Source organism: Musca domestica, unplaced genomic scaffold (assembly GCF_030504385.1).
Source record: "Musca domestica strain aabys unplaced genomic scaffold, Musca_domestica.polishedcontigs.V.1.1 34, whole genome shotgun sequence".
Lineage (NCBI taxonomy): Eukaryota > Metazoa > Arthropoda > Insecta > Diptera > Muscidae > Musca > Musca domestica.
In genome coordinates this window covers 7,991,837-8,128,625 of record NW_026712313.1, presented here as the reverse complement: position 1 = coordinate 8,128,625, position 136,789 = coordinate 7,991,837, and the positions used below count along the sequence as shown (strand labels likewise).

Here is a 136,789-nt window from a genome sequence, read left to right as displayed (position 1 = left end):
TATGCATCTTCCCAAGTGCGGAAATAACGGTTCCTCCGTTTTCCAGTATTTTGAATATTTTAACACCAAATTTCCAATGGGAGGGTCTTTATGCAGGCATTTAAAGTTATATTCCTGCCAAAAATCGTTAATAAAAGTCCAACGCTAGGCGTAGGCCTCATAGAACAATACATTCAGATTTTGAAGGTTTTATAAGCTATTTCTAACCGAAATATTATTTAATTTTTTTATTGCATTGTAAGAGGATATCAAAATCACAATCCAGGAAATGTTCACTGTAGATCCATTATTGGGTATTGGCGGAATATCCTCATGTTCAATATTTTGAAGTTTTAATTTATAACATCCAACCTAAATTTTTTCAATTAAATTAATATATTAATTTCACAAAAAAACACATAATAGAAAAAGCATGAAATCTTCATTTGAATTTATAGTACGGAACATACAAATCAATGCTTGAAGAATATTTTATGCAAATCTTGATCGTGACTCACGCCTGATCGTAACTCACGATGATCCATCCACATAGTCCAATTTTGGCATACTCTTTCCTCTGTATAGATATAAGCTTTAACATAGCCCCACAATAAATGGTCTTAACCATTCCCAGAGTTCTAAGTCACACAATCTAGGCGGCCAATTGACCGTTCACAGAACAAGCATTTTAATACCCTCAGTCAAATGGCTAGGGAGGGTATATATTACTTGATACGGCCAAATCGTGCCTCATCGAAATAATGGTTTAAGACCCCAGGTCTCTTTGGACCAAATCCGTTTCAGGACATTTGGAGTCGATCTGGCAATGTCCGTCCGTCCGTGTGTCTTGCTGATGCGCACGATAGCTCTCAAAGGGAGTATTCAATCTGGTCCAAACTTGGTACATCGTAATGTTTTTGTCAAACTTAGATCGAGTTCAGAAATGTGCCTTCGAGTACCTCCCCCACAAAAGGACAAATTTTTATAGAACAAAATTTAGCAAATAGAAGAAGAAAGGATCATGCAATTTTGGTCAAATTTTGTAAATCCATCAAGTACCGCGCCCACAAATGGGCAACTTTTTGAAAAATTATATCTCTCATTCCACACATCCCAATAATGTTATCAATAAACAAGTAAAAAACAGCTAAGTTCAGTCGGACCAAACTTTTAGTACCGGCCACCATTTTGAAGGAACTTGAAATTTTTTTCCGAAAAATATCGCTCAAAAATGTTGCTTAAATCATCTAAATAGCGAGTATGGGGGGAGGCGTTACCGTTGTATGGGGGAAATACGATATCGTAGACCTATATAGATATTTCCCTTCCAGATGATAAATTATTCAGAAGGAACTCCACTGTGGATTTTCAGACAATTTGGCTACAGTCAAATACCGAATATCGGGAGGTACAGTTATATCGGGGATATACAATATCGTAGACCTATATAGACAATTCTCTTTTAGTGGGTAAATTACTCACAAAGATTCCTTTTGTAGAATTTTAGACACTTCCATTGAAAAATGTGGCTAAAACCTCATAATACCGAATATCAGGTGGTAACGTGTTATGGGGGCTACATGATATCGTGAACCCATATAGCCCATTTTCCAACTCGACCTACCTGCAGACAAAACAGCTGATTAGTGCAAATATGTTGCTTCCTCTTCGTTTTGACTCTAGCGTGATAGTTGTCGATTAGTTGCAAACTTAACCTACCCTCCACACAATGAATGGTAGAGGGTATAAAAAGTTAAAAGTAGAAGAATTGGGTCGTAAATCGCATATTCACATCAGATCTGACATGACATAATCGTTATAAATACATAAGATACAAGCGTAACAAATGTTCAAGATTTTGACCCCATGTGCCTACTCTACACCTAAGGGAGTGGTTAGCTATATCCCATTATCCCACCAGATCTTGTGTTTGTAGATGGTTTTGAATGTGTAAAGTTGGATGCTTATTTCGTATTTTATGAGTGTTATGGTTATATTAAATATTTTGATTTTTTTGTGGGGGAGGTACCAGGAGGAGTGGACCTCTACATCCCATATTCACACCAGATCTTGTGTTGATAAAAATGGTGCTCTTTTTGAATTTTGTGAGGGCTGTAGATATTCAAAATTTCGTCCCTTTGTTAGGGGGATCTCTATGCCATCTCCTTGCCAGATTTAGTGTTGGTAGAAATATTGGGATTTGCAAAATTTGAAGGTAGTAGGGCTCTTATTTCAGATTTTATAAGATCCTTCGAGTGGGTCGATATTGTCTATTTCCGCAGCTATGGTCCAAGTATTTGGATTAGCAACTGTAAATAAAATCATATGATCCTGCCTTCTTCCATGAGGTATTTTTTTGAACATTTGGACTTTGTTTGGGACGTACCAGAAGGAGTGGACCGATATTGTCATTTATTTTTATCAAATGGAAAATACCAGTCCCCTTACGATATATTAAGTTTGGAGAACCAGTGAGAACCAGGCAGCCAAACAGACGAACACCCCTAGAACGGCACCAAATGCCCTGAACCGGGTTTTGTCTAAAGAATCCAAAATCCACTTCTATAGTCCTTCAAAATTTTTTAAAAAATTATTCATATGGTCCTTAAATAAATCCACCAGTATGGTCCCCATTTTTTCTACGTTTAAACCCTTTTGACAGTCAATTCTATGTTTACCCAACCTAAATCGAATATTTACAAAATTTAAATATAGGGAAGATATTTTCTCTCCCAAAATGCTGACTTGCAAAATGCCGATACACGTGTCATCTACTTTTCGACCCACTTTCAAATTTAGTTATTGGATTTCTAGAAAATTGGATTTTGTCCCGCTGCAATGTAATTATACAATTCTATTTCACTTGGCATAATCTCAATATACGTCTGTTTAAATCTAACTTACAATTCCTAATGACTTTTTGCTGAAATTTGAATCTCCGAGAAAATAAATCCCAGTTAAAAATTAATCCATAGCTGTGAAATATAAAATCCCACAGATTTAAAAGGTAAATATTTGGCAAAGGTAGACAATAGGGTACTACTTTCGCGTGGTGGATTAAAGGGAAGAAGAAGAAGAAAATGCATGAACATGCCGTGTTGAACGCGTGCTGGACACAATTGGCGAGTTGTTAATCCTTACCTGTGATTTTGTAACGGAAGTCAGGGCAGAGAAGAGCCGTTAGCGCCTGCGAACCGAGGATGGTCTGAGGGTTGGCAGGCCTGCAAAAAAGAAAAAAAAAAAAACACAAAAATGCATATTTTGAGATCACTTGTTTTGGCGTAATATTTTGCTACAACAACTATATTTCAGTACATCCTATTATGGTTACCTGGCCGAAAATACGCATATAAATACTCCTACCCAAGCATTGATCGAACATCATTTGCCAAGATAACTTCAAGCCAGCAGCAGCAGTTTTTAGAAGAAAAAAAAAAACTCCCATCACTCCCATCATGCAACACAAAGACCAAATGTTGTCCGGCAACACCAGCACTTCATCCGAAGCGGCACGCTCCAATTCCTACAACATTCCCTATATGCTGTTTGTGTATCGCGAGGAGTTGCGAAAATCCCAAGGACGCCTGCTGAAGCTTTCGAAAAGCAAATTGAATTTGACACAGGAAATGGTCTCCTATTCAGTGGATCACATAACGGAATACGATGTAGAGGAGCTAATCAATATTAATCGCCAAATTTCCTTTACCCGCAAACTGAAGGTGCACATGGATCACATGCGGAAACAAATGCAGCGCATGCGTTCGGCGTCGCCTATCGCTCCCAGCATGGCCAAGCGATGTGTAACATCGTAAATGGGGCTAACATTAGAATTTAAGCCTTTTCATAGCGACATCTAGTTGTAATCGTAGCATTTAAGTATCGTTATTTATTTTCTAAGCCGCAAAGTTGTAAAAAACTATAAATACAATTTTCAAAATTGAACAAAATAAAATTTAAAAAAAATTTGTGATAAATTTGTTTTTGTAAATCTCCTTTGGAGTAAAATGGGAAAAATGATTATTCTGCATTGTATAGCTTTCTTGGTCCACCTTTAAGGAAAGGGTTCGAATTTTTGAAGTTCCAAAAAGTAGTAAAACCTGTTAGTGAGCATTGTCGGTTTGAGACAAATTTAGGAACCTATTTTTATACTAACTATATGGGACCAAAAGGTATGTTTTGTATAATTTACAAAAGGCAGTGAATATTCTTAAACACAATACAGGATTCTAAGGTACTCCAAAAAGAAGGGAGTTGTAAAGAAAATTTCTTGAATTTGGAAAAGAAAGTTTTGTCCAGACCTGCGTTTTCTGTACTTATAAACATTCTTATAAAATCCACAAATTGACAAAAAGTCCTTGCAAACAATTCGTGACAAATCTGCGATTTTAAAAAAATATTTTAGAAAACATAAGATGCTGCTTTACAAGATAGCCATCTAACAGTTCCTATAACAATTGCTCTGTTCCAGTAACTGCAAGAATCTACTATTTATTCAATTTTTTTTCTATATCATCAAGGAAAAGTCGGTTATCGTAGCAAAACCTTTCACATTCTTGTAGTACTGGAACAGACGAAATATCTTGGGTTTTGAGTTATATAAAACTGATATATTTGTCACTAAATAAAAACAAGTAAAAAACATTAAGTTCGGCCGGGCCTAACTTTTAATACCCTCCACCTTAGGGTAAAGGAAACATTAGAAGAAATGTGGCAAAAACCATTAAAATGCCGAATATCGGGAGGTACCGTTATATGGGGGCTATACCAAATCGTGGACTTACACATACAATGTTTCGCCAAAGGAAACATGTTTCGCCATTATGACCTACAAATACCAATTTTCAGACAAATCCGTGAAAAAATGTGGCAAAAATCATCAAATTACCGAATATCGGGAGGTACCGTTATATGGGGGCTATATCAAAACGTGGACTTATAATTACAATGACTCGCCACACGAACTGTGACCCATTATGATATACAACTTCAAATTTTCAGAGAAATTCTTGAAAAAATGTGTCAAAAATCATCAAAATACCGAATATTGGGAGGTACCGTTATATGGGGGCTATACCAAATCATGGACCCATACATGCAATGTTTCGCCACTGGAGCTGAAACCCATTATGACCTACAAATACTAATTTTCAGACAAATCCGTGAACAATGTGACAAAAAACACCAAATTACCGAATATCGGGAGGTACCGTTATATGGGGGCTATACCAAAAAGTGGACCTATAATTACAATGACTGGCCACACGAACTGGGACCCATTATGATATATAACTTCCAATTTTCAGAGAAATTCTTGAAAAAACGTGTCAAAAATCATCAAAATACCGAATATTGGGAGGTACCGTTATATGGGGGCTATACCAAATCATGGACCCATACATGCAATGTTTCGCCACTGGAGCTAAAACCCATTATGACCAACATATACCAATTTTTAGACAATCCGTGAAAAAATGTGGCAAAAAATTAAAATACCGAATATCGGGAGGTACCTTTATATGGGGGCTATAGCAAAACGTGGACCTATACATCCAATGTTTTGTCACACGCACAGGCACCCGTTACAAATACCAATTTTCCGACAAATCCGTGAAAAAAATGTGGCATAAATCATCAAAATACCGAATATCGGGAGGTACCGTTATATGGTGACTATACCAGAACGTGGACCGATATATCTCATTTTCAATACCAACCATCATAGACACAATACAAATTGCTCTGCTAAATTTTGGCGCTCTACGTCAAATAATGTGGACTGTATCGTGATTTCAACAGACGGACAGACAGACAGACAGACGGACATCGTTAAATCGACTTAGAATTCGATGCTGATTATGAATATATATACTTTATGGGGTCTACGACGAATATTTAAGGATGTTACAAACGGAATGACAAAGTTAAAATTGTCATGACGTCCATGAAAAATTAACTTTTTATCCAGGCCGCCCGACAAATCCACGATTTTGGACATGTAAATGTTAAAAATATTCCCGAGCCAATTGGTGACAAAAAATCGATTTTCGAAAATCTTGGAAAAAATATTTTAAAAGCTCCAGTAATTTTAACCAGGATTTCCTGAAAATAATTTTTAGACGGTTGTCGGTAACTAGTCCTAATAAAAATGTGTTGAGTTGTTGTCCAAGAAAGCCTAGTACGGTATCAGATAATTATACCCTACAACACTATGTGTTGGGGGTATTATAAGTTTGATTGGGCCAAAAATTATGTAACACCTCGAAATATTGGTTTCCCATATAGGAAAGTATATATGGATCTTCCTAGCTCGCTGAGCTGAGTCGATCTACCTATGTATGTCCATCCGTCCGTCTGACCATGTTAATTTGTAATCACTGTACAGGTTGCAATTATGGCCCGATTCTCACGAAATTGAAAATGTAGGTGGGGTTAGGGTCAGAATAGAACCCTATTGCTTTTGGAGATGATCGCATAATATTTACGGGTTGAAATGGACCAAAAACAGAAAAAGTTGCTCTATAGGCCACAATTATGAACCAATCGACGAAAATTTACATGGAGTTAGAGTTTAGGAGTGGGCAGAAACCTACCAATTTGGGCGGTCATCGGACAATAATTAGCGGGAAAAATTGACCCTAACTTTTATGTAAGCAAATAGGAAAATTTCCAATCCCAGCCAAATCACAAATACATTAAAATATCACTTCTGAACATTACAGTGATGTTAATAGCCAATAAATTGGATATATAGCAAAATAGGTACAATATATATGTAAAAGAATTAATCTTATTTATTCCGCTTATAAATCAAGAACCGCTGGTCCGATTTTCAGAATTCCCATCAATTCGGAATGGTCTCTAGACAGTAAACGATAAAATATAAGAAAATCGCGAAAAAATATACCAATAAAAAAGTGAATATCTTTTGTCTTTTTTTTTTCATTTTTTTGTCATATTTTTTATCGCATGCGATATTTTCAATTTGAATTGTAAATTTTCTAAATTTTTACACCCTCCAACACTTCAATTTGAGGGTATTATATGCATGTCGCAATAATCGTCCGATCCTCACGACATTTTGCATGGGAGTAGGGTTAGGGTCGGAATTAAAGCCTACTGTTCTTAAGATGTACATTTAGAGGTACAAATGGACTAAAAAATTTAATTTTTTCTAATTTTTTGGTCGATCTATAGGATGCAATTGAAAACTAATCGACACGGAATTCGCATCAGAAGAACTAACAGCACGACGGAGTGCGTAAATATTGGGCAAATATCCCTGGTCAAAATGCTAAGGGCAATGTCAGAGCAGTGCTCCGTGACATAATTTCAAAAGCGAAATCTTCCAAAATGGATTTGGACATAAGGGGGCTTTTTACATATTGTAGTGTAGTAGGTTATCACATGGTCGGCCCCTCACGACTATAGCCTTTGCTTACTTGTTTTTTTCCTTGAAATTAAAAAAAATTACAATCTTTTTACCCAGGATGTCCCTAACAAATTTATGGTTTTTGGCAAGAAAATCTTAAAGATATTTTCAAAAAATTCTTTGAACTTTAGTCAGAAGTTTCCTTGCATTTTTTTTCTAAAAAATACTTGAAAACTTTTAAAAACGCTCTTAAGATTTTGAAATATCTTTGGACGAGTAAAACGAAATTTTGAAATATTCATTATGTTTGAATACCATATTGAATAGCATTTGAGAGGTATTAATCTACCCATAAAAAACGCAAATTCTCAAATTAAAGCTTATTTTAGTTGGACATTGGGGCCGAGACGTTTAAAAATCCGAAAATCAGTATGCACCATTTTTTACCAGGACATCTTTGGCCGGAAAATTTTAAAAAGAATCTCTAAAAATCTAAGATTTATAGTTAAAGGGTTCTTGATTTTTTTTCCAAAATAGACTGTTTTCGTCCAGGAAGAATTTATAAAAATATTTTTGTATTTTTTGAAAAATATGTTTAAAACGCTATTCTCGTTCAGAAATCATTAGATTTTCATAAATGGGCCAGAAAATGTAAAAACCATTTTTCTTGACTAAAAATTCTTAAAAAATCATTCAGAAACCATTTCTGATAAGGAAGTATTTAGAATAATATTATTAACATATCCCAGCACCAGTAGTGCGATCCTGTAATTTGTTAATTATTCAATAACTTTAATTAGAGTCAATGTTTTTTTTTTTTTTTCTTAAAATGATTTGAAGTCCACGAAAATTATGTTTTAAAAACATAGTATTCTTCAGAAAACTATTTTAAAAATTCCATTGCTTTCGACAAAGAACTTCTTGTCAAATACTGCTAAAGAAAAGTAACAAGTTAAAAAGTATCAGTTTAGGTTTAGCCGACAAAAGTATACCCTCAACCAATGTTCGATTTATTTATTATTTTATTCGTATGGCAAAATCGAACATTCATATCCAATTTTATACGAAATCATAAATTCCATATTCATCTAGGCATTCTGGATAAGAGAAATATTTAGAAATAGTAAGTTGTTAAGAATCGCCGACTTGTTTCGCAAGTTATGACAGATATAAATATTGGAAATTGTGATCCTTTGAGGGTGAGGTTCCAGAAGGGGTTGGCAGATATATATCATCTTCACAAAAGATTTTGTGTTAGAAAAAACATTTGGATGTGCGAAATTTGAAGAGAGTTGGATGCTTATTTCGCTTTCTTTGAGCGTTTTGTTATTCAAAAATATTGAACCCTATGTGGGAAGGTGCAGAAGAAATGGTCCGTTTTGTACCATCTTTATAACGGATCTTGTGTTTATTGAAATATTGGGATGTGCCAAGTCCGAATGGTATCGGATGTTAATTCCGCTTTTTATGAGCTTCATGGGTATTTAAAACTTTGACCCTTTGTGGGGGAGGTACCAGAAGGAATGTTTCATTTTTATAACAGATCTTATGTTTATGGAAATATTGAGATGTGCCAAGTCTGAATGGAATCGGATGTTACCATTTGTGTGGAGGTACTTGGTGGAGTGGACGATATTTTCTATTGGTGCAAAACCTGACCTTTGAAAAGTTGGAGTAAAATCGGAATATCCTTTCTCTTTCTGTGCAGTAAAATATATTTTTTTATTTCGACCTTTATGGGGGAATTACGAAAGGGGTTGACGGATATTGCATATTTTCGAACTCGATCTAAGTTTGACAACAATTTTACAATGTTCCAAGTAAGGATAATCCCTTCGAGAGTTATCGTGGGCACCAGCCAGACAGTCGGACGGACATCTCTAGATCGACTCCAAATGTCCTGAAACGGATTTGGTCCAAAGAGACTTATGGTCTAAAACCGTTATTTCGATGAGGCACGTTTTGGTCGTATCAAATGATATATACCCTCTGTAGCCAGGAGAAGGAAGCGAGATAGATCCATAGTTGCTTTTTAAGATCTTCCTAGAATCACTTTCTGAGTTGAAGTCGCATTTATTATTCGATTGATATGAAATTTTCCAAACAATATTTGTTTGATTCAAGGACGTACCCTATTGAAATTGGTGGATTTTGGAAATTCCGACTGAATTCATCCTAGAAGCAAGTACTTCAAATTTTTCTGAAAATCGGTTCGGATATAGCTATAGCTCCCATATATATATTTCATCCGATTTGGGGTTTTAAGTCCCTCATCTGCGTTATATGCATTCCACGATAATGATATTTGGTAACAGTTATCAGATACAGCTCCGAAATAAAACCTAAAATTTTGTCAAGATGAAATTTTTTCAAATTTGGATATAGTTCCCATATATATCTTCAACAGATTTCTGGGTAATTGTGCACCAAATGTCCAATATCAGTCCAAATCACCTGAATTTTGGCACATCTGACCAAATTCAAGTAAATCAAATTTGGTGAAAAATCGGTTCAGATATAACTATAAATATTAAATTCCTCACATGCTTAATATAATAATGTAACAATGATATTTGTTACCGGCCATCAGATATAGCTCATAAATATCTCTGCGAAATTTTATCGAGATCGGTACAGATTTTTATATACCATCGATATACATCTTCATCCGATTGTACGGTTATTGTCCATTTAGTGAAACTCGGTCCGAAATATCTATTGCTCCAATAAATACTTTTTAATCTAATTTTTATCGAAGTCATATCGTGCACCATACAGCTATGTTATTTAGCACTAGAGGTACAAAAGCCTCCGTCAAATTTATTGAAAATCAAATCAAATTATGACTACTCTAAAGCCATGATATGCATTCAAATATGAACCTTAGTTGGTATGATCTACTTCACATAACTTCCCAATTTAAACATTTTATACGCATAATGGTGTAGGGTATCATATAGTCGGCCCGTTTGATTTGTCGCCTTTCCTTACTGGTTACTAGTTGCTTATTATATTATTTTTTCAGCAAAATTGTATGGGCATTTTGGCGTAGCTATGTAATACCCTGAATAAAAAATATTTAAATTTCCCTCTAAACAAAATATTTTCCAATATTTATTTCTCGCTCAGCTTCTAAGGTTGTTGCACGTGCATAGTTTCATCTACCTGTGCGGCAATTTTATTAGGACCCTTTTTCACCAAATATTACATTTATGACATGCCTACACGAAAATTCTATTCGTGCAATGCAATAAAAGAAGAAATTAGCCAACGAAGTTAATAACAGCTACCTGTTGCCACCCTAATTACTGCTGACATATAAAAATGTTGCAAAACTTGAAGCCGTGCATCATTTGTCAAATTTTCTTCAAACTGTAAACTTCTCTCACCCGTGTTCGAAATGGTGCAACAAATCGAAACCCAGTGGTCTTCTTCCCCAACGAATAACTCAACCATGGCCTACAAACTCTTCATGTATCGTCAGGAATTACGTCGCAGTCCCAATCTAAGTTTGTCGAGTACAAAACTCTACTTAACCGAGGAAATGGTCCAGTATTCGGTAAATCATATTTCGGAATATGCTCGCGAGGAGCTCTCAACAATAAATCGTCAGATTTCCTTCACGCAAAAGTTGAAAAATCGTTTGGAACGAATGCGTCAGCTTCAACGGATGATGTCGGCCAATCAAATGCGAACGACGTACAATTATAGCACCAATTTGTGAGTGTGGCATGAGAGATGACGATTTTGAAATCAGTGAATTTAGAATAAGCTTTAGAATTTTAAGAATTTAAATGTAAGTAACGTTATTTAATATTTTAGGAACATAGTTCAAAAAGAGTATGAAATAAATAAAAAACCACGCCTTCGTTGGTCTTTAAAAAAATTGCTTTAAAAAATGTAAGCCTCTGTTGGTCCTTGAAAAAAGTCTTTAAAAATGTAAGCCTTTTTTTATATCCACGCCTCCGTAAGTCCTTGGAAAAAAATTCTTTCAAAAATGTATGCCTCCGTAAGTCTTTGGATAAAAATTCTTTAAAAAATGTATGCCTCCGTAAGACCTTGGAAAAAAATTCTTTCAAAAATGTATGCCTCCGTAAGTCTTTGGATAAAAATTCTTTAAAAAATGTATGCCTCCGTAAATCTTTGGAAAAAAATTGAATTTTTTTTTTAATTTCAGCCTCCGTTGGTCCTTTTGAAAAAAAAAAGAAATATTTAAAAATTCATGCCTCCCTTGGACCTTGAAAAAATATTCTTTGAAAAATCCACGCCTCTGTTGGTTCTAGAAAAAAAATATTTTAAAACTCCACGAGTCCGTTGGTCCCTTAAAAATATTCTATAAAAAATCGAAGCCTTTGTTGGTTTATGAAAAAAAAAAAAAATTAAAACTCCACGAGTCCGTTGGTTCTTTAAAAAAATATTTTAAAACTCCGTTGATCCTTTAAAAAATATATATTAAAACTCCGTTGATCCTTTAAAAAATTCACGCCTCTGTTGGTGGTCAAAAAACTGTTCTTTGAAAAATCCAAAAAAAATATTCTTTAAAAATCCACGGTCCCTGAAAAAAATACATTTAAAAAATCCACGCCTACTTTGGTCCGTGAAAAAAATACATTTAAAAAATCCACGCCTACTTTGGTCCGTGAAAAAAATACATTTAAAAAATCCACGCCTACTTTGGTCCGTGAAAAAAATACATTTAAAATATCAACGCCTACTTTGGTCCGTGAAAAAAATACATTTAAAAAATCCACGCCTCCATTGGTCCTTGAAAAAAAAATACATTTAAAAAATCCACGTCTCCGTTGGTCTTTGAAAAAAAAAAAACATTAAAAAATCCACGCCTCCGTTTGTCCCACGTCTACATTGGTGCTTGAAAAAAAACATGTTTTAAAAAATCCACACCTCCGGTGGTTCTTGAAAAAAATACATTTAAAAAATCCACGCCTACTTTGGTCCCCGAAAAAAATATTTTAAATACCCACGCCTTCATTGGTCCTTGAAAAAAATACATTTAAAAAATCCACGTCTCCGTTGGTCTTTGAAAAAAAAAAACATGAAAAAACCCACGCCTCCGTTTGTCCCACGTCTACATTGGTGCTTGAAAAAACATGCTTTAAAGAATCCACACCTCCGGTGGTCCTTGAAAAAAAAATATTTAAAAATCCAGGCCTCCCTTGGTTCTTGAAAAACATGCTTTAAAAAACACACGCCTGGTTATGTTATTTTTAAAAATGTAAATAAAAACTTTAGATGTCTTCCAAAGATGGAAGTGATTTTGCAGGACATTTATAGGCAAAATATCTGATTGCTTAAGTCTGGGGTATTCCATTCCCATTGGCTTAACGTCATACTACTCTCAATTACAGAGAGTAGATGTCTTCTATAGACAGAAATCCACTTAGAGGTCTCTTCGAAGAGAGTTCTCTTTCTTTCTTTATATATTGTTCATTCCACAGCGGAGAACTTTTCCCATAGAAAACACCCACAAAATCACCTACACTTTTCTATTTCAAACAAATGAAGAAAACAAAATTGATTCCCCTCCCCCTCCCTGCAAAAGTTCATTAACCCAACCGGCTAAAAATTCACTCAATGCTGAGTGCATTTCCTCATACCTCACAAAAACACACGCACACTCAAAATAGTAAAATACTACAAGATTTATCTTAAACAAAAAACTACCAACAACCACAAGGACAATATGGAAAATGTAAACAAAACACAAATGATGTTTCACAGCAGTCAGTCAGTTAGTCAATGTTTAAGTTTCATGAATCAAATTGGAAACGAGCCCCACTCACTCACTTACTCACATACACACACACTGCCACGTGATTCACAGCAGGCCAACAGTGTAACAATCAACTCCTTTACAGCAGCCAACACTACATAATGCACAGTCTCTTTCTCTCTCGGTCTGTTTCCTGTTTACATTCTCTTTCTGAGACATTAACTCATTGGTGTTAATAACACTGTTATGTATGGTGGGGCCAAAGAGCATTGCAACAAGAAATGCATGCCGCTTTCCTCCTTTATGCTCAAAAATTTTGGCACAGGTGAGAGCAATTGCGGCAAGAGAGTGGGAGTGAGAAATACCCTGAACAGAGATGGCAAGTCAAATGTGAGTGTACATTTTGTAACATTATTGGTTGTTAAAAGAATATGTTCTTAAATTTAAATTCACGAATATAAATTTGGAAAAAAAAATGTTTGTTTTGTTATTGTTGAAGATAAAGATTAAAACAGTTGATTGTCCCCCATTGGCTTAACTCCGTATTACTCTCCATTACAAAGAGTAGTGTTTATACCCTACAACACTATGTGTTGGGGGTATTATAAGTTTGATTGGGCCAAAAATTATGTAACACCTCGAAATATTGGTTTCCCATATAGGAAAGTATATATGGATCTTCCTAGCTCGCCGAGCTGAGTCGATCTAGCTATGTATGTCCGTCCGTCCGTCTGTCCGTCTGTCCGTCTGTCCGTCTGTCCATGTTAATTTGTAATCACTCTACAGGTCGCAATTATGGCCCGATCTTCACGAAATTTAGAATGTAAGTGGCGTTAAGGTCAGAATAGAACCCTATTTCTTTTGGAGATGATCGCCAAATGTTTAGGGGTTGAAATGGACCAAATACTGAAAAAATGTCGAATTTTGCAGTAGCTATACAGGTCGCAATTATAGACCAATCGACACGGAATTTCGCATGTAGCTAGAGTTTAGGGCGGGGAAGAAGCCTACCAATTTGGATGGTCATCGGATAATAATTAGCGGCTAAAATAGACCATATCTTTTTTGTTGAAAAAATTCAAAATTTTTCATTAAACCGCGAATATTTTAAATCCCGGCGAAACCACAAAGCCATGACAAGGTTACTTCTGATCTTTACATTGATGTTAAGATCCAACAAATCGAATATATAGCAAAATATGTGCGATATATATGTCTATCAAAGAAGATATGCTTGAAAAATCTCTTATATGTCGAGAACGGCTGAACTGATTTCAACAGTTCTCATTAATTCAGAATGGCCTTTTGACAGGAAAGAAAAAACGTCTAAAAAAATCGCATAAAAATATCTCTCTAAAGATGAAAATATTGATTTTGTAAAATTTTCTCATATATTTTCAATTTTGTCATATTTTTGGCATATTTTCATTTTGAATTAAACATTTGGTAATATTTCTACAGCTAACAAAACTAAGTAGTTAGGATATCAGAATATCATATACAGATCGCATTTATGGCCCGATCCTTACGAAATTTTGCATGGGTATAAGATGAGGGTCAGAATAGAAGCCTACTCTTTTTGGAGATGATCGCAATATATTTAGGGGTTGAAATGGACCTAAAAACTGCAAAATTGTCAGCAGGTCGTAATTATCGCCCGATCCTCACGCACATTTGAATGGGGGTTACCGGACATTGCAAAAGCCAAGCAGTTTTGGATGGCCATTCAAAAATATTCAATGTGCGAAATAGTTTGCCAACTTTTGTAGACAAAATACGAAAATATCCATTCCAGCTACTTTTTGGAGAATTCACAAATACAGGAACGACGCACTTCTGACTATTTCGTTAAGGCTGATTTCGTTGAAGAATATAGTCAAATGTCTGTATCTCATATAGATGCGTTTCAGTCAAAATCAATAATAAATGTTAATCTTTTGCCACTTCTGAGAGATTATAGGTCTTTGGGAAATATTGGTTCCAGATCTAGGAAGACCATTTACCAATAAATTAGGAATGAGAAAATTAGTTTAAGTTGCTATTATTCGAAAATTAGAGAACGAAACCTGATGGTTTTCTTTTATTATCTGTCACAATATCTTGTGGAATTCTTTCGACTACCTCGCCTATATAAACTGTATCATTTATTATAGTGTTGTAGGGTATTCAACGGTCGGCCCCGCTCGACTGTAGCCTTTGCTTACTTGTTTTTAAATGGAAACGACAGCTTTGCAAAATTTTGCTGATCGCTACTAATATCATGATTCCATTTTTGCGAAGAGAATGGCCACCTGACTTTTTCAGCTGTAATAGAGAGTAATGTGAAGTTAAGTTAATGGGGAAATACTCCAGACATATACAATCAATAAAAAACAATTTAAAACAAATCAATGAGTTTTGCCAACAGAAGTATACCCTCAGCCAATGTTCGATTGTTTGAATATATTTCGACATCTGTTATATTTTTTAAAATCTTGACCATCTATGGAGTGGGTTCCAAATAAATGGGTTAATATTGTCCATTTCTTATCGGACTTAAATAGATATGATATAAATATTGCGACGCGCTAAGTTCGGACCATATTGGTTACTTCCCTCACCTTATATGAGATATGTGACAATTTGTAGAAAATGTTTAAATGGGTGAGGTACAAGATATAGTGGACGGAAGTATTCCATTTTCACACTTCGTCTAATACAGATAAAAATATTGGTATGGACAAAATATCAAGAAAACCTAACATTTTTATCCAATTTAACATTCCATATTCATCTAGGTTTTTGGTTGAGAGAAATATTTAGAGCTAGCAATTTGTAAGGAATCACTGACTTATTTCGCAATTTATGACAGCTAAGAGTATTGAAAATTGTGGCCCTTTGTAGGTGAGGTACCAGAAGGGTTTGGCAGATACATATCATCTTCACAAAAAATCTTGTGTTAGAAAAAATGTTTGTATGTGTAAAATTTGAAGACAGTTGGATGCTTATTTCGCTTTCTTTGAGCGTTTTGTTGTTCAACATCTTGAACCCTATGTGGGGAAGGTACCAGAAGAAATGGTCCGATCTCTACCATCTTTATAACAGATCTTGTGTTAATGAAAATATTGAGATGCGCCAAGTCTGAATAGAATCGGAGGTTAATTTCGCGTTTTATGAGCTTTATGGATATTCAGAATTTCGACCCTTTATGGGGGAGGTACCAGAAGGAGCGGACCGATGTATTCCATCTTCACTCTTTTATTGTAGGTTAATAAAAATATTGTGATGTGTGAAATATAAAGAGAATTGGATACTTATTTCGGATTTTATAATCGTAGCACTGACGCAAATATTAAGATTTGCAGAGTTGAAGCAAAATCGGATAATCCTTTCTCTTTCTGTGCTGTAAAACATTTTTTTGAAAATTTCGACCTTTTGTAGGAGAGGTGCTAGAAGTAGTGGACAAATTTTGCCTATCTCCCAACTCAATCTAAGTTTGATAATAATATTACGATGTACCAAGTTTGGACCAAATCAGATACTTCCTTTGAGAATTATCGTGCGCACCAGCCAGACAGACAGGCGGACGGACGAATTAGATCGACTCCAAATGTCCTGCAACGGATTTGGTCCAAAGAGACCTAGGGTCTAAAACCGTTATTTCGGTGAGGCACGATAAGGGTATAAAAAGCATCGTATTGTTATTTACAATAATACGGAATACACTATACAGGTTGAGGTAAAAAAACTGCAAAGTCAAAAGCCATAATTTTTATTTTCTTTTTTAATTTTATTAAATGAAACCAAAAAATGTCGGAAATTGCATCAAATTTTAGAATACGCACGAATTATGGCCTTCAAACGGCCAATGAAACCGTCACACGTTGTCCGAATGTTGCTCTACGGTATTTTGGCCCATTCCCGGCGAAGCGCTTACTTGAGGTGATCGACACTTTGGTATTTTTTAGTGCCAACCTTGCTTTCCAAAATACTCCAGACACATTAGTCCAACGGATTGGTATCTAGAGATTTTGGTGGCCATTGTGCGCTGGAAATGAATTCGTAACCATTTTGTAACCATTCTTGGGTGGCGCGTGGTGAGCGCGATGGTGCTGAGTCCTGTTGGAATGTCCAAGGTCTACGGCCAAAATGTTTGCGTGCCCAAGGCATATTCGGCATTTATTCTGCCATGGTCCTTAATACGAGCGTCCCACACCATCACCATGGTCGGCGCTTGAGTTCTGGTGGCCAACCGAAGGTGCACATTTTCAGCTGACTTTTTTGCCAAGTAAACACGATCACCAATGTTTTCTCATCGGAGAAAACCAAATTCGACAGTTCTTTTGAGTCTACAATTTTTTTTCCGCTGCGATGTAAGTTCTTGCACTTTTTGGAATTTCAATGGCTTTATCCCGAGCTATTTTTACAATATTTGCCGAATGGAATATTGCGATATGTTCAGCTCACTAGCCATTTTTCGGCCACTGCGACGCGGGTTTCGAACAAGTCGCTTCTTTACTTTTCGAAACATTTCTGCTGATGTTGCTGTTTTCTTCCGTCCACATCCTAGACGTCGAGCTACAGTAACGAGCGATGGTAGGAGACACAAAAGATTTATTCACATTTAAATGCTGGAGTGCTCTAACGATAGCCACTTGTGGATTTTCATCCAAATATAAAGAAATCACACTATCACGCTTGAATTCCATCACGAATAACTTTTTTTACGGGAGATTCTCACCAAAATGCCTTTATACGCTTGTAAACAATATAATGAGCTTTCACTGGCATAATTTTAACAGCTGTCGAACGAGTGGCTTAGAAATGACAGCAGTTTAAAGTTTGCAGTTTTTTCATCTCACCCTGTATACCTTAAGTGCACTGGTTTCGAGGAATCTTTATCCGAAATTTTCCAAAAGTGCGGAACCTGCCCCCTCCATCTTGCTTGTAAACTTTCAAAACGACAATAAACGTGTATTCTATTTTTAGCTCTACCTTAATAATCTGTGGGATTTTTTCTGTAATTATTGAAAAAAAAAATTAATTTTGTGGCACAGTGTTTAAAAAAAATTAAATTGAAAAAAATTGTAAAAAATTCAAAATTATAAAATTCAATAAGAAAAATTAAAAAAAAATCCACAAGACCTTCGATTATAAAATTAAAAAATATATTTAAAAAAATTAATGTCCATGAATATAAAATTGAAAAAAGTAAATTAAAATTGAAAAAATATTTTCGAAAAATTCAAAATTATAAAATTTATCAAATATAAAAAAACACGATAGTGAAATTGAACAAAATATTTTTAAAAATTCATTATTTCCCAATTTAAATCATTTATTTTCTTCTCATACATTTATTTTATACGTCGCATATGTACCAAACTTCTCTACCTTCCATCATCCCCACTACACTATGTTTATAGAGATGTGTGTTGTTGTTGTTGTTCCTGTTTCTATTTTATGTTGCAAAGAAAAATTGGTCAATGGATTTCTCCAGTTGCTCGACAATTCAGTTGCAATTCTACAGCTCAGGAAAACGGATGGAAAATTCGGAAATAGTTAACGAAGAACAACGAATACAGCTCTTGGAAAATTTGAATAAAAGTGTGTGTTTTTTTAGAAAAGAAATTGGATTTAAGAAATATTGAGTGTGTACGCGTGTGTTTTTTTATACTTCTTAAAGAAACACAGCCACGTCAAGGCTGTTTTAATATTTTGAAAAATTAAAAGAAAATCGTGTGAGTGCAATGATTTATTAGCCAAAAATGGGAAAAGAAAAAATTATGAAAATAATATTTTTTTTGGAATACAAAAATAATTCATTGAATGAAAAATATATATTTGTAATATATAATAAAAAATCAGTGAAGTATACTTGAAACTGCAGTTTGACCGCATTTCATGTTTCTTGTGTTTGTAAATGAGCCTGACGATGTGTGTGTGTGTGTTTGTGTGTCCGTGAGTGCATGTTAAACTGAACGTGAAAATTACCATTAAATACAGTTATAGGTCAAACACCCCAGAGTTGAAACGTCAAAAAGTAACACAACCAAAATACTACTATCACATAGGCAACTACAACACCAACCTGCCGACCAACTACCATAATTGCCTTCAAAAGGAATCGCATTTAAACCGCATTTTGCCAACGTTTCGGAAAACAACGACGTCGTCCGTCGTTCATAATCGCGTGCCTTGCAGGGTTTATTTTCTTTTTTTTTTCAAACCAACCAACCCCACCCTGTATCCACCTTTTGCTCCTTTTGCTGTTACTACTCTACCCTTCGAAAACATGCTGCAGTTTTAGCTACTTTTCTCCACCATGGAATAGCCATGTAAATGTGTTACTGTTTGTGTGTGTGTGTGTCTGGGGTCAATTTTTGTATGCATTTCCGCTTTAGCCGGAAACGAAACGTGAACAAGTTAAACAAAAATAAAGCGTTACGGAACAAATGAAGAATAGAAGAAAGAAAAATATGGAGGAAGGAATGGGGAGAATTAAATAAGGTTTTCTGAGCATAGAAGGCCCACAGAAGGTCTGCTAAAAATAGATGACTTAAAGGAGTTAAAGATGGAAGATCGAAAAACGTGTTTTCTACAGAAATATTGTTTATAAGTGGTCTTCCCCATAGAATCTTACAGAAAGAAGGAATTTCTTTTATAAAAGACCTGGAACTGGAGAATTTTTGTATATAGAGAGCCAATAATAGGCTTTCTTCCACAGAGAATTTATCGATGCTTTTATATATGGTATAAAAGTCAGGTCTTTGCCGTAAAAAAGAACCGCAGGAGATTTTCTTTTAAACGAAAGCTCGTGATGTCTTCAACAAGAGTCCCAGGAAATATTTTTTTTTCAATAGAAGAAACGTGAAAGATCTTATATTAATGTGAGGCCCAGCAGAGGTCTTCTATCATATGAAGGCCAGTGGCAAGTATTTTTTGCTCAACCAAGATCAGCAGGAGATCTGCAAAAAAAAATTGAAGGTCCATGGGACATCCTCCATCAATGGACGGCCAATGAGAGGTGCTTAATTACAAGAAGACTCATGTGAGATCTTTTTATTAAGAGAAGACTTGTGGCAGGTTTCGAACCTAAAATACCCAGGAGAGGTCTTCTATCATTAGAACGCACGAGGCAGGAATTTTTTGCTCGAAAAAAAAACAGCGTGAGATCTGCAAAAGATTAAAAGTTCATGGGACATCCTCCATAAATGAAAGGCCCATGAGAGGTGATAAATTATAAAAAAATGAGAGATCTTTTTCTCAAGAGAAGACTTGTGGCCGGTTTCGAATCAAAAGAGGTGGTATTGTCAAAAGAAGACCCCTATAAGGGCTTATATCATTAGAAGATGAAAAGATTTTAATCAAAAGAAGACCTGTGGTAGGTCTTCTATCAAAAGAAGACACTTGAGAGTTATTTATGACAATAGAAGAAAAGTTCTGAAGAATACTCGTGTTGATATTCTTTCAATAAAAAAGCTATGATGGTCTTCTTAAGATAGTCAGCATGCACTAGGTCTTCTATAAATGGAAGAACCGAGAAAGGTGGTTTAAGATTAGAAATTCTGTTCGATGTCTTTGAAAAAAAAAAATTCCAAAAATAATATGGAAATGGACCATCTTTCGAAGGAAGTATCCGATTTGGTCCAAACTTGGTACATCGCAATATTATTATCAAACTCAGATTGCGTTCAGAAATGGGCAATATCGGTACACTCCTTCTGGTACCTCCCCCACAAAAGGTAAAAAAAAAAATATTTTACTGCACAGAAAGATAAAGGATAATCCGATTCGGTTCCATATTTGCAAATCCTGTTATTTGCTAGGTAAGGTGAGAAAATGGACAATATCGGTCCACTTCATCAAGTACCTCCTCCATAAAAGGTCAACATTTTGAATAAATATAGCTCTCATAAAATATGATGAAAGAGGCCGATTTCCTTCAAATTTTACATATCGGAATAATTTAAACGCGAAATTAACATCCGATTCCATTCAGAATTGGCATATCTCAATATTTCCATCAACACAAGATCTGTTGTAAAGATGGTATAGATCGGACTATTCCTTCTGGTAACTTCCCCACAAAGGGCCAACGTTTTGAAATCGATTATAAAACCCGAAATAATTATGCAGTTGTCTTCATATTTCACACATCTCATTATTTCCACTAACAGAAGATCTGATGTGAAGATGGAATACATAGGTCCACTCCTTCTGGTACCTCCCCCACAAATGGTCAACATTTTGAATATCCGATTCTACTAAGGCTTGGTACATTTCAATATATCCATCAACACAAGATCTGTTAGAAAGATGGTAGAGATCGGATCGTTCTTTCTGGCACCTCCCCCACATAGGGTTCCAGATTTTGAAAAACCAAAAGCTCAAAGAAAACGACATAAGCATCCAACCATTCCATTCCATTCATTCAAACATTTTTGCTAACACAAGGTATGTTGTGAAGATGATATATATCTTCCAACCCCTTCTGCTACTTCAAACCACAATTTTCAATACTTTTATCTGTCATAACAAGTTTGTCACAGGCTATTACAATATTCAATTTCGGTGAATAATGTCACAAAAGCCTCAAAATAGCGAATATAGGGAGGTGCCGATGTATGGGGGCTATACGAAGACCTGGACCTGCAAAAGCAATTTTCTGTCATAGGTACCCATTACGAACTGCAAATACGAAATTTGAAACAATCTCGGTGAATAACATCGCAAAAATCATTAAAATATCGAATATTCGAAGGTACCGTTATATGGACCCACATAGTAAATTTTCTGTGATAGACTGTAGTACGAAAAGCGAACTACAAATACGAAATATGAAACAATTCCTTAAATCATCAAAATAACGATTGTAGGGTGGTACCTAAACGTGGACCTATATAGCCCATTTTCAAAATTTGCAAAATTTTATGAATCTACTTCAACTGGCTCGGAAGCTAAAGTGATTTCCACAGACGGACAGATGGAGAGACGGACGGACGCCGCAAAATCGACATAGAATTGTATACAGGCTGAGATAAAGGGTCTAAAATGTATATTTCGAGGTGTTTCAAACGGACCTCCTCCATATCATGGTGGAGGGTATAAAAATGGAATACTTCTGTCAACTATATCTGACACATCACGCACATTTTAACCTTTCCTAAAAATTATAGTATATCTCATATAAAGAGAGGGAAGTAACCAATATAGTCCAAATATGGCAAGTCCGAATATTTATATCATATTTAGTTAGGTGAGATACGAAATGGACAATATTGGTCCATTACTTCGGAACCTACTCCATAGAGGGCCAAGAGTTTGAATAATACTAAGAAAAGTCAAAATACATTTAAATAATCGAAAATTGGCTGATTGTTTAATTACAATTTTAAGGAAAAATCTGAGCTATAATCGTAGATTTTTTCAAGAAAAGTATTTTTTCAAATGCGAACATTTAATAATCGTAGATTTTTTAAACATTTTTTTAAATAAAAGGATTATAGCTCTAAATCGACTTTAACAAAAAAGGGACGTTTTTTTAATCGAGTTCTCCAAAGAATTTCAGAGCCTTACAGCTTTTAATGCGTATTTTTGAAGGCGGTTTCTTTATGGACTTCTCAGAGCTGTAATCGTGGATTTTTTAAACATTTTTCTTGAGCATTTTTCAAAGAGATTTTTTCAAGATCACCCATTTTGAGTACAATTTTCCAAAGAAACATCAGAGCTATAATCGTGTACTTTTTTTAAAAATATTTTTTTTAAGGGCCAATAGGTTTATAATAGTGGAATCAGAAATTAGTTTGGACGGACCAATAATTTTGAGGTTTTCTAGAGGGCAATTACAGCTATAAAACTTCCTTTTTTCGCATAGATTTTCAAGGTCCCTCAAAATTCTAATCGTGGACGTTTTAATGTAATTTTTAAAGCATAGCGGAGGTATAATCGCTTATTCTTCAAAAAGAGCTATAACCGACTTTTACAGAAAAAAAGAATCGGGATTTTTTTCAAAACCGTCGGAGCTGTTGTTGTTAACTTTTAAAATAGATTTTTTCGAAGTCTGCTACAATTGTAAACGGGGATTTTTGAAATAGATTGTTCAGTGGCCCTCAGAGGTCTGATCGTAGATTTCTAAAAAAAAATTCTCGAGTGCCATTGTGGCTATAAACGTTAATTTTTTTTTAAACAGGGCCATCAGAGGTATAAGAGACATTTACAAAGAAAAATAGACAAATAATCAAGAATATTTTAAATAGATTTCTAAATGACCCGTAGAACTTAAATGGACTACTCTAAGGATCATCATATGCATAATTGAGCCGAACTTCGAATACCCTCCACCATTTGGAACAAATTTGGCAATTTTCAAGAAATAAAATTCGTTAAAAATTCTGTTCAAATCTTAAAAATACCGAATGTAGCCGTTATATTAGGGTATATACGACGACGTGGACCTGCATAGACAATTTTGGTCGTAAGCCATTATAATATTCAAATGCGAAACTTGAGAAAAATCGGTGAATAATGTCGTTAAAATTATGAAAATACCGAATATCGGGAGGTACCGACGTGGACTTGTACAGACAATTTCCTGTCATAGGCTGTAATATCCATTACGAACCTCAAATACCACATTTGAAACAATTCCGGCGAATAATTCAATTCCGAAAATAGTACCATTATATGGGGGCTATACCAAAACGTGGATCTATTTCAATACCAAAAGTCCTGCAGACATAATATACATTTGAGTAAAGTTTTATCAACATACTTCATTTCGTTCGGAAGCTAGAGTGATTTCCACAGACGGACGGATATCGCTAAATCGAATTTTATGCTGATCAAGAATATATATTCTTTGTGGGGTCTAAAATGTATATTTCGAGGTCTTACAAACGGAATGACAAACTTAATATACCCTCCATACTATGGTGGAGGGTATAAAAATAGGATAGTAATTGAGATTTCTTTGAATATTCCTTTCAAGGGACATCAGAGCCAGAGTTGTGGATTTTTTAAATAGATATTTTCAAGGATCTTAAGTTAGGTACTCGACACACTCCCACACATTATGGCATACTATAGCTGAAAAACACTTTTCAAAGACTATCTCAAAAGACCCGTCCTATTCATTATTAAATGGACGAAGTTCTATTAAAATACTTTGACATGAGGCCGTAAATAGTCTATCAGTTTTTCTTCATGGATTCAGAGATCACAGAATAGAAAGGAAAGAATTTCAAAGGGCGGTGATGTGATGCACAGGTATTTCGCACCGAGATTCTCTTCCAGATTCGCTCATCCGTTCAAATATCTTCAGTCATCTAGCATAATTCAAATAACCATGCGAATTCTCCAATGTACAGAAGACTTTCAGGCCTCATATCTACAAAAGATGTATAGAATGCCTTCTATTGGTCTTCTTAACCCCCTGCGAACCAAATAATTAATAAACGAGCTAAAGACTTTCTTTTATTTTCAACTATTAATTTTAGGTCCATTACTCTCTTCCCTCCTTCCATTTCCCCACTTTTCCCACACTGTCCTGAGATGTTTATTTACTAAAACCATTTTTGTTGTTATTAAACAAAACACGATTGAATAAACAAAACATTCATTCGTTCACATCGCATTGCTGCCAATAGCATCATTTATTGTTTATATTGCCAATCTAATAAATGTGATTTTTTATGACTTTTTTCGCCAAATTTTCATGTTTTGTTTTGTTTTATGGACAAGGAATTTTTTCTGCAACATAAAAATGATTTTATTTTGAATTAAATTACTAATCAAAATATTCCAAGGTGTTTTGTGAAATCGGAAAAGCGAAAAACAAAACAAGTCAAACAAAAGACAATGTTATAAGAAATTTTAAATAATATTTTGAGAAAAAAAAATCGACGGTGATTATTTTTTTGAAAATTACAATAAAACTAAAGGCTGCTGGTGATATTAAAAAAAATCTAAATAAATTTTGTGTTTTGAAAAAGTGAATTAAAATAAAATTCGACTAAGCAGTTGAATTAAACAGTCTGGAGGTTTTAAGACAACAATCCCGTTCTATTGCTGCCCTAAGGAGGAAATCACAACTCAAGGTAAGTAGCCAAAATAACTGAAAAAATTAAAAAAAAAAGATTTTGATTGAAAATAACAATTCCGGACTTAGAAAATCAATATCGAAATGAAATACTTCCAAAGCTAATACATTTAGTATGGGGCGTATTAGTACTGACAACTATCATACGCCCCAACGTCCCTCATACATATTTTAAATATATTTTTTTCAAGGACCCACAGACCAAAAATCGTGGATTTTTAAATACATATTTTAAGGATCAATAGACCAATAATCCAGGATTTTTTAAATCATTTTTTTCAAGGACCAACAGATCAATAAGCGTGGATTTTTTTAATTAATTTTCTCAAGGACCAACAGACCAATAATCCAATATTTCTTAATAATTTTTTCCAGGACGAATAGACGAATAATCCAGGATTTCTTATAATAATATTTACAATAATTTTTTTCAAGCACCAATAAACCAATAAACCAGAATTTTTTAAATAATTTTTTTCAAGGACCAACAGACCAACATGCGCGGATTTTTTTAAAAAAAATTTTCAAGAACCAATAGATCAATAAGCGTGGATTTTTTAAATAAATTTTTCAAGGGCCAATAGACCAAAAAGCGTGGATTTTTTAAATAAATTTTTTCAAGGGCCAATAGACCAATAAGCGTGTATTTTTTAAATAATTTTTTTCAAGGGCCAATAGACCAATAAGCGTGGATTTTTTAAATAAATTTTTTCAATTGCCAATAGACGAATAAGCTTGGATTTTTTAAATAAATTTTTTCAAGGACCAATAGACCAAATAGCGCGGATTTTTTAAATAAATTTTTTCAAGGACCAATAGACCAATAAGCTTGTATTTTTTAAATAAATCTTTTCAAGGACCAATAGACCAATAAGCGTGGATTTTATAAACAAATATTTTCAAGGACCCACAGACCAATAAGCTTGTATTTTTTAATAATTTTTTTCAAGGGCCAATAGACCAATAAGCGTGGATTTTATAAACAAATATTTTCAAGGACCCACAGACCAATAAGCGTGGATTTTTTAATAATTTTTTTCAAGGGCCAATAGACCAATAATCCTGGATTTTTTAATAATTTTTTTCAAGGATTTTTTAATAATTTTTTTCAAGGGCCAATAGACCAATAATCCTGGATTTTTTAATAATTTTTTTCAAGGGCCAAAAGACCAATAAGCGTGGATGTTTTAAATAATTTTTTTCAAGGATCAATAATCCAGGATTATTTAATAATTTTTTTCAAGGATCAATAGACCAATGATCCAGTATTATTTAATAATTTTTTTCCAGGACCAATGGACCAATAATCCAGTATTTTTTAATATTTTTTTCTAGGACCAATGGACTAATAATTCAGGATTTTTTAATACTTTTTTTCAAGGACCAATAATCCAGGATTTTTTAATACTTTTTTCAAGGACCAATATACCAATAATCCAGGATTTTTAATAATTTTTTTCAAGGAGCAATAGAACAATAATACAGGATTTTTTAATAATTTTTTTCAAGGACCAATGGACCAATAATCCAGAATTTTTAATATTTTGTTTTCAATGACCAATGGACCAATAATCCAGGATTTTTTAATATTTTTTTTCAAGGAGCAATAGAACAATAATACAGGATTTTTTAATAATTTTTTCAAGGACCTATGGACTAATAATTCAGGATTTTTTAATACTTTTTTTCAAGGACCAATAATCCAGGATTTTTTTAATATTTTTTTCAAGGATTTTTAATATTTTTTTTTAATCATTTTCTTCAAGTACCAATAGACAAATCCAGTATTTTTTTATATTTTTCTCAAGGACCAATAGACTATTAATGCTGGATTTTTTAATATTTTTTTCAAGGACCAATAATCCTGAATTTTTTAATAATTTTTTTCAATGACCAATAGACCAATAATCCTGGAATTTTTAATAATTTTTTTCAAGGACCAATAATCCTGGATTTTTTTAATAATTTGTTTCAGGGACCAATAGACCAATAATCCTGGACTTTTTAATAGTTTTTTTTTTCAAGGACCAATAATCCTGGATTTTTTAATAATTTTTTTCAAGGAACAATAGACCAGTAATCCATGATTTTTTAATAATATTTTTCAAGGACCAATAGACCAATAATTCAGGATTTTTTAATAATTTTTTCAAGAACCAATAATCCAGGATATTTAAATCTTTTTTTCAAGGACCAATAATCCAGGATTTTTTAATCTTTTTTTCAACGACCAATAATCATGAATTACATTAGCGATATGAGAATTCAGAATTTCTTAGAAAATTCAAACACCTCCCAATTGTATCAGTCCCACATGCACCAAATCCAATTCAAGTGAAACGAAGAATAGCAAACACCAAACCTTTAACGGCCAGTCAGTCAGTCACTCAGCCATACCCTTAGGCCACAACGTTTAACCATTGGCCTAAATAAATGCTTAGCCATTTCCCCACCACTGCCAGCGCCACCACCACAAAACAATGTCCTTGGGCTTTATGATAAGGGCACTGCACTCTGGCGGCTGTTGTGGTGTGCTTTTATATTTTTTCTATTATTTTCCGTATATATAGTTTTTTTTTGTATTATTAATTTCATTTGTTGTTGCTGTTGTACGTTTTGCCTTGTAATGGTGCATGCAATGCATGCCACACCACCACCGCCACAAATTCATAAGAACAACCAAAACATGCAACGATGATGAATACAACTACAACGCCATGGCCTAGTGTAGAAATGAATGAATTTGATGCCAGTGTGTTGAGGAGAGATCCACTCAATCTTTATGTGTGGGAATATATGATATATGTGTGTTTGTGTCTGTGTAAGGGTAAAGGGTTTAACACAAACGATTAACCGTGACATCGTATCAAGAAGATAGGCTTGTGAAACGACAAAAAACACACACACAATTCTGTTAACAAATATGTGGGTGAGTATGTGTGTGAGCGTGATTTTACATCAAAAATGTTCTTTCAGAAAAAAACGAAAAACAAAAACACTTTGCGACATTGCCTCGACACCCTCATCCTAATATTTGTCACGACTAGGTCATAAAGGACATTAACTGATAACGAAGCACTGCCTTCACACAAATACAATGGTGTGGCATGCATGGCATGGTAGGACAGCAAAAACAACAACAACATTTACGCCTTAAAAGTAGGTTAAACGTTTTTTATAAATTCTTCACATGCACATGCAGGCACACAGATACAAATCCACCCACCGAATGGTAGTCTATGGCAAAGAAAAGGATTGTTCAAAGAAATAAAAAAGGAATCATTTGGAAGACCGACTGAAATGTAGCCTATACTACTACCATAAAAAATAAGACGCTCTGGGGGGTCCTCTATCAATTGACCTTTTAAGGTTTCCTATAAAAATAACAGGATTTTAAAATATATATAATAAGGACCAACAAACAAATTGTAGTGGATTTCCCAAAACAGATTTTTACAAGGAACTACTGAGAAATAATCGTACATTTTTTAAAGAATATTTAGACCAATAAACGTTGATTTTTTAAAGAATATTTTTCAAGGATCTATAGACCAATAAACGTGGATTTTTTAAAGAATATTTTTTAAGGACCAACAGACCAATTAACGTGGATTTTTTAAGGAATATTTTTCAAGGACCAAAAGACCAATAAACGTGGATTTTTTAAGGAATATTTTTCAAGGACCAAAAGACCAATAAACGTGGATTTTTTAAAGAATATTTTTCAAGGATCTATAGACCGATAAACGTGGATTTTTTAAAGAATATTTTTTAAGGACCAACAGACCAATTAACGTGGATTTTTTAAGGAATATTTTTCAAGGACCAAAAGACCAATAAACGTGGATTTTTTAAGGAATATTTTTCAAGGACCAAAAGACCAATAAACGTGGATTTTTTAAAGAATATTTTTCAAGGATCTATAGACCGATAAACGTGGATTTTTTAAAGAATATTTTTTAAGGACCAACAGACCAATTAACGTGGATTTTTTAAGGAATATTTTTCAAGGACCAAAAGACCAATAAACGTGGATTTTTTAAGGAATATTTTTCAAGGACCAAAAGACCAATAAACGTGGATTTTTTAAAGAATATTTTTCAAGGATCTATAGACCAATAAACGTGGATTTTTTAAAGAATATTTTTCAAGGATCTATAGACCAATAAACGTGGATTTTTTAAGGAATATTTTTCAAGGACCAACACTAAACGTGGGTTTTTTAAAGAATATTTTTCCAAGGACCAACACTAAACGTGGATTTTTTAAAGAATATTTTTCAAGGACCAACACTAAACGTGGATTTCTTAAAGAATATTTTTCCAAGGACCAACACTAAACGTGGATTTTTTAAAGAATATTTTTCAAGGACCAAAACTAAGCGTGGATTTTTTAAAGAATATTTTTCAAGGACCAACACTAAACGTGGATTTTTTAAAGAATATTTTTCAAGGACCAAAACTAAGCGTGGATTTTTTAAAGAATATTTTTCAAGGACCAAAACTAAGCGTGGATTTTTTTAAAGAATATTTTTCAAGGACCAACACTAAACGTGGATTTTTTAAAGAATATTTTTCAAGGACCAACACTAAACGTGGATTTTTTAAAGAATATTTTTCAAGGACCAAAACTAAGCGTGGATTTTTTTAAAGAATATTTTTCAAGGACCAACACTAAACGTGGATTTTTTAAAGAATATTTTTCAAGGACCAACACTAAACGTGGATTTTTTAAAGAATATTTTTTAAGGACCAACAGACCAATTAACGTGGATTTTTTAAGGAATATTTTTCAAGGACCAAAAGACCAATAAACGTGGATTTTTTAAGGAATATTTTTCAAGGACCAAAAGACCAATAAACGTGGATTTTTTAAAGAATATTTTTCAAGGATCTATAGACCGATAAACGTGGATTTTTTAAAGAATATTTTTAAGGACCAACAGACCAATTAACGTGGATTTTTAAGGAATATTTTTCAAGGACCAAAAGACCAATAAACGTGGATTTTTTAAGGAATATTTTTCAAGGACCAAAAGACCAATAAACGTGGATTTTTTAAAGAATATTTTTCAAGGATCTATAGACCGATAAACGTGGATTTTTTAAAGAATATTTTTTAAGGACCAACAGACCAATTAACGTGGATTTTTTAAGGAATATTTTTCAAGGACCAAAGACCAATAAACGTGGATTTTTTAAGGAATATTTTTCAAGGACCAAAAGACCAATAAACGTGGATTTTTTAAAGAATATTTTTCAAGGATCTATAGACCAATAAACGTGGATTTTTTAAAGAATATTTTTCAAGGATCTATAGACCAATAAACGTGGATTTTTTAAGGAATATTTTTCAAGGACCAACACTAAACGTGGGTTTTTTAAAGAATATTTTTCCAAGGACCAACACTAAACGTGGATTTTTTAAAGAATATTTTTCAAGGACCAACACTAAACGTGGATTTCTTAAAGAATATTTTTCCAAGGACCAACACTAAACGTGGATTTTTAAAGAATATTTTTCAAGGACCAAAACTAAGCGTGGATTTTTTAAAGAATATTTTTCAAGGACCAACACTAAACGTGGATTTTTTAAAGAATATTTTTCAAGGACCAAAACTAAGCGTGGATTTTTTAAAGAATATTTTTCAAGGACCAAAACTAAGCGTGGATTTTTTTAAAGAATATTTTTCAAGGACCAACACTAAACGTGGATTTTTTAAAGAATATTTTTCAAGGACCAACACTAAACGTGGATTTTTTAAAGAAAATTTTTTAAGCACTTATCAAGGAATAGTCGCTCATTTGCTATCCTCACTTTAACAGCACTTGATAAATAATTCTCATTCACTTCACTATGGTGCTGACATATATAGTCCTCGGTTAGGTTGGCAGGCTCTCTACTGGAGGGTGCTTGCCAAAGGGTACGTGGTGATTTTGCAATCAGGGAACTGTTAGTTAATTAACTTGAGTGGCCGGTACTACATTGACACAGGAACTTCGGGTTCGCTGTCCCAACTGGAGCATCGGTCTCGCAGTTCTAACTGAAATCTAGAGCAGTAACAGGAACAGAGGTAGGTCGTGTCTACGACTAATCTCCGAGCATCGATATGAGTTTCTGATCATCTATTCCTCGTAAGATATCTCAACACCTGAGAGCCGAACGTTTTTCACCAGAGTTCCCGATTACAACCCGAGCAGCAAAGCCAACCGCTGTTTCCGATTATAACCGATTTGAATTGTGAAATCGTTTACATCCAAGCGTCATGCTCATGGTACCCGACGTGAATTCCTAATTATAAGGCTAACAGCGGCACTGTCTACTGCAAAACCATCTACAACCCGAAGATCATCAGTTCCCAGAGTTCCTGGTTATCTTCAAATCGTTTACTCTTTTCATTTTATAAGGTATAGTGTGTTCTTTTGGAGACTCTGGCAGTGACTGAACCTTCCTCAGCCGACTAGGAAACAACTTGAGACTAGTAATTTTAGATATTTAAATAATTTTTATACCCTCAGCCATATGGCTAGAGAGGATATATATCATTTGATACGGTCAATAGGAGTCTCATCGAAATAATGGTTTTAGACCTAAGGTCTCTTTGGACCAAATCCGTTTCAGGACATTTGGAGTCGATCTACCGATGTACGTCCGTCTGGCTGGTGCACACCATAACTATCGAAGGAAGTATCCTATTTGGTCTAAACTTAGTACATCCTAATATTATTATCGAACTTAGATCGAGTTCGGAGATAGTCAGTGTCGGTCCACCCTTTCTCCTCCTCCACCTCCCCCACAAAAGGTCGAAATTTTCAAAGGAAATATTTTGCTGCATAGAGAGAGAAAGGATAATCAGATTTTGATCCAACTTTGCAAATCCTAACATTTGCTTTAGTGCTAGGTCAGGTGCGAAATTGGACAATATCATCAAGTACCACCCCCACAAAGGGTTTAAATTTTGAATAATTATAGCTCTTATAAAATGTAATGTAAAAGTCCGATTGTCTTCAAATTATACACACATCACTTTATTTTTATTAACCCAAGGTCTGGCGTGAAGATAGCATATATCGGGCAACTCCCTCCTCATAGGGTCAAAATTTTGAATATCTATGATGGCCATAAGACGCGAAATTAAAGACTTGGCACATCTCAATATTTCTATCAACCTTTGTTGTAAAGATGGTAGAGATTGGAACATTCCTTCTGTTACCTCCCCCAGAAAGGTTTTGCATAACCAAAACTATTATAAAATGCGATCCTGTTCTCTTAATATTTCAAACAAACATCTCATTATTTCTATTAAAACAAAATCTGCTGTGAAGATAGCATATATAGGTTCACTCCTTCTGGTACCTCCCCCACATAGGGTCAAAATATTGAATATCTTTGAAGGTCATAAAACGCAAAATTAATATCCGATTCTATTCAGATTTCCGTGAACACAAGATCTGCTATCAAGAGATAGGGTAGAGATCGGACCATTCCTTCTGGTACCTGCGTCTTATGAGAGAAGACTTTCTAGCGAAACTATTCTATGGATGGACGAAATTCTATAGGATTTCAAAGGTATTTTTCTAGGCTTCAGTGGGTCCAATATTCATAGAAGGCCTTTCAAAGATACAAAATTTCCAAAGAGCCAGCTAAGGATAGATAACACTGCCCTAGAAGATTTTAAAACAAATTTCTTTGGGTGAAAGTCGTTTAATAATATTTGTGTACGTCTTTTTAGTCCTTTTTCCACTCCCCTATGTAGGGTATCACAACCGAACTTTGCAAACAACTTGCATGTCTTCGACCAAAGCCATATGCAGGCATGTCTTGGTTGTTAACACACCCATACATCGACAGAAAACATTGGAGAAGCATAACAGACGAAAAAGAATGGAAAAAAACGCAAACATCTACACCAAATGTCAAAGAATCAAACAAGAGCAAGTATGGCAGATATACAAAACCACCATGAAGAACAACAATGGCAATGGAGGTTTGCAAAAAACAGTAGAGACCAACAACAACTAGTTTTTGCAGCAATGCATCCCGGCTATTCTGAACAAATAGAGTTTTTTTGTGGATATGTTCTTTAAATCGCATTGTCAGTAAATGTGTGTACACCAGGGCGTATGACTGTTTCATTAATAAATTAGTTTAAGTAATATGTAGATCATACGCCATGTAGTAAGCTGCAGCAAAAATTAAGATAAAACAAGTTAAAAAGCAGTAAGTTCGGCCGGGCCGAACTTTGAATACCCTCCACCATTTGGAACAAATTTGGAAATTTTTAAAAAATAAAATCCCTTAAAAATTCTATTTAAATTTCAAAAATACCGAATATTGTCGTTCTGTTGGGGTCTATACGACGTGGACCTACATAGGCATTGTTTGTCATAAGCCATTACCATATTCAAATTCGAAAACCTGAAATAAACGGTGATTAATGTAGCTAAAATCATCAAAATATCGTATATAGGGAGGTACCGTTATATCGGAGCTGTGCGAAGACCTGGCCCAGCATAGACAATTTTTTGTCATAGGCTGTAGCATCCATTACGAAGTTCAAATTCGACATCTCAAACAATTTCGGTGGGTATTGTACCTAAACACGTCAAAATACCGAATTTAGGGAGGTACTGATATATGGGGCTTAAACGAAGACCTGGACCTGCATAGAAAATTTTCTGTCACAGACTGTAGATCCCATTACGAATTCCAAATACGTAATTTGAAACAATTCCGGTGAATAATGTCGCTAAAATCATCAAAATACCGAATATTGGGAGGTACCGTTATATGGGGGCTATACGAAGACGTGGACCTGCATAGAAAATTTTCTGTCATAGGCTGTAGTATCCATCACGAACTTCAAATACCAAATTTGAAACAATTTTGGTGAATAATGTCGCTAAAATCATCAAAATACCGAATATCGGGAGGTACCGTTATATGGGGGCTATATGAAGACGTGGACCTGCACAGACAATTTTCTGTCTTAGGCTGTAGTATTCCTTTCGAACTTCAAATACCAAATTTGAAACAATTCCGGTGAATACTGTCGCTAAAATCATAAAAATACCGAATATCGGGAGGTACCGTTATATGGAGGACCTACATGGCCCATTTACGAACTTAACCTGCCTACTGGAAAAATAAACATGTGTGCAAAATTTTAGCCTTCTATCTCTATTCGTTCGAAAGATAGCGTGATTACAACAGACAGACAGACAGACGGACAGACAGACAGACAGACAGACAGACAGACAGACGGACAGACAGACAGACAGACAGACAGACAGACGGACATCGCTAAATCGACTTAGAATTTTACGCTGATCAAGAATATATATACTTTGTTGGGTCTGACATGAGTATTTCGAGGAGTTACAAACGGAATGACAAAGTTAATATACCCTCCATAGTATGGTGGAGGGTATAAAAACAATTAAAAAAGCATTAAGTTCGGCCTTTTATGACCAACTAATTCCAACTTTTAGACAAATCCGTGAAAAAATTAGACAAAAATCATCAAAATACCGAACATTGAGATGTACCGTTATATGGGGACTATACCAAAACGTGGACCGATATATCTCATTTTCAATACCAACCATCCTAGACACAATACAAATTATTCTGCTAAATTTTGACGCTCTACGTCAAATAATGTGGCCTGTATCGTGATTTCAACAGACAGACAGACGGATATCGTTAAATCGTCTCAGAATTTTATGCTAATTATGAATATATATACATTATGGGGTCTACGACGAATATTTAGGGATGTTACAAACGGAATGGCAAAGTGAATGTACCCTCCTTTCCAAGGTGGAGGGTATAAAAACCAAGATTCTAGTATTGATGGTCCCTTTCAAATATATTGAAAAATCCAATATTTTTGTTCTCATAATCCCCGAAAAAAAGATCAGTCGGTTTTGCCAATAGATTTATACTCTCAGCCTATGTACGCTTATTAAAATAACTTTTTACTTGCGTTATGCAAAATGTTAATGCTCCCTCTATAAGGGAAGTTCCGAAGGAGTGGGTCAATATTGTCAATTTCGTATCTGAAAAAAAATCTGATATAAATATCACAACATATCAGATTTGGAATATATCGACTACTTCCTTCACTTTATGTGAGATAGTGATAATTTTTGGAAAATGTTGACATATGCGTGAGTTACAATATATAGCGGCCCAAAGCATTCAACTTTATATAATGCTGATAAAAATATTTGAGTTAGCAAAATCAGACAACCATAATTGTGAACCTTTTGTGATATGTGACATTTGAAGAGAATCAGATGCTTATTTCGTATTTTCTAGGATATATAATTATTCATAATTTTGACCTATTGAGGGGAAGGTACCATAAGAAATTGTTCGACATATTCCATCTTCATACATGGTATTGTGATGGTAGAAATATTGATATATACCGAGTTCAAAGGAATATACATGCCCATTTCGCTATGTACAAACTTCAGGACTATTCAAAATTTGACCCGTTGTGGTGAAGGTACCAGAAGGAATAATCCGACATATTTCCTCTTCAAATCCAGTTTTCTGTTGATAGAAATATTGGGATGTAACAAGTTTGAAAATATTCGGATACCCATTTCTCATTTGATTAGTGTTTTGCTATTCAAAATTTTACCGCGTTGTGAGTGAGGTACCAAAAGGAGGGGGCTAATGTACCTTTACACCAGATCTTGTGTTAGCAAAAGGATTGGGATTTGCGAATTTTGATAAGAATCGGAAGCTTATAACGCATTTTATGAGAGTTGTAATTATTCAAAATTTTCACCATTTGTGGGAGAGGAACATTATAGAGTGGACCGATATTGTCCATTTTCGTACTTGACATAGCACTGATGCAAATATTACGATTTGCTAAGTTTGCACAAAATATGTAAAATTTGACTTTTACTGGGAAAGGTACCAGAGGGAGTGGACCGATATTACCCATCTCCGAGCTCGATCTAAGTTTGACAATAATATTCCGATGTACCAAGTTTGCATCGAAATGGGAAACTGCCTTCGAGAGTTATCGTGCCTAGATCGACTCCAAATATCCTGAAACGGATTTAGTCTAAAGAGACCTGGGGTCTAAAACTGTTATTTCAATGAGTCACGTTTGGCCGCATCAAATAATATATACCCTAGTAGCCATATGGTTGAGGGTATAAAAATCCAAAATTATTTGTCTAGTGGTCCTTGTTTAAAAAATCGAGTTTGAAAAACCGAATAACAAAATCAAAGATTATTGGTCTGTTGTTCCTTAAAAAAAACCAAAAAATCCTTTTATTTAAAAAAATCCACGCTAATTGGTTTGTTGCTTCTTAAAAATGCAATAAATTCTTAAAAAAATATTTAAAAAATTTACGCTAATTGGTTTGTTGAAACTTAAAAATTCAATAAATCCTTGAAAAAAATATTTAAAAATTCAACGGTTATTGGTCTGTTGGTCCTAAAAAATTCAATAAATCCTTGAAAAAATCTATTTAAAAACTCCAAGCTTATTACTCTGTTCGTCTTTGAAAAAATCAAATTGCAAGATCCACTATTACTGTTCTATTGGTCCTTAAAACATCTATTTAAAAAATCCACGCTTATTGTTCTGTTGATCCTTGAAGGAATGCAAGCTTATTGTTCTGTTGGTCCTTAAAAAATCCACGCTTATTGTTCTGTTGATCCTTGGAGAAATGCAAGCTTATTGTCCAGTTGGCCCTTAAAAAACCCTATTTAAAAAATCCACGCTTATCATCCTGTTGATCCTTGAAATATCCACGCTTATCATCCTATTGATCCTTGAAATATCCACGCTTATTGTTCTGCTGATCCTTGAAATATCCACGCTTATTGTTCTGTAGGACTTGAAACCCCTATTTAAAAAATCCATGCTTATTGTTCTGTCGATTCTTGAAAAAATCCACTCTTATTGTTCTGTTGATCCTGAAAAATCCAAACTTATTGTTCTGTTGGTCCTTGAAAAAAAAACCTATTTAAAAATCCACGCTCATTGTTCTTTTGATCTTTGAAAAAATCCAGGTTTATTGATGTGTTGGTCCTTAAAAATTCCACGTCTATTGATGCGTTGGTCCTTAAAAAAAAACTAATTTTAAAAAATCCAAGCTCATTGATGTGTTGGTCCTTGAAAAAAAAAATAATTTTAAAAATCCAAGTTTATTGGTCTCTTGGTCCTTAAAAAAATTTGTTTAAAAAATTCATGAATACGGGTCTATTGGTCCTTGAAAAAAATAAGAAATCCCCAATTATTCCATAAAAAATATTCCTTAAAAAATCCAATGTATTAAGAGATCTCCCCTTTGAATCTTAAATACAATGTGCCAGAGTTTTGTCATTCACGCAATAACCCTGACAATAAAACCACCACCATCAACAACAGCAACAACATTGTAGCATAACAGAGATGTACACAGAAACCATAATTGACAAGAGCGGAAATGGTGACGTTGTTACAGAGGATGTTAATGTATAAACAGACGAACATCAAAAGCAGCAGCAGCAGCAACAACAGCAACGAATGAGACTGTTAATGTTGTTATGTTTGAGGTTATTCTCTAGCGGGTGCACACACACAAACCAACATAGCTCCCTTGTGTATGTTCATACATCTCCATCCTCCAAATGCAACCGGATGAAACCTTCTATGGAGGTCATTTGTGAACAGATGCAACATTGTAATGGTGTTGGTGATTGGATGAATGTCACTGTTGTTCATTTAAAGTTAAGGTGAGGGAAGTCTGAAGGCGATTACTAGTAAATATGTCCTTGGAAGAGAATAGGAAATTTTTGGAAAATGTGGAAATATGCGTAAGGTACCAGATATAGCGGACCGAAGTATTCCACTTCGTCTAATACAGATAAAAATATTGATACGTGTAAAATTTGAAGGAAATCGAACTTTTATATTCAGTTTTATTCGAAATCATAAATTCCGATAAATAACTTATATTCAGATATCAGATTTCTGGTTAAGAAAAATATTTAGATATAACCAATTGTAAAGAATCGCCGACTTGTTTCGCAAGTTGTTACACATATAAGTATTGAAAATTGTGACCATTTGCGATTGAGGTACCAGAAGGGATTGGCAGGTATCGATCATCCTTACAACAGATCTTGCCTTAGAAAAAACGTAGGGATGTGCGAATTTCGCCTTTTGTTTTTCAAGAATTTGAATCCTTTTTGTGAGGGAGGCGCCGATATACCCCATTTTCATAGCAGTTCTTGTGTGAGTAAAAATAATGAGATGTTTGAAATACAAAGAGAACATGATGCTTATTTCGAATTTAATGATCATTTAGGTTATTCAAAATTTTAACCCCTTGTGGGGGAGGTACCAGAATGAATGGTCCGACCTCTGCTATCGTTATAAAAGATTTGTGTTGATGGAAATATTGAGTTGAAGAAATGGAATCAGATGTTATTTTCGAGTTATATGAGCTTCACGGATATTCAAAATTTTGACCCTTTGTAGGGGAGGTACCAGAAGGAGTGAACCGATACATTCCATCTTCACAGCGGGATCTTCTGTTAGTAAAAATAATGGCATGTGTGAAATTTGAAGAGAACCGGATACTTCAGATTTTATGATCGTTTTGGTATTCAAACCTTTGACCCTTTTTGGGGGAAGTACCAGAAGGAATGTTCCGATCACTGCTATCTTTATAACATATCTTGTTTTGATGGAAATATTGAGATGTGCTAAGTCTGAATATAATCGGATGTTAATTTCACGTTTTATGAGCTTCAAAGGCATTCAAAATTTTGGACACTTTGGGGGGAGGTACAAGAAGGAGGGGACCGATACATTCCATCTTCACAGCAGATCTTCTGTTAATATGAAATATGAAGAGAAACTTATGCTTATTTCGGATTTTATGATCGTTTTGGTTATTTAAAACTTTGACCCTTTGTGGAGGAGGTATCACAAGAAATGGTCCGATCTCTACCATCTTTATGACAGATCTTGTGTTTTCAAAAATATTGATATTTGCCGAGTGTTTAAGACCTCATTGATATTCAAAATGTTAACCCTTTGTGGGGGAGGTAACAGAAGGAGTGCACCAATATAACCTTATGCTTATTTCAGATTTTTTGATCGTTTTGGTTATTCAAAACTTTGACCATTTGTGGGGGAGGTATCAGAAGGAATGGTCCGATCTATACCATCGTTATAGCAAATCTTGTGTTGATGAAAATATTGAAATGTGCCAAGTCTGAAAGGAATCGGATGTTAATTTCGCGCCTTATGAGTTTCTTTGATATTCAAAATGTTGATCCTTTGTGGGGGAGGTACCAGAAGGAGTGGACCCATATTTCTCATCTCGAACTCGATTTAAGATTGATAATAATATTACGATGTACCTAGTTTGGAACAAATCAGATACTCTCTTCGAGGGTATATAGTGCGCACCAGACAGACAGACGGACGAACACCTCTAGATCGGCTCCAAATGTCCTGAAACGGATTTGGTCAAAAAAACCTAGGTCCTAAAACCGTTATTTCCATGAGGCACGTTTTGGCCGTATCAAATGGCCTCTATAGCCATATGGCTGAGAGTATAAAAATCCAAGTTTATTGGTCTGTTGGTCCTTGAAAAAAAAAAAAACAAATTAAAAAATCCGCGCTTATTAGCCCTACAGTCCCTCAAAAATCGTCCTAAAATCCTCCCTCATTAATCAACAATCAACACTTATTGCTCGTAACTCTTCCACCATTTTATTATTTCTATGGTCCTAATAAATATATTCTCAAAAGATCGACGTTTATAGGTCCTAAAGTCCTTGAAAAATATTTAAAAAAAAATAAAATTATTAGTCCCTAAGTCCTTGAAAAAATAATTTTTAATTAATAAAATATAATATTTTCAAAATTCCAGGCTGAACAAATGAACTTAAAATATTAACTTTGGTATTTTGGTCCTTGAAAAATATTCCTATAGTCCTTTGGAAAAAAAATCTCAAAAAATCACCATTGATATGGTCCTTAAAAGATATATTCTTAAAAGATTCACGTTTTTAGGCCCTAAAGTCCTTGAAAAATATTTAAAAAAAAATTTAAATTATTAGTTCTTAAGTCCTTGAAAAAATCATTTTTAATTAATAAAATATAACATTTTGAAAAATCCAGGCTATCTCCATGAAAAATGAACTTCAAATATCTACTTTTATTGGTCTGTTGGTCCTTAAAAAATATTCCAATAGTCCTTTGGAAAATAATTTCAAAAAATCACTCTTGATATGGTCATAAAAAATATATTCTCAAAAGATCTACGTTTAGTGGCCCTAAGGTCCTTGAAAAATTAAAATTATTAGTCCCTAAACCATTGACAAAATAATTTTTTATTAATAAAATATAATTTTTTGAAAAATCCAGGCTATGTCCATGAAAAATGAACTTAAAATATCAACTTTGGTATTTTGGTCCTTGAAAAATATTCCCATGGTCCTTTGGAAAAAATTTTCAAAAAATAACCATTGATGTGGTCCTTAAAATATATATCTTCAAAAGATCCACGTTTAGTGGCCATAAGGTCCTTGAAAAATATCCTTGACAAAATAATTTTTAAATAATAAAATATTATATTTTGAAAAACCCAGGCTATGTCCATGAAAAATGAATTCAAAATATCTACTTTTATTGGTCTGTTGGTCCTTGACAAATATTCCCATGGTCCTTTGGAAAATAATCTAAAAAAATAACCATTGATAAACATAAAGCCTTTGAAAACATATTCAATAAAAAATTCCCGCTTAGAGTTCCTATGGGCTTTGCAAAATATGTTCTTTAAAATCCACTATTTCGATAAAATCATAGATGCTGTACATCCGGTTAGTTGAGAATATTTTCCTCTCTCTCCGAATTTATAATTAAAATTATTCATGTGTGGGTGTGTCAGTCTGTCTGTTGCTGTGTTGGTGATAAGGCCATCATCGTTGTTGCGCTACCTTTACTCGTAATGATGTTTTTGTTTTCTGAGATTTTGCATTCGTTTCGGATGCGGTTTACCATGAAACGGTGTTTGTTTATGTATTAGTAATTTGTGTACACTCGTACATAGACCCACACACACACACCCCATCACCGCTATCAGCAGGCAAGTGCATTTTGCGTTCGATTTGCGAGTAATAATTTCCAGTGTTGTTACCTTATCTCTCGGTTTTGTGATTCAAGGTTTTTGGCTGAAATCACGCTGCACCCACACACACACACTCACGAAAACGGCATTTTTGTGTGAGCGTATGTGTATGTCTAGGTGAAGTCGAAGGTTAAACAGGAAACACAGATTGCCGGGGGGAAATGAAGGTGTGGCGACAGCGTTGATGATTTCTACTGATGAATGTAGTTTCATTTCATTGCAATGTGTCTGTGTGTGTGTGCGTTTTTTCTTCTCAGCTGAATGCATTTTAAATTTAGGAAATTAATATTTTTCTTTTTTGCTGTTTTTATTAATAATGATGATATTCATCATTTGGAGGCTTTGTTGAGTTTGGTCACGTTTCAGAATTTTTGCATTTTCTTTTGTTATTGGATTATTAGTCATTATGCAATTATTCCCCAACCAATAACAATTTTCTTTAAAAATTCTCGATTATTGGCCCCTTAGTCCTGAAAAAAATATTGTTTTAAAAATCGGCGATTATTGGCACAGAACACAATACCTTCCAATCCAAAAATAAAAAACAATTTTTAGGCCTTGATAACTATCCTTTAATTCTTTATTTTATTATTCTTTAAAAATCCACGATTATTGGTCCTTTGATCATTGAAACACTATTTTTTTTAAACAACGATTATTGGTACTTTGTGATCCATGAAAATTAATTTTTTAAAAAATATATATTTTTTTGTTCCTTTGATTCCATGAAAAACTAATAATTTAAATCTCTCGAAAAATCTTCTTCGAAAAATTCCCCATAAATTTAGTCCTTGAAAAAGCATTTTTTAAAAATCATTTAGTCATTGAAAAACAATTTTTTTAAAAATCCTTTAGTCATTGAAAAACATTTCTTTAAAAATCATATATTTTTTAAAATTAAGTCCAGGAAAATATATTCTTTAAAAATCCGATATTATTATTGAATAATATTTTTTAAAAATCCACGATTATTGGTCCTTTAGTCCTTAAAAAAAATATTCTTTAAAAATCCACGATTATTATATTTTTCGAAAAAATGTTCTTTAAAAATCGACTACTATTGGTCCTTTTGTCCTGGAAAAAAATTATTTTAAAATCCACCATTATTGGTCCATTAGTCCTTGAAAAAATATTTTTTAAAAATAAACGATTATTGGTACTTTAGTCCTTGCAAAAATAGAATTACTGGTCCTTCAGTCCTTGAAAATAAAATCTTTAAAAATCCACGATTATTGGTCCTTTAGTCCTAGAAAAAATATACTTTAAAAATCCACGATTATTGGTCCTTTAGTCCTAGAAAAAATATACTTTAAAAATCCACGATTATTGGTCCTTTAGTCCTAGAAAAAATATACTTTAAAAATCCACGATTATTGGTCCTTTAGTCCTAGAAAAAATATACTTTAAAAATCCACGATTATTGGTCCTTTAGTCCTAGAAAAAATATACTTTAAAAATCCACGATTATTGGTCCTTTAGTCCTAGAAAAAATATACTTTAAAAATCCACGATTATTGGTCCTTTAGTCCTAGAAAAAATATACTTTAAAAATCCACCATTATTTATATTCTAGTCCTTGAAAATAGTCCTTGAAGAAATATTCTTTAAAATCCACGATCACCTGTCCGTTAGTCCTTGAAAAATATTCATTAAAATCCACGATCACCTGTCCGTTAGTCCTTGAAAAATATTGGTTAAAAATCCACGACTATTGGTCCTTAAGTCTTAAAAAATATTCTTTGAAAAATCACGATTATTGGCCCTCTAGACCTTGAAAAAATAAGTTAAAAAAATCAGCGCCAACAGGTCCTACATTCTCTTAAAAAACTGTTTTTAAATCAACTCTTCGTGGTCCTTAGCCTCTTACATTTTTTTTAAATCCACGATTATGGGTCTAGGATTTTCCAAAAAAAAAAAAAAAAAAATAATAACATCCACGATTATTGGCCCTCTCATCTTTCAAAATATATATCCCTAAATTCCACGATTTTTGGACCATTGTTCCTTGAAAACATATTTTTAATAAAATACATCATTTATCTCCGAGAATATTTGTTTACGAATCTACTCGATTACCCCTCCTTACACCTGTAAAGGTGCCATCGTATTTGTGTGTGTGTGTGCGTATCTGTGTTTTGATACTAAACATTGTATATATTTTCGGAATAAATGAAGTGCATCACTTCACACTGACATTGTGACACAGTTTCATTATCAAAGTGACATGGGGACGAAGGATGCTTTCAAGGATATTTACTCGAATGAAATCTGAACAATGATAATAAATACAATAATAAACATACACAACAAATTAAAGCCAAATTAAATATATATACATTAGTGAGGTATCTTACGTATAATTTTATGGTTTGTAATGAGAGGATAAGGGCAATTAATAACAAGTAGCCAATGCTTATTTTTGAAGGACCTTAGAAGATGCAAAAGTGTTTTTATTTTCTTCACTAATGTTATTAGCGAGCTATTTAATTTTTGATTATAAATTTCAAAGGTCCAATTGATAGAACTTTGGAACTATTAATGTATTTTTTTGAAACAAATTTGGAAGGTCCTTTATGAACATGGGGTTTTCAAACAATTTTCACAAGGGAATTTCCAAGCTATCAACGAGCTATTTAAACTATTTTTTAAAAAAAATATATATATTTTTATATTTATAACCGTAGATTTTTAAAACAGGGTTTTAAAAAATTCAAAGCTTGGGGATTTTTAAAAAAAATTTAAGGACAATGTTATCTGTAATAGAGGATTTTTTAATATATTTTTTCAAAGGATTCTCAAAGTTATTGTCGTGCATATTTCAAATAGATGTTTTTCTTGGCTATTTAGGGTGATAATGGTGGAGTTTTAAAATATATTTTTCTTCAAAGGCAATTTTGTTTAAAGGCAGACTTCTCCTCAATCGATTTGTATACCACGCTTCCGCCTACAATCTAGTTAATACACGATAGATAATACACGTTTTGGATAATAAATAAAAAAAACATGGATTTATAAATTGATTTTTTTTTAAAAAATAGAAAAATATTTTTTTTAAGGTCTAATAAAGTTTAATTTTTTAAATAAATTTTTAAGAACTTTCAGTCTAATATTAGTCGATTTTTAAATTAATATTTTGAAGGAATTTCAGACCAATATCAGTGGATTTTTCGAAAGATTTTTTTTAAAGGTCTTTCAGATTTTTCAGCGGACTAATAGTCCTGATTTTTTAAATAGGGGTTTCAAGGACCAATCATCGTGGATTTCTAAATAATTTTTTTTCTGGATCAGCAGACCTTAAGAGAAAATTTTTTTTTAAATTAATTTTTTCAAGGGCTATCAGATTTTTACATTAATTTTTTCAAGGACCAACAGACCAATAAACTTGAATTTTTAAAGACCTATTTTATTTCAATAACCAATACACCAATAAAATTGTATTTTTAAAGAATTTTTTTTCAAGGAACAACAAACCAATGATTGTGGATTTTTAAATAAAGTTTTCAAGGGCCAATGAGCGTGGGTTTTTTAATTATTATTTTTTTTTTTTCAAGGACCAACATATTAAAAATCGAAGATATTTTAAATATTTTTTTTCAAGTACCATCAGACTAAAAATCGGGAATTTAAAAAAAAAATATATAGCACCAACAGATTAAAAATCGAGTATTTGTTTAAATAGATTTTGTTAAAAGACCACTCGACCAATCATCGTGGATTTTTTAAATGAATTTTTTCAAGGACCAACAAGTGAGTTTTTTTTTTAATTTTATTTTTGATAGATTTTGTTTTTTATATAGATTTTGTTTAAGGATCAATAAACCAATCATCGTGGATTTTTAAATACATTTTTTCAAGGACCCACAGACCAATAAGATATCCAGACAAATAATCGTGGATAGTTTTTTTAAGGGCATAGAAAATATTTTTCAAAGTACTATCGGAGCTATGATAGTGGATTTTTTAAAAACATTTTCAAGGACTTTAATACCAATAATTCTGATTTTGTGGATTTTCAAGGCTTTATTTTCAAGGATCTCCCAGGCAATTATCGTTGATTTAAAAAAAAAAAATAGTGATCTCAGAGCTATAATCGAAGATTCTTTAAGCGGAGTTTTCATGGACTCTCAGGGCTATAACCGTGGATTTTTTAAACAGGAGTTTTCCAAGGGCTTAAAGGGCTTAAAGAGCATTAATCGTGAATTTTTTTAAAGATATTTCAGTAATTGTGGATTTTTAAAAGGATTCTCCAACGGTTTAAAGAGCATTAATCGTGGATTTTAAAAATATTTTCAAAAGACTTAAGGAGCATTAATCGTGGACTTTTAAAAATATTATCCAAAGGCTTAAGGAGCATTAATCGTGGGTTTTAAAAAAATATTTTTCCAAGAGTTTATAAAGGATTAATCGTGGTTTTTTCAAGGATTTTAAGAGCTGTAATTGAGGATTCATAGATTTATTTTACATCAAACATATTTCAAGGACTCTTATTTAGCAATACTTGTTAATGCTTTGAGAAGGTTTTTCAAACGACTTTCGGCACTGAAACGAACTTTTAATATCCTCCACTATGAGATAAAGAACACCTTTAAAACTAAAACAACTTAAAGAGCAGTAATCGTGGATTTAAAAAAAATCTAAGGACATAAAGAGCAGTAATCGTGGATTTTTAAAAAGATTTTTCCAAGAGTTTAAAAAGAATTAATCAATGATTTTTAAAAAGATATTTCCAAGAGTTCAAAAAGAATTAATTGTGAATTTTTAAAATGATTTTCCCAGAGTTTAAAAAGAATTAAGAGTTTAAAAATAAATAATGACCGGTTTTCTGCAAGTTGTCCAATTCCAAATTAAAAAAAAAAATCAGTTCAAAAATATGACTAAAACTACCAAATATTACAAGGTACCGCCTTATGAGTGATAAAAAAATAATGAGTATATTCCGGCAGTCTTCTGCCACAGAAGACAGAATCCATTACAAACTAAATAAACTGCATTTTAAACGATTCCCCTGAAAATGTGTAGCTAAAATCGTCAGACTATCCAATATCGGGAAGTACAAAAATATGGGTATTTTAGAAAAATGTGAACCTATATAGATAATGTTCTGCCACAGAAGGTGGAATCCGTTTTGAAGTATCGAATTTTAAACAATTCTGTAAGAAAATGTGAATTAAACCGTCGAAACAACGAAGTTGAGAGGTAGGAGTTATATGGTTGCTATACGAAAACGTGTACCGTTATGGGCCATTTACAAACTTAACTTGCCTACTGACAAAATACACATGTGTGCAGAACTTTAACCAACTACCGTTCGTGATTACAACAGAAACACAGACGGACAGATACACACTCATACAGAAAGATGGACATCGCTAAGTCGACTTACAATTGTACGCTTATAAAGAACGAATCTATCATGAGTATTTCGAGAAGTTACAAACGGGTTGGCCCCCCATAGCATGGTGGAGGATGTAATAATTGTTTCCAAGGACTATCGTTAGTGTCATAATCATGGAGATCACTTTGCCAGGTTAACTAAAATCTTAAATCCTACACCGCATCTGTCATGTAAACACTCACATGTTATGTACACACACACACAATGCATATTTCAAACCTTGAAAATTCGTTTTTTCCACTGAAATAAATAACGAAACTTTTATCTGGCCAGCTGTTAAGCTTGTTTTAATTAATTTTTCCACATCACAACACAATACCTAGAGAGAGAGAGAGAGAGGGGATTGTTTTGGATTTGATGGTCATCTAAACTTGGTTTGTCTTAAATATTAAAAAAATGAAATGAAATGATGAAAAACACAAATAACAACAACATATCAAGTTATTCAATACAATGTACAAACATTTTTTGTTATTAGTTGTTGTGATGCATGTGCAGGCATGTCAAAAAGGTCATTTTCGGAGGGGTCATGTGCGTGATATGTGAATAAAAATAAAAAGGGATTCAGTTGACCAATTCAATATGAAGGAAGGGGGATCTATAGAAAGAGTTACAGCATACTATTCGGGGATTCGAAATACCTTGAGGGATAGTAGTCGATCTTGGGTCAGTAGGACAAAGCAAATTATATGAAATACTTCGGAATAATTGCCATCAATGGCAATTATTAAATTATGGGATTGAAACTTCTGTGGAGAGAAAAAAATTATGTCTAGAAATTTTACTAAAAACTAATCTAAAATAAGAAATAAAAATATTATTTTCAAAAATAAACCAATTAAAAAGTATAAGTTGGTTTGTTGCCGACCGATGTGTACCCTTAGCCAGTTATCGATTTTTTAAATATATTTTGACTTCGGTTGTGATTATTCAAATTGTTGATCGTCTATGGAGTATTTTCCGAAGGAATGGGCCAATATTATCCATTTCGTATGGGACCTAAATAAGTATCATATAAATATTGATATTTTCTTCACTTTATATGAGATATGTTATAATTTTTTAGAAAATGTGCATGCAGTACCAGATGTTGTCGACCGAAGTATTCCGTTTTCATATTTCATCTAATACAGACCCAAATGTTGGTATGGGCAAAATTGCAAGAATATCGAACATTTATATCCAATTTTATGCGAAATCATAAATTCCATATTCATCCCAGATTTCTGGTTGAGAAAAATATTTAGAGCTAGGTAGTTGTAAAGAATCGCTGACTTGTTTCGCTAGTTATGACAGAAAAAAAGTATTAAAAACTTGTAACCCTTCGACGGAGAGGTACCGGAAGGGGTTTGCAGATATACAGGGTGAGATGAAAAAACTGCAACCAACTACAGACTGCTGTCATTTCTAAGCCACTCCGCCGACAGCTGTTAAAATTATTCCAGTAACAGCTTATTATATTGTTTAAAAGCGTATTTTGGTTAGAATTTTCCAGAAAAAAGTTATTCGTGAAGGAATTCCACCGTGATGGTGTGATTTCTTTATATTTGGCTGGAAAACCAAAAGTTGCTATCGTTAGAAAACTCCAGCATTTAAATGCAAATAAATCTTTTTTGTGTCCCGTATCATCGCTCGTAACTGTGATACTGGTAGCTTAGCCCCACGTCAAGGAAGTGGTCGGAAGAAAACAGCAACATCCGCAGAAATGGTTCGAAAAGTAAAGAAGCGACTTGATCGAAACCCGCGTCGCAGTGACCGAAAAATTATTCGTGAGCCGAACATATCGCAATATTCCATTCGGCAAATATTGAAAAATGAGTTCGGGGTAAAGCCATTGAAATTCCAAAAAGTGCCAGAACTTACACCGCAACGGAAAGAAAGTAGACTCCAAAGAGCTAAAGAGTTGCTTCGCTTGGCCGAAAATGGTAAACTGCCGAATTTGGTTTTCTCCGATGAGAAAACATTCGTTGTCCAGCAGTTTGTAAACAAACAAAATGATCGTGTTTACTTGCCAAAGAGGTCAGCTGAAAATGTGCACCTTCGGTTGGCCACCAGACCTCAAGCGCCGACCATGGTGATGGCGTGGGCCGCCATAACAGCCGATGGTCGCTCTTCGCTCGTATTATTCGACCGAATAATATCGCGAAAATATTCTGCAGGTTCTATTAAAGCCTTGGGGACGCAAACATTTTGGCCGCAGACCTTGGACATTCCAACAGGACTCAGATCCATCGCACTCAGCACGCGCCACCCATGAATGGTTACAAAATGAGGTTCCTCGCTTCATTTCCAGCGCACACTGGCCACCAAAAACTCCGGATGCCAATCCGTTGGACTATTGTGTAGAAAACAAGGTTGGCACTAAAAAATACCAAAGAGTCGATCAACTCAAGCAAGCGCTTCGCCGGGAATGGGCCAAAATACAGCAGAGCAACATTCGAGCAGCGTGTGACGGTTTCATTGGCCGATTGAAGGCCTTATTTCGTACCAAAGGTGACCAATTCAAGCAAATCTAAACTTATTCTAATATTTGATGCTATTTTCGACATTTTTGCATTCATTCAATAAAATTTAAAAAAAATGTAAAAATTATGGCCATCTTTCAAACAGTTCTTGTGTTGAGGGAAATATTAAGGTTGAGGTCTTATGAATGACATTCAATATTGATATTCAAAACATGTGATATTTTTTCTGTCAATGAACCTTATGAATTTTAATACTTGCGAATGTAATTGTTTATTTTTTATTAAATTTAAAATTTATTGCGTTTTTGCAGTTGTCGAAATGGAGCGATGTGAAAGCCAACGAAGAAGGCGGTATGTATGAATGCTTGATTTAAAAAAATGTTTTTGTTTACAGAAAAGAAAGTATGCATCTCCTACATCAACACTCCTCATAAAAATTGTCATAGTTCATTGAATTCATTCATATTCGAATAAATAATAAAAAATGAATTTATTGAATTTATTGATGAATTTTTCAAAAAATGTGATTTATGTGTAACTACTTGAAATCGAATTGAATATTCAAAAATTATAACTAAAAACCCCGAAATGTCAATATTTAAGGAGTTAGGGCCATTTTAAAGAATGCTATTTTTCCTCTCTACATAACTGATCACAAATTATAGCTAAAAACCCCGAAATGTCAATATTTAAGGAGTTATGGCCATTTTAAAGTATGCTACTTTTCCGCTTTGAAAAACTGATCACAAATTATAGCTAAAAACCCCGAAATGTCAATATTTAGGGAGTTATGGCCATTTTAAAGTATGCTATTTTTCCTCTCTACATAACTGATCACAAATTATAGCTAAAAACCCCGAAATGTCAATATTTAAGGAGTTATGGCCATTTTAAAGTATGCTACTTTTCCGCTTTAAAAAACTGATTACAAATTATAGCTAAAAACCCCGAAATGTCAATATTTAAGGAGTTATGGCCATTTTAAAGTATGCTATTTTCCTCTCTACATAACTGATCACAAATTATAGCTAAAAACCCCGAAATGTCAATATTTAATGAGTTATAGCCATTTTAAAGTATGCTATTTTTCCTCTTTAATTAAGTGATCACAAATTATAGCTAAAAACCCCGAAATGTCAATATTTAAGGAGTTATGGCCATTTTAAAGTATGTTATTTTTCCCCTTTATTAAAGTGATCACAAATTATAGCAAAAAACCCCGAAATGTCAATATTTAATGAGTTATAGCCATTTTAAAGTATGCTATTTTTCCTCTTTAATTAAGTGATCACAAATTATAGCTAAAAACCCTGAAATGTCAATATTTAAGGAGTTATGGCCATTTTAAAGTATGCTATTTTTCCTCTTTAATTAAGTGATCACAAATTATAGCTAAAAACCCCGAAATGTCAATATTTAAGGAGTTATGGCCATTTTAAAGTATGCTATTTTTCCTCTTTAAAAAACTGATCACAAATTATAGCTAAAAACACCGAAATGTCAATATTTAAGGAGTTATGGCCATTTTAAAGTATGCTATTTTTCCTCTTTATAATAGTGATCACAAATTATAGCTAAAAACCCCGAAATGTCAATATTTAAGGAGTTATGGCCATTTTAAAGTATGATATTTTTTCTCTTTAAAAAACTGATCACAAATTATAGCTAAAAACCCCGAAATGTCAATATTTAAGGAGTTATGGCCATTTTAAAGTATGCTATTTTTCCTCTTTATAATAGTGATCACAAATTATAGCTGAAAACCCCGAAATGTCAATATTTAAGGAGTTATGGCCATTTTAAAGTGTACTATTTTCCTCTTTCAAAAATTTATCACAAATTATAGCTAAAAACCCCGAATTGTCAATATTTAAGGAGTTATGGCCGTTTTAAAGTATAATATTTTTCCTCTTTAGAATAGTGATCACAAATTATAGCAAAAAACCCCGAAATGTCAATATTTAAGGACTTATGGCCATTTTAAAGTATGCTATTTTTCCTCTTTACAAAATTATAGCTAAAACCCCGAAATGTCAATATTTAAGGAGTTATGGCCATTTTAAAGTATGCTATTTTTCCTCTTTAAAAAACTGATCACAAATTATAGCTAAAAACCCCGAAATGTCAATATTTAAGGAGTTATGGCCATTTTAAAGTATGCTATTTTTCCTCTTTATTAAAGTGATCACAAATTATAGCTAAAACCCCCGAAATGTCAATATTTAAGGAGTTATGGCCATTTTAAAGTATGCCATTTTTCTTCTTTCAAAAATTGATCACAAATTATAGCTAAAAACCCCGAAATGTCAATATTTAAGGAGTTATGGCCATTTTAAAGTATGCTATTTTTCCTCTTTATAAAAGTGATCACAAATTATAGCTAAAAACCCCGAAATGTCAATATTTAAGGAGTTATGGCCATTTCAAAGTAGCTGCCTGCTGCCTTCTATAACTAACGAACTGCTTGCTATTTGCTATAAAATATTGAGTAATGCATTCTATTTTGCCAAAAATTGTGCGTCAAAATATCCAAATTCTGGTCCATCGTATTTTTTTTCTGTAAAATGACGACCGTTTTGTTCAAATCAAAATTTTATATTTACATATTCGTACACTTTCTTATCGCATTGTGATTTACAATATCAACGGACAAAGCCACATCTAATATTAAAAATTGAAAAATGTGCCACAAATCTCGGCGATTGTTTTCGGATGGCATCAAAAAATAAACAAAAAATATTCTTGGCAAAAGGCAAAAATAAAACGAAAAAAATAACAATATTCCGAAAAAAAGCCTACAGTGCGGTTTCCACAAAACGATTATCGCCAGAGTGTTGATTTACCGGCCACAGCAAAACACGATTCGGATAAATGGATGGTGGTGGCCTGCTGAATGGCTGGTCACAGTGTTGGCGGGAAAAAATCACCATCACATTTAATAACATCCTCTGCACAAATAACCAAAAATTCTGTTTTCCATACCGCTTTACTTGAATGGAAATTTAATATATTTTTGGTACGGATTTTTTTCCATCGATGTTCACACTGCAGTCCTACTGAAATAATTTTGCATAAAAAAAAAAAAAAACTTTTATGCATTTTCCCCCAAACTCAAGTGTTCTGCAAACGCCATAGCTGCAGTCAGTAATGAATGCAGTTTCCACTTGATGACTTTTCCATAGTGTTTCCTATCCCTCTTCCTTCCGTTCTCCTTGTTACTTTTCCTATTGGAAGCCATTTTAATAAGGCTAAAACTTTGGGGATATGTTTTACTGCATTCCGGTTGTTTTTTGTTCTTTTTCAAGAGTTTTGAAATTATGATTATTGGTGTCAAGAGAGTGAAAATGAATGAATGTGTGTGTGTATGCTTGTGTTTTTTGAATAAGAATATTTGATTGCATTATGGATTTGAATAAATTATATTGTGTAGATTTGAGAAACTTTTTTTGTAAAAATATAAGAATTTAAATAAATTTTTTAATGGGAAAATTATTATTTGAAAAACTAGCAGTACCTTTACATATAAATGGGTTAAACCACTGGAATTGGATTAAAATTGTCATATCCATTACTTATACTTCAAAAAATTCTCTTAAAATAGGTTAACCCCACCAAAAAGTTCTAACATAAACATGGCATAAGACGTGATTGAAATATATTCACTGGGGAAATAGTACGCACTATTAAATAAAGGTCAAGATTTCCTTCGCCACTATAGAGTTGAGTATGTATTGAAATTTTGTATTAAGAATATTTATCTCGACTTTTGTTTAACAAAATTTTGGTATTGAAAAGTTCAAGAGTCAAAATCGTCTCTTGCTCTTACGCCAAGACGAATTCTCGTAATAAACTTTCCAAAATAAGGCTGCCTATTTTTACATAATTGAAAACATTTGAGTTAAGATTTCTTGGAATCGATGGTTTTTGACAATATTATTGGCAAAAATTCGGAGAATATTTTTGTAGAAGAAATTATTTTAATGCGGTCCTTTAGTCCTTTTCTTCAAAAACGTTCAAAAACTCCATTAAGAAATTAAAAAAAAAAAAAAAAACAAGTAAAAAAGGAGTAAGTTTGGCCGGGCCGAACTTTGAATACCCTCCACCATTTGGAATGAATTAGAAAATTTTCAAAAAAAAAAAAAAAAAAATAAATAAATAAAATCCATTAAAAATTATTTTAAAATCTTTAAAATATAGGAAGGTGCCGATATATGGGGGGGATATACGATATTGTGGACCTATAAAGACAAATCTATGTCTGCGTGTAAAGTACTCACAAGGAACACCTTGTGTGGATTTTCAGATAATTCCATTGGAAAAAGTGGCTAAAATCATTAAAACCGAATATAGGGGAGTACCGTTATATGGCGGCTATACGATATCGTGGACCTATATAGATAATTCTCTGCCGAGGTATGAAGTACCCACAGGGAACTCCTTGTGTGGATTTTCAGACAATTCCGATGAAAAATGTAGGTAAAATCATAAAAATACCGAATATCGGGGGGTACCGTTATATGGGGGATATACGATATCGTGGACCTGTATAGACAATTCTCTCTCAGGGGGTAAAGTACTCACAAGGAACTACTTGTGTGGATTGTGAGACAATTCCATTGAAAAATGTGGCTAACATATATAGACCTATATAGACAATTCTTTTTTAAGGGGTTAAAATGTCCACAAGGAACTCCTTTTGTGGAATTTCAGACAATTCCATTGAAAAATGTGGCTAAAATCATCAAAATACCGAATACAGTGGGGGTACCGTTATATGGGGGCTATACGATATTGTGGACCTATACAGATAATTCTCTGCCGAGGTATAAAGTACCCACAAGGAACTACTCGTGTGGATTTTCAGACAATTCCATTGAAAAATTTGGCTAAAATCATCAAAATACCGAATATCGGGGGTACCGTTATATGGGGGCTATACGATATCGTGGACTGATATTGCCCATCTTCGAACTTGACCTGCCTGCAGGCAAAAGAGAGATCTGTGCAAAATTTTAGCTTCCTATCTTAATTCGTTTAGACTGTAGCGTGATTACAACAGACGGACAGGGCTAAATCGTCTTAGAATTTTACGCTGATCAAGAATATATATACTTTGTTGGGTCTAAAATGATTATTTCGATGAGTTACAAACGGAATGACGAACTTAATATACCCTCCATACTTTTTGTGGTGGAGGGTATAAAAATTACTATAGGTCTCATAATACACCAAAACCCAATGACCAAAAATCTGTCAAAAACAAGTTAAAAAGTATCAGTGGGTTTTGCCGACAGATGTATACCCTCAACCTAGCTTTACGAGTGTTGAAACTTTTGACCCATCATGGGGGAGGGGGGGGGGGTGTGTACTAGAAGGAGTGGGAAGGAGATCTCTGGTTGTGATATATTTATAGAAAAGCATTGCTATTTGGTTTCGGAATACTGAAAATTGTGAATCTTTGTGAGGTAGGTACCAGAAAGGGGTAGGCGGATATATCCAATTAAAAAAAATTAAAGAGAATCGAACATTTTTTTTCGCTTTTACGAGCGTTTTGTTCTGCATAGTTTTGACACCTTTGCAGACGAGGTACCAGAAAGAATAAGCCAGTATCTACCATTTTCACAACATATCTTGAGTTAAAAGAGGTATTGAAATATGTGTTTATTTCGATTTTATGCGAGATAGAATTATTGAAAATGTTGACCCGTTGTGTGGAAGGTATCAGAATGAGTGAACCGATATATACCATCTTCGCATCAAATTTTGCGTTAGTGAAAATGTGAAATTTGAAGACAGTCGGAAGCTAATTTCGTATTTAATGAGAGATATAATTATTAAAATTGTTAATTTTGACCCTTGGCAGGGGAGATACTGGAAGGAGTGGTCCTATATATTCAATCTTTATACCAGATATTTTTATGGTAAAAATCTTGGGGATATATAAAATATAAAGAGAATCGGATGCTCAATTTGTATTTCATGAGTGTTTTATGAACTCCATGAGCTATTCAAAATTTTCACCCGTTGTGTTAGGAGGTATCAAAAGCAGTAAGTCGATATATCCCATCGTCACACCAGATATTGTGTTAACAAAAAAACCGCGATGTGTGAAATTTGAAGACAATCGAACTTTCCAAATTTTGTCGCTTTGTGGGAGAGGTACTTGATAGAATCAATCGATATTTTTAATTTTCGCACCAAACTTAGGACTAATGGATATATTGGGATGTGTGAAATTTGAAGACAATCGGACTTTTATTTCACATTTTATTGGAATAATAATTATTTCAAAATTTTACTCTATGGGGGGAAGGTACCAGAAGGAGTGGTTCAATATATTTCCTCTTCACACCAAATCTTGTGTTGGTAGAAATATTGAGATGTGCGAAATTTGAAGATAATCGGACTCTTATTTCACATTTTATAGGAGTTAAATTTAAACAAAATTTTGACCCTTTGTGGGGGAGGTACCTGTGGGGGTAGGTCGATATTTTTCTTCACCCGACCCAGCACAGACGAAAATATTGGGATTTGCAAAGTTTCTGCAAAATCGAATGATCCTTTCTCTTTCTATAAGGTATATACTTTTTTTTTGGAAAATATGACCTTTAGTGGGGGAGGTACCAGAAGGAGTGGACCGATGAACTCGATCTTAGTTTGGTGATAATAGCACCAATGTTGGACCAAATCGGATACTCTCTTCGATAGTTAAGGGGCTTATTATGCACAATATCTTCCCCAATCATTGAAAAATCTTAGTGTCAGATGGCAGCTGTTTTGATTACAAACTCAAAAATGCGGGATATCATAATCTAGGGTGTAGCATTTTATGGGTGGTATTATCGCGCTCCGCTCGCATTAATCGACGTGGCATCAGAATAAATGCCGAATATTATCGCAGAAATATTCTGGAGGGTGTATTAAAGCCTTGGGTACGCAAACATTTTGGCCGCAGTCCTTGGACATTCCTTGGACTCAGCACGCGCCACCCAAGAATGGTTATACAATGAGGTTCCTCGCTTCCCTACCAGAAGGAGTGGACCGATATATTCCATCTTCACACCAGACCTTGTGTGATGTGTGTTATTTGAAGATATTCGGACATTCACATTTTATAGGAGTTATAATTATTCAAACTGTTGACCCTTTGTGGGGAAGGTACTTGATGGAGTGGGCCGATATTGTAAATTTTCTCACCTGACTTAGCACTGATGCAAATCTTAGGATTTGAAAAGTTGGATTTTAAAAATGTTGACCTTTTGTGGGGGAGGTACCAGAAGGAGTGAACCGATATACTCCATCTTCATGCCAGACCATGGGTTAATTAAAATATTCTGATGTGTGTATGAAATATGAAGAAAAAAGGAAGCTTATTTCGGATTTTATAATTGTTTTGGTTATTCAAAACTTTGAACCTTTGTGGGGAAGGTATTGATGGAGTGGGCCGATATTGTTCATTTTCTCACCTGACGTAGCACTTATGGAAATATTAGGATTTGCAAAGTTGTAGCAAAATCGAATTATCCCCTCTCTTTCTGTGCAGTAAAATATTTTTTGAAAATGTTGACCTTTTGTGGGGGAAAAGGAGTGGAGCAAAACCAGTGACGAACAATCCTTATGTAAGGACTCAAAGCATTGAGACATGCATGTTTTTCAATTTTTTTTCTCCCATGAAACTCTTTGAACAGCAAATTTTATTTGTTCGTCTAGCAGTCGGATGTGTGTCAAGTGGTGGTACTTTTGTTCACGGAATTCTCGACCAGAGCAATCATTGAATTGTGGATTGGATTGAATTTACACTTGTCAACTTTTATCTCTTGTTCAGCATTCTTGTTTTTGTTGCGCTAGCCAGTAAATGCCAGACATATTGTTGGCTGTTAATCTCACCGACATCACCTCTCACATTCACATTCTCACGTACGTCTTGTTGTTGTTGCTGTTGTTATTGCCATTTTGTCACGGGGTTTTGAGGTCAATCAATAAAAAATACTCAAAGGATCATAGAATGTGAATGGGAAAAGGGTTTGAGTATTGGTTTATTGGGTGGTAATTCGAAATAGCATTGGTTATAATGTGTGTATGTGCAGTTGTGTAAATATGTGTGTGTGTGTATTGCTTTTAACATTTTCAAGAGAATTCCTCTCATCGTGTTGTCTCCAACCATGTTTTGAATGGGAACGAATAAATTTTTTCATTCATTCAGTAGTCAGTCAGCCAGAGTCCTAAAGTACACTTTAGAGCCTTTTTCCAGCTCAGGGGTGTGGAAAAGCGTACAAGAAAGGGAGGTATATACTTAAAGCGAATTAAATCATAAAAATATATAATTCAAGATAGGAAATTGTTCAGGTCATTTTTATTACTTCACATACCATACAAGATTTCCACAAATATTGTCGCAAAAATTATTGCCTACGCCTCTGTTTTTAATGGCAATTATAACCACGACCTATGCCACGTTTTATGATGTTGTCATGGGACTATGGCATCGTCATCATCATCATACATTCATGCCCTACGACCCTACAACAAGTTTATATTGAATAACAACAACAACAACAATAAAAACAAGGAAAAGTTCATTGCACGACAACTATTTAATTATAGAAAGGAGTTCATATGGAAAATGTATAGGTTACTCGTATTTTTGTTTTGAGACCTATTTTTATATCCTCAGCCATATGGCTACAGAGGGTATATATCATTTGATACGGTCAAAACGTGCCTAGTCGAAATAACGGTTTTAGACCCTAGGTCTCTTTGGACCAAATCCGTTTCAGAACATTTGGAGTCGATCTAGCGATGTCCGTCCGTCCGTCCGTCCGTCTGTCTGTCTGTCTGTCTGTCTGGCTGGCTGGTGCGCACGATAACTCTTGAAGGGAGTATCCGATTTGGTCCAAACTTGGTACATCGTAATATTTTTGTCAAACTTAGATCGAGTTCGGAGATGGGCAATATCGGTCTACTCCATCTGGTACCTCCCCCACAAAAGGTCGAGATTTAAAAAATATATATTTTCTGCACAGAAAGAGAAAGGATAATCCGATTTTGCTTCAACTTTGCACATACTAATATGCTAGGTTAGGTGTTAAAATGGACAATATCGGTCCACTTCATCAAGTACCTCCCCCACAAATGGTCAAAATTTTGAATAATTACAACTCTCATAAAATGTGATGTAAGAGTCCGATTGTCTTCAAATTTCACACATCCCAATATTTATATTAACCCAAATTCTGGTGTTAAGATGGAATATATCAGTCCACTCCCTCTGGTACCTCCCCAACAAATCGTCGAAATTTTATAAAAAAAAAATATTTTTTGCACAGAAAGAGAAAGGATAATCCGATTTTGTTCCAACTTTGCATATCCTAATATTTGCGTCACTGCTAGGTTAGGTGTGAGAATGGACAATAACGGTCCACTCCATCAAGTACCTCCCCCACAAATGGTCTAAATAATTACAACTCATATTTGATGTTAGAGCCCGATTGTTTTAAAATTTCACACATCCCAATTTTTATATTAACCCAAGGTCTGGTGTTAAGATGGACAATATCGGTCCACTCCTTCTGGTACCTCCCCCATACAAGGTCAAAATTAAAACAAAAAAATATTTTTTTCTGCGCAGAAAGAGAAGCGTTAATCCGGGTTTGCTCCAACTTGGCAAATCCTAATATTTTCGTCAGTTCTAGGTCTGGTACAAAAAATGGATAATATTGGTCCACTCCATCAAGTACCTCCCCCACAAAGGCTCAAAATTTTGAAAATCATGAAGCTCATAAAAAGCGAAATTGACATCCGATTCTATTCATGACTTGGTACATCCCAAAATTTCCATTAACACAACACAGTCCAAACCTAACACGTCGCAATATATATATCATATTAATTTAGGTGCGGCACGAAATGCCCAATATTGGCCAATTCCTTCGGAACCAGCTGTATAAAGGTTTAAACATTTGATCAATCAAACCAGAAGTCAAAAGATTTTGAAATAATCGAACATTGGCTGAGGGTATACATCTGTCGGTAAAACCGACCGAAACTTTTTTACTTGTTATACCCAACAACAAAATGTGAGAATATATGCTATACTAACCAAGAATTTATATTTATAGTATGGAGGGTAACACCTCGAAAAATACATTTTAGACCCACAAAGTTTATATATTCTTGATCAGCATAAAATTCAATGTCGATTTAGCGATGTCCGTCCGTCTGTGGAAATCACTCTAGATCGATAAAATTTTACTCAAATGTATATTATGTCTGCAGGACTTTTGGTATTGAAAATGGGCCATGTAGGTCCACGTTTTGGTATAGCCCCCACTTCGTGGAGCCCCCATATAACGGTACCTCCCGATATTCGGTATTTTGATGATTTTAGCTACATTATTCACCGGAATTGTTTCAAATTTGATATTTGAAGTCCGAAATAGATACTGCAGCCTAAGAGAGAAGATTGTCTGTGCAGGTCCACGTCTTCGTATAGCCCTCATATAACGGTACCTCCCGATATTCAATACTTTGTTGATTTTAGCGATTTTATTCACCGGAATTCTTTTAAATTTATAATTTGAAGTTCGACAGGAATATTACAGTCTAAGACAGAAAATTATGTGTGCAGGTTCACGTCTTCGTAGAGCCCCCATATAACGGTACCTCCCGATATTCGGTATTTTGATGATTTGAGCGACAATATTCATCGGAATTGTTTCAAATTTGGTATTCGAACATCGTAATGGTTACTACAACCTAAGACAGAAAATTGTCTGTGCAGGTCCACATTTTGGTATAGCCCCCATATAACGGTAACTCCCAATATTCGGTATTTTGATGATATTAGCTACATTATTGTGATGGCTTATGACAAAAGTTACTTATGCACGTCCATGTCGTCGTATAGACCCTACAATAACAGCTATATTCAGTATTTTTAGGATTTTTATTGGAATTTTTAACGGAATGTTTTTGAGAATTGCCAAATTCGTTCCAAATGGTGGAGGGTTCAAAGTTCGGCCTTTTTTACTTGTATAATTTTAAAATCTATAAACTTTTCCAACCTAGTTAAAGTTAATTTTGAAGATGGTCCACATGGGCCCCATCGACATCGCCTTCGATCCAAAATCGCTGTTCCTATTAAAAATGTTTTGATTAATTAACGTTTAAGGACATTTCCTAAATAGCCTGTCTTTAAATATATATTTCATAAAAATCGGCACTCAATGAATTATAACGCAAGGTTATATTTAATGGATAAATTATGAGAAGTTTATTGAGATTTATAAAAGTGACAACTGTACATCCTCTGCATTACCTGTTAACAAAAAGTAATGAGCTATTCCTAAACATTTTTACAAGGCAAAATAAATTTTATTCTTTAAATTATTTTTATGAAAAATTAAAAAACGAGTATAATAGTATCAGTCGGTTTTGCCGGCAGATTTATACCCCCAGCCTTGAGTTATGATTATTTAAAGTGTTGACCAATATTGACGAATTCGTATCTAACTTAAGACTGATATAAATATTACAACGTACCAGATTTGGACTCCCTATACTTTATAGGAGATATGTGTAAATTTTTGGAAAATGTGGAAATATGCGTGAGGCAGCAGATATAGCGGACAGAAGTATTCCAATTCATTATATCATACTTCATTTAATTCAAATAAAAATATTGATATGTGCAAAATTCAATTTCGCGTTTAACGAGGTTCATGGATATTCAACATTTTGACCCGTTGTGGGGAAGGTACCAAAAGTAGTGGACCGATCTCCCCCATTTTTAGAATAGATCTTTTGTTGATAGACATATTGAGATGTGCCTAGTCTAAGTGGAATCGGAGGTCAATGTCGCGTTTTATGAGCTTTATGAATATTCAAAATGTTGACCCGTTGTGGGGGAGGTACCAAAAGGAGTGGTCAGATATATCCCTTCTTAAAACCTTGGGTTAATAAAAATATTGTGATGTGCGTAATTTGAAGACAACCGGATGCTTATTTCGGGTTTTATGATCGCTTTGGTTTCTCAAAATGTTGAGCCTTTGTGGGGAAGATACCAGAAGGATTGGTCCGATCTCTACCATCTGTATAACAGATCCTGTGTTGAGGGAAATATTGAGATGTACCAAGTCTGAATGGAATTGAATGTTAATTTCGCTTTTTATAAGGTTCATGGATATTCAAAATTCAAAATTGTGGGTGAGGTACCAGAAGGAGTAGGTATTTATTGCATATTTACACCAGAACTTGGGATAATAAAAATATCGGGATGTTTGAAATTTGAAAAATGGAATATTTTAACACCAGACCTTGGCAAATTGATAAAATTATTGGGATGTGTGAAATTTGAAGACAATCGGGCTGAAACATTACATTTTATAAGGTTTGTAATTATTCGAAATTTTGACCCTTTGTGGAGGAGGTATTTGAAGGAGTGGATTGATGTTGTACATTTTCGCACCTGACCTAGCACTGACGTAAATATTAGGATTTGCAAGGTTGGAACACAATCGGATTATCGTTCCTCTTTCTGTGCAGAAATATATTTTATAAAAATGTCCACCTTTTGTGGTGGAGGTACCAGAAGGAGTGAGTCAGTATATTCCATCTTAACACCAGACGTTGGCTTAAAAAAAATTATGTGACGTGGGTAGATTGAAGACAAACGTACTCTTACATTTTAGACGGGTTAAAATTATTCAAAATGTTGACCCTTTGTGGAGGAGGTATTTGAAGGAGTTGACCGAAATTGTCCATTTTCGCCCCTAACCAAGAACTGGTACAATTATTAGGATTTACTAGGTTGAAGCAAAATTGGATTACGCTTTCCCTTTCTGTGCAGTAAATTGTTTTCTTTGATTATATTTACATTTTGTGTGGGGGGTATCAGAAAGATTGGACCGATTTTGCCCATCTCCGAACATCGGATAATCCCTTCGAGAGTTATCGTGGACACCAGTCAGACAGATGGACGCACGTCGGACATCGCTAGATCGACTCCAAATGTCCTGAAATGGATTTGGTCCAAGGAGACCTAGGGTCTAAAACCGTTATATTGATGACGTTTTGGCCGTATCAAATGATATATACCCTCTCTAGTCATATGCCTGAGGGTATTAAAATTAGGGAAAGTTTTCGATTTTTTGGGAACATTATTTTGATATACAACTATAAGACGTATGATGAAATTTGATAAGGAATATGTATGCTGTGGACGTCATCCTTTAAAAAATGCTTGGTCGTAGAAACACTAAAAGTACGGCTTTAACCCTATAATAAGTTTTTAATGTATATTTATTCCTGGCATTTAGGTAAGACTTAGATTTTCGATGTCATCCAATACATCAATACATTTGTAGAATATGATTTGATTTTCTGTGATTCCGTCTTAAAGGAGTTTTTAAAAATATTTAAAAAAGAACCAATAAGACCCAACCGCTTGAGGGTTAAAATGTTTAACTTAAATAATACTTTATTATTATCTGTAATAATGACGAAGACACTTTAGAACTAAACTGAATGGAATCCAAGCAATCTTAATCCAAACACTTCAAAAAGTGTGGAAGTGGGGGATCTTGCCCCCTTTATGCATTTAAGTTACCTTGCGATGTAAACTTTCTTCGGTCAAAGGTATTTGCCATTTTTTCAAAGCGATTTTTCTAACACCTTTGGCTTTTGATATTTTTGTTTTCAACGAAATCTCTTAAAAAAATTTGGATTTTTTTTCTTGTCATATTCGTAAATAGCTCTAAGCCTATATAAGGCACATGGTAAAATTTTGTTAAGAATATTTCTTCCTTTGACAGACATTCCTTTCATTTCTTGCAGTAAATCAACATCAATATCTCCTCCCCTACCCTAGCATTGACATTTATTGTTGTTTTGCGAAAATTCCTTTGGGTCTATCAACAAATTACCAGTTCGTCATCACAAAAATACCCCCAAGGTGGTCATAAATAAATAAATTAGAACTATTCATTGACAACATTTAGTGACTACTTGACGTATAAATTATTAATTTCTTTATGCAATATGAGTGCGTGCATGATTTCGAGGGAGCTGGGGGATGGGGTAGGGTAGGTCTCCTTAAGAAATATTATTTTCCAAAATGCAAAAGACATTTCACATCCATTAAAAAGTTCCCCTGATAAATCTATACCCCGCCACAACAACAAAATACAACAGCACATATTTTCCTCGAATGCAACGCAATCGGCCCACAACGAATGGCAAGACATACGCCCATCTCCCCACCCCCACCACACCTACCCATAACAGAGCTAACGGAAAATATTTCTATGAATGAGAATTGTTTGCATGGGAGGTGGGTGTGTGTGTGTCTGTATGTGCGTGCCGCAACTGCAAAGGAACGCCATGAAAGGGGTTAATAACGAGAAGAGAAATGGTTGGAGGAAGCAATGAATGCATGAAAAGTGGTATCGTGAGTATTTTTGAAAAATATTGAAAATCTGGGTCAATTGTTGCATTTTTGCATAAATTAAAAACAAAACAAAGAAAAAACGGAACTGGAAAATACTTTTACGTCGAGTATATTTACTAAATAATGAAAGGGTATAGCAATGAGGGGGTGATGAATAATTAAAGTTAAAAAAAATAAATTTGTAATGTAATCTGATTTTCATACAATTTTTTATGCCGCAACCGCGGACGTTGCCAGGTTGGTGAAGAGATGAAAGATACCTCTCATATGGCTAGAAAGGTATATATCATTTGATACGGCCAAAACGTGTCTCATCGAAATAACGGTTTCAGACCCTAGGTCTCTATGGACTAAATCCGTTTCACGACATTTGGAATCGATCTAGCGATGTCCGTCCGTCTGTCTGGTTGGTGCGCAAAATAACTTTCGAAGGGAGTATCCGATTTGATTCAAACTTAGTACAACGTAAAATTATTGTCAAACTAAGATCGAGTTTGGAGATGGACAAAATCGGTGCACTCCTCCTGGTATGTCCCCCAGAAAAGGTCGAAATTTTCAAAGAAAATAATTTAGTGCACAGAAAGAGAAAGGATAATTCGATTTTGCTCCAACTTTGCAAATCCTAATATCGGTCCACTCCATCAAGAAACCCCCCCCCCCAACAAAGGGTCAATATTTTGAATAATTATAACTCTTATAAAATGTGAAGAAAGTGTCCTATTGCCTTCAAATTATACACACCACCATATATTTATTAACCCAAGTTCTGGTGCTAAGATGGAATATATCGGTCCACTCATTCTGGTACCTTCCCCGCAAAGGTTCTAAATTTTGAACATTCATGAAGCTCATAAAACACGAAATTAACATCCGATTCCATTCAGACTTGGAAAATCTCAATATTTCCATCAGCACAAAATCTGTTTTAAAAGTGGTGGAGATCGGACCATTCCTACTGGTACCTTTCCCACTAAGGATTAAAGTTTTGAATAACCAAAACGATCATAAAATCAGAAATAAGCATCCGGTTCTCTTCATATTTCACACATCACAATGATTTGTGTAACCCAAGGTCTAGTGGGAAGATGAAATGTATTGGTCGGCTCTTTCTGGTATCCCCCCCCCACTTAGGGTCAACATTTTGAATATTTATAAAGCTCATAAAACACGAAATTAACATCCGATTCCTTTCAGACTTGGAAAATCTCAATATTTCCCTTAACATAATATCTGTTATACAGATGGTAGAGAACGGACAAGTCCCAGAAACCCGAGATGAATATGGAATTTATGATTCCGCATAAAATTGGATATAAATTTTCGATTTCCTTAAAATTTTGCACATACCAATATTTTTATCTGCATCAGGTGAAGTATGAAAATGGAATACTTCGATCTGTTATATCTGTTACCTCACACTACATTTTCCAAATATTTGCACATATCTCATATAAAGTTGTCGACAAAGTCCAAATCTGGCACGTTGTAATATTTTTATCTGTCTTAGGTCAGATACGAATTGGTCAATATTGGCCAACTGCTTCGGAACCTCCCCCAAAAAGGGTCAACAGTTTGAATAATCTTAACTCAATCAAGGCTGGGGTATAAATCTGTCGACAATACCGACTGATACTATTTTACTTGTTTTACAATGCTTTAATGTTGGAAGCGCCGATATATTCAGGTGACGGCCTAGGGAGATCCCGTCCCTCTACTAAATTGTGAATTTTGTATGTTTTGTCCGATTTCGAAAATTAGAAAATCCAATTTTTTGTCTGTTGGGCCTCCACGAAAATTGTGCCCAAGAGCTCTTCTGGCAACGTCTGTGGTCAAAAGGTACTACAAGCAGAATCTTCACAGTGTCAAAAAATAGATCACCTTTTTTACAAATCCAATCATTCCAATTTGCAACACCCTATTTTTGAATTTTATATTGAATATATTTTCATTGGAAATCCGAAATTGGGTCAAAAAGAACAAAAATACTTAAAAAAAACTATAAGAGGACTATAAAAGGATTGTCATACGGATGGCCTTTTTTCCACAGGTATTATTGCCTCTTATATAACCTCTTCGTATTGATAAGTGCAACACAACTCAGTTTGGATGACAATTGAGATACAATATTTATGAATGTATTGACATTGCTCCTAGGATACTTTATCTTTGAAACAATAAAATCTTATAAATATAAAATTTTGACCTTTAAGTGACCTTCTGTTGACAAGAGGCCATTTAAGAAGTTTTCAGATGCCTTTTTACATTGAAGTCCTTTTCTGGGATCTTAAGCAGATGGAATACCTTTTGAGGGGAATTTCGAAGATGAAATGCATTACATAGACCGTTGATAGGGGACCTCTCTCTGTCTACAGAATAACTGGAAATGCTCTTTTGTCTATAAAAACGTTTAAAGCTTCTCTGTATATAGACGACATTTAAAGTAATTATTTTCTTATTTTTGGAAGCCCTTATATCTGTGAGCACCCATAAAAAGTTTTTCTGCTACTTTTGACCATCAAAAGCTCTATATTTTCGAAAGCATTTTAAAATCTCCTATATTTACGAATAGACGTTTTCAATAGAAAACGTGAAAGATTATTTTGTTTATGTATATCATTTAAAAGGGTCTCTTAATAATTTTCCAATTATATAATGTATTTAAAAGCTTTTGAATTTTAAAAAGCTCTCTTTCCTATAAAAATATCTTCTGTTGTCCAATGTCTGTAGAATACCTTTCAAAGTGCTTCTAGGCCATGAAAAGACCATTACCATCGTTATAAACACTTTTATTTCGAAGACACTAAAAAGCTCTTCTGTCTGTGGAATGCCTTTAAAAGCGAGTATATCCAAATAATAACTTTGAAAAGGTCTTCTCATTATAGATTACCATAAAATAACGTTTTGTTGTTAGAAGACATTAAAAGCTCTTCTGCCTATAAATTAATTTTTAAAGATATTCTGTCAATAAATGGTTTTTATTCTTTTCTGATATTAGGAGACTTCCAAAAATATTTTTAAAAGCTTTTCTATCCTTAGAAAAACTTTGAAAGTCATTTTGTCCACAAGAAACCTTTAAGGGACCTTTTTTCAATAGAACAGCATATACATCTCTATACAAGAGCTTCAGGAATTCTATAGAAACCCTTCTTCTAATCCCTCATGTCTATAAATACCTTGAAAACACTAATTTCTATAGAAAGTCCATAAAAGTCTCTTCGTCAATAGAAAACTATTAACAGCTCATTGTCTATAAAAAACCATTAAAAGCTCCTTGACTATAGAATACCTTTAGAGCTTTTTAGAAGTTCGTCTATCATAAGAACCCTTATAATAGCTCTGTATGTAAAAGACTTTTGAAAATTCTTAGGTCTACATAATAATATTAAAAGCTCCTCTATACATAGAAATCTTTAAAACGTTCTCTGCAATAGATTTTTTAAGGCTCTTCTGTCCATAAAGTTGTTCACTGTCTATAGAGAACCTGTAGTAGGGGATCTGTATATAGGAGACCTTAAAAAGCTATCCTGTCTATAAAATACCTTAAAAAGACCTGCGGAATAAATTTGTCTATAAAATGACTATAAAAGACTTTTCTGCCTTTCATATATTTTATTTTATTAGAAGCACTACAAAAGCTCTTCTTTCATTATACGATTTTAATAAGCTCTTCTGTTTCTGGAACCCTTTAGAGATCCTTCTGCATTCAGAATAACTTCAAAGGCTCTTTTGTCTATAGAATACCGGTAAAAGCTCACATATCTACAGAAAATTTAAGAGATCTTCTACTCTAGGGGAACATCAAACCTTCTCTATTTACAGAATAACTGAAAACGATTTTATGTCTATAAAAACTTTTAAAGCTTCTCTGTGTATAGGAGAGAGGCGAGTCTCTGTTTTACTTTAGAAGACATTTGTACTAATTATTTTTATAGAAATCTTTTAGAGACTCTTTTGTCTGTAGGATACCTTGTAAAGCTCTGTATGGAAGAGATCTATCAACGGAATATAATTAAAAGCTCTTTTGTATTTAGAAGATATTTTAAATCGCTTTTTTCATTAGAACTCTATAAAAGCTCTTCTTTCATTATAAGATTCTTCTATTTCTGGAAACCCTTTAGTAGTCCTTCTGCCTCCAGAATACATTTAGCTCTGTCTTAGAATATCTGTAAAAGTTCACATATCTACTTCATGCCTAAAAGCTTTTCTGGCTTTAGTTTGTCTGTCGTCAGATGGCTTTCAAAAATATGGCAGCCCTCTAGAAATTCTTTCTCTTTTGAAGGGATTTAGTTTCCTTAGTTTATAGTTTTTCTTTCTCTAAAATACCGACGCTCGTTACCGTGTCACTGGTAGCGTAGCCCGACGTCAAGGAAGTGGACGGAAGAAAACAGCAACATCAGCAGAAATTGTTCGAAAATTAAAGAAGAAGAAGATAGAAACCCGCGTCGTAGTGGCCGAAAAATGGCTCATGAGCTGAACATATCCCAATATTCCATTCGATAAATATTGAAAAATGAGCTGGGGGTAAATCCATTTAAATTCTAAAAAGCACAAGAACTTACACCGCAAGGGAAAGGAAATAGACTCAAAAGACCTAAAGAGCTTTGCTTCGCCGAAAGTGGTGAACTGCCGAATTAGGTTTTCTCCGCTCCGATGAGAAAACATTCGTTGTCCAGCATTTTGTAAAGAAACATAATGATCGTTTTTTCTTGCCAAATAGGTCAACTGAAAATGTGCACCTCCGGTTGGGTTGAGGACCGCCATAACAGCCGATGGTCACTCTCCGCTCGAATTAATCGACCATGGTATCAGAATCAATGTCGAATATTATCGCGTAAATATTCTAGAGGGTGTATTAAAGCCTTAGGCACACAAACATTTTGGCCGCAGACCTTGGACATTCCAACAGGACTCAGCACCATCGCACCCAAGAATGGTTACAAAATGAGGTTCCTCGCTTCATTTCCAGCGCACAATGACCAATCCGTTGGACTATTGTGTCTGGAGTATTTTGGAAAGGAAGGTTGGCACTAAAAAATATCAAAGTGTCGATCACCTCAAGCAAGCGCTTCGCCGGGAATGAGCCAAAATACCGCAGAGCAACATTCGGACAGCGTATGACGGTTTCATTGGCCGTTTGAAGGCCATGATTCGTGCCAAACGTGACCAATTCGAACAAATCCAAACTTATACAAACATTTGATGTTATTTCCGCCATTTTCTGCTTTCATTTAATTTTAAAAAAATGTGTAAAAATTATGGCGTTTCACTTTGTTGCAGATTTTTTATCTCACCCTGTACATTTCTGATTATAGTTTGTCTGTCGTTAGATGGCTTTCAAAGGTCTGGCAACCTTTTAGAACCTCTTTCTAATGCGAAGGCCTTTAGTAGTTTAGGAGCTCTTTAGTTTATATATAACTTTGTAAAGCTTTACTTTCTATAAAGAACCATAATACCCTCACTGCCCTATAGAGGACATATGAATTTCTTATACCCTATAAAAATATTTTTTTTAAAGCTAGGCTATCCTTACCATACCTTTAAAATCACTTTCTTTGTTGGACGAGTTTTAAGAGCTCTTCTCTCCTTAGAATACCTGTATAAACTTATCTGTCTATAAAAGACATTTATAATCTCTTCTGTGAGTGGAATATCTTTAGAAGGCATTCTGATCATAAGAGTCCTACAAAAGCTGTCCTGGTTTATAGCATACGTTAAAAAGCTCTTCTGGTCGTAGGAGGTGAGACCATCTTCAAAGCCTATATAACGTATTCTGTCCATAAAAGTTCTTTAATCTGCTATCTATATTGCAAGGATGAAATCCTGTCAAATCAAAATATTTCCAGATATTCTTCTCAATTTGATTGATGTCCCACATCGCTTTGTGTATTCAACGAAACGCAACAATGTCATCTCTGACAAATGAGGATTGCGATGAAAAATTTCGATTTCAATGTCCTCCAAATTGTCTATTATTGTGGAAAATTAAGTGGCTTTTCCAGTGTCCTACCCCCACCCCTCCCTCACAACCTCACTGGCAACCTTGAGCGATGACAAATCAAACAATGCTCTCCATATTTTTGTGTGTGGGGAAAATAAATCATATTTTTCTCCATATATTCGCATATATTTTCATTCTAATCGAATTCGCAGTGAATCAGCATAATTTAATGTAATTTTACGCCATTCAATCAGAAAGTCATCATCATTGCGATGATTATCATTATGATGAGGGGTAGGGGAGATTGTCATCGGCAGCAGCAGCTGCATGCATTCGGATCGTCAACTTCGACAACATAATCAATGTCATCATAATAAAAACAAACCCATACAGTGAAATTCACGCACACACACACATATGTATGTTTCAAATGTGAAATCAGGCATTCATTCCACCATTCACCCATCCATCCATCTTTCGTATATCCTAGTATTATCCTTGGACCATGGATAATTTATTGAAGTGCATTTAAATGCACATCAGAGGGTGAGGGTGTATGTGTGTGTCTGTTTGTGTTTTGGTTTATTCAATTTCCTCTTATCTCCCCACTTATCTAAAATACTAATGTTTCTTTTTTACATCTCTCCCTCTCTCTCTTTCTCTGCAGACGAAGGAAAAAAGCTGCACTTTGTCAGCCCGGCACGCAGGAAGTCAGTGCTGGCACCCATCTTAAATAAAATAAAAAATGGCAATGATGCCAATGGCAACGGCACTGGCAGTGGTGGCGGTGGCAGCAGCATCAGCGGCGGCAGTGGCACTGGAGGCAACGGCTCGGATACCGAAAAGAAATCCAATGCCACCGATAGTACGGGTCACATTAGTGTACAAATAGAACCGGCTAAAAAGGTCAAGGTAAGTTTTGACTGTAGCTCCGCTAGGTCTTTGATTCTTGGCAGGAGTGGATGTATGTGTGTGTGTATGCGTGAATATTGCGAAGCTAGTGCTACTATTACTGGTTGTTTGGCTGGCTGGCTGGCTGACTAGCTGACTGACCTTCATGTCTAAGAAGAGTTCTGTTTTGTTTTGTTTTTGCTGCTCTGTTTTGATTTCGATTTAAATGTTATTTCCAGCGCCACAGCATCCACGGCATGATGGAGGAGGAGAACATCATACGACCTCATCAGGAAATACGCCAATTGACATTGGAGGAAAAGAAATTTCTGTTGGCCGTGGAACGAGGTGATATGGCTGGCACCAGAAGGTCAGTGAGTAAAATAATTTTTAGAGAAGGAAACAAAAATATATAAAAACCTTTAAAGCTTTTTAAGATACAGATCACCTAGGAGCAGGTTCTCTATAGACAGTGAACAACTTTATAGACAGAAGAGCCTTAAAATATCTATAGTTTATAGACAGTTTGTTAAAGCCTTTTATTCTCTAAAATGCCATAATACGCTCACTTGCCTATAGAGGACATACACATTTCTTATACCCTATAAAAACCTATTTTAAAGGTAGTCTATCCTTAGAATACCTTTAAAATCACTTTCTTTGTTGGACGAATTTTAAAATATCTTCTCTCCTTGGAGTACCTGTATAAACGCATCTGTCTATAAAAGACATTTATAATCTCTTCTGTGTTTAGAAGATCATTAGAAAGCATTCTAATCATAAGAGCCCTATAAAAGCTGTCCTGGTTTATAGCATACCTTAAAAAACTCCTCTTGTCATAGGAGGTGTAGATGATCTGGGGAAGGTCCTTTGACTATTGAAGGCCATATTCAAGGCCTATATAACGTATTCTGTCTGTAAAAGTTCTTTAATCTGCTATCGATGCTGCAAGGGTGAAGTCCTGTCTTTTGAGACTTTTTTGGAAAATATATACAAGACCATTTTAGAGTACTGGATAAAAGGTAGGGCGGGTAATTCTTTGGAAGAAATCTGGTATGTCTTTAAAAAACAATTGTGAGAATTCGTAGAATTGTCTTAAAATTTATTCTGTAAACAAAGATGGTTTTCAGGATATATACATAAAGGATATTTGGCGATTTTCGAAAAACAGTCCTGGAACTTGAGTCCTTCTATAAATACAAGATCAAAAAATCGTTCTTAAATAGAAGGAATTGAAACCCCTATCGATCAAAGACTGTAGATTTTTCTTTCGACAAACACGGAATTTCTTTGGAGGTCTTTTATTATTGGATAATCTTGAGATTCTTTCTAGACAGTAAATTGAGGTAAATTATAGAGACAGAAAGGTCATCTAAGCTCTTCCACATATAGATAGGGATGTCTTCTGTGGATACTAATGTCTGGAACTTTCGTCTAAACATTGCATGTCTTTAGATCCTTCATAGGTAGGCATCTTAAATTTATCAAATCCTTTGAATGTACTACAAAAGGCAGTAGGCTCTTTTGAGGAATATTGAAGGATTTTTTAGAACATTTGCATTTGAGGAATACTGGGAGGACTTTTATGGCTATAAAAGAAGATTTTTATGGGTAGAAGTTCGCTGGGAGATAGCACGAAGTAATTCACTATGTATAGAATACCCAGTGAAGAGATTCAAATGATAAATATATGAAATAGTAAACCTCTGAAGGTATTACAATGAAAGAAACATAATTGAAGGTTTCATAAGGGTTTCGTTTTTAAGATGGTCTTATTTCATAAATTTTACATCTGTAGATATGGGAGCTCTGGCAGATGTCTGTATCTAAAAGACTGAAACATCTGGGAATATTATATAAATTTCTTAAATGATAACAGGTAAAAAAAGGTGTAAGTTCGGCCGGGCCGAACATTGAAAAATCCCCACCATTTGGAATGAATTTGGCAATTTTCAAAAAAAAAAAAAAAATAAATAAAATAAAATCCGTTAAAAATTCTGTAAAAATCATAAAAATATCGAATGTAGCCATTATAGTATTAGGGTCTATACGACGACGTGGACCTGTATAGCCAACTTTTGTCATAAGCCATTATAATATTCAAATGCGAAACTTAAAAATAAAATCGGTGAATAATGTCGCTAAAATCATCAAAATACTGAATATCGAGAGGTACCGTTACATGGGTGCTATACGAAAATGTGGACCTGCAGAGACAATTTTCTGTTTTAGTCTGCAGTTTCCATTACGAATCTCAAATACCAAATTTAAAACAATTCCGATTAATGTCGCTAAAATCATCAAAATACCAAATATCGGGAGGTACCATTATATGGGGGTTATACCAAAACGTGGACCTACATGACCCATTTTCAATACCAAAAATCCTGCAGCCATAATATATATTTGAGTAAAATTTTATCAACCTAATTTATTTCGTTCGGAAGTTAGAGTGATTTCCACAGAAGGATCAACGGATTGTTGATAAATCGCATTTTATGCTTATCAAGAATATACAGGGTGAGATAAAAAAAAAACAAACTGCAACAAAGTCAAACGCCATAATTTTTAATTTTTTTTTAAATTTTTTTGAATGAAAGCAAAAAATGTCGGAATAGCATCAAACTTTAGAATAAGTTCAGATTTGTTCGAATTGGCCAACTTTAGCACGAATTATGGCCTTCAAACGGCCAATGAAACCATCACACGCTGCCCGAATGTTGCTCTGCGGTATTTTGGCCCATTCCCGGAGAAGCGCTTGCTTGAGGTGATCGACACTTTTGTATTTTTTAGTGCCAACCTTGCTTTTGAAAATACTCCAGACAAAATAGTCCAATGGATTGGTATCCGGATATTTTGGTGGCCATTGTGCGCTGGAAATGAAGCGAGGAACCTCATTTTGTAACCATTCTTGGGTGGTGCGTTCTGAGTGCGATGGTTCTGAGTCCTGTTGGAAGGTCTGCGTCCAAAATGTTTGCGTGACCAAGGCTTTAATACACCTTCCAGAATATTTTCGCGATAATATTCAGCATTTATTCTGATGCCATGGTCGATTAATACGAGCGAAGAGAGACCATCGGCTGTTAGGCGGTCCACACCGTCACCATGGCCGGAGCTTGAGTTATGGTGGCCAACCGAAGGTGCACATTTTCAGCTGATCTCTTTGGCAAGTAAACACGATCATTTTGTTTGTTTACAAACTGCTGGACAACGAATGTTTTCTCATCGGAGACGGAGGAAAGCAAATTCGGCAGTTCACCACTTTCGGACAAGCGAAGCAACTCTATAGCTCTTTTGAGTTTATTTTCTTTCAGTTGCGGTGTAAGTTCTTGCACTTTTTGGAATTTCAATGGTTTTACCCCGAGCTCATTTTTCAATATTTGCCGAATGGAATATTGGGATATGTTGTTGTTAAATGCTGGAGTGCTCTTACGATAGCCACTTGTGGCTTTCCAGCCAAATATAAAGAAATCGCTTTTTTCTGGAAAATTCTCACCAAAGTGCTTTTGTACGCTTGTACAAAAAGAAACATTTTTCTGGGTAGAAGGTTGCTGGGAGAAAGCTCGCAGTAAAAGGCCCCGTGGAGGAACACAAAAGAAAACAAGTTAAAAATGATCAGTCGGTTTTGTCGACAGATGTCTACCCTCAGCCTCATGTTCGATTATTTTAATATATTTTGACTTTGACTGTTATAATTATTCAAATTCAAACTTCTATGTTATAGGTTTCGAAGGAATGGGCCAATATTGCTCATTTCGTATCGGACCTAAATAAATATGATATAAATATTGCGACATGCCAGGTTTAATCTATATATCGGCTACTTTTTACACTTTATATGAGATATGTGATAATTTTTAGAAAATGTTAAAATGTACCTACCACCTATGGCAGAAAATTTTCTGTACAAGTTCACACCTCCGTATAGCCCCCATATGTTAGCCACCTTTTTTCAACAGAATTATCTTAAACTTGTATTTTCAGTTCGTAATAGGCAATACCTTCTTTGGCAGATAATTGTTTGTAGAGGTTAACGGTTTAGTATAGGCTAAATATAACTGTACGGAATTTTGATGGTTCGCGTCATACTTTTCACCGGAATTGTTTAAAATTTGGTATTTTGTAATGGTTACTATCTCCTAGCAGTGAAAATTGCCTATACAGGTCCGCATTTTGTATATATTACGTATTACTCTACTTCCCTAAATTCGGTATTATGACGATTTTGGACACACTTTTCAACAGGATTATTTAAAATTCGGAATTTTGAGTGCGAAGTTGGGACTGTTTCCTATGACAGAAAATTCGCCATACAAATTCACTTCTTCGTGTAGCCCCCACATAACGGCGCATCCCAAAATTAGGTATTTTAATGATATCAGCTATATTTTTCATCAGAATTCTATTAGCTTGGTGTTTCGAGTTCGCAATAGGTACCTCCTTCTCTGGCAGAAAATTGGATGCAAAGGTCCACGTTCCCGTATATTCCCATATAACCGTAACACCTGATATTCGGAATTTTTAAAATTATAGCGACATTTTTCAACGGAAATTTTTTTACAGTTAGTAAGTTCCGTCGAAATGGTGGAGGGTATTAACCTTTCGGTCCGGACGAACTAAGCCACTTTATTACTTGTTTATAGGTATAAGGCCACTTGAAGCCTCAAACAGCTCTCCAGAAAGCTTGAGATTTTAGTAGCTTTTTCAAGAAAGAGGATAGTTTAAGATTATTCTATGAGGAGAATATATCTAGAAACTATTATACAATTAGGTAGTCTTCAATTAAAATTAAGTTCTCCATATACAGAAAAATTTTGAGAAGCTTTCTAAATGCTGGAATTTAGAACCGGAAAGGGTCGTTTGGGTGTTTTATAAATTTTAAACAATATTTTATACTCAGTACACTTTCTAGAGGCCTTTACTGAAGAGAATTGAAAATCTCCTATGAATAATACACTTTTAAAAGAATCTATTGAGATATCTTCCAAATATGGAAGAGAGGGCTTTAATGAAACGCTACCCTAAAGGACCTTTGAAAATAGTGTCCTTTGAAGGTCTGCTATAAATAGGAAACCATTTTGTAAACAAAAGACCTCTCAAAAAGCTCTAAAGGAGTCACCTAAGAGAAAACAATTAAAAGAATATAATCCCATCAAGAGGTCATCTATAAAAGATAAACCATTGGGCGCTGTTCGCAAATCTTTCATGAATTGCAGTGTTCTGAGTGCCCTCATTGCACGACTTCTGGTGAGGTATATTTTGGGTAGACTCCCCTTACGAATCCTCTTCTGGTAGATAAGATATCTTGTAGATAAGACTCGAGACACTTCAACAAACTCGAGAGTCAGGCCTTTAGAACATTATCTATAGACGTTTTCTAGAACATTCTGCTGCAGGCCTAAAAATATTAGAGATCTTAATTCTGATGTTCCACAGTTATAACATATTTACCAGTTTTTAGTCAGATTTATTCTATAATAGAAATTCAGGCAAAAAAGCATTCTCAAATATGGGTTCATAGGGTCTTCTATAGAAGAAATCTACTGATTCTGTAGCAAAGGCTTTTTTTGTGAAACTAAAGTTAGAATTCTGTACTTTAAAGAAGGTACTAAGAATAAAGTTTTTGCAGCTAACAATGCCAAAATTTTACATATGGATTACTATTAGTGCACATGCTGGATACAAACTGGGTCTTTGAAATTTCGTACTAAATGGTACTAAACACTGAGTTTTGGAGCAATGTCCTTTTGAAGCTAAAATCTTAAAACCTCGCATGTAGTAGGTCGATATTAAGGCAAGACACGATATGAAGTGGAGTTTTTGGCAATTAGTACCAAAAAAGTACTAAATATTGTACTGTTAGAGCTAGAGATATAAAGACAATACAGATATAAAGTGGAGTTTTGGAAATTAATACCAAAAAGGTACATAATATTGTACTGTTAGAGATAGATTTTAAAAAATTGTTTATGCATTTTTATCTAACGAAAGATAACTGTTTTCCGAATTTCTATGTAAAATACGTAATTTATATTAAATTTTTTTTTAATTTTACCCCTAGGATGCTACAAAAGGCCCAAGACACCGATTACATCAATATCAATTGTGTGGATCCACTGGGGCGGACAGCACTGCTGATGGCCATTGATAATGAAAATTTGGAAATGGTGGAGTTGCTGATAAGCTATAATGTCGATACTAAAGATGCTTTATTACATTCCATATCTGAAGAGTTTGTGGAGGCGGTGGAGGTGTTGCTGGATCATGAGCATGTTACTTTTACAATAGAGGGGAATCATGTAGGTTTGAAAATCGATTACAAAAAGAAAATCAAATACATTAAAGGATTTTATTGCAGAGCTGGGAATCTTCTCCGGAGGAAACGTCGACCTTTACACCCGACATAACACCTCTAATACTGGCGGCACATCGTGATAACTATGAAATAATAAAAATTCTCTTAGATCGCGGTGCGGTGCTGCCCATGCCTCATGATGTGCGGTAAATTTTCAAATATAAAACATTTAATTTAAGCTATTTTAAAAAATATATGTATTTCCCCTCCCAGCTGCGGCTGTGATGAATGTGTTCAATCGCGGCAAGAGGACTCATTGCGGCATTCGCGTTCCCGCATCAATGCCTATCGTGCTCTGGCCAGCCCTAGTTTAATTGCCTTGTCCTCGAAGGATCCTATTTTAACTGCATTTGAGCTGTCGTGGGAGCTGAGACGTTTGAGTTTTTTAGAACATGAATTTAAGGTATGGGTTGTACTCTACCATTTATTGAAATTAAATGTGTATATTTCTTTTCCCTCCCCTCAGAATGAATACCAGGAATTGCGCAAACAATGCCAGGATTTTGCCACCGCTTTATTAGATCACACCCGCACCTCTCATGAATTGGAAATTTTACTAAATCACGATCCTACCGGTCCAGTTTATGAGCATGGCGAGCGTATGCATTTAAATCGTTTAAAATTAGCCATAAAATTAAGACAAAAGAAGGTACTTAAACCTCGGAAATAATTTTGAATTTCTCAACATTTTTTTATTTTATTCCTTAATTGGTTCTAGTTTGTTGCCCATTCGAATGTCCAACAACTGCTGGCGAGCATTTGGTATGAAGGCCTACCAGGATTTCGCCGCAAAAATATGGCTTTACAAGCTTTAGATATTATAAGAATAGGTGAGTATTTAAAGTTTACTTCCTCATAACCATCAGCTAAAACTTTCATAACCAGCAGGTAAAAATTTGAGGATATAGCCATCAATAGCAATATTAAAGACTTTTGACAGTATATGATACCCTACACCACTATGCGTATTTAGTAGAGCTCCCAGAACAAAAAAGGTTATATTGGGAATTTATGTGAATGCGTATCATGACTATTCACAATTTGGGAAATATATGCAACTCTAAATCAATAATGACTATTACCTCGATAAGAATTATATTAAAAAATATTTATTGAAGCAATAGATATTCCGGACCGAGTTTCACAAAATGTAAAAATTCGGTTGAATATGGCAAAATCTATCCAATTTGTGTGGACAATAACCGTAAAATCGGATGAAGATGTATATCGAAGATATAAAAAAAATCTGAACCGATCTTGATAAAATTTACCAGAGTATTAAAGTAAGTATTTAAAGTATTAAAGCTGTATCTGATGTCCGGTATCAAATATCATTGTTGTGGAGTGCATATTACGCATGTGAGGGACTTAAAAATTGTATGTACTTGCTTCTGGACTGAATTCCGCCGAAAGTGCCAGAATTCAGTCCTTTTGAGCTGATATTAGTCATTTGGTACACAGTAAACCTGTAATTGGATAAAGTTATGTATGGGGGCTATATCCAAATCTGAACCGAGTTTTACAAATTTTCTGAGCTGTATCTGATACCAAAGATCATTGTTGTGGAGTGCACATAGCGTATGTGAGGGACTTAAAACCCCAAATCAGATGAAACATATATATGGGAGCCATAGCTAAATCCGAACCGATTTTCAACAAATTTGATTCAGATAATTTGAACTGATATTGGCCAGTTTGTGCAGAAATAAACCTGATATCGTTTGAAGATATATATGGAAGATCCTCCAAATAAATATGGATCTATCTCGCTCCTTCTCCATGTTACAAACAAATGCTCAAAGACATACATGCTCAATACATGACACAAATGCTCAAAGCCTTAGCAAAATGTTGTGTGATATAAAAACATGTACTAACTTCTAATTGGAAAAATTCGAAAAGAGCGCTCGCAAGTATTGCTGGTTGGAAAATAATGGTGCAATAAGAGTTTACTCTAAGCGTTAAATTGAGTGGAAAAATAAGTAAAAAGCAGTAAGTTCGGCCGGGCCGAATTTAAAATAATTAATATTAGAAGGTGCCGATACATGGGTGGATATACGATATTGTGGACCTATATAGACAAATCTATTTCTGGCCCCTTGTGTAGAATTCCGTTCAAAAATGTGGCTAAAATCATCAAAATACCGAATATCGGGTGGGTACCGTTATATGGGGGCTATGTGATATCGTGGACCTATATAGATAATTATCTTTCAAAGGATAAAGTACTCACAAGGAACTCCGTGTGTGGATTTTCAGATAATTTCATATGGCTAAAATCATCAAAATCCCGAATATCGGGGGTACCGTTATATGGGGGTATACGATATTGTGGACCTATATAGACAAAGGGGCAAAGTGCTCACAAAATTCCGTTGAAAAATGTGGCTAAAATCATCAAAATATCGAATATCGGGGGATACCGTTATATGGGGGCTATACGATATCGTAAGCCTGTATAGATAATTATCTTCCAGATAAAGTACTCACAGTGAACGCTTGTGTTGAATTTCAGACAATTCCATTGAAAAATGTGGCTGAAATCATCAAAATACTGAATATCGGGGTGTATCGTTATTTGGAGGATATACAATATCGTGGACCCATATAGCCCATCTTCGAACTTGACCTGCCTGCAGACAAAAGAGAGATCTGTGCAAAATTTTAGCTTCCTATCTCAATTCGTTTTGACTGTAACGTGATTACAACAAACGTACAGACGGACGGACATGGCTAAATCGTCTTAGAATTTTACGCTGATCAAGAATACATATACTTTGTTGGGTCTAGAATGATTATTTCGATGAGTATGGTGGAGGGTATAACAAGTTAAAGATTATCAATCGGTACAGATGTATACCCTCACCCAATATTCGATTATTTAAATATATTTTGACTTCTGTTATGATTATAGAAATGGTTGACCCTCTATGGAGTAGGTTCCGAAGGAATGGCCCAATACTGTCAATTTCGTATCGGACCTAAATAAATATGATACAAATATTGCGACGTGCAAAGTTTAGACCACATTGCCCACCTCCTTCACTTTATATGAGCTATGTGATAATATTTAGATCTTGTGTTAGTAGAAATAATGGGATGTGTGAAGTATGAAGAGAACCGGTTGCTTATTTCGGATTTTATGATCGTTTTGGTTATTAAAAATTTTGACCCTTTGTGGGGGAGGTACCAGAAGAAATGGTCGGATCTCTACCACCTTTATAAAAGACTTTGTGTTGATAGAAATGTTGAGATATGCTAAGTTTGAATGGCATTGGACGTTCATTTCACGTTTTAAGAGCTTCGTGGGTATTGAAAATTTTGACCTTCTGTGGAGGAGGTGCCTGATGGCGTGGACCCATCCCATCTTCTCATCAGATCTTCTTCTAATGGGATGTGTGAAATATGAAAAAAACCGGATGCTTAATTTAGATTTTATGATCGCTTTGGTTATATAAAACTTTGACTCTTTGTGGGGTAGGTACCAGAAGGAATGTTCCGATCTCAACCATCTTTATAACAGATATTTTGTTGATGGAAATACTGGGAGCTGGTAAGTCTGAATGGAATCGAATGTTAATTTCGTGTTTTATGAGCTCCTTGGATATTCAAAATTTTGACCTATTGTGCGATAGGTAACGGAATTCGTGGACCGATACATTCCATCTTCACACCAGACCATGCTTCACACCAGATATTGCGATGTGTGTAATTTGAAGACAATAGGATTCTTACATCACATTTTTTAAAAATTTTAATTATTCAAAATTTTGACTCCTTGTGGGGGGTCTACTTGATGGATATTGTCCATTTTCGCAGCTGACCTAACACTGATGCAAATATTAGGAGTTGGAACAAAATAGGATTATCCTTTATTTTCTTTTGTGGGGAATGTACTAGAACGAGTGGATCGATATTGTCCATCTCCGCACTAGATATAAGTTTGATAATAATATTACGACGTACCAAGTTTAGAGCAAATCGGATAGTCCCTTCCACAGTTATGATACGTACCAGCCATTATCTAAATGGACTCCAAATGTCCTAATACGGATTTGGTCCAATAGAACCTAGGGTCTAAAATTGTTATTATGATGAGAACCGTTTTGGTCCTTCCAAATAATATATATCCTCTATAGTCATATGGCTGAGGATATAATAAATAGAGACTTTCACATCTCAATATTTCCACCAACACAAGGTCTGGTATGAATAAAGGATAGCATAGACCACTTCTTCTGGTACCTCCGCCACAATGGGTCAAAGTTTTGAATAACCATGAAACTCATAAAACATGAAATGGGCATCCGATTCCTTTCAAATTCGGCATTTCCCAATATTTTTACAAACACGAGATCTGCTATGGAGAACGGATAGACGGGACCACTACTTCCTCCACCACTACTGACCTCCCCCTCAATGGGTCAAGATTTTCCTTTCAAATTCGGCTTGTTCCAATGTGTCTTCCAACACAAGATCAGGTGTTAAGATGGAATGGATCGGGCCACTCTTTCCGGTACCTCACCCTCACACAATGGATCTAAATTTTAAATAACCAAAAACGACTATAAAATGCGAAATAACCTGGTACACCTAAAATGTCATACGTCCCAATAATTCTATTAGGAAGATGATATATATCAACCCACCCCTTTTGAAATCTCCCCCGCAAACTTGCGAAACAATAGAGCGTAAACTTGTCATGTCAAAATATTTTTCTAATGCAAAATATGCAAATTTAAGACTATCGACTGGTGCGCCTGATAATTTTAAAATTATTTCTTTTTGGGATCGTAGTCCATAGGATGAGAAATGGTACCAGAAACAAAAACACTACATGCCATTTAAAGCTGTTATATCTCAAGAGGAGAGAGAGTAATTATAAACCCTTAAAACTTCCAAGAATTCTTATATGGATAGGAGAAACCTTAGACTTTCTAAAGTCCGAAGAGAATGTAAAACATACGTCTTCAAGCAGTCATCTATAAATAAGAACTATTGTAGAGGTCATCTATAGCCATTTATTACATTTTAATATTTTTCCTCTTTCACAGGTATGATGTTTCCCATATTCTCATTGGCCTATATATTGGCGCCCTATTCCAGTGTTGGACAAACAATGCGTAAACCTTTTATAAAATTTATCTGTCACAGTGCCTCATATTTTACATTTTTATGTGAGTGATTTAAAAATCGAAAACATTTTCAATTTTCCTCAATAAAACCTGGTATTTCACAGTTTTATTAATGTTGGCTTCGCAGCGTATTGAAACATTTATTGGAGGTTGGTTTTGGTCAGACAGCAAAAACAATATGGTCCATCAAGTGGAAGAGTTGCCCACCAAGAGGGGTGCCAAGCCCACCTTTATTGAGTGGTTGATATTGGCCTGGGTTAGTGGTGAGTCGGAGATTTTGAAATTGTGTCTCAAATATTATAACTCCATTTAATTTCCTATATTTTATTCTTTAAGGTCTAATCTGGAGCGAGGTCAAACAGCTATGGGATGTTGGCCTCCAAGAGTATCTCAACGATATGTGGAATGTCATCGATTTCGTTACGAATTCCCTCTATGTGGCCACTGTCGCCCTGAGGGTGGTGTCATTTTTCCAAGTACAAAAAGAAATGATCACGAATCCGCATGCCACCGATCTACCGCGTGAGCGTTGGGATGCCTGGGATCCAATGCTCATTTCGGAAGGTCTCTTCAGTGCGGCCAACATTTTCAGTAGCCTCAAATTGGTTTACATATTTTCGGTTAATCCACATTTGGGTCCACTGCAAGTGTCATTGTCCCGCATGGTCATGGATATTATGAAGTTCTTCTTTTTGTATGTATTGGTGTTGTTTGCCTTCGGGAGTGGTTTGAATCAGTTGTTGTGGTAATATGGGAAACAAAACCAATAAAACAACGACAAATAAGTTATGGAGAATTTCTTTTAGGTACTATGCTGACCTGGAGAAGAAGAGATGTCCCGAGGTCTCGCCCACAAATGTTCTGCTCAATATGAACGGTACCACCGACCCGAATGCCTGCATTGTATGGCGGCGTTTTTCCAAGTAAGTGAAGATTTTTAAGCTTTTCTCATGAGTTTTTTTTGTTAATTTCTCTTGTTCTCTCTCGCTCTCTCTCTATCTCTCTCTTTCTTTAGCCTCTTTGAGACAACTCAAACCTTGTTCTGGGCCGTTTTCGGTCTCATCGATTTGGATAGCTTCGAATTGGATGGCATTAAAATATTCACCCGTTTCTGGGGCATGTTAATGTTCGGCACCTATTCGGTTATAAATATTGTGGTCCTGCTGAATCTGCTTATAGCCATGATGAATCATTCGTATCAATTAATATCGGTAGGTAGACTAGCATTTTTAAGATGTTACATTGAACTAAAATTTATATCTTCTTCCTCTTTCAGGAACGTGCCGATGTTGAGTGGAAATTTGCCCGCTCCAAATTGTGGATCAGCTATTTTGAAGAGGGCGGCACTTGTCCACCACCTTTTAATATAATTCCAACACCCAAGTCCATATGGTATGCCTTCAAGTGGGCTCGACGTGTCTTCTGCAGTGGCTCGTCGGCAGCGAGACGTGAACACTTGAAGACAATTAGGGTAAGTAGTTGTAAGCTTTCAATATGACGACGGTCTTTAAAGCTTTCCTTGGAAAGCTTTTTGAACGAGGAAGTTCTTTTGTACTCAGAATATATATAATACCTCCTTAAGTTAGAAGACCTATCATAAGTCTTCTGTAGGCATACTGTTTTAGAGTCCTCTTTTCTAGGCAGAAAACCTTGGAGAGCTTTTTGTATGTGGGCAAATGATCTGTGAAAGCTCTTCTATGTGATGTAAAATTCTGAGAGCATTGATGACATTAGAAAGCTCTTCTGAATTGATGAATTGACTTTTAGGGCAGTGTTATGTATGTCTTATGATAAAAAGCTTTAAAAGCTTTTCCGTAGATAGACACCTTTGAAAGCTATTCCATAAATAAATTAGAGACCTTTGAGAGCCGCAATGCAGAAAGCTTTTCTTAAATAATAGGATCCTAATACAAGTGCTGTAGACAGATAACCTTTAAGAGCTTTTGTGTAAACTGAAGCCTTATAAGAGCTATTCGGCAGTTAAAGATATTCTAAGCTCTTTTCTGCGGCCTTAAGGCCCTTGATCGATTTTTTATTGACAGAAGGTCTTTTAAAGCTTTTCTGTAGAAAGAAAACATATAAAAGCTCTCCATAGATTGAAGTTTATTAGGAGCTCTTATGTATGTATTTTAAAGGCTCTGTAAAAGATAAACGAAGAGCGAAAGTTTTTTTGTTACCAGAATGTCTTTAAAAGCTGAGACCTCATCTGTAGATACCATATTATTGAGGGCTTTTCTCTAACTCCAAGACTCTTGATGAATGCACTGCAAGCAGAAGTTCTTGAGATACTTGAGACCTTTTCTGCAGATGAAAGGCTCATTGAGCCGATATAGGCAAAAAGCTTTGAGAGTTCTTTATAGTCTTTCAGAAGCTCATCATCGTCTTTGAAATGGCAATAGAAAATATCCTCCGTACTGTAAAAGGTCCTTTGGCCATAGAAGACCTCTCCACGACCTCCAAAAATCCCACGACCTGTAAAAGGTCCAGTGGCCATAGAAGACCTTTCTAAGACATACAAAATTCCTTTGGCCATTGAAGGCCTCTCAACGACTTCGACCAACGAACGTCTTTGAAAACCCCTCTTTTCACAGAAAACTTCCGAAAGCTCTTATTCATAGAAGGTCTTTAAAAGATCCAGCGGCCATAAAAGTACTTTCCAAGGCATTCAAAAAGTCCTCCGACATGTAAAAGGTCCTTTGGCCATAGAAACATTTGAACGACCTCCAAAATCATCCGACCTATAAAAGGTCGTTGGGCTTTTCGACGACCTCCGAAAAGTCCACCGACCTGTAAAAGGTCCTTTGTTTAAGAAGTCATTTCGACGGCCTCCAAAAAATTCTCCGGCCTGTAAAAGTCCTTTTACCATAGAAGACCTTTCTACGACCTCCAAAAATCATCCGATAAAAGGTCCTTTGGCCGTTCGTAACCTCCAAAATTCTTCCGACCTTCAAAAGTTCCTTTGGTCATTGAAGGCCTTTCAACGACCTCAACCAACGAACGTCTTTGAAAACCCCTCTTTTCACAGAAAACTTCCGAAAGCTCTTATTTATAGAAGGCCTTTGAAAGCCCCTTTGGCCATAGAAGACCTATTCACGACCTCCAAAAAGTCCTACGACCTGTAAAAGGTCCAGTGGCCATAGAAGAGCTTTCCAAGACATTCAAAAAGTCCTCCGATATGTAAAAGGTCCTTTGGTTATAGACATCCACAAAGTTATCCGACCTACAGAAGTCCTTTGACCATAGAAGACCATTTAACGACCTCATCATCCGAGAAAAGGTCCTTTGGCCGTTCACTACCTCCAAAATTCTTCCGACCTGCAAAAGTCTCCGACCCGTAAAAAACTTTTGACCATAGTAGACCTTTCAACGACCTCCAAAATTCATCTGACCCATAAAAACTCCATTGACCGTTCCACGACCTCCAAAAGGTCCTCTGGCCATTGAAGGCCTTTCAAAGACCTCGACCAACGAATGTCTTTAAAAACACCTCTTTTCACAAAAAAAACATCCAAAAGCTCTTATTTATAGAAGGCCTCCGAAAGCTCTTTCGTATTTACAAGACCTTTTGAAATTCTTATTTTACCTAGTAGACCTTCAGGAGCTTTTCAATTCATGGAACCTCTCTGAAAGCTCTTATATTCATGGCAGACCTCCATAGTCTTTTTCTAAAAAAGAAGACCCAAGTGCCCCAAGAACTTCGAATGCGTTTTTTAAATGAAATAACTGTAAAAGCTCTTCTGGAGATATAGGACCATTTCTGTAAGTCGATAAACCCCTTTAAAAGCTCTTCATAGTTTGAAAATCTTAAAAAGTTCTTCTGAAGATATACGCCGAGATATATGCCGGTTATCCTTTCAATTGAAGAAGTTCGATAGCTTTTATTGGATAGTACACATTGAAAAGCTTATCTATAAAACATTTAAAAGCTCTTCTGAAGATATAAGTAATTTTCTGTACCCTGCCCATCCTTTCTAAAGTTCTCTATTTCGTATAAAAATAATACCAAAAATTATATTTCTTATGATTTCTCTTTTTTTTTCCAGCGTAAAGCTCAACAGGCCAACGATCGTGATTTCAAATATCAGCAAATTATGCGCAACCTCGTGAGACGTTATGTAACGGTAGAGCAACGTAAGGCTGAGTCACAGGGTGTCACCGAAGATGACGTCAATGAAATTAAACAAGATATATCGGCATTCCGTTGTGAACTGGTGGAAATTCTCAAAAATAGTGGCATGGATACGAATGTGTCGGCGGGACAGGGAGGAGGTGAGAATTAAGAACAAGCTTAAATGATTTAATAATTAAAAAATAACTATATGGTTTCTCTTCCCCCTAGGAGGTGGTAAAAAGAATCGCCAAAAGGAACGGCGTCTCATGAAAGGTTTCAATATTGCTCCGCCGGGTTCCACAGGGTCTCTAGCCCCGGTGGCTGAATTTTCCACCTCATTGGACAATTTCGAACAGCAGCATGACATATTGTCGTCAACCCTATCGAATCTCTTTACACCGAATTTCATGCAAAAGAAGGCCACTTTCTGTGCCAGTGATAGTTTCAACAGCATGGAGTCGCCACCACCTTCGCTCATTTCCACGGTGAACACTGTGCAGTCGGCCAATAAATACAACAAATCCACACTGAAACCCTACAACAAAAGGATTGCGGGTCACAAAAAGAAATGGGGTACCCTTATCGAGGCAGCCAAAGTGGGTAATGTTTCGAAAATGTTAGGACGTTCCAAATCCGAAGATTCGGTGTGTAATTCGTCGACAACTTCGTCCCCAGTCCATGGCCAGGTGAGGGTGACCTATTCGCAGAATGGCCAAAGTTATTACAACAGCAGTAATTCGAATGAATCAACAACTGGGCCGAGCTACAATATCCCTGCACCAATGGCTGGTATGCCCACACCCACCATACGCAAAGATCATTTGAAACCTTTGAACGTCAATGGACCCACCACCCTGGGTGGGCTGACAGCTGCCCTCAATGGCGGCAATGGCAGTGCTGGCGGTTCTCACTTCTTTCACACACCAACGGGTAAATGAAGTTTTCTTTTGTTTTGCCAAAAAAACATTTTTTGGAACTTTTTTGTTTTTGAGTCCTTTGAAGGATAACTAACAGAGAGAAAACAAGTAGATTTGTAGGTGTTGTGTATTTACTGGAGGTATGTAAATGTATCCAAATTTGTTTTTCTTTTTTCTCCCCATTCGTTCGTTCGTTCGTCCGTGTATTTTGCGTACCTCTGTTGTGTTGCTTAAAGGCCTGACCGCTATAGCCGCTTTAAAAAAGAAACGTAAGAAATTCTCATCGAGTAAAAATATTTGCCCCGTCACCGAATCGATCTCGACGTCGAATGCTGCGGATTTATTGAACGATAAGGTTTTGTATATTTGTACCTGATAACTGCACAAGTTTTTGTTTTCTTTTCTTGTTTTTATTGCCCACGATTTATTGCTATCGCCACCTCTACTACCAAAAAACCACCACCACCACTACTACTACTACTACTGCTAGCACCCTATGTACCACCACAACGAATAAATCGAAATAATAAAGTTCAAATCAGCACGTCTTACTACCACAACCATCACCTCAATATCTTCCTTCAACATCCCTCAAATCCAAAAGTTTCGGTTGATTATTGTAATAGTGTACGTAAGGCACCCCCTGTTGTTTTTTGGTTTCAGTTTTTGAGTTTTTTCTGATTTTTGCATGGTTGCATGAGAATTTGAATATATGTAGAATATAAAGTTAAGGAATCCCCGATTTTAAGAGAATTATATCCGAAGTTTGGTTAAAAAATTAACACGAAGGACTTCAAAAGGCGATTTTACAATATACGATTATTCGACGACCTCCAAAATGTTGTCCGACTTGTAAAAGTTTTTTTGGCCATAGAAGACCTCTCCGCGACCTCCAAAAGTTCTACGACCTGTAAAAGATCCAGTGGCCATAGAAGAGCTTTCTAAGACATTCAAAACTATAGAAACTTTCAACGACCTCCAAAAAGTCATCCGAACTATAAAAGGTCCTTTGGCCTTTCGATGACCTCCAAAAGTCCTTTGGCCATTGAAGGCCTTAAAACGAATTCCTCCGACTTGTAAAGGGTCCTTTGATCATAGAAGACCTTCCGACGACCTCAAAAAAGTCCTCCATAGAAACTTTTCAACGACCTCCAAAAAGTCCTCCGACCTGTAAAAAGTCATTACTATAAAAGGTCCTTTGGCCTTTCGACAACCTCCAAGAAGTCCTCCATAGAAACCTTTCAACGACCTCAAAAGAGTCATCCGACCTATAAAAGGTCCTCTGGCCTTTCGACGACCTTAAAAACACCTCAGACTTGTAAAAGGTCCTTTGGCCATTGAAGGGCTTTGAACCACCTCCAAGAAGTCCTTCGACTTGTATAAGGGCCTTTGATCATAGAAGACCTTTCCACGATCTCAAAAAATTCCTCGGACCTGTAAAATATCTTTTGACCACATAGCCCCTTTCCACGACCTCCAAAAAGTCCTCCGACCTGTAAAAGTTCCTTTGGCCATTGAAGGTCTTTGAACGACCTCCAAGAAGTCCTTCGACTTGTAAATGGTCCTTTGATCATAGAAGACCTTTCCATGATCTCTAAAAATTCCTCGTTCCTGTAAAATATCTTTTGACCATATAGACCCTTTCCACGACCTCAAAAAAGTCCTTTGACATGTAAAAGGTTCTTTGGACGTAGAAGACGTTTGCACGACCTCCAAAATGTCCTCCGACCTGTAAATATTTTTAACAAAAGTCCACGTCTAGATGTCGTTCGGTAAAAATATTTTTTAAAAAATCCACGTCTAAATGTCCTTTGAAAAAATATTTTCAAAAAGCACGTCTAGATGTCCTTTGGAAAAAAATACTTTTAATGAACCCACATTTGTGAATCCTTTGAAGAAAAAAAATCCACGTTTGTGAATCCTTTGAAGAAAAAAAAAATAAAAATCCACGTTTGTGAATCCTTTGAAGAAAAACAATTTAAAAATCCACGTTTGTGAATCCTTTGAAAAAAATATTCTTTAAAAATCCACGTTTGTGAATCCTTTAAAAAATATTTTTAAAGAAATACACGTTTATTGGTTCAATGAAAAAAATATTTTTAAAGAAATACACGTTTATTGGTTCAATGAAAAAAATATTTTTTAAAGAAATACACGTTTATTGGTTCAATGAAAAAAATATTTTTAAAAAATCCACGTTTATGAAGCCTTTGAAAAAAATATTTTTAAAAATATCCACGTTTGTAAGTTTTTTGAAAAAAAAATTTTTTATTAAATCCACGATGGTGAATCCTTTGAAAAAATGTTTTGAAAAATCCACGTTTCTGAATCCTTTGAAAAAAAATATTTTTACGATGGTGAATCCTTTGGAAAAAATTATTTGTAAAAAATCCACCTTTGTAAACCCTTTAAAACATATTTAAAAAAAACCTGTCTATTAAAAAAAAAAAACTATTTTGATTTACAATTCCCCTTTTGTAAAAAGGAATGCACTTTTGTTGTTTTTGTAATTTTCTATAATATTTTTTGTAAGCATGTTTGTGTTTGTTTCTAGAAATATTTTTGATTTTAATTTGAAATTAATAATATTTTGTATTAAAAATAATGTAATTTTTATTATGATCTTTTCCCCCAACCCCAAAGGCATTAAAACGTGTCTCCAGCTATCCGGCCTCCGATGGAACTGCTCAAAGCAAAGATGCCGCCAATGTAGCGAAACCGAGACGCCATGAACAGACACAAAGTCAACATGACTCAGTGGAAACGTCAACGGAATTCACGCTGGCCAGTGAAAAGCAACATCTGGATCCATCGAATACATCCGTTAATTCGCGCGAACCATTAATTAGCGGCAGTAGTGGGGCCTCAACGGGTGTGATCCATTGAATGGCACCTTTCGGACCCACAAAATTGGCGGAGATGGAAATAAGGGGATCCCCCTTTACATCCATCGACCAGAGAATGAAACGATAGGCAGCGTAAACAGATTATTAATTGATTAATAAACAAAAACAATAACAAAAATCGGAGAGGAAAAAATGAAAAGTGGGCACACGAAAGGCCATGTTTTCAGTAAATCGAAAAAATAAAATATTTTATTGTTTACAAATGTTTGAATGAAAATCCCAAACAATTTTGACAGTCAGCAAAGAGGATGATGATGATTTTGAAATTGTTGATATTTGAGAAACTACGAAAAAAAATATTTAAAATATTGAACATGCCATTGACTGCCCAAGTATGAGGAAGTCATAGAAGCTCCATCAATACACACATCATTCAAAATTCTTCAAAAAATCATACATATTTATATACTGAAAACAATGCTGCCATATGGACAACTGCGGACAAACAACAACTACAAAAAACACTGCCGTTTCATAAAAAAAAATCGTAAAAAGAAAACAAATCCGAAGAAAAATAATTTATAACAAACTACCTATAAACACTATTTTGAGGAAAAATTATAAAAAAATAAAGGAAACCAAAATAATAACAATAAACAACAACAAGTATTCAATGAAAAAAATCTCCAAGATTTCTCGTCAAACGCATGAATATCCAATAAAAAATACGAAAAATACCAAATGAAAGGAATATCCAAAAACAAACATTTCACTTCTAATCTCAATCACCAATGCCTACCTTTAACCACCGCACAATTGCCTCGAATCACTTTCACCAAACTACCTAATCGGTTACACCCGCCCCAAGAAAAAGACACCTGAACACATCTACATATACCTATCAATCTACAATTTTCGGCTCCTAATCTATATCACTCTCTATCTTTAACCCTTCCAGTAACCGTACATATCATGCACCACAAATCACCAGATTAAAAACGTTTTGAAAACACAATGTTTCGGCACACACGATTTTAAAATTCCAAATTTTCAAATTATAATCATAAAACCATAACTCTATACAGAAAACAGTGTCGGAGTATAGGCATAAGTACAAGTTATTTTTGGTCCATAATTGGGTATTCTTGATTAATTTTCTATTTAATTTTTGGAGGGATGGAAATCAAAAAAACTAAAACCACTTTTTTGAACTGAACCTTCGAAATAGGTCTTCTGAACTTTGAGAGGTCCTCGGCAGACAAAAAAGCATCTAAAGAGCTTTTAAGATAGAAGACCATTAAGGACCTTCTTATAGAGAATATAGTTTAGATGTCTATTTCATATTATCGAAATGTTAGGGCCTAAAATATATTTAAAACACTATATAAACCCTTCTAGGCTTTGAAGGGCTTTTTGAGGTCTTGCGTTAAAAATACAGTATGAGACAAAAAAACTGCAAGAAAGTCAAAAGCCATAATTTTTACATTTCTCTTTTAAATTTTATTGAATGAAAGCAAAAAATTCGGAAATAGCATCAAATTTTAGAATAAGTTCGGATTTGTTCGAATTGGTCACCTTAGGCACGAATTATGGCCTTAAAACGGCCAATTAAAGCTTCACATGCTGCCCGAATGTTGCTCTGCGGTATTTTGGCCCATTCCCGGCGAAGCGCTTGCTTGAGGTGATCGATATTTTGGTATTTTTTAGTTCCAACTTTGCTTTCCAAAATACTTCAGACAACGGATTGGTATCCGGAGATTTTCGTGGCCATTGTGCGCAGGAAATGAGTAACGAGCGAGGAACCTCATTTTGTAACCATTCTTGGGTGGAGCGTGCTGAGTCCTGTTGGAATGTCCAAGGTGTACGGCCGAAATGTTTGCGTACCCAAGGCTATAATACACCCTCCAGAATATTTTCGCGATAATTTTTGGCATTTAATCTGATGCCACTGTCGATTAATACGAGCGGAGGGCGACCATCGGCTGCTTTGGCGGCCCACACCATCACCATGGCCGGCGCTTGAGTTCTGGTCGCCAACCGAAGGTGACCTCTTTGGCAAGTTTACATGTTTTGTTTGTTTACAAACTGCTGGACAACGAATGTTTTCTCATCGGAGAAAAACAAATTCGGCAGTTCACCACTTTCGGCCAAGCGAAGCAACTCTTTAGCTCGTTCGAGTCTATTTTCTTTAGGGTGCGGTGTAAGTTTAGGCACTTTTTGACATTTCAATGGCTTTACCCCGAGCTCATTTTTCAATATTTGCCGAATGGAATATTGCGATATGTTCAGCTCACGAGCCATTTTTCCGCGACTGCGACGCAGGCTTCGATCAAGACGCTTCTTTACTTTTCGAACCAGTTAACCATATCGAGGAGAGATTAACTTTAATTTTAACCTGTTATAATCCCTTATTCCACAAAGAACAGGGAAAGAATATCCGACAAGATAAAAATAAATTTAATCAGCAAAGACACAAACCAAGGTGATTTTTTCTCCGGTTTAAAAAGAGTTTATAAAGAGAGAGAGAGAGGTAGTAAACCAGAAAAAAATTAGAGGTAATTTAATTTATTTTATTTTTTTATCAAATTTCAAAAGTTTCCGTACAAATTTCAAATTTACAAAGAAATTGCTAAATAAAAATATTGTAATTAAAAATTACGCTGAAGAATTTTTTACCCCTTAACTCTACGTTTACACCCATAATGTAGGATTTAAAGCTGGCTATAAAATTTAATTTATCTTGACGGACATAAGGAAAGAAACCCTTAATTCGAAGTTCGTTTAGCAAATCTAAAAAAGTAACTAAAATTATGGACCGAAAACTTTTACTAAACTTCCAACTCTCCTACAAAAACATAACATAAAACCATTTAAGTTTATGTAACTTTCCGTTAAATCGTTCATTTCCAAGAGATATAAACACAATAATTTCTAAATCCATACAGTTTACATTTGAACGATGTTATACACCAAACTACAAAAAGGAGAAGAAGAAGAACAACAACAAACAAATATCATATCAATGGTAAAAGTTGCCTTAGAATCAAAGAAAGATGTTCGTTTTTTTGTAAAATTTACAAAATGTCAGGATACTACACACGCACACACACCAACATATATAGAACAAAATAACATGAAATAGCAATATCAATAACGTATACATACATATAAAAATAATGGGACTAAAGGTGAGAGTATAAAAACATCTTGAAGTCTTCGCATGGCATATTTTGTGACGTATCATAAAGGGATGTCAGAGCCGCTCTAGAATTCTGCCGTCGTTTCCCTTTATAATTTGAGATTAATATGCATAGCTAGCTTCAAGAAAATGGTTATGGAGTAAAGTCAAAAAAATTTTAAAAGTTTTAAAAATTTATTTTCCTAATGTAAAAAAATGCAATTTTCGAAAAAACAAAAGTTTTTAAAAAGCTATTAAATAGGGCCAGAGATACATAGAAATATATATCCTTCCTGAAGTTCCATTTGAAATCCATGACATCAGTTTGTTTTGACCCACATTGCATGAAATGTCACCTACATATGTATGTGTATGTTACAGGACACGCATGGAATAATATTGACAACAAAATAATATTAATAAACTACAAATTTTTGGATAAGCATTTAATACAAAACCCCTCGTACATACAAACCAACAAACAATTCAAAGAAATAGAAAGTAACAATAAATTACCTAACAAACGAATACCAAAGTTTTTCTTTTCTTTGAAAAAGGAAATAGAATGTAAACGACAAAAGAATATGCAATTAACATTATTTTATACACTGATTTTAAGAGAAGAAAAGTTAAAATATATAGAAAACATACATAAATATATACCTATCTACAAACATAAGCAAGCATACAGTGTTGGAGAAAATTGAGGCAATTGTTGAAATTACCCCCTATTAGATAAAGATCTTTGAAGTTTTACACAGGCTCCCGCAATTCATTCACAAAGGACTATTAGAATTTGTCTGTTAACATGGATTGTCTATTGCACTTACTCTGTTCCAGAGCATGAATGAATTTTGCATTTTTTTCGACATCATATAGGAAAATCAGTTATGGAGATACTACTTTGAAGTTTTACACAATCATTGACAAAAGTTTGTAACAATTGTAGTAAATTGTTAGGGAAGTCTGTCTCTGTCTGCAAAAGAGAGCGATTCGAGAATGAGATGTTGAAATTTGACAGAGTTTACAAATTCTTGCCGGCACATTTCTTTAACTCCTTGCAATTACCTCCATCTCTTCTTCTCGAGATTTTTTTGAGATAGAAGCTGGTAATGGGTATTACAGCCTATAACAAAAAATTGCGTATGCAGGTCCAGTTTTCGTATAGCCCCCATTGAACGATACCTCCCGATATTCTGCATTTTGATGATTTTAGGGGCATTACTCACCGGAACTGTTTCAAATTTCGAATTTGTAAAGCAATAATCTTCTATCATAAAATGCTATAAATTTTACGATTGGCCCCTAATGTCAGTTCTGTTTTGAGATTTTTGTAGTAAACGCATGCAAAATAAAAGTTAATAAACAATGTTACGCTACACTGCTCCAGAACGCGGAATATTGGTCTGTTGGTCAATAGTCGGTCGGTAACTTTGGCACAACGTGAATTTCGTCGCAGATTTCCTGGAAGTCCAACGCCTACACTGCGACGTTAAGCCGCTCGCCTTGAAGAGACAGATGCTGCTAGGCGTGGCAGACCCCGGATCATCCGGAAGCGCCGTCGACATCGACCAGATGACGTGCCACGCAAACGGGTATTAGTCGGTAACCTTTACAGCGAATATTGGTACAAGATTTGAAGATGTTTCCGTACAAAGTTTAGATGGTTCATTAGCTGTTGGCTGCTGGCCGCCAATCGCGTCTAATACACGCTCACACCGTTCTTAATTGCCACCAAGAAGAGGATGATTTTTCATTAAAAATAATCATGAGTGATGAGGCCCATTTCCTTCTTTGCGGGTACGTAATAAAGCAAAAGTTACGCTTCTTACTGGAAATCCACGAAGAGCTCAAAGTCACTGTACGGTATTGGAGGAGTCATCGGACCTTTTTCTTCGAAGAGGTCGCGGACCGAACGGTTACTGTGAATGGTGAGAATACAATGGCTAGAAAGCAATGATGAACGAGTTCTTTTTGCCGCAACTTGATGAGTTGGGATTGGAAAACACGTGGTTGCAACAGGATGATGTAACGGCACACACTACACGTGCCACAATCGATATGCTGAAGTATGCATTTCCCGGGCTCCTAATCTCCCGTTTTAGCGATTTGCACTGATGGGCTTTTTAAAGTCGAGGTTTTATGTCAACAAGCCTCAGACTTTTTCCGATCATAAAGACAATATCCGTCAAGAATGTGGTGACCAGCCGCCGGCAGCTTTGGTCAAAGTGGTGGAAAATGCCATAAAAATGGATCTAATGACAATTAACTGTGGCGGCGGCTATTTACATGACATCATATTCTCGACTTAATGTAACAAAAACTAAAACTAAATTGCAGCCAAAAACATCGGAAGTTTACTTTTGCGCCACCTTGTATATCATTATACCCTCCACCATGCAATACAGGTTGCCAATATTTTGGAAGTCGCTGAACAAATATCAAACCAAATTGGCTTTAATTTCACATTTTAGATTGCCAGTCGGATTAATTTCTCGTAATAAAGTTCAACGTAAGGTCAACTTTTAGACGCAGCTTCAATACAACGTTACCGACATTTCGAAAATTTAAAAGTGTGATTTTTAGGTATTATATGTATGACAACACTGGTGTAACAGCTTACGTACTTTTCATGTTTTGTTTCACTGTCAAATATCTTCAGTTTGGTCTATAATTTTACCACGAATCGTCTAACATAAGAACAACGTTTACAGATTATTCAAGTTTATTACTTTTGATCTGCTGAGAATGTTAACAAAAAGTGTGTTCAGCGATGTTTGTTGCTTTTGTAAAAAAAATGGGATATTTGTAATTTATGTGTACACCTTACTTATTGCACCATTATATAGAATACCTCCTTTCAATACAAATTGCCTCATTTTTTCCTTAAATTTCAACTATTTCTAAACCCCTAATGATAAGGTCAATTTTCAATAGAGATTCGAAAAGGTTTTCCCACACTGTAATAATAATTGTCTCACTTTTGAACAACACTGTAAACAACATATATTTATTGCTAGCAATAATCACAAAGCAACCAAAACAACAAATACATATATGAAATAACATAGTTATATAATTTAGATAAAATGTTTTTGTTTTTATTGTAGTTGAATGACAAAACAGACGTTTTTAGCAAAAGAAAAAGCAACAACAACAAATAAACTATTTTATAAGGGAAATATATATAACAACAGATATTATACAACAACAATAAGACATACTTAGTGAAACATTTAAACATTTTGTGTTTATTTTTCCAAATTTTAATAAAAAAAAAAAACTATTTCAAAAATGTGTTTTTGTTGTTATTTTTAAAAAACGATTTTACCACAGTTTCCTACAAAGCGTGCTATGTATTTTCTCAAGACATACATTCATTACCAAAATATATTTAACCGGAATACTGTCAGAATAAACGTTTCAAAAAATATATACACATATACTCTGTTCCAGAATAGCAAGAATTTAAAAACTTTTACTTCGGTAAACGATTTTTGCTTTATGATATCGAAAAAATTGTAAAACTAATGGATTCTTGTAAGTTCTGGAACAGAACAATATTTTTCTTATTTTCAACACATTTTTCAGTTTATAAAACAGCTTTTAATTTTTCCCACTCGAAATTATTTTGTATTAATTTGTATAAAATGTCCTTTTTTGATTATTTTATTTTATTTTTTATATTTTTTAAATAAAAAAACATCAAAACATGACTAACATTTATACCAAATACAAAACAAAAACTATGATAGTAACTTGAAACCAAAGCAAAGCACAAAACTGCTAAACAAAGAAACCTAAATAATCAATGATTATGATCGAATTCAAATGATAACTATTATTATTTATAAGAAAAAAACAAAACAAAAAATATAATAATATTGTCATACAAAACAAAAAAAGATATGTATTAATACAAAACATATATATATACTGTTATTTGCACTCGAACAAATAGAAGAAAAACAAACAAATAAAGAACAAAATTGATACAATATCCAAAAAAGTGTTTCTTTTCTGGCAATGTAAATATAGCGATTTCATTAATGAAATAATTGGCAACACTGATCGTGATTCTCAATAAAGTGGGCTTCAATGGCTACTTACCGCCTAAAAATGATGAACAGTCGCTCACAAATTCAGCAAATTTTTAAAGCAGAAAGGTAAGGTTAATTACAATGTTTCACTTGTTTGAAACACTCATATCAAAAAATTTCGCTTCTTTATAAACACTTCATATTTATTAATTCTTTTTGTGAGCTTCTACAAAGCCAACAAGAACACACACATGCTTCATTTAACAACCGATTTTTTCACTAGATTTCTTTTCATATTTCATGCTTACTTTCACAAATATTCTTTCAATATTCACTTATTTGACTTTTCGCAAAATGATAAACTACACAATTTCATTTAAAGGATTACATTTTATAAATTAATTTTTAACACAAATGCCAATGAACGTTTTTGCAACAAGTCATTTTTTCGTTTGTTATTTCTTCTTCTTACCGTAATTCATTCACGTAGAAATGATATCTTAATGCCAATAACACTTCACATACTTTGGCTGTTAATTCCTCAGAGAAGTAACGCAGAAGTATATTTGGCAGCATTGGCTGTGATCTCCGCAATTTTTTGTTTTGTAACGACAACTCATCTCCTTTTCTCCTTGCTTAAAATTTCATAATATTTTTCAACGCAAGGTTAATGTTGTAATGTTTCACTTATTCAACAAATTATTCAACGCAGTGGAGGTATTAGGTACGGTTTCGCTTATTTCAAACATACATTTCAAAGTATTTTATGTATTAAGAGAACACTTCACATATATTGATCCTTTTTTATGCATCTTACAAAGGCATACGCACATACTTCATCTTTACCCGAATTCCATCAGTAGATTTATTTTTCTATGCTTACTTTTACAAAGATTCTTTCAATATTCTCGTACAGCACATTTCACGAAATGTAAAATAACACAATTTCATTTAAATGATCACTTTTAATAAATTAATTATTAACACAAAGTCCTAGAGCGTTTTGCAACAAGTAATTTTTCGTTTGTTATTGCTTCATCTTACCGTAATTCATTCACGAAGAAATGATGTCTGTTATAATGCACGTTGATGAGAGAGGCACGGCAGAAATGAACTTGGCAGCATTGGTTGTGATCTCTGAATTTTTTTTGGAACTGCTACTTATCTCCTTGTCCTTGTCTCCATGTTTAAAAATTCAGCTGTTTCACTTATTAAACAAATTGTTCAACTTATTTCATACATACATTTCAAAGTATTTCATTTATTAAGAGAACACTTCATATAAATTAATTATTTTTGTATGCATCTTACAAAGCCAATAAAGGCACACACATGCTACATCTGACGACCGATTTTCTTCACTAGATTCCCTCTTTATATTTGCTTTCTTTTACAACGATTCTTTCAATATTCTCTTATATTACTTTTCGTGAAATGAAAAACAACACAATCTATTTTAAATATTCACATTCAATAAATTAATTTTTAACACAAATGTCAATGAACGTTTTTGCTACAAGTATTTTATTTCTTTGTTATTGCTTCCTCTTATCGCAATTCATTCGTGAAGGTATGATAGCTTATTGCCGTTAACACTTCGCATACATTGGCTGTTATAATGTACTGTACATTGCTGAGAGAAGTACGGCAGAAGAATACTTCATTTTCAACCGACTTTCTTCAGTTGATTTCACTTATATGACTTTTCACCGAACGAAAAGCAACACAATTGCATTTAAATGATCACTTTTAATAAAATTAATTTTTAACACAAATGCCAATGAACGTCTTTGCAACATGTATTTTTTTCGTTTGTTATTGCTTCTTCTTAGCATAATTCATTCACTAAAGAATGATAGTTTACTGCCGTTACCACTTTACATACATGGTGCACTGTACATTGCTAAGAGGAGTACTGCAGAAGTATACTTGCCAACGTTGGCTGAGATATTTGAAATTTGTTTTCAACTACTACTTATCTGCTTTTAATTATGAAGCACCCTTAAAAATTCATCAATTCTAATGTTTTACTTTAAAAATACACACTGTTTAACATTTTACTTAATTATGGAGCAAACAAACCTACAAAGCCGACAATAACACACATACATGGTCATCTTTACTTCATCTTTGTAATAAAATTCTTTTCACATTAACAAATTTTTACAGAAATTTCCTTTTATAAAAATTTACTCGACGTGAAAAAACAACACAATTCATGTAAATGTTCTAATCTAATTTTCCACACAAATACCAATAATCGTTTTTGTAATTTTTTCGTTTGGTATTGTTTCTTTTTCTGCAATACATGAAGGGGTGATAGCACTATGACGACTGTACAGCTGCAGTGTTTCTCTGAAAATGTACTGTACACGGTTAAATGAAGCACTACGTTACTAGACCCAGTTTAAATAATATTAAAGTAGAAACAGAACAAAAATTGATAAAGGGTATTTTTCCTTTTACTCACAAACCACTGATATTTGAAATTTTTTATCAATAACTACTTAAACCCAGTTCGATATATTGTTTATTTTGCGAGACTCTTACAGAGCCTCACGTACATAATCAACATCCTTAATCGACTTTCCTTAGTAAATTTATTTTGAGAGATTTCAACAACATCCTTTACTTTAACTTTACCACCAGGAAAGACTACACCATTTTATTTGTAAGTGTAATTACTTAGCACGTGTAGTTTTTTAATATTTAATACCCAAATGTCAATGCCAGCCGATGTCCGTAGTCAAATCAGCAAGGACACACACAAGCTTTATGTCATTCGATATTTTTCAGTAGATTTCAATATTATTTTTCTCAAGAATAGACATTACATTAAATAATTAAATATATAACACAAATTCCAATAAAAGTTATATGCAGCCACAAGTGATTATTGTTTCTTCTTCTCGCAGTTAATTTACGAAGGAATGATAGCACGTGGCCGTTAGCAGTTACAAATTTCATTAGACCCTGTGTTTTGACACAAAACACCAATAACAGAATAAAATTCGAGAGAAATTTTGCAACTGTAAGCTGAGAGCTTTCTGAATATTGCAGGAGGAGAAATGTCCAATAAAATTGTTAACGTTTGATGTTTTTGTGTTCCCCGCAATTCATTCACAATTGAATGATAGCAGTGGCCGTTAAAGTTGTACAGTCGCAATTTGTCTGTTACCATGTTGTTGAGTTTTTCATGATAAATTTTTAGGAATATTTTTTTATTCAAGGCCCATCAATGCTATAAACATGAAGTTAAAAAATCATGGACTATAACAGTTATATAAAACGAAGAATTTGTACGGAATTTTTTCTCCAGGCCATTACCATGGGTGTTTTAAGGTTAATTTCTCAAAAACTATTAACGCTATAAACGTGGACTTTTAAAAAATATTTTTGTTAAGGTCCGTGAAGGACATAAACGTAGAATATTAAAGATTTTAAAAGGAATTAACTACCATAATACCTAGATAATAATATAAAGAATATTTTATTTTTTAAAGGCTGCAATCGTAGATTTTTGGGAATATTTTTTCGAGGGATATTAAGGCTATAATTGTGGATTTTTAAACAATATTTTTTCGAGAACTTTTAAGGCCAAAATTGGTGATATTTAAGGAATATTTTGTTAAGGGCTAAAAAACTGTAACTAAAAAATATTTTCCATGTACTAGCAATGGTATTATCGAGATGTTATCAAGAACACTTTTTCAAGGACTAAAAGTGCTACAATCGTAAAGATATTAGGATGTATATTTTTCAAGGACTATTAAATCTATAATAGAGGTATTTTTAAAAAAATATTTTTAAGGCAACCTGGACAAAATTCGTGGACTTTTAAGATATTTTTCAAGAGATTTTTAGAGAATATTTCTCAAACTGGTTTCTGACACAAGTTACCTACAACCCTTGAATTAGTAAATAAAAAACAAATTCTCATTTTATTATTTTATGTTTAAAAGTCTTCTTCATCATCATCTTCTTTATTGTTTTGTCTTTATTACTACTTGTTTTACTTTAGATAAGACCAAAAAAATATTTTATTTTTTTTCTCAAGTTTTCATTTCTTTTTTTTAACTTTGATTTGTTGTTTTGCTTTTAGAAAATGGTTTCTGTTTCTTCTTATTCTTCTTGTGGTTGTTGTTAACATTTAGGGTGATTTAAAAAATACAATGTTACAAACTATAATTTTCTTTACACTTAGCTTTATGAAAATATGGTATTTGTTAAACTAAAAAAAAATGAGTTGTCATCGAAAAATAATGGGAGAGAATGAATGAAAAATACAAATTCATTCCGATGGTTTGGTATAGATTATGGCCAACTTATTAGGTGCGGGAGACAGACATTCAAAATTATGCCGAATTTAAGATCCTTTTGTTTATTTGTAGAAAATTAGTTATGTATTATTAATTATAAAAAAAATAATAAACCATGAAACTATTTCAATTTCTTTTTAAATACAAATTACATTTAAGAAGAAATACTTAGCTTTTAAAAAATTATAATAATAATTAGAATTCACTTAAACAATTAGATGTATTTCTATGCAAATGTATGTGTGTATCAAGTTTAAAATTGTGGGCGAATTGCCTTTTTTTATAAAACTATTCGGAGGTTATTTAGAATTTTATTTTCTGGTTTCTCTGCTTGATTTTCTACATTTGTGTGTGGTTGTTGTTGCTGTTTTTATTATTGAAGATGCTGAATTGCGTGCGTTGTTTTTCATTCCATTTGTGGTCCTTTTATGTTTTCCTTTGGACATCTTACAAACAGGATAAATGTTTCAAATGATGCTTGAGATAGAGGAAAAAATGCCTTAAAATATCATGTATATCTGTGTGTATGGTTCACGAAGCTTCCTAATATCCAATACGATTTCGTGTTGATTTTGTGTTTGTACTACTGCTGCTGCTGCCACCCCCACCACCTCCACCACTGCCTCCGCCACCTCCACCTCCACCACTGCTACCGCCGCCATAGTTACGCTCATCACGAGAGCTGCGTTCTCGTTCACGTTCTCGCTCACGGTCTCGTTCGAATTTCTCATGGGAACGTTCACGTGTATCGCGTACATGCGGTGACTTATCCTAATGAGAAATATACGTTTTGGAATGTTTTAGAGACAATAAGTAAGACGTTGAGCAGTTGTGTTTTGTTTCAGGGGAATCTTACTCTGGCATGATATTTATCACGTTCCCGCTGCTGTAGATCATCATCGCCATTTTGCACTGGAAAAAAATGGAAAAAGAAAAAAAGGAATATTTTAGGATTTGTATAGGAAAATTAGTTTTTAAGGTCAAACATGAATAAAATTGGGGAATATTTTATAGAAAGAATTATAAGGACTTAATAAGGACTAACTTAAAAATTAGCAATTGTAATGTTTTATTAAAAAATACACATTGCTAAATATTTCACTTAATTATGGAGCACCTGCAACAGCGATAATGACACACAGACATTGTCATCATCTTTACTCAAATTTTTTAATATATTTCTTTTTAAATTAACTAATTTTTACAAAGATTTCAGCAATATCCTATTATAAAAATGTTCCTGACACAAAAAAAATCATTTAATTTTAAAAAAAATATCATCAATAAACGTTTTTGTGATTTTTACGTTTGGTATTGTTTATTTTTTCAACAATTCATGAAGGATTGATAGCACTATGACGACTGTACAGCTGCAATGTTGTAATGCTGTACTGTACTGTACACGGTTAAAGCACTACATTACCAGACCCAGGTAAGATGAAAAAAACTGCAACCAACTTCAGACTGCTGTCATTTCTAAGCCACTCGTCCGAAAGCTGTTAAAATTATTCCAGTGACAGCTCTTTATACTGTTTACAAGCGTACAAAAGCATTTTGGTGAGAATTTTCCAAAGAAGTTAGCTGAAAATGTGCACCTTCGGTTGGCCACCAGAACTCAAGCGCCGACCATGGTGATGGTGTGGGCCGCCATAACAGCCGATAGTCGCTCTCCGCTCGTAGTGATCGACCGTGGCATCAGAATAAATGCCGAATATTATCGCGAAAATATTCCTGAGGGTGTATTAAAGCCTTGTAAACGCAAACATTTTGGTCTCACACCTTGGACATTCCAACAGGACTCAGCACCATCGCACTCAGCACGCGCCACCCAAGAAAGATTACAAAATGAGGTTCCTCGCTTCATTTCAAGCGCATAATGACCACCAAAATCTCCGGATACCAATCCGTTGGACTATTGTGTCTGGAGTATTTTGGAAGCAAGGTTGGAGCTAAAAAAATTCCAAAGTGTCGATCACCTCAAGCAAGCGCTTCGCCGGGAATGGGCCAAAATACCACAGAGCAACATTCGGGCAGCGTGTGACGGTATTATTGGCCGTTTGAAGACCATAATTCGTGCCAAAGGTGATCAATTCAAACAAATCTAAACTTATCCTAAAATTTGCTGCTTTTTCCGAAATTGTTTGCTTTCATTCAATAAAATTTAAAAAAAAAAAATTAAAATTATGACGTTTGACTTTGTTGCAGTTTTTTTTATCTCACCCATTGCCCATCACCGAACTCGATCTAAGTTTGACGTTTGTTGTTTTGAGAGTTCGAGAGTTATCGTGCGCACCTGCCAGCCAGACAGACACACGGACGGACATCCTTACATCAACTCCAAATGTCCTGAAACGGATTCGATCCAAAGAGACCTACGGTCGAAAGCCGTTATTTCGATGTGACACGTTTTGGTTGTATCAAATGATATATACCATACCCTCTCTAGCCATATGGCCGATGGTATAAAAAATATTTTTAAGGATTGCAAGAAAAGAAATTGTGGATTTTTAAGAACATCTTTTCAAAACTCCCAGAAAATTAGACGTGGATTTTTTTTTAAAAAATTTTTCGAAGACTTCCAGAAAATTAAATTCGGATTTTTTTTTTGAATATTTTTCAAAGAAATTTAAAAGTGATATTTTTATGAATATTTTTTTCAAGCTTCATCGAGGCTATAAACGTGGATTTTTTAGGGATATTCAACAAGTTTTTTTTAAAAATGTGGATTTTCATTAAAGTTTTAGGTTGTAGCTGTGATTTGACTTGTATCCGTAGATTTTAAGAAAAAAAAAAATACTTTCAAGGATTGCAAGACAAGAAATTGTGGATTTTGAAGAATACTTTTTTCAAAGACGCGGATTTTCAAGAATATTCTCTATAGACATAAAGACATACTTGAGACTAAAATCAGAATTTTGTCCAAACACTACTCACCATCTCTTCGTCGTTTGTGTTCTGAGGTGCTGGTCTCCTCTAAACGTTCACGTTTGCGACCCAATTTGCGTTCTTTACGTGCATCTTTTTCCTCATCGGTAAGTTTCTCCTTGCGTTCTTTACTCTTGAGGCCACGTTCCTTTTTCGATTGCTCGATGTGATCGTCTAGATTTTGTTTCTGCAAGTATAAATATAGCGTATATTATTTTAAATAAAACAGTTGTCACGAGTTTTAACAAAAGCCACCAATCCAAATACATAATTGCTGTTTTTAAGACATAACCTCAACATGTACTTCAAATATTCAAGACCTCTTCCTTATAAGGGATATAATTTTTTCTCTTTTCGTTATTTAGTCTATCTAAACTAACATTTTTGTAATATCTAGACTTCTTGCAATTTGGGGATTATTTTTTGTGAGAAAACTTACCGCCATGACCATACCAGTGGGTAGGTTTTAGTTTTTTCTAAATATTTTTTTCTTTTTTTTTTGGGCCAGACCAACATTTTCCCCCAACAACAAGAGAGCAGCAGCATTTGCAGATCACCGAGAACAAACAACTTCTTCTTCTTAAACGTCCAATAATAGGGTTACTTAAAAATTAGGCACACACAATTTCCATTTCAAAGGCAATAGCAGAAAAGACAGCAGATGAATGTAGAATCGTGGAAGACAGGATTTTGTATACAGTAAGAACTATTTATTTTGCAGTTGAATTTACACACAACGAAGATAATGTAGATTTGTTTCTTTAATTCAAGCGTGGCATAATCCAGAAGGTCCTTTGAAAATGTAATTTTTGATTCAGGTGCACCAAAGATGTTGTCGGATGAACACTGTTCCCAAATTCTCAGTGATTCTTAAGGCATTGAATGGTTGTTGAAGTCATTTTTAATTTTCCTTTTTCAGGATCACTGGATTAGTTGTCGAAACACGTCATATTACGATGCAATGTAGATGATTTTTTTTCAAGTTCCTTGCAAATTTTACTTGCCTCCAGGCGCTCGCATTAATATGACGGGAAGTTGGTGGGATAATATTTATTCAGCAGAAATTCAGCATAGTTGTTAAAGATGATTTTAGCCGGAACTGCATTGGATGAACATAGTTTCCAAAAGTCCAAAGATTATTGTGAAATTGAAAAGCAGGTGTGAAGAGGCACAACGCCAAAAACAATTTTCTCGAATAATCTCAAGGTCACCTTGTCGTGGATATTGAGTAAAATTTGATGTTGTAGACATTTGGTCTGTCCTGATGTCAATTCAATTCTGCTTTGAAGACTATTGAAGAATTTTCCGAAATCTATTTGTACTTTTCACCAGCTCCATATTCATATGTGGTATAAATGCAATTAATTTTCCGGATCCAGAATTAAACATGTCTCCAGCAATAACCCATTTCTCCGAGTTTCCCAGATGATCCGGTCTTTCCATTTAGTAAATACTTGACAGATAATATAGATGATATTCTTCTTCAAGCGTTTGCAAATGTTTCTTGGATTCAGGGGTCTTCATTTTTATGACGGGAAGTTGGTGGGATAATATATATTCAGCATAGTTGTTAAAGATGATTTTAACTGGAACTCCATTGGATGAACACAGTTTCCAAAAGTTCAAAAATTATTGTGAAATTGAAAACCAGTTGAACTAAGTTTGAAGAGGCACAACTAATGTCAAAAGGTCGTCCCAAATGATCCAGCCGCCAAAAACAATTTTCTCGAATAATCTTCCAAGGTCACCTTGTCGTGGATATTGAGTAAAATTTGATTTTGTAGAATTTGGTCTGTCCTGATGTCCATCCAATAAATCAATTCTGCTTTGAAGATTAATGAGGAATTTTCCGAAATCTATTTGTAAGCAACTTATGCATATGTGGTATAAAAGCTATTAATTTTCTGAATCCAGGACTGAACATGTCTCCAGCAATAACCCATTTCGCCGAGTTTCCGAGTTGCTCTGATCTTTGCATTCAGTAAATACTTGACAGAAAAAACTTCACATGTGCTGCTCCAATGAATTGGTTTGGGCTCTCCGTTATCACTCTATTTTAAGTATCCAATTACGTTACTTTGATAAATTTACGGCTGCTGGTTTCATTCTGTTGGCGTTTATGTTTAGTAGAAGCGACCTTTTTCCGGGTATTTATTCATATTTGAATTTATCACTTCTAAATTTTTCCATGTTGGATGTTGATTTTTTAATGAAAAACGAAAACCATGTATTCCTGATGATAACATCAGCAACATGTGTAAGTATAGTCCAGGCACACAATGGTAGCTCATTTTCCTTTGGGATTTCAGTTGTATTCACAGCTACTGGGTTCGATAGGTTTGTAAGTGTTGCTGTAGCATTCTTGCATTTTCCACCCGTCCTATGCTGTAATTATTCTTTGTACGGGGTTTCAAATGATTCGGAGACAGATGATAATACGGCTACTGGGTTCGATAGGTTTATAAGTGTTGTTGTAGCACTCTCGCATTTTCCCCATCATATGTTCTGATTATTCTATCTACGAAGTTTCAAATGATCCGGAGATATGAAGACAGTATATTCCAGATGATAATACGAAATACAGGTTTTAGGGAGGGTCCAGGCGTAGACTTGTAGTTTAACTTTTTTTGAATTTAGTGGCTTCTTCCAGCTGTCTTCCTCCAATCCAATAAATTAAGGCAGAATCATAAAAACGACATTTACGATATGACGGCGATAGCAGTTCCGTTATCCATTTAAGCCATAAAGTTAAACTTCCAAACGTTCCTTTTTATTTAACCTGCAGCAACACATAATTTCCCAAGTCTAGGTCCGTGACCAAAATTGTATTCCAATTCAAATCCAAAGCTGAATATCGAGAGATGAATTAAGGAAAGTATGTGCTATTGATGATTGTCCATTTAAAATTAGCCGTGCATTTTAGGTTAAATAGAAATAACCTTGATACTCCGCAAACAAGGACTTGATGCTCCGCTATGCAGTCGTTATACGTAAACGTAAATCCATGTTCCTTGTTATATATATTTAAAGTCAAGCTGGAAAGGTGTTGATAAGAAACTATGAACGGTGATGGAGTTGTAACATTAAAACTCCTCCTCCTCCTCCTCCTCACTGATCTATTTTCTTCCAAGACATTTTAAAAACATCCGAACTGATAAGTAGCGTGCGGAATCTTACAACTGCTTAGCATTTTTCACATTGTTTTCGGATAAAAAGTGAATTTTCCGTTGCCTAGAAAACTTGTCCATAAAATGTTGACTTAGAAGATGCATTTTATTGCTCCCAAAATATTGGAATAAATGGGTGAAAATCTTCTATTATATACAAGAGTCTCTCGGTTGGATTTTTACAACGCTCGATGTGCTGTGGTGTTGAATTGTGGTTTATATACATAATTTACATCCTTAGAATCAACGAGGAATTCGTCTTGTAGTTCATCCAGGGCGAGAAGTTCTTTGACCCATATAAATTTACGGAACGACAATCCAATCTGCAGTTATTGGCCACTCCTCATAGATCTTCGCGAATAACGTACAGCGCCTTGGTCATTTCAATATAGTCAGATTTTAAAGATCAGAGACTTTTTTATTGCTCCAAAAATATTGGAATAGATTCCCTCGGTTGGATTTTTGCAACGCTCGATGTATTGCGGTGTTGAATTGTGGTTTATATATTAATAATTTACATCCTCAGGATCGACGATGAATATGATGTATCCTTCGCTAATTCGCGCATCCAAACTTGTTTTGTAGTTCATCCAGGGCGAGAAATTCATTGCCCATATAAATGTACGGAAGTATAATACAATCTGCAGTTATTGGCCTCCCCTCATAGTTTTTCGCGAATAACGGTTAACCACACGTAGAAGATAAATCAAGATACTTATATTTTAGCGAACCCAAAACTTTTTTGACTGCTTAAAATTTGTTGTTATTCCACAAAAGTTCCGATTGGCTGAAGTCAGCCGGTTGACATGGCAGGGTTTTAATGTATCAATTGACGTACAACCATTGTAGCAGTAGTTTTCACAGATGAAACGTTGTTGGATGAAACTCGGTTGTCTCGTATGCTCGAATAAGTTGTCCAGAGTACCCAAACGCTGTCGAATGTTGAATAGAATTGTCATCGTGAATATATGTGGTTTCTTTTATCTGCAACAATTCCCTTAACATTGGCACAGGATTCATGATCGTCGAATTTTATATTGTCCAGCTTATACAGGCAACTAGAACTGATTTCAATATAATTGCGAAAAGAAGACTATCGAAGAAATCCAAATAACATGGCGATTCTTGATTGAGTCTGGCAAATGTATAGTGTTTCTCGGTATCCCAAGTTTTTTTTTCGAGAACTGCTCAATTCATATTTGATGATATTAATTACATAACTCTTTTGTATTGAAGATTGGAATTCAGGTTTGAAATTCGACGTGCAGCACTTTCTATATTAGTTGACGATAAAATATTCAAGCACAAATTATACGAATAATCGGTTTCCCCCTTTTTCGGCAGTGATGATTTGTTGATACAAATAATGACATGCATTTTCCACTATGTCCGAGTCGATTTTACCAAACTTTGTTGTTTGTTCTTTTAACAGAAGATACCTCCACCATTTGTTAACGAGTTTCATTCACTTGAGTTGGTCAGTTGAGTTGATGAAGTCCCTTCACATAGATACACTTAATACTATATCTTATATAATTCTTAAAACTACTTATCATTTTAAGTCTCTCTATATATATATATTAAATATCCAATTGTATGTGTCTTTAAAATTAAATTATTTCTTTTTTGAAAAAAATCTATCACAAATTAAACAAAACTGTTATCCAATTCAATGCTTTTAGCAACCTATGTCTGAGTTATATGATATCTCCTTTTTGTTTTAAACTATATAAATATTCTTCATAATTTTGAAATACATACATAATTATGTACTTACCACAAAGGCCAATGGTTTTTATATGGGAGTGACATACTTAGATATATTACTTAATTAAATGAATTTAATAATGCAGAAAAGAAAAATGTTTTTTTTTTAAATTTTTCAATTTCAATTCAACTTTTGGAAAAAAAATTAAAAAAAAATCTAAAACTTTCTTATTCAAATGTTGTAAATCAAAAAAGGCGAAAACGCCGTAACTACTTTTGGATAAATTATAAAAATCAAAAAATTTCTTATTCAAATATTTTGTAAATCAAAAGCAAAATTAAAAATTATCTTTAATTCAAACTTATATGTCATCCATTTTTTTTCTTTTCTGCATTTGTTTTTCTTGGGCCGGCCAATTATTTATAACTTAATTTAGAACTCTTTTTTATCTCTTGCTCTTCTTGGTAGTAGTGACTGATTGTGTTTGTGTGTGTGAGTTTTTCGGCTATACTTTCAATATTCTATATCCTGAGTGTCGTTGTTGATAGCTTAGCTTAAAACTTATGGGAGGTTAATACTAGAAGTACTGGACCATCGGACAAATCGAAAAGAAAGCACAAATTAGCCAGAGATTTATTGTCATGTCCATTCGGTGGGTAAGAAACTTTGTTTTGCTGCTCTACTGACTGACTGACAGACTTGCTTGCCAAAAAGAAATGAACTGCAACAACAATACTGTGGCTGATGATTGTCATCGTTAGTTTTCTTATGTTGTTGTTGCTGTCGTTTTGTGGATTTCTTCTTGTCGTCACTGCTGTTTCTTTTCTTGTTGTGGTTGTTACTGTTGTACTTATTTTTGATGACGGAGGTTTTGTTTTAGAATTATTGTAGTTGTTGTTTATGGTTGTAGTAGTAGATTCGCTGCTGCAGCCGGTGCAGTTCACACACTTAGGAAAACTACGATTCCACCAAAATACTAACCTTTGAATTGGAAGAGGAGGCATCCACTTTACGACGCTTCGAATCTGAAAATAGAAGGAAAAATGCAAGTTAAATAATTACTCGCATAATTACTTCCTATAAAAAATATTCGGATAACAATTTCCAGTCGAAATTATTATCCAGATAATTTTTTTCCAATGAAAATTTTATGCGGATAATCTTATTCTCTAGGAAATAATATCAGGATAATTTTGTCTATTGAAAATATTATCCGGATAACTCATTTCTATTAAAAATATTATCCGGATATTTTTTTCTATTATCCATATCATGCAAATAATTTTTTCGGATATAGAAAAAATAATTATTCGGATGATTTTTCATAAAATCAAAAATATAGAAAATACTATCCGGAAAATTTTTTATCTATAGAATATTATTCGGATAATTTTTCCCATAGAAAATATTACTCGCATATTTTTTCCATATCCAAATTTTTTATTTCAAAAATATTATTTGGATAATTTTTTTTTCCTATTGAAAATATTATCCGGATAATTTTTTCCTATTATCCATATTGTGCAAATAATATTTTCGGTTGCGGATAATCTTATTCTCTCGGAAATAATATCAGGATAATTTTGTCTATTGAAAATATTATTCGGATAACTCATTTCTATTAAAATTATTATTCGGATATTTTTCTATTATCATGATATGGATAAATAATTTTTTCAGATATAGGAAAAAATAATTATGCGGATAATTTTTCTAGAAAATAAAATATAGAAAATACTATCCGGATAATTTTTTACCTAGAGAAAATATTATTCGGATATTATTTCCCATAGAAAATATTATTCGCATTTTTTTCCTTATATCCGTATAATTTTTTCATTTCAAAAATATTATTTGGATATTTTTTCCCTATTTAAAATATTCCCCGGATAATTTTTTTCTATTATCCATATCATGCAAATAATTTTTTCGGTTAATATTTTTAATAGGAAAAAAATATTCGAAGTATTGAACCTATAGAAAATATTATCCGGATAAATATTATTCGGATAATTTTTCCCATCGAAAAATAAAAAAAGGATTATTCGGATAATGTTTTCCATAAAAAATATTATTCGCATATTTTTCCCTATATCCGGATAATTGTTCATTTCAAAAATATTATTTGAATATTTTTTCCTATAAAAAAATATTATTCGGATAATTTTTCCCACATAAAATATTATTCCGATAATTTTTTCCCATACAGGGTGAGATGAAAAACTGCAACTAACTTCAGACTGCTGTCATTTCTCGTCACTCGTCCGACAGCTGTTAAAATTATTTCAGTGACAACGACTGTTTGTACGCCCAGAAAAAAAAATTATTCGTGATGGAATTCAAGCGTGATAGTGTGATTTCTTTATATTTGGCTGGAAAACCAAAAGTGGCTATCGTTAGAGAACTGCAGCATTTAAATGTGAATAAATCTTTTGTGTCTCGTACCATCGATCGTTGCCGTGATACAGGTAGCGTAGCCCGACGTCAAGTGGACGGAAGAAAACAGCAACATCAGCAGGAATGGTTCGAAAAGTAAAGAAGCGACTTGATCAAAACCCGCGTCGCAATAGTCGAAAAATGGCTCGTGTGCTGAACATATCGCAATATTCCATTCGGCAAAAATTGAAAAATGAGCTCGAGGTAAAGCCATTAAAACTCCAAAAAGTGCAAGAACTTACACCGCAACAGAAAGAAAATAGACTCAAAAGAGCTAGAGTTGCTTCACTTGGCCGAAAGTGGTGAACTGCCGAATTCGGTTTTTTCCAATGAGAAAACATTCGTCGTCCGGGAGTTTGTAAACAAACAAAATGATCGTGTTTACTTGCCAAAGAGGTCAGCTGAAATGTGCACCTTCGGTTGGTCACCAGAACTCAAGTGCTGGCCATGTGGTGATGGTGTGGCCCGCCATAACTGCCGATGGTCGCTCTTCGCTCGTATTAATCGACCGTGGTATCAGAATAAATGATGAATTTTATCGCGAAAATATTCTGGAGGGTGTATTAAAGCCTTGGGCACGCAAACATTTTCGCAGCAGACCTTGGACATTTCAACAGGACTCAGCACCATCGCAATCAGCTCGCCACCGCCACCCAAGAATGGTTACAAAATGAGGTTACTCGCTTCATTTCCACCGCACAACGTCCACCAAAATCTTCGGATACCAATCCGTTGGACTATAGTGTATGGAGTATTTTGGAAAGCAAGATTGGCACTAAAAAATGCCGAAGTGTTGATCATCTTAAGCAAGCGCTTCGCCGGGAATGGGTCAATATACCTCACAGCAACATTCGGGCAGAGTGTAACGGTTTCATTGGCCGTTTGAAGGCCATAACTCGTGCCAAAGGTGACCATTTCGAACAAATCTAAACTTATTCTAAAATTTGATGCTCTTTTCGACATATTTTTCTTTTATTCAATAAAATTTAGATCCTTTTCTTCCTACTAAAAATATTATCCGCATAATTTATGAGTATAGACAATTTTATCCGAATAATTTTTGGGAATAGAAAATTTTATTCGGATAATTTTTTTCTATAGATAATATTTTCCGGATAGTCATTTCCTAAAGAAAATATTCGAATATTTTTTTATACAAAACATTATTTGGATAATTTTGTCCCAAAAAGATATCCATATTTTTTTCCCGAAAGAAAAATTATCCGAATAATTTTTAATATTTTTTATAGAAAATGTTATCTTTTCCTAAAGAAAATATTCGAATATTTTTTATACAAAAAATATACTTTGGATAATTTTTTCCTAACTTCGAAAACTATCCGAATAATTTTTAATATTTTTTATAGAAAATTTGATCTGGATTTCCCCCCAAAACGAACATTATCCCATTAACGAACTCACCTTTTTCATATTCTATAACATCTTGACTACGTCGTTGTTGCTGTTGCATTGAACCAATACTTTCGTTCGAAACTGAACTCAAATCACGATCACGGGCACGTTCATTGCGTTCATAGTCACGATCGCGTGTATCACGGTCGTTGCCAACATTACGATCATAGTCATTTTTGCTACTGCTGCTCAACGGCACCGGTGTTGTTTCGATTATTTCCACTGGCGATTCATTGCGATAGCGTTCCTCTCGTCTCTTATCCCGTTTCGAACGAGACGATGATGACGATGAAGTGGCATCAATGATGATATCATCCAATATTTGACTACGATGTGATTCGCGATCACGTTCACGATCCCTTTGCTCCCGATCCCTTTCACGATCACGTGAACGTTCATCCTTTTTGGAATCCTTAATGGAACGAGTGCTGCTGTGACGATCGTTGTCACGATCCGATATGATGATGGGTGTTGGCATAACCGGTTCATTGCTGATATCAATGACAGTGGTGATGTTGCGTCCGCTGGCGGTGTCGCGTTCGCCACGTTCACGTTCCCGCTCACGTTCCGAGGTGGCGGAACCTGAATTTAATTTGATAATTTTCGAAGGACGTTCAGAACGTTCCTTTTCGCGTTTATCTGAAACGAGACAAATAAAATTATCTCCTGGTTTTTGGTTTAAATTAAATTCTCTTACCAGATTTTATTTCCCCATTGCTGGTCTGTTTGGTCTCTGTGGGCAGGGAGGGAGTATTGCTGCCATTGCCGGTTAAATTGATGACAGCCGATATCGGTGGAGTTGTGGTGGCTGCTGCCGACGATGTCGGTGTTGTATTTGTGGCCGATGATGCAGCAGTAGGGGCGGGTGTAGATGACGACGTAGTTGTTGCGGTAGCCTGTGCAGTTTCTGCCCGAACCTGCCTCTCTGTCACTTGATGGAAATCACTTTCCTTAATCATTTGTGCCGCCTTCGTTTTCAATTGACCAATATAACTTGAAGCTATGACAAACAAATCCGGCCGTTTATTTTTCTCTTCCTCTCTGACCTTTTCCACTTTTCGTTCAATTATTTGTGCCAATTTTGCCAATACCGGATAGTGAGGTAAAATACGCATTAGAATAATCAAAGCATTACGTATTTGCATATACTCCTTGGAATCCAGACAGAACACAATGGCTTTGGTGATTTTATAATGCCATTTATGGCAAACGTGGCGATAATTCTCATAGCCAACATGATCGTTGGCTTCGGAAAATTGATTGCTAACACGAAACTTCGTAACAAATCCTGGGTAATTAGCACATTCACGATTAAAGGTGGCCTGATCCGAATGCCAACGCATTACTGTCTCCAACATGGCACAGAGGAAACGTCCATAACGTGTTGCCTCATTCTCGGTGCAAGAGGTTACCGAATATGTGATATCACAAAAGATCTATAAAAGGTGAAAAGAGAACAGAATGTTTATATAAATTTCGAAATTTAGTATTTTCCAGATGAACATTGGAATCCTTATTCTTCTATGATGTCAGGAGTATTTGTTACCCTAAAGGCAATTGGTTGCTTACCCTATCATAACACAGCAATGTTGAGAAATTTGCCGCTTTTAAATTGTGTATGGTATGGACAAATTTTGCACAATATAAGGCATCGAGGGCAGTGAAAGTACATCTATAAAATCAAACAAAATCATGATTATACATATGAAAAAGGTCAAAAACTCCATTGGTTCCATACCTTGGGAACAGACACAATTGTAAAAATTGTGTAATGGTCTCATTTTTGGCTGACTTGGCAGAGCGTGACAAAAACCAATTATCCTTCTGCTGCTGTAAACGTTGTAAGATTTTATCCACATGCTCTTGCTGTTTCTTGCGCTCATCCTGTAGCTTATCCATGAGGGCAATATAGCGCTCCTGTTCCTTTTTATTTTTTGAGGCATTCTAAAAATATACAGAAACATGAGTAATATTTCTTCTGACACAAATTTTTGTATGTCTTACCGAATCTTTGGAATCCGCTGCCATTTGTGACAATTGTTTCAATTTGTTAATTTCCTTTTGATAGCTATCATGGGGAACCTGTAGATCGTACATGCTGAGGGACCAAAATGTCACAAAGAATTGAGGCGATATGTCTTCCCAGACTTTCAGACCATGCAAGGGGCGTACAGACTCAACAATGGGGTTCATAATTAAATTGGTGGCTTCCAGATATTTTTGCAATTTTTGATTGTTGGTTAGTTTCTTGGCATTGGGATCAGCCTTGCGTAGTTGGTCATATTTTTGCTGGAAAAGCAAAGAAACAAAATTAATAGAAAATCTTTTAAACATAGGTATTTTACTCACATTTATTTGATGGGTAAACATGGGCCTGGCCAAAAAGAATGCCACATCTGAATTGATATGATAATCCTGCAGCATGGCAATGATGGAGGGTAGACGTTCTACATATTCATCCACCGAATACGATGATCCCAGGAATGTACCAAACTGAACCAAGGTGTCTTGACATTGATCATAAAGTTTGCCCACCAATTTCAAGTGGCTTTGAGCCGTTTCACGGTATATAACACAATGTTTTTGTTGAGCCATCAGCAGACATAAGGTCACAGCCAAATCATGATTAGCCAAGGCATCTTTAAGACGCTGAGATGACTTTTTGGTGTTCCTTACTTGACTGAAATAGCCAGCCTGAAAGAAAGGGAATAGAATTAGTATCATTTTTGTATCATGAGGTCGAAGACAACTTACTTCTCCCCTCAGCAATTCACCACCACACATAGCATTTAATTGTTCATTGGTCATCTCCTCGGCAGACTCGACACCAGCCATTTTTTGGACAATTTCTTTGAGGATCAACAAGTCCAAACTATAAAGGAAAAATGTTTTTAAAAGGATAATTTTTGAAATAAATCTGACATGTTTCAAATTGAATTTTTCACTTTAAGATCTTGAATTCCTAGTGAAATCTCATTCCAAAAATTTTCATAACTTCGGATTTTGTGAAGAGAATTACAACAATGAATTGTTGGTTTTATTTCTTACCTCTTCTGCGATTTGAGTTGATTGGCCACATACTGCAACAGACCACTGAGTTCGATGTTGTATTTCTTGAAGATGGCACCACAAAATGAGGCTAAACTCTGCAGCCACAATGATATGGATGTGCCATCATGTTTAAAACGATCTCTATCGGCCATGGTAAGGGCTTCGATCAAACAATAACCCAAACAATCAAATGACAGGAAAGTTAAATATTTCAAGGAGTCGACAACAGGGCCAATTAAATTGTCATAGATTTGGATTTGTAAAAGTATCTACAAAATTAAAAACAATATGGATTAAAATGTTTACAATTTTAAGGAAATAAAAATCTTACGTAATCAAAAAGGAAACCCGGAGCACAATGACTAAGTTTGCCAATTTGACGTCCCAGGGGTTTGACATTTTCCTTGCTAACACGTTTCATGATGGCCTTAATGTGTTTTTGGGCCTTGCCACGACGTCTTATCAGCTGGGGATGCAACAGATAGGTATCATTTTTCCAGCGGGCATAAAGAGCATAGCTATAGAAATTTTGAAGTAGATAAATTAAAACTCCTTGTTGAAATGGAAGGACATTCGTTTCACTTACCGATAGTGATAGGGAAAATATTTCAAAACAGTCCAAATCTCCTCGGCTATGGGACAATTGCAATCCAAATAGGATAATGCCGGCAAGATGGCAGCATCCATAATGGTCATGGTCTCATTGTACAACGTCTCCGATTCACTATTCGGCGGTGGTAGATTTTGACTATCCACACCCATGTCCATAATTATGGTACGCATAATACGTATTAATTTATACATAAGCACAGTGTCATAGTGTAAAGATGGACCCAATGCAATAACCATGGGAATGACATAACTTCTCAAATCACTAAAATCTTTGGCGCGTATTTTTTGTAATAGCTTTGAATCGTCGGCTAGGCGACGCTTTTGCAGTGTTGCCGCAGGGGAGATTTTAAAACATTTTGTACGATACAGCTGATCGATACTGATGTGTATTAATTCGGCTAAAGCACGTGCAATTGGCTCATGTACCACCACACATTGTTCGGGTAATTTTTTAATGATTTTCAGGGCATTCTCCCAGTCGCCTACTTTGAGCAGACCTTCACATAAACCAAATTTTTGATTGGCAAGATATTTTTCCTGGAAAAAAAATTAAAAAAAATGATTATTTATATGTCCAAAAGGAGAAAATTTTATTGCTTACTAAATTATATTCCTTTTCAGGTTCTGGTTCGGCGGGTTCTTTATCCTTGTTGGTAACAATGACATTCATTTTGCGCACAAATTCCTTGGCATCGGCCAAATCCTGTTCCCACTCACTGGTGATGGCACAATCAGTTGGCGAAAGCTATCCAATCAAAAAGAATGACATAAATTCATGCTTAACAGAAATATGGTTTCCTTTACTTACCCACACATAGATATCATTTAAATCAATCACACCATATTTCAATAACAATGAACAGACATGAAATAATGATCGTGGTGTTTTTCCATCGGCAAAATAACGAAATTTATAACCCAAAACTTCACAAATAATTGTGCCATTGGGCATGTAGGCCCTCAGCAGGGGTATAAATAACTGCCAACGTTCTGGTCGTGATTCAAAGGATTCCAAAATGATATCCAAAACACGATTGGGATCCAAATTAAAGCAACCTAGAGACAGAGATGTCAAATTAATATAAAATAAAAACAATTAAGAAATTTTGCAGACTTACCAATCAAAGATTTAATTATATCCATAATGCTATCGGAGGTAACATCATCCTCGAATTCTTGATTTAATTCCGTAATGAGCTTGGCATAGCCTTCACTTTCCTCACGGAACAGATTAAAACGTCGTTGTTTGTAGCTACAAAAATACAGAAGAAATACATAAATTAAATGATGAATAAACTTCAGAAATTTTGTTTGGACTTACTATAGTTTTGTTTTAATTTTAATAAATTTCGTATAGAACACTTTATTCTTGACGATACCAACTTCCTGAAGTGTATCGATTTCCAGTCTTTCTTTAATCAATTTATCCGGTATAACCTTTTCCAAATCCTTCAGAATTTGACAGAACATTAAGCGCTCTTCTTGTATGCCATCTGTCATCAGAGAGGTTTCGGCGTCCAAAACATTCACCACATCCAAAATCAGGGAAGGAAAGTCTTCATGAAGGGGCTGAAAAAGTAAGATTTGAAATTAAAAAAAATTGTCACTTACACAGAATAAATATGAGATTGTATGGCGCCGTCATGGACCAAGAAGAGAACATTTTTCGAATTTTCGGAATTTTTATGTAGATATAAGGCTGATAGGAAATTAAAGCCCTAGCGAAATTTCGGAAAGACTAAGTAAAAACCACCACCGAGACTGATTCCTAACAAGTAAAAAAGCTGTAAGTCCGGCCGGGCTGAAACTTGAATTCCCTCCACCTTCTGAAAAGAATTTGGCAATTTTTCAAAAATCCGATAAAAATTCTGTTAAAATCTTAAAAATACCGAATGTAGCCGTATGTTCACGACGACGTGGACCTGCATAGGCAACTTTTGGCATAAGCCATTACAATATTCAAATGCGAAACTTGAAAAAAATTGGTGAATAATGGAGCTAAAATCATCAAAATTCCGAATATAGGTAGATACCATTATATGGGGGCTATACCAAAACGTGGACCTGGACAGACAATTTTCTGTCATAGGCTGTAGTATTCATTACGAACTTCAAACAACAAATTTGAAACATTTCCGGCGAATAATGTTGCTTAAATTTCTAAAATACCGAATATCGTGATGTACCGTTATATGGGGACTATACGAAGGCGTGGACCTGCACAGATAATTTTCTGTCATGGGCTGTAGTATCCATTACGAACTTCAAATACCAAATTTGAAATAATTCCGGTGAATAATGTCGCCAAAAACCATCAAAATACCGAATATCGAGAGTAACCGTTGTATTGGGGCTATACGAAGGCGTGGACCTGCATGGACAATTTTCTGTTATAGGCTGTAGTATCTATTACGAACTTCAAATACCAAATTGGAAACATTTCCGGTGAATAATGTCGCTTAAATCACCAAAATACCGAAAATAGGGAGGTACCATTATATGAGGGGGCTATACCAAACGTGGACCTACATGGCATATTTTCAATACCAAAAGGCCTGTAGATATGATATACATTTGAGTATAATTTTATCAACCTACTTCATTTCGTTCGGAGGCTAGAGTGATTTCCAGACGGATTGACGAACGAACATCGCTAAATCGACATAGAATTTAATGCTGATCAAGAATATCTATATACTTTGTGGGGTTTATGTTTAGAGGTGTTACAAGCGGAATGACAAACTTAATATACCCTCCATACTATGGTGAAGGGTATAAAAAGGATTTAATAGCACTAAAATTGAATGTATGGCGTGCGAATTCTTGATGACCTTGCTATTGACTTTGTATACGGATGGGTTCTTGGAACTAAATGGGTTCAAAATAGTACGAAATAAGAATCTAACACATTGTAAAAAGAGCTCATCCGATGTCCCAGACAGGGGAGAACTCTGTCTTCGTCATATCTGTTGGAAATTGTTGGTTAGAAGTAAAGTTTGAACCCTCAAGTTATGTCAAAATTTGGATCTATATTTTACTCTAGCCAGCTAGAAATCGAAACGCCAAACACAAGCCAATTCGGTCAGAATTTATCTTCAAAATTTTCCGAATTCCTCATATTTTGCTAGGAGGTCCTCAACACTTTAAAAAACCAAATTCCAAATCAGTTCGATAAGGTATGACACAATCTTCCAGACGAAGGCTATTTGAGATGTAGTAGTTTGGTTCGAAAACACAGAAGCATTCCCCTAAATAAATATGTAACATCCTAGGAGTAGCACCAATGTTTGTAAAAAATAAAAAACGCTATCTCAAACATTTCAAGTTCAATTGCGATTTCAGCCGGCTGGATGCATACCAAAAAGGCGAGCGAAAATTTTGTAGGAATCTATAGGATCTCAACAACAACAAATTAAACTATCATTAAAAAAACTCATTAAAATCATCTACTTACCACCACATCACCGAGTGTATTTAACACGGTATCCTTCTTCAGGTTACAGCGAACACCCTGCCACAATAGATCATATATGGCACTGGAGACACCAAATTTAAAATCACTCTTGGCTCCCATATATGGACTTTCATTGTCGCGAACATGTTGTTTTAAATATTTCAAACTAAAACGAAAATTATTCAAGAACACAAAAGTTTTTTGTTTTACAACAGAGCCAAGCGTTAGTTAGGTAGTTTATGTTGAGTGTGTTTGGTGGACATAAGCAGCAGTTACATTACTACGGTTGTCTTTATTTGATTTTGGGAGGATGATGAAATATATATTTTTTAATGCTGCCGTGCAGAGAAGTGGGGGACGGTAAAAGCATTGAAAATGCTGTTCTTGCAAAACTGCTGGATCGTAGATTATTTTTGGTCAATAAATGACAACGAAAAAAGTATGGACAATTCCCCAACAAAACAAAGCATGTTGCAGGAATGGAGTATTCTTCATATATATCTACAGAGAGAAGAGCTATCTATGATAGATTAGGTTAAACAAAAACGATTCCGTACAATTCACTCTTTCCCGATTTTTCAAAATGCTTGAACACATCCGAACTGATGAGACTGTTTGTTGGGCTGCCACCAGTGCTCCCACCGCCGCCGCCGCCATTTGTTGTATCCATTGCGTTGCGTCGTGACGACTTTGAGGATTTGGTTGGTGTCGTTGTCACCAACGTTTTTGAAGTGGTGGTGGGCGATATATTTTCCAGAATTTTTGTTGTGGTACCATGCGTCGTACTATCCTCTTGGGAGGTATTTTCGTTGGAAATATGAATATCACTTGAAGATGCACTAGCCGCCGTTGTCGAGTCTTCACCACTTTTGCCTTTTGCGGATGGTTTTCTCAGACGCCTCATGTAATCGCGTCGCGTTTCTTCTTATGCACTTCGCGAAAAATGTATAAAACTTTTAAAGTTTTATACTTTTATGGTGGTTTTTAACACGTTTAGTTATGCTAATATGCTTTTTCAAAAGCAAAATTCTACGAAAAAAGCAAGCGTATATCACAAAAAATTAATGTGAGCACAGAAAATAAAGCCGCAATAATGGCGGGCGAACGGCGTTATTTTGGTAATGTTTGACATTTGAACGGCGTAATTGTTGCATGCGGTTGGCGCCAATGCGACACATGGTGTTGCCACGTTGGAGTAATGTAGAAATGGTGGCTTATATGTCCTTGTATGTCGAATGGCATATTTTCATTCAGATTAATATTCGATATTATTGTTGCTCTGTTCCAAAACTGCAAGAATTGAATTTAAATTAGTTTTATGGAAAACATGGTAAACAAAGTAAAATTTATGTAATATAATAAAATAAAGCTACCCCCTAAATACAATTTTTTTTCTTTTGGAGCACTTATTCTGTCAAAACATATACACATTGTGAATGTATGTGTATTGTTTTGAATATACAATAATATGAAATTATTTCAAATTCGGTTGCAAAATAAATACATACTTTCGATGCTAATGGGCAACACATTGTACAATATTGGAATAAAACTGTACTGTCCTACTATTTTAAATGCAATCTTGAGGAATAACCCCAAAATTCCATTTTTGTTTCGCGGTTTTTTCCAATATAGGACATTTGTTAAAAAAAATTAATAATAAACAAAACAGAACCAACTGTTGCATATTCAAAAGTCTATTTGATACTATAGGACTCCAGCATAGAGTTGCATTTTTCCAGTTTCGTTGAAGTTGAGCAACCTTTCTTATTGAGCCATGCGTAAAATCAAAAGAATTTAAAAAAATAGCGTTACAAAATTAGTAGAATTATAATAATATTAAAAATTATTGCCCAACAATCGAAACTGGATACTTGACGTGCAAGAATCTTTAATTATTGCGACTTCTTTCATGGAAACAGTTTCTCACAAATGTACGAGCACAATTTAAAGTAGAGCCGAGCTTACATTTTACGATTTCTGCAATTTTTTAAATATCGGAAAATTAAAAAAACAAAACGAGCCTAAATTTCATATAACTTTGATCACATTTTGAGTTTTGTTTCGTTTAAATTCCATCAAATTCTCATTAATATACCATGCCACAATTACTATAAACGCTTACGCAGCACTTTACGTAACATACCAATGTATATGAACTCGAGTTATCAATTCTCTGTGAATAACTAGCGGGATAAAAGAAGCAGTAACAGACGCAACAATCGGTCGTTGCAAAATCATTCGCGGATATAAAATCACAAATATTTCGTTGTAAAGTGAGTGAATATTATTAAATAATGGTGCATTTCATTGGCAAAGAATCATGTTAAAGAATTTATCAAGAGTTAATACAAAAATCTATGAAATTCTAAAATAAATTTGATAAAGAAAATAATTGAGTTTCTATCTGTGTGTTAGTGTGGGAATGTGAATATAATCATTGTAATTTTAACGAGGAAGCTTAATAAACAACGAAGTTTGTCAAATTATGACAGTTTCTCTGCAACGTTGTCGTTAAAATAAAAAATTTCAATTAAAAAGTTCACAAAATAAACAACAGCTAAAAAAGAAGAAGATAAGTGGGAAATGAATATAACTTAATAAAATCGTTTTAAAGCGATGAATGGTTTGATAGTAAAGATAAGCAAGTGCAACTTGCCCAAGAACAATTTTATTTATATTGTTCCAAATAAATAATATGCTTTTAATTTCGTTCCGTTTCATTCGCAATCATAGGTTGCCATACCAACATACAAATACGAACATGGGCTACTAGTCCTCTGTGAATAACGAGCGGTAAGAAGAAATAAAAACAGACAGAACATTTAATTTGTGCAAAATCATTCTAGGACATAAAATTGCAAATTTCTGTATGTTAAGTAAGAAAAAAATAATAAAACAGAACTGCGTTTCATTGTTATAGAGTTATATTTAAGAATATTGTTAAATTTATATGAAAATCAATCAGATCAATCAATCAGAAGAAAATAAAAAAAACTTTCTTTCTGTGTGGCAGTGGTTCTAGTGTAGTGTATGCATGCGGGAGTGTTAATACAAATGTAATAAAGTAATGGGCATTTTAATATAGATAAAAGGATATATGAAAGCTTAATACAAAAGTTAAGAAAAGGTGAAAATGTCAGACAACGTCAAAATACGGCAGTTTCTCTGATATCACTGAAACACATTTCGTTTTGGCAACTAACACACTACGAATTTTGTGTCGTTGCATTCCCACTCATATGTCACCGTATTACCAAACACCGACATTGTTACCAATCCTCAGTGAATAAAAACCACGAAAAAGAAGCAGTAACAAAAACTACAATCGGCTGTTGCAAAATTATTCGCATATATAAAATTGGAAATATTTAGTGCAAAGTGAGAAAGTTTTAATGAAAAGTAATACATTTCATTGGAAAATAATTATATTTAAGAATATGTAAAAGAGTCTACAGAAATCATGTGTGTCACAGTGGCTCTGGTATGTTTGTGTTTATGTAATTAAAAAGGAAAAGCTTGTTTCACAAAATTGAAAATGTCGTTCCTTAGTTGTAATTTTTTTGTGATAATATTAACACGAAACATCTAAAAATTGATGTTTTATATAACAAATCACAGAATTAATAGAAAATTGATTTGAAATAAAAATATAATCTCATTCAAAAAACTATTTTGTGTTTAAAATCGAAACTTGTTTAAAACGAAATTATGTGATTCAATTATTAGTATTGCTGCCTGCAACCATTCCACGACATAATATACTTATAATTACCACAGTTTATATTACGTTTCATTCCCATTTATATTTTATTTCACGCATAACGTCCAACGAATACGCGTTAATTATGTTACCATACCAAATAGTAAACATTATCATGTGCTACCAATCCTCTGTGAATAGCGAGCGGGTAGAAGAAGCAGTAACAGACACAACAATCGCTTGTTGCAAACTCATTCGCAGACATTAATTTGGAAATATTTCAGTGCAATGTGAGACAATGTTATTAAATATTATTGCATTTCATTAACAAAGAGTTGTATTTAAATACATCGTAAAAGTTTATACAAAATTCAACGAAATTCTAAAAGAAATTTGATAAAGAAAATCATCAGTTGTGATTAATGTGGCAGTGGCTCTGGTATGTTTGTCTTCATGGGGGTACAATGCAAGTGCAAAAAAATCATTGGGGTTTTAATGATGATCTAAGAATATGTGTAAATTTAGTTAGAAATATGAATCTTGTCTCAGAAGAGTTAAAATATGTGCAAATTTAATTAAAATGGTGAAGCTTGTTTCACAAAAGTGACAATATCAGAAAACGCCAACGTATAGCAGTTCTTCTATGATAATATTAACCCCAATTATGGAAAAGTTGAAATTTTATACCACAAACAAAAGAACTAAAATAAGAAAATGAGTTAGAAAATAAAATGACGTTATTCAAAAACAAAATTGTGACAAAAGAATGTTTTTAAGAATACAGGAAAAAAAAGTGAAAACTGTTTACGAACATAAGTATGTGATACAAGTTCGTATTGCTGCACGCAACCATTCCTCAAATTAAAAGTTTTTATTACGTTTCATTCCCATTTATATATGATGACCGTATAACGTCCAACGACTACGCGTTACATTAGTTACCATACCAAAAAGCCAACATGATCATGTGCTACCAATCCTCTGTAAATAACTGGCGGGTAGAAGAAGCAGTAACAGACACAACAATCACTTGTTGCAAAATCATTCACAGACATAAAATTGGAAATATTTCAGTGCAAAGTCGGGAAATATTATTAAATATTATTACATTTCATTAACAAAGTGTTATATTTTAAAGTTCATACAACATTCAACGGAATGCTAAAAGAAATTTGATAAAAAAAAACATTGGGTTGTGATTTGTGTGGCAGTGGCTCCTATATTTTGTGTTTGTGCGGATAAATGAATAAAAAATACATGAAATCATTAGAAAGTCAATTGTGATCGGGAAACATGGGAAAATTTAATAAAAAAGTGAAGTTTGTTGGACAAAATAAGTAAAAAGTTAATGAGTGTGTTGTGCCTGCCCCTTGAATTCATCTTGGTTAATCTTGCCTGCCGCCATCTTCGATCTCGGTAAGTATGTATGTAGGTACATATCGTTGAATATTCTAATAATAACTATAAACCTGTAAGATCAACGATTATATAGACTTACTAGTTATCTATAAAATAAAAAATATCAATTATAATAATAACAATTGGGTTGTCTACCATTGTTTACATATATTTAGGGTTGCCGTCCTTTTCAGATAAGCATGTACTTTGGTTTTGATTTTAAAAGCTTTATTTGTCTAAAATTTTTTCAACATTTTACTATAATTTAATTAAAAAAACTTTGTATCGTATTTAGTTTTTGATCAAACCCAATTAATTTAAGAAAAACTGTAAATCCTTTTTTGGTATTAGGTTTGGACCAATTAGGAACCTGAAGCCCCAAATCTCAAATCATAAAAAGTTCTAAAATCGGTGTTACTGAAGAAATAAAATGGGTTGCAAGTTTAATTAAAATCGATTTTTCTTCGGAAAATCATTTTTCAAATTTTACATATGTGAATGAGGAACTGGACTTTATAGCTCCTAGACAAAACAAAAAGAGTGAATAGCAAACTCCTTATGAGACACCTACTCTTCGAGCAATCCCGCTCGTGAGCAAATTCCACTCCTGACTGAAAACAAGTAAATATGGGTCTGTTCCTGTGTAACAAATATTCATATATCCGACGCTAGTGCGGAATATTTTATCAAATTTTGGAACAAAAAAATGTTGGTATAATCTCAAATTAATTTATACACTAACGACATCTAGTTTTGAGACACTTATGTTCTTGAGAAATGTCTACACAATAAATCCTCCAAAAATTATTTTAACTGGTTCGAGTCTTTGCTGTTTAGAAAATAACACAGGGCAACACATACCGCAACAGGGTGGGTGTTCATGGATGTAATTAATATTATAGAAAACGGATGGCATAGTCAATGGAATGTTAAGAGTGACTTTTGCCTCTAGATGTCTCTTAGTAAGGTGTCGGGTTCAATATACTTGGTGTCCTGTCTATCTACTCAGCCTCCAATCATTCGAATATAATTTATTTTAATTTTTATTCATTAATATTTAACTGTTTGTAATATGGCGATGTCATATTTTTTTAACATTTTAATTGTGCCAAAGGATTGTTTTGAGTGTTTAATGTGTAATATTTTTGACTTGCGTAGTTTTTCTTGTCCGACGAAAAACGATATGAATGATATATGCTGAATTATTATTTTTTTAATGGTGAGCGGAGATAGATTTTCGAAGTCTGTTCATTTAAATCTTCTAATAAAATTATCTGTCAACGAAAAACTAAATTCAATATTGATTACAAAAATTCTTTCTTTTGAAATATTACATCAACAAATATACCCTCCGGTTCTTATCACTTAAAACATTCACTGTTGATCACTTCCAGTCAGTAGCTGCCAACATCCCCCACTCCTTGTTATCATTGCATTTACACTCATTAAAATAGAAATTTGTTTCTCAAAATGTTCCCCGAAGTCTATTAAAATTTGTTGTACATGCAAACGATTATCAAGCAACTAATGCCAAATGTCAACTTACATTAAATACCCTATTTATGATCATTTAATTTGTTTTGAAAGACATCAAAATATGAAATACTTCTAATCATTAAAATTAGACGGAGCCGTTTTAGGGGGTTGGTTGCATTAGCGGTGCGTTAGAAAATGTAGTTCTTATCTGTGAGCGTATTATTACAGCGGCAGCGTTCTGGGTTATGGAATTGAAATGAAGATGTCATAATGAGATGTGTTATTTTAAATTCTGTATTAAGAAAATAATTAAAACGATGAAACAATAGAATGATGACAAAAAATGATCTACATCAGCAGATCATATTAGAGATACGTTTAATTGTGGATTTCATATTTTTTTTTAACAAAAAGATTTTTTAGAGACATCTAAACTATAAGTGTGGATTAAATAAAATCTTCAAGGGCCTTTTTTAAGAATATTTTGTCAAATTCCGTCATGACGTGAATTTTTAAAAAATATTTTTCAAGAGACATCTAATCTATAAACGGGCCATGAAGGCTATAATTTGGATTTCTTTCAAGGACCATCTGCGCAATAAATATGGATTTTTATACCCTATTATAAGTTTTATTGGGTCAAAAGTTTGAAACACCTCGAAATATTGGTCCTAGATCCACAATGTTATGAATTGATCTTCCTATCCCGCCTAGCTGAGTCAATCTAGCTATGGACACTCTGTTATTCTTAAGTATATGGAGAACATAGGAGGTCGCCCTAAAGGTTACAATTAAAGACCAATCGACACGGTATTTCGCATGAGGTTAGACTTTAGGAAAGCGCAGACGCCTAGAATTTTGGATGGCCATTGAATAATATTTAGGTTATTTCTCAAGGAATATCATAGCTATAAGCGTGGAATTTTATGAAACATTTTTACAAGGACCATCCAAGGCTATATACTTGGATTTTTAAAGAATATTTCTGGGAAGACCATCAAAACTATAAACATGGAGTTTTTAAGGAATTTTTTCAAGGACATTCAAGGGTATAAATGTGGATTTTTTAAGGACCATCAAGGCTTTACATAGAGATTCTTTAAGGATATTTTTCAATGAACATCAGTGCAATAAATGTGGATTTTTAAGAATATTTTTTTAACATCCTTCAGAAAAAACTTGGATTTTTTGAAGAATATTTTTCAAGGACCAACAACGCTATTAACATCCCTCAAAAAAAAGTGGATTTCTTAAGAATATTTTTTTAAAGACCAAAAAGGCTATTAACATCCCTCTAAAAAAACGTGGATTTTTTATAAATAATTTTTCAAAGGCTATTAACATCCCTCTAAAAAAACGTGGATTTTTTACGAATATTTTTTTAAGGTCCAACAAGGCTCCGTGGATTTTTAAAGGACTTTTTAAGAATAATTTTTCTAAAAGAAAAAATTTTCAAGAACCATCAAGGAAAGAAATGTGAATTTTTAAGAATATTTGTTCGACGAAAATTGTTCAAGGACCAACAAGACTATAAGTGTCGATTCCTTAAAAATATTTTCTCATTTTTGAACTGATCACATATATATTACTTATGGAGTCTTTGAACTATATTTCGAGGTGTTGCATGACAAATTTAATATTAGCTTCATTTTATGGTGGAGACTATAATTATACAGGAATAGACCGCTGATAGGAATTTCAAAACATTCTCAAAAAAAAAAAACAACTCTGAAATCGCTGATATCCCTTCAGGGGATGCTGATGGTCCTTCAGAAAAAATCATGACTAGGAGAACTGGTAGTCCTTCCGCAAAAATTCCTAAAAGTTCTTCCCAGAAAATAATTTAAAAAATCCACATTAGTTTCATATTTCTTTGGAATTTTCCCGTTTGTTGTTCCTCAGAAAAAATTTATATAAAATCTAAATGTAAGTTAGAAACATCCAAGTTCCTTAGAACAATTCTATGTTCTCGGAAAATAATAAATGAATACTTATTTCATTAGATTTCAAGTACCACAGAACTTTTAATACCCTTCACCATTTTGAAGGAAATTGAAAAAATTAAAAAAAAAAAAAAAAAATTAAAAAACAACGCTTAAATTAAAAACGTTATACGTGGGATATACGAAGTCGTGGTCCTGCCATGTCATAGGTTGTACTACCGCTTCCGAACTTAAAACACAAAGTTTGAAACAATTCCGTTAATATTGTCTCTAATATCATAAAAATACCGCATATAGGGAGGTGCCGTTATATGTGGGTTATAACGTGGACCTATATTGTCTTTGTACCATAGGAAATTTTCGGTCATAGGTTGTAGTACCAACTACAAACTTCAAATACGAAATTGGAGACCATTCTGGTGAATAATGATGATAAAATTTTCCAAATACCGTCTACAGTATGGTGGAGGGTATAAAATTTGATTTTTTAAATATTTTTTTAAGGACCTCCTGAACTATTATCTTGGATTTCTTATAAAATATTTTTAAGTGTTACATAAGCTGGAAATTACATTTATAAAGATTTTTTCAATGACCACTTTAGCCGGATATTTGATTTTAACAAATATTTTCCAAGAAAAATTTCCTTGTGGTAAAATGCCACACTATTGCTCTTTTTCGATACAAAATAACCCCCCTCCCCCACAATAACAAAAACACATTTCCCCCCTTAAACAAATGCCATCCCCAAAAACAATGATCAACAATTGTTTCATTTGAAAAATAAAGAGCTAATAAGCGTTAAAAATAAACATTATTTTAACAGCTTGAAGGTGTTATCAAACTACAAAAATAAATAAAATATAAAACTAATATTTGAATTTCTCGAAGAAACTTAAGATAACAAAATGACAAAATTCACATCTGCTCACACACACACACACACACATATGCATATGTACGCAAACATATTTCCACATATGCTTATTATGAGTGGAAGGAAGGAAGGCAGGCAGGCACATTGTTGGCATGTTCCATGAGAATAATCCACAAAAAGGTTACCACCGTGAGTGAGAGGCTCTTCGAATGAGGATAAAAATCATTGAAGTGCCGTACAATTTGGAGGAAGGAGGGATTTGAGTACTCCAAATACGACCCTATGAACTATAAACACTAATAAAAGCTTAAACAAATTAACGCTTATCGGTGTGATAAATAAACAATGTTTGTTATCTGTCTGTGTGTGTTTGTCACACAAAGAACGCTTTATGTGTTCACACATACGCTGACAAAAAACCACATTTGTTTCAAAAGCAAACTTTTTTTGGGGTCAAAATTTCCCATTTGAATTGCAAAATAAGGCAATCCATCTCCATTTGCATAACCTCTCTTCAATGCGTTCAAAGGCCATCATCGATTCCAAACATCATGATATGGCACACATCTATTTTTGGAAACTAAAGTTCAACTACAAGGCCGTGGAATCATGATTTGATGATGCACAGTGGTACTGAAACCTTTCAAAATATTTACTCCTTGGAAAAAATGAAAAAAATAAAATAAAAAAAAAATCTTGAAAAAATATTCTTTAAAAATTCACGTTTATTGGTCTGGTGGTCCTTGAAAAAATATTCTTTAAAAATTCACGTTTATTGGTCTGGTGGTCCTTGAAAAAATATTCTTTAAAAATTCACGTTTATTGGTCTGGTGGTCCTTGAAAAAATATTCTTTAAAAATCCACGTTTATTGGTCTGGCGGTCCTTGAAAAATCTTCTTTAAAAATCCACGTTTATAGCCTTGGATGGTCCCTGAAAAAATATTCTTTAAATATCCACGTTTATAGCCTTGGATGGTCCTTGAAAAAATATTCTTTAAATATCCACGTTTATAGCCTTGGATGGTCCTTGAAAAAATATTCTTTAAAAATCCACGTTTATAGCCTTGGATCGTCCTTGAAAAAATATTCTTTAAAAATCCACGTTTATAGACTTGGATGGTCCTTGAAAAAATATTCTTTAAAAATCCACGTTTATAGCCTTGGATGGTCCTTGAAAAAATATTCTTTAAAAATCCACGTTTATAGCCTTGGATGGTCCTTAAAAAAATATTCTTTAAAAATCCACGTTTATAGCCTTTGATGGTCCTTGAAAAAATATTCTTTAAAAATCCACGTTTATAGCCTTGGATGGTCCTTGAAGAAATATTCTTTAAAAATCCACGTTTATAGCCTTGGATGGTCCTTGAAAAAATATTCTTTAAAAATCCACGTTGGATGGTCCTTGAAAAAATATTCTTTAAAAATCAACGTTTATAGCCTTGGATGGTCCTTGAAAAAATATTCTTTTAAAATCAACGTTTATAGCCTTGGATGGTCCTTGAAAAATATTCTTTAAAAATCAACGTTTATAGCCTTGGATGGTCCTTGAAAAAATATTCTTTTAAAATCAACGTTTATAGCCTTGGATGGTCCTTGAAAAATATTCTTTAAAAATCCACCTTTGAAAAAATATTCTTTAAAAATCCATGTTGGATGGTCTTTGAAAAAATATTCTTTAAAAATCCACGTTGGATGGTCCTTGAAAAAATATTCTTTAAAAATCCACGTTTATTGGTCTGGTGGTCCTTGAAAACAAAAATCTTTAAAAATCCACGTTTATTGGTCTGTTGGTCCTTGAAAAAAAAAATTCTTTAAAAATCCACGTTGGATGGTCCTTGAAAAAATATTCTTTAAAAATCCACGTTTATTGGTCTGGTGGTCCTTGAAAACAAAAATCTTTAAAAATCGACGTTTATTGGTCTGTTGGTCCTTGAAAAAAATATTCTTTAAAAATCCACGTTTATTGGTCTGGTTGTCCTTGAAAAAATATTCTTTAAAAATCAACGTTTATTGGTCTGGTGGTCCTTGAAAAAGTATTCTTCAAAAATCCACGTTTGATGCTCCCTGAAAAAAGGCACTTCGTACGTCCCCCAATTCCACAGTACTTCCTGTGTTTCACTCGGAATGAATGGCATCTCAAAAAAAATTTTGTATCTATGACTTAACTAAATAACTGGTCTTGGTCCTGGATTGGTTTGATGTATTTTAACGTATGTTTAGGCATTCCAAACTACATCCGACCACTAAATCCATTGATATGATGAACAATTTCATTACCAGGCCCATTCTGTGTTTTATTTCAATTCATTATTTTCGAACTCTCTCTCGCCCTCCTCTCTCCTTGTCGTCAATGGAATTTTTCCAAACAAAATCCGGTAGCCAAAATATGCAACAAAAACCACTTTCCTAATATGGATGATAGATACATGGTAGAGGTGTCCATTCAACCTCCCGCACTTTGAGCGACAGCAACAACATTTCAATTTTCTGTTTCCACACTCCAGTGCAGAGGAGTAGGACAAGACAACAACGATGCTGTTGATGATGATACCTTCTACTCAGGTTGGCGACTGACTAGCTGGTCGACCGGCCACTGTGCCGTAGTAGTTCTTCGTGGTTATCTTTTTTCGGTTGTATTCCTAGTTTTTCAGTGGCTATTGAAGTTCAAAATGTCAGCGGTCCCTGTGGTTTTATGTTTTTCCCGAAAAAATACCATAGAAGCAGGAGTGTTGAAAACATGGGGTGGAATGGAAAAAAGAAGACCTTCTGTAAGTCTTGTGTAAGTAGAAGACCTTCCATAGGTCTTCTATAGATAGAAGACCATCTGTAGGTCTTCTATAGATACTAGACCTTCTGTAGGTTTTCTATAGATAGAAGACCTTCTGTAGGTCTTCTACAGATAGAAGACCTTCTGTAGGTCTTCTACAGATAGAAGACATTCTGTAGGTCTTCTACAGATAGAAGACCCTCTGTAGGTTTTCTACAGACAGAAGACCTTCTGTTGGACTTCTATTGATAGAAGACCTTCTGTAGGTCTTCTATAGAAAGAAGACCTTCTGTACGTCTTCTATAGATAGAAGACCTTCTGTAAGTCTCCTATAGATCGAAGACCTTATGTAGGTCTTCTATAGATAGAAGACCTTCTGTAGGTCTTCTATAGATAGAAGACCTTCTGTAGGTCTTCTATAGATAGAAGACCTTCTGTAGGTCTTCTATAGATAGAAGACCTTCTGTAGGTCTTCTATAGATGAAAAATCTGTAGGTCTTCTATAGATAGGAGAACTTCTGTAGGTCTTTTATAGGTAGAAGACCTTCTGTAGGTTTTCTACAGATAGAAGACCTTCTATAGGTCTTCTATAGTTCGAATACCTTCTAGAGGTCTTCTATAGATAGAAGACCTCCTGTAGGTCTTCTATAGATAGAAGACATTCTGTAGATCCTCTATAGATAGAAGACATTCTGTAGATCCTCTATAGATAGAAGACCTTATGTAGATCTTCTATAAATAGAAGACCTTCTGTAGGTCTTGTATAAATAGAAGACCTTCTGTAGATCTTCTATAAATAGAAGACCTTCTGTAGGTCTTGTATAAATAGAAGACCTTCTGTAGGTCTATAGATAGATAGAAGACCTTCTGCTGGTCTATAGATAGATAGAAGACCTTCTGCTGGTCTTCTATAGATAGAAGACCTTCTGCTGGTCTTCTATAAATAGAAGACCTTCTGTTGGTCTTCTATAAATAGAAGATCTTCTGCTGGTCTTCTATAAATAGAAGACCTTCTGCTGGTCTTCTATAAATAGAAGACCTTCTGCTGGTCTTCTATAAATAGAAGACCTTCTGCTGGTCTTCTATAGATAGAAGACCTTGAGTAGGTCTATAGATAGAAGACCTTAAGTGGATAGAAGTCCCTTTGTAGGTCTTTTATAGATAGAAAACCCTTTGTAGGTCTTCTATAGATAGAAGAGCTTCTCAAGGTCTTCTGTAGATAGGGGACCTTCGGTAGATCTCCTAGAGATACAAGAGCTAACAAAGTATTCTGATAGGGAGAAGATCTTCTGCGAGTCTCCTATAGATAGAAGTACTTCTATAGGTTTTCTAGGCATACAAGGCGATCTATAGGTCTTCTATAGATAAAAGACCTTCTGTAGGTTTTCTTCTATAAAAAATAATTTTTCTCCACCCTAATATTTGTTTTATATAATTCAATACTAGCGAACATTACTCAACCAACAAAGCAGCAGCAACATAACATCCAACTAACACAGCTAACTTTTCGGACAACAACATTTGATGATTTTAAGTGAAATTTTCATTAAACAAATATGTCAACGAGGATAAAATGTTGGTGTTGTTGTTTTCCACTCTTATTGCCACTGGAGTGGTGGGGATACCACCAACCACTTCTAAACACACACTAACACCTTCACATACATATGTGGCAAAATTTTGTTTGGCTCTCTATTCAAATATGAAGTTAATGACTTTGTTTGACCGACCAGGGTTTTAGCCTGATGATGATGGCCATAGTTTTGTTCACACCATTTTTTTTACACCACCACCCTTAACATGTATTACCAAATAAAGGGGGATTGTTTCCATATTGTTATTGTTGTTGGGGTTATGTGCGTTCGACAAATTCGGCTACCAGTTATCAGCTCGGGTCGATTAGATAGCCACACCACACCACATAACAGAAACGGAAATAATTTAAACTAATTCTTAAATTGTGTTTAACTGTGAAAATATGCTAATCAAAGAGAATGTTACAAATGAAAAACTGAGGGAAAAGGAAAATATATTTAACAAATTGCCAATTTATGATAATCAAATGGAAACATATGTTCCCATTCTCATTTATGTGGCAAATAAGCACACATAAGAAATTATGTTCTCAGGATGTATGTATTTTTCGTGGAAAACTAAGGAGCTACTACTTAATCATGTAAAGTAGCCCTTTATTGGTGTTTATTTTCTTGTCTCGGTTTGGAGTCTTTTGAACGACCATTAAATAAACCCCTGGTTTTAATTTATGAATATTCACTTTGGTAATAAATTTATTTGCATTGAATCGAAAGGGATCATTATTACCGGGAAGGATGTTTGTCTGAAAAATTTTCTTAGCATAATTTTAGAAATCTTTGGAAAAGTGAGAAAAAATATATGACTTGCACCTATGAAAATGTTGCTATGCAGTGTGGCGCCCAATTAACGACTTAATACCAATAAAACAATGTGTAATTCTTGATCTGGATCGGGAACTCCCTTCGAGTGCCTCATAACCAGTTAAACGGATGATTGTGTCCTAGAACCTTTGAATTTCAATAAACTTTGTTTTGGTCGTATAACTCGTCCAATACGTTATAAAGGTCGAAGTGCATCAATATTGTCCATCTTTGTTTTGGATCTTAGTTCAAGATATTTAATAAACTACTTCCAATGTTTTTATTACATTGAATTTTTAATTTTAAATATAGTTTATTGATTTCTTTAGGCGTCATAAAAAAGGAGAACATAAGTTCAATATGAACCGTACCCGAAAAACCTATGCTTCTTTTGGGGTTATTTTTATACCTTCAGCCATATGACTAGAGAGGGTATATATCATTTGAAGCGGCCAAAACGTGCCTCATCGAAATAACGACCCTAGGTCTCTTTGGACCAAATCCGTTTCAGGACATGTGGAGTCGATCTAGCGATGTCCGTCAGTTGGTCTGTCCGTCTCTCTCGCTGGTGCGCACGATAACTCTAGAAAGGGATCTGATTTGATTCAAACTTGGACCATCGTAATATTATTGTCTAACATAGATCGAGTTAGGAGATGGGCAATATCGGTCCACTCCTTCTGGTAACTACCCCACAAAAAGGTCGAAATTTTTGAGAAAAAAAATTTACTGCACAGAGAGGAAAAGGATAATCCGATTTTGCTCCAACTTTGCAAATTCAAATTTTTGCATCACTGTTGGTCAGGTGCGAAAATGGACGATATCGGCCTACTCCATAAAATGGCTCCCCCACAAAGTGACAAAATTTGGAATAATTTTAACTCTTATAAAATGTGATGCAAGTGTCCGATTGTCTTCAAATTTCACACGTCACAATATTTTTATTAACCCAAGGACTGGTGTGAAGATGCGATATATTTCTCCACTCTTTCTGGTAACTCCCTCACAAAGGGTCAAGATTTTGAATACTCATGAAGCTCATAAAACGCGAAATTAACATCTGATTCCAATCCAGACTTGGTACATCCCAATATTTCCATTAACAAAATATCTGTAGAGATCGGATCATTCCTTCTGGTACCTCCCCCTCAAAGGGTGAATATTTTCAATAACCGAAAACGATCATAAAATCCGAAATAATCATCCGTTTCTCTTCACATTTCACACATCCCATTATTTCTACTAACACAAGATCTGCTGTGAAGATGAATTGTATCGGTCCACACCTTCTGGTACCTCCCCCACAAAGGGTCAACATTTTGAATAATTTTAACTCTTATAAAATGTGATGCAAGTTTCCGATTGTCTTCAAATTACCCACATTACAATGTTTTTAATAACCCAATGTCTGGTGTAAAAATGGTATATATCGGTCCGCTCCTTCTGGTACCTTCCTCACAAAGAGTCAAAATTTTGAATATTCATGAAGCTCATACAACGTGAAATTAACATCCGATTCCATTCAGACTTAGTGCATCTCAATATTTCTATCAGCACAAGATCTGTTATAAACATGGTAGAGATATGATCATTTTTTCTGGTACCTCCCCCACAAAAGGTCGAAATTTAGAATAACCAAAACAATTATAAAATCCGAAATAATCATCCGGCTCTCTTCATATTTCACATATTCCATTATTTTTTTACATGGGTATTCAAAATTTTGAATACCCATGAAGCTCATAAAACGCGAAATTAACATCCGATTACATATAGACTTGGTACATCTCAATATTTCCATCAACACAAGATCTGTTATAAACATGGTAGAGATCGGACAATTTCTTCTCGTATCTCCCCCACATATGGTTCAAGATTTCGAAAAATCAAACGCTCAAAGAAACCGAAATAATCAGCCAACTCTCTTCAAATTTCACACATACAAAAATTGTTGGTAACAGAAGATCTGTTGTGAAGGTGATATATAGTGCGAACCCCTTCTGGAAGGTACCAGAAAGGGTCACAATTGCCAATACAGGGCGAAATAAAAAAACTGCATTTTTTTAAATTTTATTGAATGAAAACAAAAAATGAACCCCCTCT

General features: G+C 34.5%; 2 protein-coding genes across 3 annotated transcripts; one reads left to right on the top strand and one right to left on the bottom strand.

Moving 5' to 3' along the window:
• The first annotated feature begins 25,082 nt into the window (after positions 1–25,082).
• On the top strand, positions 25,083–90,931 carry LOC131803855 (transient receptor potential-gamma protein-like). 2 transcript variants are annotated; one of them, XM_059125624.1, is made up of 19 exons: positions 25,083–25,156; positions 49,496–49,535; positions 70,236–70,480; positions 70,699–70,829; positions 76,521–76,758; positions 76,818–76,960; positions 77,028–77,217; positions 77,281–77,463; positions 77,533–77,644; positions 81,869–81,991; positions 82,054–82,212; positions 82,286–82,694; positions 82,756–82,872; positions 82,965–83,160; positions 83,226–83,420; positions 85,993–86,218; positions 86,289–86,990; positions 87,214–87,332; positions 89,621–90,931. In XM_059125624.1, the coding sequence occupies exons 4-19, from the start codon at positions 70,717–70,719 to the stop codon at positions 89,861–89,863; spliced, it is 3,468 nt and encodes a 1,155-aa protein (XP_058981607.1). In that variant the 5' UTR covers positions 25,083–25,156; positions 49,496–49,535; positions 70,236–70,480; positions 70,699–70,716; the 3' UTR covers positions 89,864–90,931. The 2 variants fall into 2 exon arrangements, with proteins under 2 accessions (XP_058981607.1, XP_058981608.1); XM_059125625.1 differs by lacking the exons at positions 25,083–25,156; positions 49,496–49,535; positions 87,214–87,332 and having other exon boundaries at positions 70,355–70,480; positions 89,621–89,838.
• A 10,049-nt stretch (positions 90,932–100,980) lies between these two features.
• LOC101887538 (THO complex subunit 2) lies at positions 100,981–121,211 on the bottom strand. Its single transcript, XM_059125567.1, has 20 exons — positions 120,684–121,211; positions 120,127–120,292; positions 117,994–118,241; positions 117,791–117,924; positions 117,481–117,728; positions 117,274–117,417; positions 116,647–117,209; positions 116,392–116,578; positions 116,058–116,329; positions 115,764–115,881; positions 115,359–115,703; positions 115,014–115,298; positions 114,748–114,953; positions 114,579–114,681; positions 113,707–114,445; positions 113,019–113,648; positions 110,142–110,185; positions 104,295–104,472; positions 102,217–102,272; positions 100,981–102,131 (listed from the first exon to the last, which is right to left on the bottom strand). Exons 1-20 carry the CDS (start codon positions 121,028–121,030, stop codon positions 101,904–101,906), a joined length of 5,241 nt encoding a protein of 1,746 aa, XP_058981550.1. The 5' UTR covers positions 121,031–121,211; the 3' UTR covers positions 100,981–101,903.
• Positions 121,212–136,789: the final 15,578 nt, after the last annotated feature.

Bases quoted from the DNA above. Each gene is read 5' to 3' on its own strand.
- LOC131803855 (XM_059125624.1), top strand. From the start codon at position 70,717: ATGATGGAGGAGGAGAACATCATACGACCTCATCAGGAAATACGCCAA. The intron at 77,218-77,280 runs GTATGGGTTGTA...CCCTCCCCTCAG, and splicing joins TTTTAGAACATGAATTTAAG to AATGAATACCAGGAATTGCG. The intron at 87,333-89,620 runs GTTTTGTATATT...CCAACCCCAAAG, and splicing joins CGGATTTATTGAACGATAAG to GCATTAAAACGTGTCTCCAG.
- LOC101887538 (XM_059125567.1), bottom strand. From the start codon at position 121,030: ATGAGGCGTCTGAGAAAACCATCCGCAAAAGGCAAAAGTGGTGAAGAC. The intron at 115,299-115,358 runs GTGAGTAAAATA...TTGCTTTTCCAG, and splicing joins TGTTTACCCATCAAATAAAT to CAAAAATATGACCAACTACG. The intron at 102,132-102,216 runs GTAAGATTCCCC...ATTTCTCATTAG, and splicing joins GTGATAAATATCATGCCAGA to GATAAGTCACCGCATGTACG.